We start from the raw sequence: 116727 nt of genomic DNA, 5'->3' as shown, positions 1-116727 counted from the left end.
ATACACAAAACCTTATCTAAACATACCTGCTGTCTGACCCTTTGACAGAACCTAGATGAAATTTGGAGAAAAAGGCATACAAACACACAATCTTATCTTAACATACCTTTCCGTTGGATCCTTTGACGGCACCTAGAGGAAACTTGGACAAAAAGGCATACAAACATGCACACAATCTTATCTTAACATACCTGTCCGTTGGATCCTTTGACGCCACCTAGAAGAAACTTGGACAAAAAAGCATGCAAACATACACAAAATCTTATCTTAACATACCTGCTGTCTGATCCTTTGACACCACCTAGATGAAATTTGGAGAAAAAGGCATACAAACACACAATCTTATCTTAACATACCTGCTGTCTGATCCTTTGACGCCATCTAGAGGAAATTTGGACCAAAAGGCATATAAACACACATTCTTATCTTAACATACCTGTCCGTCCAATCCTTTGACACAACCTAGAGGAAACTTGGACAAAAAGGCATACAAACATGCACACAATCTTATCTTAACATACCTGCTGTTTGATCCCTTGACGCCACCTAGAGGAAATTAAGACAAAAAGGCAAACAAACACACAATCTTATATTAACATACCTGTCCGTCAGATCCTTTGACGCCACCTAGAGGAAATTTGGACAAAAAGGCATACAAACACACAATCTTATCTTAACATACCTTTCCGTTGGATCCTTTGACGGCACCTAGAGGAAACTTGGACAAAAAGGCATACAAACATGCACACAATCTTATCTTAACATACCTTTCCGTTGGATCCTTTGACGCCACCTAGAAGAAACTTGGACAAAAAGGCATGCAAACATACACAAAACCTTATCTAAACATACCTGCTGTCTGACCCTTTGACAGAACCTAGATGAAATTTGGAGAAAAAGGCATACAAACACACAATCTTATCTTAACATACCTTTCCGTTGGATCCTTTGACGGCACCTAGAGGAAACTTGGACAAAAAGGCATACAAACATGCACACAATCTTATCTTAACATACCTGTCCGTTGGATCCTTTGACGCCACCTAGAAGAAACTTGGACAAAAAGGCATGCAAACATACACAAAATCTTATCTTAACATACCTGCTGTTTGATCCTTTGACACCACCTAGATGAAATTTGGAGAAAAAGGCATACAAACACACAATCTTATCTTAACATACCTGCTGTCTGATCCTTTGACGCCATCTAGAGGAAATTTGGACCAAAAGGCATATAAACACACATTCTTATCTTAACATACCTGTCCGTCCAATCCTTTGACACAACCTAGAGGAAACTTGGACAAAAAGGCATACAAACATGCACACAATCTTATCTTAACATACCTTTCCGTTGGATCCTTTGACGCCACCTAGAAGAAACTTGGACAAAAAGGCATGCAAACATACACAAAACCTTATCTAAACATACCTGCTGTCTGACCCTTTGACAGAACCTAGATGAAATTTGGAGAAAAAGGCATACAAACACACAATCTTATCTTAACATACCTTTCCATTGGATCCTTTGACGGCACCTAGAGGAAACTTGGACAAAAAGGCATACAAACATGCACACAATCTTATCTTAACATACCTGTCCGTTGGATCCTTTGACGCCACCTAGAAGAAACTTGGACAAAAAGGCATGCAAACATACACAAAATCTTATCTTAACATACCTGCTGTCTGATCCTTTGACACCACCTAGATGAAATTTGGAGAAAAAGGCATACAAACACACAATCTTATCTTAACATACCTGCTGTCTGATCCTTTGACGCCATCTAGAGGAAATTTGGACCAAAAGGCATATAAACACACATTCTTATCTTAACATACCTGTCCGTCCAATCCTTTGACACAACCTAGAGGAAACTTGGACAAAAAGGCATACAAACATGCACACAATCTTATCTTAACATACCTGCTGTTTGATCCCTTGACGCCACCTAGAGGAAATTAAGACAAAAAGGCATACAAACACACAATCTTATCTTAACATACCTGTCCGTTGGATCCGTTGACGCCACCTAGAAGAAACTTGGACAAAAAGGCATGCAAACATACACGAAACCTTATCTAAACATACCTGCTGTCTGATCCTTTGACACCACCTAAATGAAATTTGGAGAAAAAGGCATACAAACACAAAATCTTATCCTAACATACCTGCTGTCTGATCCTTTGACGCCACCTAGAGGAAATTTGGACCAAAAGGCATACATACACAGTCTTATCTTAACATACCTGCTGTCTGATCCTTTGACGCCACCTAGAGGAAATTTGGACAAAAAGGCATACAAACACACAATCTTATCTTAACATACCTGCTGTCTGATCCTTTGACGCCACCTAGAGGAAATTTGGACAAAAAGGCATACAAACACACATTCTTATCTTAACATACCTGTCTGTCCGATCCTTTGACACAACCTAGAGGAAACTTGGACAAAAAGGCATACAAACATGCACACAATCTTATCTTAACATACCTGCTGTTTGATCCCTTGACGCCACCTAGAGGAAATTAAGACAAAAAGGCAAACAAACACACAATCTTATATTAACATACCTGTCCGTCAGATCCTTTGACGCCACCTAGAGGAAATTTGGACAAAAAGGCATACAAACACACAATCTTATCTTAACATACCTTTCCGTTGGATCCTTTGACGGCACCTAGAGGAAACTTGGACAAAAAGGCATACAAACATGCACACAATCTTATCTTAACATACCTTTCCGTTGGATCCTTTGACGCCACCTAGAAGAAACTTGGACAAAAAGGCATGCAAACATACACAAAACCTTATCTAAACATACCTGCTGTCTGACCCTTTGACAGAACCTAGATGAAATTTGGAGAAAAAGGCATACAAACACAAAATCTTATCCTAACATACCTGCTGTCTGATCCTTTGACGCCACCTAGAGGAAATTTGAACAAAAAAGGCATTCCAATACACAATCTTATCTTAACATACCTGTCCGTCTGATCCTTTGACGCCACCTAGAGGAAATTTGGACAAAAAGGCATACAAACACACAATCCCATCTTAACATACCTGTCTGTCCGATCCTTTGACGCCACCTAGAGGAAATTTGGACAAAAAGGCATACAAAAATGCACTCAATCTTATCTTAACATACCTGTCCGTTGGATCCTTTGGAGCCACCTAGAAGAAACTGGGACAAAACGCATACAAACATACACACAATGTTATCTTAACATACCTGTCCGTCCGAGCCTTTGATGCCACCTAGAGGAAACTTGGACAAAAAGGCATACAAACATGCACACAATATCATCTTAACATACCTGCTGTCTGATCCTTTGACACCACCTAGAGGAAATTTGGACAAAAAGGCATACAAACACAATCTTATCTTAACATACCTGCTGTCTGATCCTTTGACGCCACCTAGAGGAAATTTGGACAAAAAGACATACAAACACACAATCTTATCTTAACATACCTGTACGTCCGATCCTTTGACACCACCTAGAGAAAATTTGGACAAAAAGGCATAAAAACATGCACACAATCTTATCTTAACGTACCTGCTGTTGGATCCTTTGACGCCACCTACAGGAAATTAAGACAAAAAGGAATACAAACACAATCTTACCTAAACATACCTGTCCGTCCTATCCTTTGACGCCACCTAGAGGAAACTTGGACAAAAGGGCATATAAACACACATTCTTATCTTAACATACCTGTCCGTCCGATCCTTTGACGCCACCTAGAGGAAATTTGGACAAAAATGCATACAAACACACAATCTTATCTTAACATACCTTTCCATTGGATCCTTTGACAGCACCTAGAGGAAACTTGGACAAAAAGGCATCCAAACATTCACACAATCTTATCTTAACATACCTGTCCGTTGGATCTTTTGACGCCACCTAGAAGAAACTTGGACAAAAAGGCATACAAACATGCACACAGTCTTATCTTAACATACCTGCTGTCTGATCCTTTGAGGCCACCTAGAGGAAATTTGGAGAAAAAGGCATATAAACACACAATCTTATCTTAACATACCTGCTGTCTGATCCTTTGACCCACCTAGAGGAAATTTGGACAAAAAGGCATACTAACACACAATCTTATCTTTAACATACCTGATATCTGATCCTTTGACGCCACCTAGAGGAAATTTGGACAAAAAAGCATACAAACACACAATCTTATCTTTAACATACCTGATATCTGATCCTTTGACGCCACCTAGAGGAAATTTGGACAAAAAAGCATACAAACACACAATCTTATCTTAACATACCTGTCCGTCCGATCCTTTGACGCTACCTAGAGGAAATTTGGACAAAAAGGCATACAAACATGCACACAATCTTATCTTAACATACCTTTCTGTTGGATCCTTTGATGCCACCTAGATGAAATTTGGACAAAAAGGCATACAAACATGCACACAATCATATCTTAACATACCTGTCCGTTGGATCCTTTGACGCCACCTAGAAGAATCTTGGACAAAAAGGCATACAAACATACACACAATCTTATCTTAACATACCTGCTGTCCGATCCTTTGACGCCATCTACAGGAAAATTGGAGAAAAAGGCATATAAACACACAATCTTTTCTTAACATACCTGCTGTCTGATCCTTTGACGCCACCTAGAGGAAATTTGGACAAAAAGGCATACAAACACACAATCCTACCTTAACATACCTGTCTGTCCGATCCTTTGACGCCACCTAGAGGAAATTTGGACAAAAAGGCATACAAACACACAATCCTATCTTAACATACCTGTCCGTTTGATCCTTTGACGCCACCTAGAGGAAACTTGGACAAAAAGGCATACAAACATGCACACAATCTTATCTTAACATACCTGTCTGTTCGATCCTTTGACGCCACCTAGAAGAAACTGGGACAAAAACTCATACAAACATACACAATCTAATCTTAACATACCTGTCCGTTGGATCCTTTGACGCCACCTAGAAGAAACTGGGACAAAAACGCATACAAACATACACAATCTTATCTTAACATACCTGTCTGTACGATCCTTGACACCACCTAGAAGAAACTAGGACAAAAACGCATACAAACATACACACAATCTTATCTTAACATACCTGTCCGTCTAATACTTCGATGCCACCTAGAGGAAACTTGGACAAAAAGGCATACAAACATGCACACAATCTTATCTTAACATACCTGTCTGTCTGATCTTTTGATGCCACCTAGAGGAAACTTGGACAAAAAGACACACAAACACACAATCTTATCTTAACATACCTGCCTGTCCGCTCCTTGAACGCCACCTAGAGGAAACTTGGACAAAAAAGCATACAAACATGCACACAATCCTATCAAAACTTACCTCACTGTCTGATCCTGGACATCACCTAAAACATAAAATGAAATAGATAACCATACCTCACTTATATTTCTTTAAAGTAACCTATAGAAAATGGAAATAAATAAAAAAAAGAAAAAAACACCATACATATGAAAACATAAAAATGAAATATACTGAGCCAAAAAAGTTTAGCAACACTTTTTTTTCATTTTTTGTTTGTTGTTTCTGGATTTTTTTTTATTAAACATCATTGATATAATCCTTAGTTTTACCTGAAATTTTAAACAGTCGTACTTTTTGCAAGGTGATTGATTTTGTGCCATTTCAGCTTTGCATGTGTAATTGATGTTTTACCGTCTGTACCTGTACTTTCAAAACAAAATTTAATATTTTTTTTTGCACTCAAGTTCAGAAACACACCATTGGTAAGAAATACACATAAAAGTTTGAAAAAATTGCATGGGGCGTCAACCATGCCTCTCGGAAAATGACTGTCAGATGGCTCTTGCAATGGTTGATGCCAGCACGAGTGTTTCTGACGTCGTAGCTCGATTTTATGTGCATAAGTCAACAGTTTAGGGACTAGCAAACAAAAATTAACAAATTGCAACATCACAGGATAGGTCAATATGTTGTAGACCAAAAACAACCATCGTCAAGGGAGGAGCGCTACCTTCGCTTTACATCAACATGTAAGTTTCTTCTGGCCACATTAGAGTAGTGCATTGACTAAGGGTAGCTGCTGGTGTTCCTGCCAATCCTTCATTGATTCACTTAGAACATGGCAGAGAAATTGAACACTATACTCATTTCTGCATTTTGACCCTCCCGCGCTCCATACAAAAAATATCCTAAAGAATATGAGTGTTAAACATTCATGTTGCTTCTGACATGTCATAATTCCATTTTTTTATTATCATTTTGTAATAAAATAAAATTTCATATTTTTGTTGCTAAACATTTTTGGCTCAGTATAGATAAACATACATCACTTTCGATTCTTTGAAGTTACCTATGCTATATATTTTCTATAGGCTATAAAAAATATAAAGAAACTTAAAATCCAATTGTTCAGAGAACAATTGCAGATCTTTTCACAAGTAAGGATAATTTTAATAGTATTCTTAAAATTTTAATTGGATTACCTCCCATACACTAGCAAATTTACCTCACGATATCGGGATATAGGTATTTAGTCAGATCTTTACACGTACTTGTGGTTTGTTTAAAACCGGTTTTTCATAAAAATAAAGGAAGAAATGTCGTAATGTTCAGAACTTAATTAAATCTGTATTTGGGTAAGCTGGTGCAAGCATACGATTTTTATTGCGTCTTACACTTTGAGAAGCGAATAATCTTTAGCTACTTTATTTAAATATTGTGTAAAAACGTTAATTATGAGCTATAAAAGTCAAGTGACTCGAGCATTTTTCTGAGGAAGTTTTAAAAAATTGCACAGAAATATTTTAACAGTGGGTTAGTTTTCATTAGTCTTAATTCACTATCTATAGATTAACAACTTTTGGTTATATTCATAATTTAGAATCATCATTGAAGGTGGAGCACGATTGCACGTGCAAGTTAATTATATTGATTTGCCATTTGTATGCAAGAGTGACATTCCGTTGTATTATGTGCCAATTCGAAAAAGTTATGCGAGTATTGTCTTCCTTTAACAGGTTCATTATTTTATAATTAAGTTTAGGTTTCTGATATAATTTTGAATAATTACAAAATGTATCAATTCAATATATTTCAGTTTTTGTTATTGGTGAATCAAAAACATTGGTGTACGAATATCATTTCATAAATTTGAAACGTTTAAAATGATAACATATACCAATATAAAGAACCATTCATCATTTTTGAAAAAGACTATAAATCAAAATCTAATTATTGATCGTCCCTTCATGATAGATTGATTGGGAAATGAACCAGAGTTATCTAATGGTAATCACGGAGAGGGACTAGCAAGCAATTTTAAATTGAATCTTATTTAAGGTTAAAACAATTTTCCACTATAAACAAATGTTACTTTATACAAATATAAGGACTTTGTTAGCTAAATCTACAAATTTTATTAGATATTATGAATTTTTATTACAATAGATTAATATGCTACTTACACTGCTTTTAAAGTTTAAGTTGTCTTTTAACCAGAAAAACCCTTGCCCCCCCCCTTTTTGCCCCTTATTGCTTAATGATTTGTTCCATTACCCCCTATAACCATCCTTTGTAGTATGGAAACTTGTGGTATCATTTCAGAGAGATTTGTACACTTTTAAAAAGACAAGTTATTGACTGAAAACTACTACTAGCGGCTCGATCTTAAGAGCCTGTGTCGCTCACCTTGGATCTATATGCATATCAAACAAAGGACACAGATGGATTCATGACAAAATTGTTTTTTGGTGATGGTGATGTGTTTGTAGATCTTACTTTACTGAAAATTCTTGCCTCTTACAATTTTCTTTATCTATAATAAAATTGGCCCTTTAGTAACAGAGGAAAATATTTTGTAAAAATTACATTTACTTATACTAAAGTTATTATCTGGAAACCATCCGTCTTTGGATGTCGCTGACAACGACGATGTGATACATGTACCAATATACGACCGCAAAAATTTTTGCAGTCGTATAAAACTTTTACCACAGAGTGAATGTAATGTTTCCTAGCAGAAAAACTTAAGTCCATTTATAAGTAAATGGGGAAAAACAGGATTTTTTTTTAACAAAACTTACTTCTGGATACTATCTTATGATCACAAACAAGCTTCTGTCAAAGTTTGGTAGAAATCCAGGATAGTTTTAGAAAGTAATTAAAATTTCAATAAGAGTGCACACCCTGAAATGTCTCACCTTATTTACTAATCATTGATATTATGTTGACAGTCCTACCCCTGTGAGATGATAATGAATAATTCATGAATATGCATGAACATTTCATGAACTGTTCATGAACAGATTTCATGAACAGTTCATCATATCTTCATGAACATTTGATGAGCAATTCATGAACTGAAAATCGACAGTAATGTTCATGAACTTTAATGTTCATGAACAATTCATGAACAAGAAAGGGTTCATGATCATTGTTGAATTTAAATGTTCATGAACCTTTCTTGTTCATGAATTGTTCATGAACATTAAAGTTCATGAACATTACTGTCGATTTTCAGTTCATGAATTGCTCATCAAATGTTCATGAAGATATGATGAACTGTTCATGAAATCTGTTCATGAACAGTTCATGAAATGTTCATGCATATTCATGAATTATTCATTATCATCTCACAGGGGTTAACTGTCAAGGAGAGGATTCTGGGGGGGATTGGAACCCACCCTTTTTTAGCAAGATCAATGCATATGAAAGGGTTTATAGTACATAGTTTGAACCCCACACCTTTTTTAAAATGGCTGGATCTGCACCTGTACCCACCCAATATTAAAACTAAAGTAACTATGCGTCAGATATAATAATATAAAAGGATACATGTAAAGTTTCTGCTTCTTTCTGTAATATTTTGTTGTCTCTGTTCTTCCAAGTAGAATCGCTGAATAAATGTAACTAAAATCTCCACGGAATCTGTTTTACTATCAAAACTGGCAGCTCCATTTTGATATTTAATCATTCAATCCCCTAAAAGTATAAAAAAAATCCACAAAGAATCAATTGTTCTAGATGTTTTAAAGCAATAAAATTCAATTGAAATGTTGTTGCCTGTTTATACACTACATCTGAAGCTGTTAATGAATCAAATTCATTTCAAAACCCTCCCCCTTTTTATCCCCTGAAGATTATAAAAACTGGCTACTTATTATTTTCACAAAAGAACAATTCAAACAATTCAAAAACTATAAATTTTAGGTAACTACCAATAATCATATGTGGAAACAATTATTCATTTTGTTTATATAATTAAAAATAAATTTTCAAATATGCTTTCAGACTTTCTGATGTTGCTTTGCTCAAAGAAACCATAAAAAAATTATATTTCCTCAACAAATTATATTTTATAATAATATACACATGTCTGTCATGTTAAATTAAATTTGTAATGCACTTATCTGAAATCTTTCTGACTGGAAATGTCTTTTCCGTGTTTCCATCAGCGTAATCTCCATTTTGGTGACGTATTACCAAAGAGTGCACTTATGCTGACGTTGAGACTGTGACAATCTCGCCCCAGATAATATCGGCCAGAAGTTGATCTGTGCCGTAACGGAAGTATGAAAATAAATCAAGGGTGTCGCAAACAAATATTTATTAATATGCAGTTTTATTAAGTATAATAAAAAAAAAAATCTTTAGTTTAAACGGCACATGGTGCATGTGAATAAACAAGTGGACTCACTTGGAAGGTATTTTTAGGGCCGAACTGTTCAGTACGATTAAAATCACGAGGTCAAGGTTTGTTTACATTGTACATACGTTGAGAAACGTCTGTCGTTGGGCCTATCTATCATTGATCTGATATTTTTCTAAGTTATTTATATGCCGGACGACAATTAATAGAAAGGCACATATGTGAACTTGGAGAAAATCAGAATTTACATCTTTAGCAGTTTAGGGAAAGGAAGAGTAAAAAAAACCTTCTTGCAGCAAACCAGTAACAGCAGTGACAGTCCCACACGCAGTGTTACCAGTTACTAAATCATCTATTATTCATAACACATGCATATGACAGATGAACATTTCAAGAATTTCAATGATCATCTCGTGATTCATCAAAACTTCATGAACATTCATAAAATACTTTTAATGAACATTTCATGAATTTTTATGAGCAGCTACTGATTCATCAAAACTTCATGAACATTCATAAAATACTTTTAATGAACATTTCATGAATTTTTATGAGCAGCTAGTGATTCATCAAAACTTCATGAACATTCATAAAATACTTTTAATGAACATTTCATGAATTTTTATGAACATCTAGTGATTCATCAAAACTTCATGAACATTCATAAATACTTTTAATGAACATTTCATGATTTTTTATGAGCAGCTAGTGATTCATCAAAACTTCATGAACATTCATAAAATACTTTTAATGAACAGTTCATGAATTAAATTCATGAACCTTCATTTATGAATTATTTATGAATTTTCATGTACCATTCATGAACATTCACGAACCATTCATGATAGTTCATGAAGTCATGAATTTCTTCTCGCCGGGGTAAGTATAAAGCTTCAGTACAACTGTCGCATAAACTTAACTTTAACCAGGACAAGAGTGCACACGCTGAAATGTCTCGCCTTCTTTACTAATCATTGATGATAGTCCTAAATATAAAGCTTTATTACAACTGTCACATAAACTTAACAAAAAAAACTAAACATTGACCAACAAACCATGAAAATGAAGTCAAGGTCAGATGAACCATGCCAGGCAGGCATGTACAGCGAACAATTCTTCCATACAACAAATATAGTTGACCTATTACTTATTGTTTAAGAAAAACAGTCTGACCAAAACATAAAAACTGAACACTGAGCAATGAACTGTGAAAATGAGGTCAAGGTCAAATAAAACCTGTGTGACTGACATAAAGATTATACAATATTTCTATACACCAAATATAGTTGACCTATTGCATATAGTATTAGAAAAAAAAGACCAAACTCAAAAACGTAACTGTGACCAATGAACCATGTAAGTTTGAGGTCAAGGTGAGATGACACCTGCAAGCTAGACATGTACACCTTACAATAATTCAATACACCAAATATAGTAGACCTATTGCATACAGTATAAGAAAAACAGACCAAAACACAAAAACTTAACTATAACCACTGAACCATGAAAATAAGGTCAAGGTCAGATGACACCTGCCAGTTGAACATGTACACCTTACAGTCCTTCCATACACTGAATATACTAGACCTTTAATTGTTTATAGTATCTGAGATATGGACTTGACCACCAAAGCTTAGCCTTGTTTACTGATCCATGAAATGAGGTCAAGGTCAAGTGAAAACTATCTGACTGGCAGGAAGACCTTGCAAGGTACGCACAAACCAAATATAGTTATCTCATTACTTATAATAAGGGAGAATTCAACATTACAAAAAAGTAGTCACTGAACCATGAAAATGAGGTCAAGGACATGACATGTGACTGACGGAAACTTGTAACATGAGGCATCCATATACAAAGTATGAAGCATCCAGGTCTTCCCCCTTCTAAAATACAAATCTTTTAAGAAGTTATCTAAACGCCGCCGCCTCCACAGCCACCTGATCACTATCCCTATGTTGCAGGCTGACTTGTATAAACCCTAAAACCAAATTTCAGAAATTCTTGTATTGTAGTTCCTGAGAAAAAAGTGGCGGAAATTTTCAACTTGGCTATTAGGTGTAAAACACGCGTTCGGTAAACAGGAAGTTGTTTAGTGATGAATCTGAAAAGGCATCACTTGGTATATAGCTGATATATATAAACCCCCAAACCAAATTTCAGAAATCCTTGTATTGTAGTTCCTGAGAAAAATGAGACGAAAAATATTCATGGGACGGAAGGACTGATGAACTGATGGCTGGATCGACAGACAGAGGTAAAACAGTATTACCTACCCCCACCTCCCCCACTTTTCAAAAGGGGAAGGGGGTAAAATGAGTTGTAAAATGTTAATATTTTTGAACTATGAGATTTCAAGTTATTAGAACATATATTATAGACATTAAGTAACTATAAAGAATTGTATTACTGTATAATATAAATTATAAAATACATTTCATTTGAGTATAAATTTGAAAAAGAAATTTCGGACTAATTTGTAATGATTTTTCATTCTGTTTCTCCAACTAATTTGAAAACTAATTTTCAAGCTGTTTCTCCAACTAATTTAAAAACTATTTTTTATTACCTAACAAATTTTAACATAGTTTCAAATACAATTGTAATGAGCAAATACTTACATCATCATTATCTGTCAACTAAAATGAAATCGTCTGCCTGTAGGTGTCAGGACTGAACTTTCATCTGGGCTCATCCATCTGTAATACAAAATAAAATTATTCTTATATGTATGAGAAAACAGTTAGTAATTGAAATAAAAATATACTTAAATCAAAGTAATATCAGGGATGATTCCACTATATAGTTTAGGGTCACTTAGCGGCCCCAAAAAAATGAACATGAAAATGAATTCCCAATTCAGGAAAATAAAATAAAAAACGACATTTCCGGAAAAGTTTCTGTCACCGATTAAGGCAACTATAATTTTTCATTGTTTTAAAATCCGGATAAGAATGCTGTTTACAATCGCATTTTATTAACACTGATTTAATTATGTCAAAATGTGGCAAACAATTTTATCAGCCGAATTCAATTCATTAATATGTTATAGGAGTATTCGATCTTGTAAAAGCAGATCGCCCAGCAGGTTGATAAAAATGGGCGTCAAAGCAGACCTCGGCAGAGAGAAAATTAAAATTTGATATAACATTGATGGATAAAGTTTAATGGGCGCTGATCTCGTAAGAGTAGATCGCCCAGCAGAGCCGGTTATATAATATGATGAAAAGAAATTATTTCCTCAAAAGACAAAAGTTTTAGCGTTTTTTGAAAATAATGTTGATGATAGACCATTCATGAAAGACGATGTCATCATTATGGAACTATTTCAAAAGTTTTGAAGATGATTCAAATAATTTTAAAGAACACTGGTTCAATGCTTTAAATATCTTATCAATTAAGTATATGAACTTTTGTATTTGCTTTTCTGAATTCGACATAGACCAGTTCAATTTGAAATCCATTGAAATCCATTTGAATCAAGGTAAATTTATAGAGATGACCTGCTGTTAAAAAAATACCTGATGAATGATTTTTTTATAGCTAAGATGACTGATCGCGATGTAAACTAGTGCATCATGTTTAATTATATTCATGTTATTAAAATAACAGTAGCCCATCCAGAATTATTCAAAATGTTACAACTTACATGAACATCAGTGTACAGGTTAAACTTAATAATATACATTTTCCGTTTTTACAGGAAAATAATGTTATTTCGTCTTAGATTTTATGCTTAAAAAATTCCCAATTAGAATAAAAATTCCCAATTTGATGTTTAAGGGACCCATTTGAAAACACCTGGAATCATCCCTGAATATGAAGATATTGACATAATAATTGACAATCAGAAACTTTTCTTTTGTTCTGTTAGACTAAATTTAAGAGAAAAGATTTCCAATTGTCAATGGTTAGATAATTCAGAGTTGACTGGCAAGAGCGCATGATAAGCTGTACGCTTTTTAAAGAATAAAGTTCCATAAGTCATCAATGTTATAAATTTAAAAAAAAAGAATTAAAGGAGGTTTAATTTAATAGGTAGAAACCTGTCACCAAAGTTTCATGAAAACTGCTCAAAGCACTTGAGTTATTGTCTGAAAAATGGGAAAATCCCCAATTTTTTATAAATAAAATCTCATGACTTATAAAACACAAAATTTAAAATTTATAAAGATTGAAACTAAAAGTATTAGTGCAAATTGGTTAAAGCATTTTGGAGTTAATGTTGGACAAGGTATACCATAATACGTCCCTTAAATGGGCGTATAAAAATAAAAAGATGGGGTATGATGAGACAACTCTCCACAAGAGACCAAATGACATAGAAATTATAACAACTATTAGACAGCCTGTGTAATGACAAGGAATATGTCTGGAGGATATGATATTTCAGTAATATTTTTGAAATATTAAAAAAATAAAATCTATGAAAAATATTTTATGCCACCTACTAATATAACCTCTCAAAGAGATAACGTTTTATAAGCAAGGTTTTTAATCCACAGAGTTCTGAACTCTGTACACAATGTATCATATTTAACATTCATGTTTTTTACCTCATGCAGTGATATTAATGCCCCACTCTGGCGAGAGTTTTACTTCCAGTTTGAGAAAGCCCTATAGTGACCTGATATTTCTAGTCCCCAGTCACCCAAAAAGGGGGGGGGGGGGAATTAATAGCAATCAGATCTTTATGTATATGGGATATATTGATCTGTGTTAAAGGCCATACTGTGTGAGTACTGTATTGGTTACAATTACCTCATAATATTTGTTCTCTGGTGAAAATTTGTCTCATTGACAATCATACAAATTATTTTTAAAAGATTTAGTACATTGTTCAGTTGGATTGATGTGCTATTTCAATTACCACAAACACTTTCTTATCAACTTCCATGCTTTATAACTTTGTAATGATACTAAAAAATATAAAGTTTGGAGGAAAAAAAACTTCAGATGAACCATGCCAGACAGAAATGTGCAGCTGACAATTCTTCCATACAACAAATATAGTTTAAAATCGACCTATTGCTTATACATGAAGTTCATGAAAAACAGACCAAAACACAAAAACTTAACAATGAGCAATAAACCATGAAAAAGAGGTCAAGGTCAGATGAACCATGCCAGACAGACATGTACAGCTGACAATTCTTCCATACAACAAATATAGTTAATCGACCTATTGCTTATACATGAAATGTGTTCATGAAAAACAGACGAAAACACAAAAACTTAACAATGAGCAATAAACCATGAAAAAGAGGTCAAGGTCAGATGAACCATGCCAGGCAGACATGTACAGCTGACAATTCTTCCATACAACAAATATAGTTAATCGACCTATTGCTTATACATGAAGTTCATGAAAAACAGACCAAAACACAAAAACTAAACAATGAGCAATAAACCATGAAAAAGAGGTCAAGGTCAGATGAACCATGCCAGGCAGGCATGTACAGCTAACAATTATTCCATACAACAAATATAATTGACCTATTGCTTATAGTTTAAGAAAAACAGATCAAAACACAAAAACTTAACAATGAGCAATGGACTGTGAACATGAGATCAAGGTCAAATAAAAAATGTGCGACTGACATAAAAATCATAAAATATTTCCGTACACCAAACATAGTTGACCAATTGCATATAGTATTGGAAAAAAAAGACCAAAACTCAAAAACTTAACTTTGACCACTGAACCATGAAAATGAGGTCAAGGTCATGACACCTGCCAGCTAGACATGTACACCTTACAATTATTCCATACACCAAATTTAGTAGATCTATTGCAAACAGTATAAGAAACTGAACCATGAAAATGACGTCAAGGTCAGATGTTACCTGCCTGAGTTGTACATGTACACCTTACAGTCCTTTCATACATTGAATATGCAACACCTTTTGCTTATAGTATCGGAGATGAGGACTTGACCATCAAAACCTCATCTTGTTCACTGATCCATGAAATGAGGTCAAGGTCAAGTGAAAACTGTCTGACGGGCATGATGACCTTGCAAGGTACTCACATACCAAATATAGTTATCCTATTACTTATAATAAGAGATAATTTAACATTAGACAAAAATCGTTAACTTTTTATTACAGTAGTCACTGAATCATAAACATTAGGTCAAGGACATTGGACATGTGACTGACAGAAACTTCTGAACATGAGGCATCCATATACAAAGTATGAAGCATCCAAGTCTTCCACCTTCTAAAATATAAAGCTTATTTAGAAGTTGGCTAATGCCACCACCGGATCGCTCACTATCCCTGTCGAGCTTTCTGCAACTTTTCGACAAAAACAAGAATGTGTCCAAAGTACATGAATTTGTACTATCATTTTCCATGTTCAGTGGACCATGAAATTGGGGTCAAAACTTTTAATTTTTAAACATTAAATATAATATCAAAGGGAACATGTGTACTAAGTTTCAAGTTGATTGGACTTCAACTTCATCAAAAACTACCTTGACCAAAACCTTTAACCTGAAGCTGGACAGATGGATAGATGAACGGACGGACAAACGAAAAGACGGACGAAGAAAACGGACGCACAGACCAGGAAACATAATGCCCTCCACTATTGTAGGTGGTGCATAAAAAAAGTTAACAAATATAATAGTAACATTGTTGTACCACTCTAATGCATTGCACTGCCATCATTGGGATTATCTCTTCATCCAGCGGCGGATCCAGGGGGGTTCCGGGGGTTAGAACCCCCCTTTTTTTTGGCCGAACAATGCATTTGAATGGGAGCATATAGTTGGACCCCCCCCCTTTTTGGGTTGGGAAACCCCCCCTTTTAAAAATAGCTGGATCCGCCACTGTCATCTATGTTATATTGTCATCAACACATTGCAAAATCTTCCAAATTATTCAGAGGCATCAGTGCTTAATAGAGTGCCAAATTGTGGACTTCAGCTAAGCCTTTAAACATATTGCATTATCAGTCTGATTAAAATTTTGGTTTTATAAATTTGAAGACGCGGGTTTCTTTTATAAAAAAAAAAGTACTTTTTTCTGAACAGAAACTTCAGCTGTATAAATATGTTCTCTGTTATTGAAATTCAGGTGGTTTATATTATCAGACAAGAGGAATTTCTTTCGGGAAAGTGTTTACTTTTGTGAAATATAAAATAATTTGAGTTTTAATAAGGCAAGGATTTTTAATTTATTGGTTTATTGATCGACTTAATTCTTTGAAATTTTCATGCAGAAATTTCATTCTTTTTTTATTTTCCATTTAAAACTTTCTGTCATGAAGACAGAAGTCCTGTAAAATAAACTTATCTAGTTCTCCTGAAAAGTTATTTTTGTTGATGACCTGTGCCTTGACATTTTAGTAATTAAAATTGTTCCTTTTCATCTGTTCATTAGGTTAAATTTATAATTTCATAACTATAGCTTGCTTGGCATTTTTAGATAAGAGAAATCATATGGAAAAAAAAACATGCCAAGTTAATTAATTCAAAATAATGCTTACCGGTAGCTTACCTCACATATTGTGCATGTAGCACATTTCCATAGTGACTATAAAATATGATTTTGTTGTATCATTCATGTTTTTGGCAGGACCTACACAAATTAATATATAGGTTGTCACCCCAGGTGGAGATAACCCTTAAATTTGGGACTGTCCATCAGTCAATGGGGTGACATTTTACTAGCGGTTGAAGAAAAGCTTTTGATTTTTTAACTTAAAAGGGGGAAAATTTTTGGACATGTTTTGACCATATAATACCAGATCCAGAACTTATCATAAAGGGGGACTGCTGACCGTCCTAAGGGGGGCCCACTCCAGTCTTGCTTCAGTGAATCCCTATAATTATATAATCAACCAAATCTTTCCAAAGAACACACCCCCCCCCCCCTTTGGACCCGCCATGGTTCTTTGGGTAAAGTTTCTTCAAATAATATAATTATGTGCACATTTGTACTATGTGATTTTTACAATATTTTTTTTCATATCACTTGAATATTGTTGAAGTGTACCCCTCATAATACAGGGCCGTAACTACATGGAGGCAAATGAGGCAAATGCCTCATGTTGGAAATTTCAAAAAAAAAAAAAAAAATAATAATGAAACAAGATTGTCTTCATATCAACCTGAATTGTTTTCACGGAAAGTGTCTTGCAAGAAGCAAGTTCTCTTCACTCTCTGATATCGCCCCTGCATGTTTTTCGTGACCCATGTTTCTATTTTACTTTTAGTTTTCAGAGTTGATGGTCTATTGTTTGTACTTCTGTGTTCCGGGTGTGTCTTTTGTTCATTTATTGTCCCACTTTATAACTATAGTCTGCATAGTGTTGATTTTCATTTATAAGGTGTGGTTTTGCAATGTTGCAAGTCCACCGATGTCCAGACATTGTACGAGAAACTATTTTAAGAATATACGATGCTTCTGGACATAGAAAAAAAATTGTCGTTTCTGCATGGAGAATTGAACTTGATATCAAAGAATACAAAACTGGCTCTTTTTTGTAGATAAAACTAGATAGCTGACATGGTTTTAATTAAAGTAAGACCATCAATTGTTCCCGGTCTCAAATCATCTTTAAAAAAACGTCAATGTATTGCCATATGACCTTTTACATTGAAGGATTAAACTTGCATGAAGTCGTGTTCAGACTCTTAAACAGAAAATAAAAGAATATGGAGTAAACGTGCACATGACCTTATCTCACACAAGGTCAATACATAGAAAAAATACAAATGATCAATGGCCAAAGTTTTTTTTCCCTATTCTTCAGCTTGATAGTTGATGGAAGGTCTTCAAAAATGAAAGAATCATTAATACCGTAAAACAAGGTCAAGATGGTCCTTAGTGTCGACATAAGCAGTACTAGTACTTATAGTATAATACTGTATTGTCACTATATTTAAATCTAGTCATAAAAAAATCACCAAAGTCTGAATTAAGCACAATACAAGACAAGAACAGACAGACATAATGATTATGTGAATTTCGGTTTTTGTTTTATCCTACATATCGGTCTACATTTAATGGTGTCCCCGTAAAACATAAAAGAGGGGGGGCAAGGGGTTTAACTGTTATGCTGTTATGGGGCATTTTAATTTATCTGTTATTTTGAAAATATATTTGCTGTTAGCTGTTATTGTCTTATTCTTTGTTAGCTGTTATTAGGCTTTTCTGTTATTGTGATAATGTATTTGCTGTTAACTGTTATTGAAATCAAGTACTTCGATGTTAGCATTTTTAGCATTTTTTTTTTGACAGTCAATATTTGGTATAAATTGAAGATCATTGGACATTGGGGTCTACCACTACTAATATGTTTGTCCCGTATTCAGAGAAGGATTCCATTAACATATACCCATCTCAGAAGTGAGGTCCAGGTCAAGTATATCTTATGATTATCCTTTGTAATAAATTCCATTTTTTTTTTTATGAATGTGTATTTAGAATTATCTTAATTTTTTGTTTGAGAATAATGTTCCTTGTTTCCCGTACGAACACATTAAATTAAAACAATTCTTAAAATGACAAATAGGAAAACATATGGCCAGGAATATCTGACAAGTATCTCAATTAAGGACTAGGTCCTAACAACCACTTAACCTTTTATATAACATGGTACATATACTCAGCTCTGTGATTCTTTTCAAAGCAGAACCAAATGCATTGTACAATGAAAGTTCCAACCATGTACTTGGGTTCCGAAGCTGCACATAACTCATTACAAACAAAGATTTATTTCGTTTCAAGCCATTGTTTCCCTACTAAACTATATGTATTCTACTTACTAGTACACTTGGTACAATCAAAAACCTCAGCTGATAAAAAATTGTTCAAATAAGGCCTTTGAAAATAGTGGAATAAATTGCTTTTGGAGTGTCAAAATTCGTTCGAAGTACTTGATAAATTGCATGCTTATAATTGGTGCCTTTGGTTTTTTCTACCCTATATACCACTTTGCCTCACAGTCTTATTAAGAAAAATTCACACACCTTAATAAATGGTCATTTAGAAAAAGTCAGAATATTCAAACTCTTTTAGGTCACTTTTTTTATTAGCAACAAATGGAGCTTCAGTCAATATATATAAACAATACACCAACGTTTCATGAGAACTGCTGAAAGCATTTTTGAGTTATTTTTGAAAACTAGAAAATACCACCTTTTTCTGATGAATAAAATCCCTTAACTCAATAACATAAAATCTAAAATTAATAAAAATCGAAAGGGAGTTTACAACAATAGATATAAACATTTCAGCAAAGTTTCATGAGAACTGCTGAAAACATTTTTTGTGTTAATGTCTGAAAACTGGAAAATCCCCCCTTTTTAATTAATAAAACCCATTACCCAGAAACTTAAAATTTAAAATTTATATAAAAAAGGGAGCTCACGTCAATAGATATAAACAAGTTCCCAAAGTTAAATGCAAATTGGTTAAAGAGCTTTTGAGTTAATGTCCGACATGTTGACAACAGACGGACAACAGTATACCATAATACGTTCCGTAAACGAGCGTATAAAAATATTATAATCTATTGAGTAGTAATTTAAACACATTCTAGATACATAAATTAATACTAAAAACAAAGTCATAGAAAATGGAATGCATTACAAAGGATTATATCCGTAATAAGAAATACTGATTTGTCAAAGACCGAATTATTTTAATATTTCATTTACTGTTATCTGTTTTTGTCCATTTTAACTCCTTGTTATCTGTTATGAGCCAAATCAATTTGCTGTTTTGCTGTTATTGGGACCCCCCTTGCCCCCCCCCCCCTCATAAAAGTCTTAAATTACAATGAATCTATGTTTTTGCCTTGAGACAAGAATATTGTTGAAAGGAATAGCTAAAAATTAATATTGCGTTTCAATGTAAGAAAGAGTCCGGGAAACGCTCAGACTGAGCGCTCAGAATGCACGATTTTGCGTTATTTTTCTCAGTGCTTCTGGGGGCCTTGAGCGGCCCCCAGATACCTCGCCAAAAATACATTTTGCCTCAATATTCAAAGAGGCTAGTTACGGCCTTGTAATAGGGATAGTCATTACTGTAACATTGATAGGTTATCCCTCATTTGAGGGGTTGTTCCCAACCTGAAATTATTAATAATTAATAGTTGTCAGTACAACAAAAATGATAGACTCAACTATACAATCCTGTCAAGCACTGAATATGGTTTATACTACATAATACTTTATAGACCTGTTTTTTTATTTCTATTTATTTCTATGGCATGTTATTTCAACTCAATTTACACCAACAACAAAAAAACACGCTGGCCGTGCGGGTCGAGTAGACCCGCCAGGGAAAATATAGTAGTGTAACAAATTCAAAGCAGATTACTGAATAATGAAATTTGAATGTTAAATCTTCTTTATGGATTGTCTTTTTATAAACTCGTTTTCAACAGCCACCAAAATAAACTTGACATTTTGTGCAACACTGATTCAACACTTCTATTACTATTCCATTAATTTGTAACATGTTATCATTAAAGAAAGAATAAAACTTACCTTATGCAAGAGACTTTCCAACCAAAGTGATATTTATCCTAAGTGAACAGCCTGTTTCGTGTAACTAGAAATTCAAAATGAATTCCATGATAAAGTGTTCACAAATTAGAACAAAAGAACTATTCCGCCAAATCATATAGTGCCCAAAAGCATAGCCGTGAGGCATTTTGTCTAATGAACCATGAAGCCTAAATACAGTATTGTGAAATCTGCTCAAGTTAAAAACACAAGTTTAACCTTTCTAAAGCCGTATCAAAAAGATACCCTAACTTCTGTTAAGCTGGGGTCACACATTCGCGATTTTTACTGCCGTCCTTGACAGAACCATTCCCGATTAAAATTTATTAAAAGTCTGATCAAGATCCTATGAATCGTGGATGGAAATTCAAACTTTAATTAAAATTAAAAAAAAAATAATTTAATCACGACAACAATCAGATATTGTTCAGGAGGCGTCGAAATTCAACCGTTTCCAAGCGAGTTTATCCCGAAGTGGTCCTATAATATAAGACGCTGCAGGTTTATATCATTTACATTCAACGTTTTTTATCGGATTTTTTTTACTATCAACGCGGTTCAACATTGATTATAGTAAAAAAAAATCCGATAAAAAACGTTGAATGTAAATGATATGAACCTGCAGCGTCTTAAATTATATTATAGGACTAAGATAGTGACAAGACAGTGAACCGACGCTGACGGAAGTAATCCGTTCGAAAACTGTCGGCATACTCGGGATGATCAGGTACTGTCGGAACGTAATCCTATCACGGTCCGCTATATAAATATCGCATTGCAAACGGCTTTGTCTGGTCTCAGTCGTATTGTTTTCTGTATTTGTCGGGACTCTGACTTGGGTATCATTGACGAAATTAGAATTAATAACGGGACTGTTTCGGAACGGTTTCGGCAAAAACGGTTCGCAATCTGGACTCAATCGCCAGAAAAACAGCGATGAAAAATTTCTCCAGATCATTCCCGTTCCACAGGACACCGTCCCGAATACACAGAACATTGTTAGGTATTCGATCCGATACAGCAGAATCTGTCACGACATAGGCACGATTGTAATCCGACTAGACAAAATCGGCTGAGTTTCCCCGAATGTTACGGGACGCACCTAACTGTCGGGGTGCTTTGTCGAACTATTCGGACCCTTCCCGACCAGTAGGAATCTGCTACGAACTAAAACGACTGCGTTCAGACAATAATAGGACATTCCAGATAATACTCTAGTTCAGGGAAGCAATGCGCATGTGCAAGATCGATCGTGATTTTGCGTTATCGACTAATTAGATACGAGATTTGATAAACTGGGGGCATTATCAGTTTATTGATTTACCAAATCGGCATCGTTATTACTGTAGTCATATGCATAATTTATTTTCACATGCTATGGCAAACGAAAATATATACAACATATGACAAATAAAAGGCAGCAGAGAACAGAAGTTACAGAGTATACAATAATATTATGACATTATATGTGATCTAATTTTCCAAGCGGCTGCATTTGAATAAATGCATGATAGTTTTTACTGTCAGAGATTTAGAATAAATTATCTAACTTGTGCCGATTTGGCCAAGAATAGTAGAATAAATATAAAATTCTATGTGCACAGATCTATACGTTGGACATGATAAAACAAAATGATATTCGTCTTCCAAAACATTCATATTGCAACATATACAAATTCTATTTTCTCTTTGAGTATTCAGATAACGACCAACTTCAACATTTAGTCTAAGTGTGCCGCTACGCAATTTTGTTAATATAGATACATTACAATGAAAATCTAAGTATCTTTCAAAACCAAATACTACTTTATATCGTTTATAAATACAAAGTTTGTTACATTCTTCTAAAGCTGAAGATTCCACTGACATATTAAAACAGACTATTTTGACCGTTATGTTAATTAATCTTAATTACAAAAGGAACGGTTAGATATATGTCACCTGACTTTGAATGTTACCTTCACGCAAAAATGGACAGATTCATGCTGTGATGTTCACTTAGCAGATCGTCTGTATATTCAAGAAGGTACAGGTGCTATTTCATTACCATATCTGAGGAACTGATCTTAGGTCATAAAAATAAAAGTCAATCAACACCTAGGCCATATGGTATCATAAAGTTTTACCTTAAACTATTAATCTCACCAGGCGACAGTTAGAGACAATTTATATACCCTTAATAATCGTAATCATGTTCTGACAGTTAGGTACCATTAAAATATATGTTCAAAATGCTAGCCCTGATTGCATGCGTGTATTTACATAAATGTTTTGTGCTTAATTCAAATGCATCGGATAGATGGGTCGTTCAGCATTTTATTTTGATATATTGTGAAGCATACATAATATTGTATACAGAACATCAAGTTAATTCCAATATATATAGTTTGGCATTTGATTACATACTTTTAATGCACAGTTCTGTCGTATATTTATTTTTGTGTCAGTAAATTCACGTTAGTAGGTAGAAAAATGATACTAAATGCGATTTTTTTTGTTATACTACAATTACTATAGAAAAAAGACCCCCCCCCCTAGACAAAAAGAAAATTAGTGTCGTCTTGTCGAAAGCAGGGAGGTCTTTAAGATTTATGAGTGAAATAGCTGCCTACTTGCTTTTGACATACATCCTTCTTTTTGACAAGTTTCGCGAAAGCGATACTTAGCGATGCTAGGTTCCGTCGTCAGCATTCACGCCGACTAATTCAGCATTTAGGTTCAGTCTGTGGTTAAAGTTTTGTTTTACATCAAAATCGTTGTCAAACATAATGGAATTTCGGGAAATTGGGAGCTTCTTTCTGTCCAAAATACAGTATCCAGGGCAAAATTTTGCAAATATTTATTTTCATTTTCCCGTAGTTTACTACTAGATGGACTTCGTTTTTCCTGAACAGTTAATTTCATGTTTTGTCTGAAGTAAAGGTTTTCGTGCAGTCGTCAATAACCGTTTTGTTTAATCGTCCAGTTGCAAGTTAAAAGCATATCCATGCAGGTCAAGATGATGATAATGATATATGAATGTTGAAACTATTTTGTTCTACATTGCGCTGGACTTTCACTCGTGTATTCAAAATGCAACAGTCAGAGTAAAGACATTTATATATCTTATAAGTGGGTGCGACTTTTTTGCTAAGATTTTAATTCCATATGACGATCTGTAGCTGTTTGATTTTATGGGAACTTTATATTTTTATCATGGTTTGAACAAGGAACGTATGTACTGTACCAAGGTTTAACGGTCAGATTATTTATGATACAATATTGAAAACATAACATTTATGAAGCCATGATGTTTATTTTTTATTGAATACAACGCATAATATCATTCATTACGACTATGTGTTATGACCAGCAACAACTTTTCAAAAAGCTCCGTCTTACATGACAATCATATGGTTTAGATTGTTTATCTATATTCTCCCGAAAAAAGGCTAAAGAGAATAAATTATGTAGTGTCACCATTGTATGCTATACTGTTTTGGCAATTAATGCCATTACGCCAGCATGTTTCTGGAAATTATTTTCAATCAACAAAAAATTATATTTCTGCACATAAACTTCTTCAAAGTTCTTAACAGCTTCCAGGGACTTGAAGGACCTCGTTCCTTCTTTATCAAACATTTCGTTTTGGCTTTTTGCAAGCAGTAATTTCAATTCTCTTTTCCAATTTTCTCCCGTAATTTTTAAACACTATGTCCCGAAATTTTTCAAAATATTACTTATTTTACTTTATTACACATAAACATAAACAAACAAAAAACAGATGACACTCAACGACTTTTCACAGGTAAACGGGAAAGCGGCAGGCGTCCTAATAAACGCCTATTAAACACCGAATATTGATGTGTACCATATATGACTTTGCCCCCAGTTCAACCAAATCTCGTATATTCTCCCATGAGTTTTAATTAAACGCTTGACCCACTCAGAATTCTAGGTCGCGAACAAGCTTTCCCTGAACTACTGTATTGAGGATAATCTTCCGACTTTTTCACTTTTCGTGTCGTATCGCTGTCTGATCTCAAACGGGAGCAATAACCGGCAATGTGTGAACCCCGCATTAGCTAGGGGTTTTTTTGGTGAATTTTAGGTGCAACGACACTTGAAAATAAGAATTTTTTTTTTTCATCAGTATCAATTAGTTTTCTAGTTTGCAGAAAAACAGCATTTTGAACCATTCCAAGACTGTATTATGAGGTTCTTAAATTAAAAAAAAAACTGTTTTCAGTCCTAAAATGGTCAGGTTCCCATCTGGAGTCAATCGCCGGAAAAACAGCGATGAAAAATTTCTCCAGATCATTCCCGTTCCACAGGACACCATACCGAATACACAGAACATTGTTAGAAATTCGATCCGATACAGCAGAATCTGTCACGACATAGGCACGATTGTAATCCGACTAGACTAAATCGGCTGAGTTTCCCCGAATGTTACGGGACGCACCTAACTGTCGGGGTGCTTTGCCGAACTATTCGGACCCTTCCCGACCAGTAGGAATCTGCTACGAACTAAAACGACTGCGTTCAGACAATAATAGCTAGGACATTCCAGATAATTGAGGATATTAATCTGACTTTTTCACTTTTCGTGTCGTATCGCTGTCTGATCTCAAACGGGAGCAATAATCGGCAATGTGTGAACCCCGCATTAGGGATTTTTTTTGGTGATTTTTAGGTGCAAAGACACTTGAAAATAAGGATTTTTTTTTTCATCAGTATCAATTAGTTTTCTTGTTTGCAGAAAAACATTATTTTGAACCATTCCAAGACTGTATTATGAGGTTCTTAAATTGAAAAAAAAACTGTTTTCAGTCCTGAAATGGTCAGGTAGTCTGTTCCCTGTTCCACAGAGTAGCAGCTGCAAATTTAAAACTTTTCTTACCAAACTGGGTAGTTTTTGCATGTGCTATATCCAGTATCTTATTATATCTGAAAGAATATTTAAATTACAATCTTTTACATTTAATAGATCATGTAAATAGACAGGTACTAATTCATTAACTATATTAAAAGTTTCCATTACCATTGATATATGTCTGTTAATATGCAGTGAAGGCATCTTAACCTTTTCAAGCAACTGTTGATATGAGCTTGAATGGTCTTCGTACACAAACCTCAGTGATATTTCTTGCTCTTTTTATTTTTGGAATTTTTATTGTTACAGAATTGCCATGCCAAAGGATAGAACCCTGGGGAACCCCTTTATGAATGTAAGCCTAACTGCTAAGAATACTATTAATTTTAATTTGTTGTTTCCTTGTTTGTGAAATAAGATTTAAAAAGTGAAATAGAATGAAAAAAAAACACCATATATATGGTGATGATTTATCAAGCAGAATTTCATGTGGTTGAATTGATTGAAAGATCGAACACCCCTACCCCACTCACCAAACAACGGAAGTCATAGTATCTAAGAAAGGAACCTGAACTTTCATCAAATGACTCTATCTCTGAAATATATTCTTGTGAAAATTTATGTAAATTTATAACAAATGCTTCAATCAGATATAATTATCATTTGAGTTAGTTCTGAGAAGTTCTTATTTCTAAAATTTGAATAAAATACCATTTTAGGTGTGTTGGCTTGCCGACAGAAAAGTTACATACAAGATGGATACTTCAATGAAGATTAATGATTACATTAAAGAACATTTAAGTGCCACGAGGAACGCACAGCACGAAAAGCAATAAATAAGGTTCAGAAACACCTCCAAGAAACATTAAAGCAAGCAAAAGGGACAGAACAAAAGTACCAAGATCTTCTGGAACAGGAGTCCAGGATAAGAACTTCTGTCAAAAAGGTAAATATGCAACATTTTAATTCAAAGCAGACACAAAAACGTCTATGTATTCAACTAAACATGGAACTATGATAAAATTGCAATTAGCACTTCACTGTAGAGAAAGATATTATATGAAACTCCAGTGAACGTTTCTAAAATACGGATACACATAAAAGGGGATTTTACAACCAAAAAGGGTGTACATATATTTTGACGCCGCTTGATTTTAACTGAACTTACCTCTGAAAAAAGAATGACCGATTTTTATGCTGGATACATACTAAAAAGTTCGAGAAAAAAAAATATTTCCTTGCAGAGAATAGAGTAATTAGATCTATGACTTACAGTGTAAAAGTTCAAGGTTAGGTAAACGATTTGCACAGATAAATAACATTTTTATTTTTATTTACAAATGGTTTGTTATAATTATTTTTGTTATTTCATTTGTTTAAGATGGAACAGGACATAGTCAAAATGATTGAATTCCAAGTAAATGACAGAACACGGACTTCAACATCAGTGTAAGTAAAAGATATATGAACGAACCGATTCCAGCCAAACCATATAGTATGTTCTTTATGTTTGGTTGCTGTCGTTGCATCTGTTCCTAATCTCTTATGTATACAAAAAGTTTTTAAAGTTTGGAAAAATAAATATTGGATTAATGAGTCGGTAAGCCCCCCCAAAAAACACGATGTACATGCAAGTAGTAAAAAAATATTCATAAAAGAAAACATTTTTAGAATTGGTCAACTGATTCAAATACAGTTTTTCAAAAGCATTTACAACACGTAAAAGACGAAAGCTTGAATGGTTAACAATACATGGGGAACAAAATACAGAAGAGGAACATTTTGAAGTCATAAAGAGAAATAGATATTAGATTTTTTAAGGGATGAGAAACAATAGTGACAAAGGAATATATAGACAAAGGGATAGGAAAAAAGTGAAACATATAAAGAAACGTTTTGGTAGATGAAAAAATGACATGTTTTAACAATTAATTATGCATTACACTATTTTATTTAATTTTAGTAATAGTAAGATACACACAAGCATCCCAATACAAACTGTTGTGCAAAGAATGAGTAGCAAATACCAGTTTACCATGCCTCAGGTTAGTTAATTTGTTGTGTTCATTAGCATATATATATGGGTACATTTTGTGCAGTATAGAGCATAAATTATTAACCAAATTATTATGTGCAAACTTGTATATTGTCAATGATCATTTCTATGTAGATAGATACAAGAGCTTTTTAAAGATAAAAAAAGAAGATGTGGTAGGAATACCAATGAGACAACTCTTCACAAGAGACCAAATGACACAGAAATTAACCATTATATGTCAATGTATGGCCTTCAACAATGAGCAAAGCCCTTAAAGGTTTATATTTATTAGCTTTTTTAATAGAATAAATGGAATTGGCAATATGGATTGAGTGTTGCCTCTCAACCGTCCAGTTGAAAACATTATAGGCATAAAACTTACGACTTTAAAGATTAATTAGCACAATAACTATCGGTTCCGCAGGGTTGTTTAACCGAGATGAAAATCATGAATAAAAGCCCGCCGCTTGAAAATAAGGATCTGTTGTAGGGATTAATTAACATCACGAGTGCATGAAACTTATTTTACACGATGAATCGGATTTAGAATGATTTTAAATAAGAAATTGGCTAAATTTAAGACGCACAATTTCAATAATTAAATGAATTATTAAAATGTATCAAACAAAGTACTTTTGTTTTTTCAGTCTGATTATTACATTTTTTTAAATTTTTTTTAGGAGTTTTATGAAAAGAATGGATGCAGTGCAAGGTTACCAGATTTTGAACTAATCAAGCGAGAATTCCGTAGATAAAGACATAGAGCATCATCATATCAGAGACATATAATACAAGAGATTGGCAACTCTAGTAGAGTCTATATAACGGCCAATGAAATCACTTGGCCACCGGAAGTGCTTGGGATTAGGATGTGACCTGGGATGAAGGAGGATCGAGATGAGAAAATTCCGCCATTGTTGTTAAAAGAGACGATACGCTTACAGATTTGTTTTCTCGTTTATGTCGATTGCTTTCACAGCTAAAGCATGTAAGTATATTCAAAAGATACATTTAACTAGTTCTACCAATTTGTTTATACTATAATGTGCTGAGATGATGATAATAATCAAATGCAGACCAATTTAAATTCGGTCCATTCAGCTTCCCCTCTTTATTGCTGTAGAACCGGTGTGGCCCATCATTTTTTTCCATAAAACTTTAAAATTTACGATTTTATATACAATTTTAAAGTGTTATTCTACTCCCGATTGTTATCCCGTTAAAATGATACTATTTTCGTATATTTTGATCAAATAGTGTTTTCATAAAATACCATCAAAGGTGATTTATTTTTTTCACATTGATACCCAAATCCAGCTATGCCAGAATTACCTTTTTTTCATAAAACTTAGAAATTATCGAATAAATATGCAATTTAATGAGCCTGTATCAATTCCAAATGTTATCTTGTTAAAATAAGATCAGCGGGGCATATATGTGTATACCATGGACATGTACACATTCCCAATATATTCTTCTTTTCTTTATAAATTTTGTCCATTATTCTCTTTTCTTTATTTATTTTAGCACCCCATCATTCTCCAATCTTGATAAAATGTTTCCTCTTGTCTTTACTTTTCTGATTTCAATTTATGCAGTTATTCCAATACTCCTATTGTATGAATGTAGGACAGTGTCAGAAAGTCACAGGGCAAAAGTCACAATTCATTTTTTCTGATTATTTCTTTGAACAAAAAAACGCTTATTTCTATTCTTGAACAATTGTATATAAACCAACTTTGTAAACAAAAATTATCAAAAACAATTAAAAAATGATCAAATAATTGTTGAAAAAACAAAATGTCAAACTTGTTTGGCACTTAAATGGCTTCATGGTGCCAAGAAATCTTCCTTTTGCATGATTAAAATTAAATAAATCTTCATTTTTCAAATATAATGACACATTTATTAAACTTTAATATGAATATATGTATTAAAAAGTAAATATTTAAAGATATTTCTCTTATATATATATACAAACAATTGTCAACAGATTATTTGTGACTTTTTGTCCTACCAAATTTGTGACTTTATGTCCTGTGACTTTCTGTCCGTTTACCTTTTGTAAACACCTTCCCATTGGCGGATCCAGCCCCTTTTTTGGATGATCAATGAATTTGAATGGGACATGTGGTTGGAACCCCCCTTTATCCTGGGTTGATCCGCCCCTGCTTCCAGACCCTCATGAGATAGAAGCAGAGACTAAGTAAAGTTGATGTCAGCAACTTACATTGTATGTTCACTGTACGATGTTTAACAATTGACAAATATATCAAATATTTGTTCCTAATAGCAAGCTTGAAAGGTCCATACATGACAAAATGAAATTTAAAATAGATTTAGCATAATAAAAACCTGCAGAATGTTGTATGACATACATGTAGGAAGTAAAGTTTAAAAGTAAGACAAATAGATGTTGTATAATAGGCTCTACAAATTCAAATTTCTTTTCAACTCTAAAATATATTTTTTTTTTAATTTAGAATGCCAAAAGAGGAAAAGATGTAGTAAGTTAACAAAAGGAGTTAAAAAGAAAGGTAATCCTCGACCATGGACAGCTGTTGATACCATTATGGAGGAGATATCTGTTGCAGTTTCAACCACACTGAAGATGAAAAGGATCATCCAATTATGACACATCTCTGGTCGAGTTTGTACGTTCTGAGGAAATTTCTATTACATCAGAAGAAGTCAAAGGAGAACTATTGTTAGATGAAAATTCAGACCACACTTACGCAGCAAAAGAACAGCCATTTGAGAATGAAAAAATATGTACGCTTGAATTTGATTGCCATGCTGATTTTTTTCTTGCACCACTGGAAGGCACAGAGCAACTGATTACACAATACATTTGTAATTGAGATATTTGCAGTGAATGAGACACACAATGAACATGAAGAACCTTGCCTTTCTCCCATTCTCCCTTTCAGACTTTATGCCATTTATTACAAGTTAGCATCAATGATACATGTACATATATCCTTAGCTATACAGATACCGAAATTTGCAGTTGCAGGGAAATTAGCACGAAGCTCTCAGTTATCATTGACAGTAACATTATAAGTGAATGTTTGATAATAAAAATATTATTTATACCTGGAATGAGTTTTGTTCTCTTATATCTTGGTTTAATTATTGAAAAAGGATGGAATGATGTGTAGTGATAGTCTAGATATATTGTATACATAAATACTTGTTCTGATTCTCAGTCTGACTGGTCCTTTTCATTTCAGAATAATGGGATGTATAACAGTGTTTTTTTTACAAAATGATGTAATTTGGTTTATCCAAAAGCCACACCAAATTAATTGGTTTATATGATTTATAGATGCTTACTGTGGGGGGAAAAACATAACAAACAAAAAACAAACAAAAACATAAAATTGTACGGCTTGTGATAATGGTGAAATATATTATCATGCCTTTATTATCTTTGTGTCTTTCCAAAGTAAGAAGCCTGTAATTCACTTGTGGTTTGTTGCTGTATATCATATTTGGATTTTTTTGTACATAAATCGGGCGGTTAGTTTTCTTGTTTGAATTGTTAAACCTTTTTCATACATGTAAATAGACCTTGTATAGTTCGCAGTGCAGTATGAATTTTACTCATTGCTAAGAGCCTTATGGTTACCTACAGTTGTTAATGTCTGTATCATTTGGTTTCTTGTGGAGAGTTCAATATTATATTGCATACATGTAGCTGTACAGAAAAGAAATGTCATACACTCGCACATCAATATATTAAAAATATGCCATGAAATATTTTCCACTAGACGTTAGGCAACCATCAATTAAATCAGCCTGATCAACAACAAAGGTAGGCGCATTTTCGTGCAGTTTTTTATAAAGTAAAACAAAAATGTTTTGACTTACAAATCAAGTCAAATAGTTGTAAAACTATTTACACATGTGCATGTCCGTTTCAAAACTAAAAGGAGATTTTAACTAGTCCAAAAGTTAAAAAGAAAGAAAGAAGGGAAACGTGTACATTTCGAAACATTTAGATATCAATGTGGCATTAAAACTGGTGTATGCTTTGAAGTCAACTTACCAAGCTGACAGAAGTATAACATAGTAAAATGTTTCTTCTTACGAAAATTGTTACATGAAAAGGCAGCAATACCTGCTGCTCTGAGTCTTTATCGTATATTTATCAGTTCCTTACACTTAAAATATGGTTTAATCTCTTTCTATTCGAGGTCAAAAGTGAGACTTATATTGCCATTTTCTATTAAATGATCATTAAATGTAAGTCCTAAATACACAATCCGTGAAAAGGAGAAACCATAAATAAACCGACAATCATAGAAAAAAAAAAACTCAATGCAAGCTCATAATGTAAATTTTGAAAAAAAAAACACACTTAGAAAACAATTTACCGACAATCATAGAAAAAAACTTAATACAAGCCCAATTAATAATGAACACAATAAGTATTCAATTTTTAATGATCTATACAAATTATGAATATAAGACGAAGTCGATCATGATTAACGATAAACAAACATATTAATTATTTTTTTCTACACATTAATTAATTTTATATATTTTGTAAATAGTATTTTCGGAAATAGTGTGGACACCTGTGGTGTAACAACTTCTTGTGTACCAGGTGTCAAATAAAACTCTTCAGTTTTAACAGGTTGTGATTTACCTGACCATCGAATAATTCAAGCCTAATATACATGTTACACTGTGAAATTATGTCTCCGAGACAGGTGTATATTTAATAGAAACCCATTGTGAAAGTATCAAATAAAATGAACTCTGATACAATTTATTAAGTGTTAATTATTTAATATTGGTTGTTTTTAATTCAATATCAAATTATGTCTCTTTTTCAATAATACAAATAAAAATTAAAAGGACATTGAAATAAATAATTATGAATGTATGAACTCAAATTATTTAATTAATTATGTTAAATTTAACACTGAAACAGTTAATTTATGCTTAAACATTCACCATTACCTCGAGTACTTTTAATACTTTGATAATAACTCTATTACCCAAAGAGATCTCGCGAGGTTTAAATGTGGCCGTGTGATATTACGGGATTTCGCCGAGTTGCCAATCTCTTGTATTATATGTCTCTGATCATATATATTTATACAATATATATTTTTGCAACTGACTTTTTTTATTGTTTTTTTATTTATTTATATATTTATATTTTAAAGAATAAATCATGTTACATTTTTAGAATTTGTCATTTCACATTAGTATGTTAATAGACACAAGAAGATGTGGTATGAGTGCCAATGAGACAACTCTCCATCCAAGTCGCTTTAAACTTTATGTGAAGAGCTTTATGGAGAAGATGGATCTTATAAAAATGGCTCAAATTATATATATATATAAAAGAAGATGTGGTATGATTGCCAATGAGACACCTCTCCACAAGAGACCAAAAAGGTCACCGTACGGCATTCAATAAGGTAAACGGACAGAAAGTCACAGGACAAAAAGTCACAGGACATAAAGTCACAAATTTGATAGGACAAAAAGTCACAAATATTTTTTTGACAATTGTTTGAATATATAAAAGAAATATCTAGAAACATATATTCCTACCAAAGTTAATGATATTTATCATTTAACTTGAATAATGAAGATTTATTTTATTTTAATCATGCAAAGGACATATTTCTTGGCACCATAAAGCCATTTAAGTGCCAATCTACTTTGACATTTTGTTTTCTTAACAATAATTTTAATCATCTTTGATATTTTTTTGATAAATTTTGCTGACAAAGTTGGGTATATACAATACTTCAAGAAAAATACAAAAATGTTTTTGTAAAAATGAGCATCGTGACTTTTTGTCTGTGACTTTTTGTCCTGTGACTTTCTGTCCTGTGACTTTCTGTCCTACATTCTTCAATAATGAGCAAAGCCCATACCGCATAGTCAGCTATAAAAGAGCCCGAAATGACAATGTAAAACAATTTAAAGGAGAAAACTAACGGCCTTATTTATATATATAAAAAAAAATAACGAAAAATAAATATGTAACGCATAAACAAACGACAACCACTGAATAACAGGCTCCTAACTTGGGACAGGTACATACATACATAATGTGTCGAAGTTAAACATGTCAGCGGGATCCCAACCCCTCCCCTAACCTGGGACAGTGGTATACCAGTACAACATAAGAACGAACTATAAAAATCAGTCGAAAAAGGCTTAACCCATCAGATGGACAAAAATACAAGTGGACGTGGCCGGTTACTTGTACATCCCAACAACAAAAAGACACTAGGATCAGATCTGAGAGTACTTTGCTTAAGTGAGTTTGTATCTTAGTTTCGTTATTATTTCGTCTTTTATTTACTAAAAATTTATTCGTAAAAACCATGTCATCACACCGAAGGACAGAATCACTGACATGACAAGGAATACAATTAATGTCAACATTGAAAGCATCACACAATGACAACATTGAAAGCATCGTGACACAATGACAACATTGAAAGCATCACACAATGACAACATTGAAAGCATCACACAATGACAAGTTTAATTTGAAACATGTATATATTCTACATTTATTATAGGCGGATCCAGGCCCCCCTTAGGTAAAGTTCTGGATCCGCCACTGTTTATTTTTGATATGTATTACAGCAAATATTACGTTTCCCTGACATGCTATGATATTAATTTTTACTTTTGTTTGAGAACAATTATATATATTATCTGTAGCTCTTTGAAAGCTGTGTTGTTATAAGAACCCTACATTTTATTTTCTTTATTCTTGACAGAGTTTGTACTTTAAACAGGTGTTTTTTTTTACAAATACATGTATTATCATTTGTTTGATTTAGGGTTAATTTATTGCCATATTTTAGGCCAAATACGGATCTTAATTAACGCCCCTTGTCCTTTGGAACTGTTTTAAATTTTACCCAAACACACTGCCAGTTTGCACACGGTATATCAGTTAACAACTTTTTACATTTTACGAACCTGGTTTTGTACAATCATCCAGTCCCCGCAACTTTCTTCCAATTTTGGAATCGTGGAATTTCTATAAAATCGTATGGTTGTAGGCCACCCTTTGAAACATTAAATTTATTTAAAACCTTATAATTTGACGGCAAAACAATAATAATAACCTGTATCCATTAATCTATTAAGCCAACCCTTGTCAGAATGTAAAGAGTTTGCTGTCAAATATCACGGTCTTGAAGTTCCTTCAGTTATTTACTGGTCAACCAATGTATGTTTCGTGAAGTTGAATTTCATAACAAAAACCCATACATTCAATCAATGCTTTGCTGTGTTGGCATTCGGTTGAGGTTTTTATTCTATAACCACCGTGAAGGCCGTACGGTTTTAATTATTGCTTATTAAACAAGAATTCACACGCTGGAATGTCTCGTCTCCTTTACTAACCATTGATATATTGTTGATAGTCCTGAATATAAAGCTTTACTATCACATAAAGTTAACAAGAGTTCACACGCTGAAATGTCTCGCCTTCTTTACTAGTCATTGATATTATGGTGATAGTCCTATAGATATAAAGCATTATTATAACTGCCACATAAACTCAACATTAACCAAGAAATATAAACAGTGACCAATGAACCATGAAAATGAGGTCAAGGTCAGACGAACCATGCCAGGCAGGCATGTACAACTAACAATTCTTCCATACAACAACAGATATAGTTGACCTATTGCTTATAGTTAAAGAAAAACAGACAAAAACACAAAAACCTAACACTGATCAATGAACCGTGAAAATGAGGTCAAGGTCAAATAAAACCTACTTGACTGACATATAGATCATAAAATACAATACACCAACTATAGTTGACCTATTGTATATAGTATTAGAAAATTAGACCAAAACTCAAAAACCTAACTTTGACCACTGAACCATGAAAATGAGGTCAAGATCAGATGACACCTACCAGCTAGACCTGTACACCTTACAATCATTTCATACACCAAATATAGTAGACCTATTGCATACAGTATAAGAAAAACAGACCAAAACACAAAAACTTAACTATAATCACTGAACCATGAAAATGAGGTCAAGGTCAGATGACACCTTACAGTCCTTCCATACATCGAATATACTAGACCTATTGCTCATAGTATCTGAGATATAGACTTGACCACCAAAACATAACCTTGTTCACTGATCCATGAAATGAGGTCGAAGTCAAGTTAAAACTGTCTGACGGGCATGATGACCTTGCAAGGTACGAGCATACCAAATCTAGTTTTACTTATAATAAGAGAGAATTTATCATTACAAAAAATCTGAACTTTTTTGTCCAGTAGTCATTGAATCATAAAAATGAGGTCAAGGACATTGGACATGTGACTGACGGAAACTTCGTAACATATACAAAGTATGAAACATCCAGGTCTTCTTAATTATGAAGCTTTAAAGAAGTAAGCTAACGCCGCCGCCGCCGATCACTATCCCTATGTCGAGCTTTCTGCGACAAAGGTCGCAGGTTCGACAAAGGTCGCAGGTTCGACAAAAATGATCCAAAAAATTGAGGTCAAGTCATATAAACCAGACATGAAATACATGTACACCTTACAATCATTTAATACACTAAATATAGTTGATATATAGCTTATAGTTTCTAAGAAACAGACTTAATCAAGAAAACTAAACATTGACCAATGAACCCTGAAAATGAGGTCAAGGTAAGATGAACCATGCCAGAGAGACATGTACAGCTTACAATCCTTCCATACAACAAATATAGTACACCTATTGATGGCCAAACTCAAAAACTTAACTTTGATCACTGACCATGAAAATGAAGTTCAAGGTACTAGACCTATTGTTTATGGTATCAAATATATGGACTTGACCACCAAAACTTAACCTTGTTCACTGCTCCATGGAATGAGGTCAAGTGAAAACTGTCTGCTTGGCATGCGGACCTTGCAAAGTACGTACATACCAAATATAGTTATCCTATTACTCATGATAAGAAAGAAATTTACATTACAAAACATCTCAACTCTTTTTCTCAAGTAGTCACTGAACCATGAAAATGAGGTCAAGGACAATGAACATGTGAAATAAGGCATCTAGAATATACAAAGTATGAAGCATTCAGGGTTTCCACCTTTAAAAATATTAAGCTTTTAGAAGTCAGTTAACGCCGCCGCAGCCGCTGGATCACTAAAGTCGCAGGCTCGACAAAAATCAACTTCATTGTCTAATATTTTTTCATTTTGGGGGCTTTTAATGGCTGACCATTGGGTATGGTTTAGCTAATGCATGAAGGCCGTGCGGTGCCTTTAAGTTGTCAAGTTCTAATATGTTATTTGGGTCTGGTGGAGATTGTCTTATTGGCAGTTATGCAACAACTTATTTTTACTCGTCCTGAACATGCATTAAATATTTGCCACTGAACGTTTGTAGCAACCAACAATCAATAAATCTTATTTTTACATTCATTTGAACCCTGGTGGATAGTTCTTATTCACATTGGCATTCATACCACATCTCCTTATTTTTATATTGAGCATAGTCACTTTGGCAACTTGTAATGTACCATTTGTGTGTTTTAACAGAAGGGTACTTAGTCTATCAATCCTAGAGTTATGGTTAAAAATAGTCTTTTCAACGCCGTTCGTAATTGTTTTAACGTCCAACTGGAAGACGTCTTTATTGTGACGTCGGCCCTTCCCATCATTCTCTTCTTTCCTTCACAACGACGTGAAAAGAAATACACACAGAGATTCAGCAACTTTTCGCAGAGAAAATTAATAGAAATGGAGGCCACAGATGTAACAATGACCATATATATTCCAAGGATGTACGGAATAGATTATGTTTTTGGTGGAATGTAAGTATTTTTAAGAATTCGGTAGTTAAGTTAAGAAATATTAGTAACTTCAGTTTGTGAGCTGTAAAATTATTTCTTTGATTTTGATTTTGTGAGGGTCGGGGAATTGTAAAATCTTTTCGACCATACGAGGTTATTTGGTTGGTTTTTCGTAAACTGTTTATAAATTAGGCTGTAAGTTGTCTCAATTGAATTGCTTCCTATTTTTATGTCGCGGCCTTTTATAAAGCCGAAAAAAATAATAAATCGACTATAACAAACTTATAGTTATCAACAATATCGTCAAATCATGTTATCTTTGTTGTAGGTTTGACAAGAAGATTGTCAAGCAATGTGAAAAGAAAATCAAAGAAATGGAAAAGGAGATTAAAAAACACAATCAAATTTACAAGAAATTGCAGGATCAGCAAAAGGTAACAATTACAATTCACATAAGACCCCTCCCATCCACACTCGAAAAAAATTATGAGAAAAATAAAATAGAAAATAGAAAAAGGAAATTGAAGAAAAAGGGATAATTGTCAAATGCAATCCTTTAAATAGTTATTATGAAAAGAGTAAATTGTAGATCGACCTCCCCCATTTCCCCCAAGTAAATCCAAATTCTAAACCTTGGATTTTAATGAGGACAGAAGTCATTCCTGTATCTGTATCTGCATCGGAATAAATTCTGCCAATGTAGGCACACCTCCAATGGAAATATGTTATCCTTCATCACACAATATTATAATACGCAATTGTATCTAAGATAAGAACCTCGACATTTATCAAATAACTTAACCTCTGACAAATATAAAAATGTATGTCAAATTATAACAAATGCTTCAATATAACTATCATTTAAGTAAGCGAAATCCTTATTTCTAACACTTGAATAAAATATCATTTCAGGTGTGTTGGCTTGCCAACAGGAAAGTTACATACAAGATGGATACTTCAATGAAGATTAATGATTACACAGAAGAAAATTTTAGTGCGCACGAAGAACGCTCAACACGAAGAGCAATGAATAAGGTTCAGAAACATCTTCAAGAAACATTAAAGCAAGCAAAAAAGACGGAACAAAAGTATCAACATCTTCTGGAGCAGGAGTCCAGAATAAGATCATCTGTCAAAAAGGTAAATAAAATTATGCAACTTTTATAATACAAAGCAGACACGAAAATACCCAATTATTCAACTAAACATGGAACTATAATAAAAATCATAATTAATTTAATGAGCACATCACTGTGAAGAGAGGTATGATATAAAAACTTGAATTTTACTGAACTACCACTGAAAAATGTATGACATATTTTGGTGCTGGATACATACCTATTGATTTGTAGAATAATTATTTCCTTGCAGAGAACAGAGTAAGACCTTAGACTTATAGTGTACGAAAAGTTCAAGCTAGGTAATGTAATAGATTTTGCACAGATAAAAAGGATTTTAATTTTGATTCACAGTTGTTTTTTTTTTAAATCATTTTTTATTCTATTTATTTAAGCTGGAACAGGACATAGTCAAAATGATTGAATTCTATGTGAATGTCAGGACACGAACTGCAGCACCAGTGTAAGTAAAAGATATATTAACGAACTTATGTCAGCTAAACCATTTAGTATGTTGACATTAAATAGTCTTTTTGTTTGGTTGCTGTCGCTTGCATCATTTCCGAATCTCTTATTATCAATACGTTTGCCTGCAAAGCGACACAGAAAGTTTTATAAGTTTGGAATAATAATTATTGGCATTAACGTTACGGATAGTCATAAAAAAAGTATTTAATTGGTCATGCAACTGATCTTCAAAAGCGTTTACAACACCAAATAGATAAAAACTTGAAGGTTTAACAATATAACATATGCCAGAAAGTACATAAGAGGAAACTTAGAATAATTAACGTTTTAAAGGATGAGGCAGTAATGACAGGGGAATATATTAAAACAAAAGGGGGAAGGAAATAGTGAAATATAAATACAAACGTTTTGGTAGATGAAATAATAACATGTTTTAACAATTAACAATGCATTACAATATATTTATTTCATTGTAGTAACAGTAAGATACACACAATTATCCCAATACAAACTGTTGTGCAAAGAATGAGTAGCAAATACCAGTTTACCGTGCCGCAGGTTAGTTCATTTTTTATGCCTCGTTCACACGTGCATTTAATTCGAATTGAATTCGAATCGAATTCGCTAATCGCGTTCACACACTCTTCTTTTTTTAATTCGAATTGATTCGAATTGGCTAATTCGAATTAACTAATTCGCATTAGAAATACGTTTTTGTTAATACGTATTTAAAAAAGTTAACGTCATTGACGCTTAATTGTAATTCGAATTAGAATTGACGTTAGGACGTAAAACGTTTCGAATGCGAATTAAACTAGTTCGAATTAGTTAATGCGAATCGAATTCGTATTACGTGTGAACATTATATTCATGAGCATTTATGGGAGAATTATTGTGTAGTTTACAGCATAGATTATATATATGTAAACCAATGTATTGTCAAGTGGTCCGGCACTCCTAGGTAGATAGTACGTTACAAGAGCTTTTTAAATCTAAAACAAATCTTAATGTGGTATGATTACCAATGAGAGTCGGAGACAACTCTTCACAAGAGACCAAATGACACAGAAATTAACCATTATATGTCACTGTATGGCCTTCAACAATGAGCAAAGCCAATAAAGGTTTATATTTATTAGCTTTTTTAATAGAATAAATGGAATTGGCAATATGGATTGAGTGTTGCCTCTCAACCGTCCAGTTGAAAACATTATAGGCATAAAACTTACGACTTTAAACTAAGATTAATTAGCACAATAGCTATCGGTTCCGCAGGGTTGTTTAACCGAGATGAAATCATGACTGAAACTCCACCGCTTAAAAATAAGGATCTATTGTAGGGATTAATTAACATCACGAGTGCATGAAACTTATTTTACACGATGAATCGGATTTAGAATGATTTTAAATGAGATATTGGCTAAAATTAAGGCGCACAATTTCAATAATTAAATGAATTATTAAAATGTATCAAACAAAGTACTTTTGTTTTAGTCTGATTATTTCATTTTTTTTTTCATTTTTTTTCAGGAGTTTAATAAAAAGAATGGATTCAGTGCAAGGTTACCAGATTTTGAACTAATCAAGCGAGAATTCCGTAAATAAAGACAATCAGCATCATCATATACACTTGTACAATATCATATGTATTTTTGTAAAAGACTTTTTTTATAGTTTTTTTTATGTTTTCCGGAATAAATTATGATATATTTTAAGCATTTGCCATTTCACATTATTTAGTATGTTAATATTCAGCAAATCGAGAGAGGGAAACAAAAACATGCAAACAAATGGAGAATCAAAGGAGCATAAATCTCGCCCATTGATTTACGTTTTCAAAGTTGCCAAAATCAGCCTTTCTTCTGAACCAAAGAAATAACATACAGAACATATCGGAATTTTTTGGCATTATTTTGTTCAGTGGTTTTAGCGAATAAGATTGAAATGGAAACGGTGAATGTGTCAAAGAGACAATTGCAACCACCCCACAAAAGAGTAGAACACTGCTGAAGACACATAATAAGAATAAGACCATCTGAATTCCTTTAGGCCTTTTATCCTTACATATAATGTTGTTCCGGGGACAACCATGGTTGATACATTGGTGACTCGTTAGGTCAGTTAATTCTTACATTGTTTTTAGTGTACATGGAGCTATGTTGTCAAAGTAAGAACAGGAGAAACTGTGTACAACAATCAGAACATTTCGAATACACTTTAGGTCAAAAATGAAAAGGATAAGACACTTGAAGGTATAACCAAATAATAAAACATAAAGAGAGGCATGCAATTTTATGATCAGAATTAAAAGAAGAAAGACTACAAAACAAGACTCGTTCATAAAAAGCAAAACAAAGAAAGTTCACAAAACAAGACCGTTCACAAAAAGCAAAACAAAAAAAGTTCACAAAACAACCCACATTGACAAAAATATATGGTCAACAAATGGATAAATGAGGTACTCGGTTGGATCAGTACATTTGTCCTCTTGTAACACCCGTCACGAAAAACGTAATAAATTCTATAAGTAATTGATTCGTGCAAAGTGATTAAAACATATAGAAGAGCAGTTTATTGCCGATTTACAGGATGCTTATTTTAGAGATTTATCTAAGAAAATATATAAATTAAAACATTAACCTTAGATCAGTCAGAAAAGAGGGACGAAAGATACCAAAAGCAGTCAAACTCATAAATCTAAAAACAAACTGACAACACCATGGCTAAAAATGAAAAAGACAAACAAACAACAGAGGCTATTTTAGTACATGATAGCCATCATACAACACCACTTTCTGGTTTAAATGATATTATTAATAACTTTTCTGGGATTTTAAAAAATGCTGTTGCAAGAACTAAATGTTCACCAAAAGGCTGGGTAAACAATAACAGTAAGAAAGCAATGCCATAATCAACAACGGTATGATGTTCGTAAAACTAAATTAAAACATGTAAATTATTTAGGCCGTCTTCTTAACCATCACCATGGAATAAATGTTTAAAGGAAAAATAATGTTTGCGTGAGTAAAAAAAAAAAACAGTATACAAGAAATAAATGGCAAAATTTGTTTATAGTCAACTTTGTCTAAGGGAGTTGGGTCCGTGTAACACTTATCAATTCAAAGTTTTAAAAAGTTTTAAAACTTTAGATTTTTTAAATTTTGATCAAAGTTTCAAAATATCAAAATCCCAAATTGTGTAAAAGTTTTGAAATTTTGAAATTTTAACCAAATAATTAAAATATTAAAATTCTAAATATCGTTTATAGATTTGATAGTTTAGAAATTTGATCGAACTTTTAAAATACTAAACTTAATGTGCAATTTTGATTATTTCACTTTTTGAAAGTTTGAATTTTTAGATTTTTGATTAAAATATCAAAACGATAAAAGGGGCGAAAAGAGGGGTACTTGTGAACTGCAAAAGGAAATAAAAGCGGAACGAAACGAAACAAAATGAAATGAAGACATACTGACACTTAAACGTTAATGTAAAACATAAAACCACAGACAGGCAGTTGTAACAGGTGAACAATTGGATGACAAAAATAAATATTTCTCAAAAGAAGAGAATTCATTTTAAACGCACGGCTCTGATACTGACCATTTTACTTGCTAGTTTTCCCAGCACCCATATTTTAAGAGTAACAGTAAAAAATGACCAACTCGCAGTAGGTCAAATAGTATGGTAAGGTTGAGTATATAAAAAAGAAGATGTATATATATGTTCCAGACCGTATGAGTATTTGGACCGTACGCGTACGGTCTGGACCGTATGCGTACTTTTTCAAAATACGCGTACGGTCAGACCGTACGCGTACGGTCTGACTAATATTAAGAAGTTGGTCAAGTTTATTAGATACAAATGTATATGACAGATCAACATAACTTATATCTCAAATTAATATAAAAAGTTCAATAGTAATTGAAATAAAAACTTAATATTTTAACTATTTAAAAAAATCACGCTTATTTAATCTGTTAATCTCCTATATTTAGCATGTCAGTAATGTCAGTAATTCATTAATTGCAGCCCAGTATGCTCATTGAAATTGATGTTAACGGAAGACAATTGTCATAGAATATTTAGGAACTTTACAAAAAAAATGCATATGCAAAGGAACATGCATGAACAAAACATGTTAATGTAAAAAAAAATATGACGTTCCTTGTCGTAGCAAGACTAGTGTCACCTTGGGCCAGAGTAACAAAATAGGATTCAGATATACAATTAAACAAATATTTAATGTACTGAACATAGGATGACCGCAAGTTCTTTTGGATGGTCAATTGTTCGCTTTATTCACTTCATCCATCTATTTGTAATAATAACAATTTGTATAACTAAAAATAAAGATTTCGATAAATGTTTGTTTAAATTTAACCCATATGATCTCAAAACATGTCTGGTCAGCTGGACCGTACGCGTATACTCATACGGTCCGACCGTACGCGTATGGTCGGACCGTACGAGTATACGTATACCGTCCGGACCGTACGCGTACGGTCCAAATACTCATATGGTCTGGAACATATATATATTCTACTGAACTTTAAGCAATAAAATGGCTCAATACACATTGTATTATCTCATTTGATTTCAAATTTTTCTGTTATGCTTTACGACTTCTTACTTTCTGCAATCACGTCGGCAGATGAATATATCATTCCATGTACATTTTGAACGATCGTCTTTTACGTTTTAATCAACTATTTCTGTTCTTTATAAATTGTTGGCCTTAAATATTCAGCTTTGAGCGTTCCTGAAGAAGGTAGATCCAGAAAAACGTTTCGGTCGTAAATTCTAACGTTTTGTATTCATTATTTTTTATCGAATGCATGACGATCATATATTGCCTTGTGGCTTGTATCAACGATTTCAGATCTAAGGGACCGTTCAATATTTATCAGATGGATGGGCCGGTGCAAAATGGGGCTTGGCAAGCACTTTTTTAGTCGAAATATTTGGATGGGCGAGAACTTTTTTTTAAATATTTAATGGATGGGCCAGAACATATTTTACAGGAAAAATTTTGCTATCAATTTAATCGGTGTGTAGGAATTTTCTTTTGCAGGCACTCAAAACATATCTCAACAAACTGGTAGCTTGGTTCATTTCTGTCAATTTTAAGGATTTAATTAAGGAATAAAAAAGCTAGAATTTTTTGTTCGAACTATCTTTTAAATTATTTTGACCTAAAAATATAGAATACCAAGTTGTTTAATAGTTTGGTGTATTGCTGTTAAATTTGTGGATTTAATTAATAAGTTAAAAAAAGAGCTCAAATTTTCAGGTAAGGCTAAATTCAGATAGTCAATTTTTAAAAAAAATATAACTTTCTCAATTTAACTTGGATTTTCATAAAACTCTACATCTATCTCATATATATATATTGATCTTATAGAAAGCCAGGTTGTTTGGTAGTTAGGTGTACATGTATTGCTTTTAAATTTATGGATTTGATTAATAGGTAAGAAAAAAAAGCTCAAATTTTTATTTTAGGCTAAATTTAGATAGTCACCTTTATTTTTTTTTATATCAATTTTAAATCAACTTGGATTTTCATAAAACTTAATAGCTATCTCAATTATATATTGATCTTACAGAAAGCAAGTTTGTTTGTTACTTTGGTGTATTGTTGTAATTTTTATGGATTTTATAAATAGGTAAAAAAAAGCTAAAATTTTAAGTTAAGGCTGAATCTGGAAAGTCATCTTTAATTTTTTTCATAACTTTTTCAAATCAATATGGATTTTCATAAAACTTTACAGCTATTTCATTTATATATTGATCTTATAGAATGCCAAATATTTTGGTAGTTTGGTGTATTGCTGTCATTCTTATGGATTTAATAAAAAGGTTTAAAAAAGCTCAAATTTTCAGTTTATATTCATCTTTAGAAAAATTTCATAACTTTTTCAAAACAACTTGCATTTTCATAAAACTCTACTGCTATATCATTTTTATATTGATCTTACTGAATGCCAGGCTGTTTAGTTCTTTGTTTTTTTGCTGTCATTTTATGGATTTAGTTAAAAGGTTGAAAAAAGCTACAATTTTAAGTTTAGACTAAATTCAGATGGTCACCTTCAAATTTTTTCACAACTTTTTCAAATCAACTTACATTTTCATATAACTCTATACAGCTATCTCATTTATATATTGATCTTACAGAATGCTAGGTTGTTTGATAGTTTGGTGTTTAGCTGTCAAATTTAGGGAATTAATTGATATGCTAAAAAGGCTGCATGAAAGTCAAAAACATGTCTGCCTATATTTGCTTAAAAAGACCATAATTTCTTTTTTCAGAAAAGTAGAATAGATAAAGGGACATTGATTATTGAACTATAAACATGCTCTGTTATTAGAACAATAATTAGTAATTCAGCATATGATTATATGTTTGCTAGTCCAAGAGTTATTGTCCATGATTTCTTGATTCTTGATTTCAAGTCATAAATATTTAAAAACTTTAAAATAGAAAAAGAACCTAAATCATTTTTGATTGTCTTATAGTTTTAGAGGGGCAAGGACTTTTTTTATAGATTTTTTTAGATGGGCAAGCACTTTTTTCTGAATTTAAAAGGATGGGCATTAACTTTTTTAATGAAACAATATTAAGAAAGCACCGGCCCATCCATCTGGTAAATATTGAACGGTCCCTAAGTATTGGTACAGCAGGAATACTGAATTCATGGTGTCGCAATGAACGTTGTGCTTGTCTGGAATGTGGGAGGTTTTTGATATTTTTTTACGCTGAAATTCAGAATAAGACCAATATTAGTAGCTTGGAGCCAGAATACTTCTATAAGGTGTCTACATAAAGTCACCATAGATAGATACTAGAATGTAAAATATGAAGTTGCGCCAGACGCGCGTTTCGTCTACAAAATACTTATCAGTGACACTCGAATCAAAATAAGTTAAAATGGCCAAATAAAAGTCGTTAACATCCAACTAATTGTTCTGGTTGTAAACGCTGTATACATTCATATCATAAACGTATAACATAAACATTATTTTCAGCCTTCATATTTATGTAATAGTTGTCGCTGTACATTAATCGCCCATCTATCAATTTGTATGTGTCGGCGTTTAGAAATTGAAAATCATTTTAAAAAGTTTATATCATGCAGTGATAAATAGTTATCTTTTTGGGAATCACATATATAAATATAGTCACTAAAGTGACACTTTGGATACTTCCACGAGGGGCTTTAATACAGGTACATAAAAATATTCTGATCTCCAATTTGCTGGAGAAAACAAAATCTGTGCAAGCAGAGGACAAAAACAAAAATATTCTGAATCCAGATTTCCCCCATGCCTTATAGTATTAACTTCTGAACCAAATAATTTGATTAATAGCGATGGAAAACTTGTTTGCACGTTTTTTTTTTTTTTTTCTTCACTTCGACAAAACAAACATATTCCCAATTTTTAAGTTAAATGGTTGCACCCTTAGACAACGTTTGGACTGATTCTTGTACAAAGTATACGCATTTACCATAATATATTCATTAGGGGCCCTAAAGGACCAAGCACTGTTTTCAAATAGAAAATAAAAGGAAATGGATTTTGTTTGTATGAAGGGATATCATTGTTCCGTATTTGTTACTTGTGCATTTTTAAGAGCATATCCATGAACATAGATATAGCCAAACAGTTTTTTTCTAACGGTGAGAATTTCTTCCCTTTAAGATATATAAGCTACTGTTACCTGCTTAAATTAAATATTTAATAAAAAGTATACCTTCATGTGCTACTTTTTTAGTAAAACGAGGTCGAAATTTCACTGGATCTTTGCTCGAAATTCTGATTTGTGGACATATATTTCCTCCCGACAGAAATGCACAACTTTTTTGTTTGAAAAGATAAACACAAGCTGTTTTTTGATAAATTATTTATAAGTTCTCTCTTACATGTATCATATAAATTTATTTAATATTTTGTTTATAAATAACTTAAATTTGTCAAATGTTCAGGAACAACCTATTTTAAATTATCCATTTTTGGTTGCCAGTGACAAATATTTCATGAGTGTTTAGGAACAGATAAGCAATAAATCCAACAGGGAGCCTGTTATTCATATGATGAAGTTATTATCTTTAGTATCTTAATTGAGGTCTGGATTTGGCATTTGTCAGTAACTGCTAGCTTTATTAAGGTTTGTGATCGCACGAAACATGTTTACCCCGCCGCGTTTGTGCGTCTGCCCCAATTCAGGATCCTTTGGTCTTATAAGTTTTGTATGATTTTAATTTTAGTTCATTGTTATATTTCGTAGTTAAGTTAGTATGACGTATATTATCACTGAACCATCACTGAACCAGGATCGTGTTCAGGGTACCCCTCTTTTCGCCCCTTTCTCTTTTTGATATTTTAATCAAAAATCTAAAAAATCAAACTTTCAAAAAGTGAAATAATCAAAATTGCACATTAGGTTTAGTATTTTAAAAGTTTGATCAAATTTCTAAACTATCAAATTTATAAACGATATTTAGAATTTTAATATTTTAATTATTTGGTTAAAATTTCAAAATTTCAAAACTTTTACACAATATGGAATTTTGATATTTTGAAACTTTGATCAAAATTCCAAAAATCTAAAATTTTAAAACTTTTTAAAACTTTGAATTGATAAGTGTTACACGGACCGAGTTGGAATCTTAGTTTCGTTCTAATTTCGCAAATCATCTTCTAAGAATTTAGAAATCGAAAAGTGCTTAAAAAACCATGTCAGCACCGAAGCACTGACATGAAGTTATAAGGAATATAATGTCAACATTGAAAGTGAAATAAAGCCTGAACCATTTCGTTGAAGGATTCGATCCACAAAAAAATCGGTCATACACAAAAAGAAACGAGGATTCACTTACTGTTTAACATATAACAAAAAATCAAACAGACCTAGAAAAATCAAAATTGCACGTGGTCGATATCTATTGATATTTGTGTTTATATCGGGGATTTTGACCGTCGACAGTTTTAGGAGGTCCTCTCGATAATCTATAGGTGGCGTCTAGACTTAAATACACACGGAATACTGAAATATATTATATCGATTTAATGCATTGTCCACTATTTGTTGTAATTTAAATGGATATAAGTTTTGATATGCTATATATATCATCAAATGGTCGACTCAAATTAATGTGAAAATACGAGTATGTGAAAATACAATGACAGTTAATGCCCTTTAAAGCACAGGCCCATTTACCAAATTTTAGCATTCTAATGAAATCTTTTCTTTTCAGAATGTGTCTTACGAGACATTATCTATATGACATATGTGTATATATGAGGGGGAGGACAGGGGGTACCCTTCTCCCTTCTCCCAACCCTCTTCTCCTTTCTCCTTCCCCCGTTCTCCTTTCTCCCATTAGAATAAAACATCTTCTTTTGAGATAAATTTTAAAAAAAATCTCCTTTCTCCAACTTTTTCTCCTTTCTCCCACCCCTTTCTCCTTTCCCCTTTCTCCCTGTCTCCCTTACTCCTGTCCTCCCCCTCATATACTGTGGCGTAGCTTGCCTTCTGTTTATACCGAGGCAGGGGGTAAGGGGGCTCTGTACAGCTATAGAGGTTTTTACATTTTGAACAAGAAAAAATCGTTAAAACTAGTTGCTGTTCAATGCTATTTCATTATAATAATGTTAATTATATGCCTTACTATCTATACGTAAAGCTATAAAAATAATAAAATACGTGAAGGTATCACATTAGACAACAAATGAAAAGTCTGTTTCATGACTTGCTAGCAGTTACAGAAAGCAGGAACATATATATATTGACATACTGTTCCCAGCAGAAAGCCAGCTCAAATGCCTAATGGCTCCCAACATATTTCAAAGCCGTAGTACACTCAAATATAGTTGGCTGTACCTCACACGTCACATCACAAAAAATCATGACCTTGCTCGGTGGATACAAAAAAACCTGTACAAAATATTCAATACAGAAAAAAAAAATAAACGCAAATATTAAGGTTTATTTGTAATAAGTTTTGTGATGATCATTTATTTGGTCGTAGGTCACGAATCAACGAATTATAGATATCACCACCACAGCTGGATTGAACAAACGAATTTCAGGATAAACTAGGAGAAAAAACATATGCTAAATGTAAAGTGAAGCACGGCACTTGTTTTAGTGGTGTATTCCTTCGAAGGTCTATATTACATATTGAATGATTTTTTACTTTTTTTTCATTCATGATGAACATGACAACCGGCAAATAACAATGATTTACTTTATTCTGAAGTCTTCATTATAAATAAACAGTATTTGGTTGATTTTTTTATATAGATATAAACTGACATTATGTATTAAATAACAGACATATTTCTCTTGAATTAGTGCGTACTATGAATTTGAAATAGCGAGAATAAAACTTGAGAACCACAACATATCAATTATTTCTGTGCACTATAATATATAAATGCATATTTTGTTTTGTTTAGTACCAAAGTCAACGAACATAGTTGTAGGGGAACATGTCAACGGTTATAAATGAGGCTTTGAATGCTTAGAATGGGATTATCAAATATTTATTTTTTAATCATTGTCGCCCATAACTTGATTTTCCTTTATTTTATAATTTAGCACCATTTTAGATCCATATTCTTTTAAATTTAAATTAATTCAAGGCTGATTTTTCTGTTTTCTTAAAACCTCACCCAGGTCCTCATATATACTAGAAATTATTCTGACACAAAATTAACTAATTGACTAATTCAATGGTAAGGGAGCTACCATTTGATTTTTATGGGGGGGCTAGGATGAAAAATTTTGTCCTGCTTTTTTTTTTTAGCTGTAATCTCTGTCCTGCCTTTTTATTTTTCACTCTGTTCGGTCCTGCCTTTTTTTTTTTTAGTTTATCCTGACTTTATTTACCTAAATCGTCGTCCTGACTTTTTTTTTTGCAAGTGTCTCATCCTGCCTTTTTTTTTTTTACTCAAAACTACTGTCCTGCCTATTTTTTTCAAATTTCATCCTAGCCCCCCCATAAAAATCAAATGGTAGCTCCCTAAAGTGATTTGATCGGGTGACTCAAGAGTTGCAAACCTCATCTATTCTACTCAGTTTTCGCTTGCAATTGGGTAGGACAAAATAAATATGTTTTCGATTTCCTTTAACTCTGACAAACTTGAATTACAGAAAACTACCGTAAAGGGTATTTCCAAGTAGAGGAGGGAAAATTAATTCAAATATTCCCATAAGTCTTGAATAATTCGTAAAGGGTATGACCGCGCCAACAAGACATAACAAGTTGCTACATTATTGTTTAGTAGCCAGTTTGCTGCAATATTCATTTAAAAACAGTGAAGGAAAATATTTTTCTTTTTTTTACCGAGGCAACTGCCTGCCTCGGTTGCCTCAATGTAAGCTACGCCCCTGAATGTGGCTCTGTCACTCTCTGATATCATATTCTACTTGGAACTCGTTATTATCCAAGCTAAGACAATAGCAAATCAAATGAATGAAGGTAGGGCCATTCTTTCTTATATCTATCTGTTGAAATGGATTTATTTTACAGTCTTACTATCACTAGTGTTGGCAAAATCAAGTCAGACAAGTTTTTTGCACAAGCTAATATTGTTAAGAATTTGGCGGGAAACATTTTCATTGGAAAATCTAAAGAAGTTCCGAAGGTGTGTTTACTTGCTGTTTACTTCCGCTTCCACGTCATATTTGTGTTGTGGTGTAATTTCCAACAATAAGGAAACGAGGGATTAAACAAACTTGTCAACAATCAAAAACATTGATTCTTAAGATAAAAATCCAGCTGGAGAATATTTCTAACTGCTGACTGTTCAATTTATTTTGCATTTTCGTTTTATACTGGTGTGTCATCGTCACATTTTGGGAATCCCCTAACAACAAACAAACGTTGACGAAATTTGTTACACGTCATTTTTGATATTTTGTCAATTTCCATAAATAGATGTTAATAACTTAAACATATTAATGGAAGTGGACGCCAATTTGCAAGTGCTTGACCTGTTGTTTGATGATCAAGAAGGTGTGCTGTCGAAAGAGTTCGACAATACACATGTGCCACCATTGGATTTTGTAAGTATTTTACGGCAAGTGATGCTGACATCACTACTGTAGCTTGTAAACTAATCTTTATCTTTCTGATGTAACATATTGCTGACACATAAATCTAAAAGTAGATTTTTCCTCCACACACACACTTCCATGCTGTCACTATTGTCATTCAGTGTATGTGATTTAAGCAACATGGATATGGATCTACTAGCAGGTGATGATGTTGATTTATTTGATGCTATACCTTTCCCTCTTTTGGATGAGGATTTTACCATAATCAAGAAGTACCATGAAACTGATTCTGAGGAAGATGCTGTTAGTGATGACTGGAGTGATATATTTCAAGAGGTGACTTAGTGGATTTGTATGATTGCATATTCATCATGATGTACAAAAATGTACCCATACTTAACTTGACTGTACACACATGTCAAATATTTGAAATCATTTTCAAAAAAATTCATGGAAACATTCTTCTTGCATCTATCATGTATTATGCCAAATAAATACATTTGAATATAAAAATAAGAAGATGTGGTATGAATGCCAATGAGGCAACCCTCCACAAGCATACAACAGACCATGACTACATTGTAAATACATGTACCACAGAAATGATCAACTATCATTGCAAAACCCATACAACATTAAAGGTTGTTTTGGTTTATTTATAACTTTTTTGACCAATACAAACTACTGGTTCATGTATACATTGTACACATGTTTTACATACATTGACATTTAAAACAATATACAATGTATGTCTAAAAGTATTTGCAATTCATGTAACTTTTTTTTTCAGTCGGACCTTGACTTATTTTCTGGAGATCTTTTGGAATCTGCCTTAAATGAAGCCAATATAAACAACTTTGATTTCCTTGACCCACCAGAATTGGAAAATAAAACAAAAGACATTTATTCAGATCATGATTATTATGCTCAAAAATCACCAGCAAACAGTGACAGCGGAATTTCAATGAGCTCAAGTGGGCATGCTTATTCTCCACAAAGTGTGTCTTCTGACCAACAGTATAGTCCAAGATCAACAGACCGGCAACAAAGCCCACAGTCAGGAGATATGTCAGGATCCCCTAGGAGTCAATCAAACTTAATCCCTGATATGATGGAAATCAATTGTGACGCTGGACAAGCTGGTATCATACAACAAAATAATGTAGTGTCACTTGAGGATTTAGACATGAAAGACATTAATATTGATGGAATTGATCCTAGTTTATTGATGAATGCAACGGACGAAGATTTCCTCAAAGAAATTTGTAGCACAAATGCTCTAAATCAGGAAACATCAATAAATTTTGGTAAGGAAATAAAATACATGTTGTATGTAAATGTCAGATCTATATGAATATTGTAAAATTTTCATTTAGACATTTGTTCATCATGTTCATCACCAAAAATTGAATGCAATTATTTTACAAGGAGAATGATGAGGAAACCATGAAATAATTAACAACTCTCAAACCAATATTCCATGGTATCCTTAGGATAATAAATATTATATCTTCTTAAATTCAAAAAAATATTTTTTTTTGGTACTTAAACTCATAAGGAGAATATATAAAGAAAATTGTAGGACATAAATTTGTGAAGTTGAATTGTACATTTGTACATATACCGGTACTTGAATGTAAATAGTTTTATAATAATGAACTTTCATTTATATAAATGTAAATTAACATTATTAAACATGTGAAGTGACAAAGTCAGAACATAAGCTCCCATTTAATGAAACTGTATATTCTTATAAATTAATAAGCATAAACATGTACATGATTTGTAGGTTTAGACAGTCCACTGAATGAAGTCACCAGTACAACAGCCACTGTTGATTCTAGTCAAGTTATTCGTGTCATCAAAGTTACATCATGTGATACATTACCATTTACCATGAAAGATATAAACACATCAACATCATCAAAGGTAAATAATAAATGTAACTTCCATAGTGCTTTTGTTTTTATGGTTAAACTTGTAGTAACTAGCTATATATACGCATTTGTTTTCATAACATTGTTATGGTAAAATATATCTAAAGAAAGATTATTACATAACCATGATAACCATGATAACACATAGTGATAGAAATTAACTGTAAAATTTTACCAACTATGAATTTTGTACAATTTACCTATTTACTTGAACAGATTTATAGATAGAAACTTTTCATAAATAAAAAAAGCTCCACAAGGCAAGATCCAAAAATAATTTGATATTGCTGAAATTGTTGGTCAGCTGTCGTCTTTATTGGACTAGAAGTTGGCATCCTTAAATAACAATTTTGAACCAATGATTGCATTTCTACTTTTTATCTTGAAAAAAAACCAATAGACATATAGAACATCCTGTTTAAAAAGCAAAAATGATCAGCAAGATAAATTATGTAAGATCTGCATGGTAAATTAGTTTATCCCTTTTTACTTGTAATAGTATATATACTTCTGTTTTCCATGGTTTTAATAATGCCTATATGTATATATTTATTAACAGATTCCAGAATTAAAGCTCACAGATGAAGAATTAGACTTACTGGCCAAAGAAGGAGTTGTTCTCCCTACAGATATGCCACTTACAAAGGAAGAAGAAAGAGTTCTTAAGGCAGTTAGACGAAAAATAAGAAACAAGGTAAGACACAATTAGAAATTTATTAAAAAATGAACACTATAATATATGTATATTGCATCTATTTTCATAAGTTCATAACAACAACAATTCAAACTATTGATCAGGAAGGTTTTGCAATGTTTGTAATTCTAGGATGAAGGGAATAAATTTGGAATTGTAGTTTAAATAAAAAGGGGTGTATATGTTAGATATGAAAATAAGAGGATGTGATATGATTGCCAATGAGACAACTGTCCACCAGAGACCAAATGACATAGGGGTTAACAACTATAGATGAGGGTACTGCCTTCAACAATGAACAAAACCAATACCACATAAGAAGCTGTTTGTGTTAAAGGCCAATAAATGATAAATATAAAACAATTGAACATGTTGAAACTAGAAAACTACATGAACATTGTAACTGCCTGAATTTACAAAACAAATGTATGCACAATGAATTACTAGCAATACACATCATGCACATATGATACCCAATAGTTTGGTCAAAAGTTTGCCTACAAAAAGCACTGGAGAGAGTTTACATGATAATCAAATATAGCATGTAATTGTTTGAGACAAGATTTTAATTAAAAATGATAATTGCAAATTCATCTTTTATTTGACAGATATCTGCAAAAGAAAGTAGGAAGAGAAAGATGGGTTATGTGGAAGGGTTGGAGAAACGAGTGAAAATGTGTACATCAGAAAATGCTAACTTGAAGAAAAAGGTGGATGGCTTAGAACAACAAAATCAGTAAGTGTCATGACTTGTATAGGTCACAGGAAAGTTTATGCAGACATCTATTACAAACATTTTTAATCCAAATTAATGACCATAAGATTCATCTACTGGTATGATTTTTTAATTCAACTTGATTGACTCCATAATACATTTTTTTTAACCCAGAATAAGGACTCTGTGACAGATTAATTACTATGACATATTGTTATTATGATGAATCTGTCCTGCTAAATGATGTCGTCACAAATCAAATCATCAAAACATTGTTATTTAATAAGGGATTTTTGCTCCATGCTGTGAGTTAAAAGCAATAGTGTTTGAAAAGTTTTGTTGAATACTTCATTTTTAATATATATGTCTTGTAAAGTTAACACATAGCATAAAAATATAACTGATTCTAACATGACGTTGTTCAAATGCTTTGAGTACACACCCATGGTTAAATATGAATATATTGTTTGGGCTGTTCCAATCGTACTCCCATGTCATATGGTTTTTTGATGAATGAGCTACCTGACATCATAGAATATAAGCATGCTTGTGAAACCGAAAATCATCACAACAAGGAAACGTAGACAAACGATGCTAAAATGTGTTACATAAGCCATGTTTTGTTTACATATAAGACATATAAATACAATTATCATTTAGATTCCTCCAAACCTATCTAATTATGTCATTGTAAATAGTCTAAGCATGCCATTTATTCAGTTTGCAATGTTCTTTTACATCATTTAATAGTGCATTTATTTATAGGAATGGCAAATAATGCCTTTACTTAGAGCACTTCGATCCAAAAAAATTGCCATATTTGTCCTATAAGAATTGAAATAATTCATAGGGGCTTGAATATATCGTGATTTTACCTTGGGTTGTCCCTTTATTCAGATATTTTACCCTTCCCTATCGCTCTGGGTAAAATATTTATCATAAAGGGCCATCCCGTGGTAAAATCATGATATAATCAAGCCCCCTTGAATTATTTCTTAATTATTTTGTTGATTAAGAAAATTATTACAAAAACATTTCAATAATTCAATGAATTTCTAATACTACTGAAAAAAGATTTAATTTGAATTAGAGTTTATACATTATACCTTTACATGTATATATCTTGTTTTCAGAACACTATTGCAGCAGTTAAAGAAATTACAAACATTTTTAGTTTCCAAGACATCCAAACCACAGACATCAACATGTGTTATGGTATGTATTAGTATTTATTTTTGGCAGCCAAAATTTCATTACATAGAAGATGTGGTGTGAGTGCCAATAGTCATATTCATTTTAAAAAAACATTAAATCATTCAAAAGTGTTGTTAATTTCACATTTAAAAAAAAACAAAAAACTTTTTGATTTGATTTCTTAATAAGAAGAAGTATGGCATTCAATTATCAAATGCAGTCAGATGTGTAAATAAACATGTAAAACAATTTGTTTAAACAACCTTGACTACCCAGGGGGTCTTGCACGTCCAGTAAACATGTAAAACAGTGCAGTATTTTAATATGTATATATATATTTATAGCTTCATATTGAACTTTGAAATGAAAACAACTTTGGATAACTTTGTTTAAATCAAAAGAAATTGTGTTTAATATTGGCAAATACTAATGAAAGAGTCATAAATAATTATAAATGTATTTATCTTTTTTTAGGAACTTCTTTTATTATTTGTTTTTATTGATAGATAATTATAAAATCATCTAATCTATTTTTAGGTACTACTGTTATCATTTGCTTTCATGAACACATTTAATCTATTTTTAGGTACTATTGTTATCATTTGCCTTCATCATTGTTCCAACCTTCAATCCATTCAAAAGTTTTGATTCCTTGACAGGAGTAAGGAATGTACCAATTCCAGGTAAGCATTACGGTTATTAAACTGACGTGAAATTGTTATCTAAGTGACAGAAATATACAGTTATAGGTAGGAAAATACTATCTTAACTGAATGCATTTAACTGATACCAAGTATTTCTAGAAATTATTGATTTCATTGTTATTTGGTCTCTTGTGGAGAGTTGTCTCATTTTCAATCATATCACATCTTTTTATATATCAAGTATCAGGGGACAGAAATAACCCTAAGGCCATAGTTATTATATTTTTAGTTTTACGAAATTTTCTTACAAAACCAATGGTAGGAGGACGAAAAAAAAAAATTAAAAAAATCAAGATTTTCTTTTTTTTTTTATTTCGTTTTATGGACATCTATAAAGAAAAGAATGGGTAGGAGGAAGAAAAAAAACTTCCAAACAAAAGACCTTCCAAAAACAAACTACAGAACTTTACAAATGATAACATGTGCTTATGCTGTGACCATGGATTGATTTAATACTCTTTAATATGTCAGTATCTATGTGCTTTATCTGGAATTAAAACAAATTTTAATTCAAGTATAAATACTTTTTTTAATTTTTTTTACAATACAACAGACATGACAGTGACAGTTCAATGTTCATTTTTTGGACTCTTTAACTTTTTTGTCATTCCTGGTCGCAGGTTTCATTCCTTTACCAATGCATCCTTCACATATGGGCCGCACAATACTGAAGTCTTCCTTGAGCTGAACTATTTTGAATTGTTTACAATGTCGTCAAAGTCCCAGCAAGAAAAGCAAACTTCATTGAAATCCTGTGTGATACCTATTTAAAATAAAACATGAAAAAAATCTCAGAAATTGTTTCATTCATGCCAGTAATTCAATCATATCATACCACTTTTTCTGCCTTGTACATTTTTAATATATTTATATATATATATAATGTAATAGGAATTTTGTTTTAAACTGAAAAATACAATTAAGTTTCCAAAATTGTTTGAGACTCCAAGTATGTTTGTGTATGAGGGTTTTGATTCCCTTCTCTGGGAGACAATTCAAATGATATCCTGGGCAAAGTTGGTCAGACTATCCTATTAAGTAACTAAGATTCAGTCAGAGTAGACTGTTTGCTATTGGCTACTAATATGTTTTTTTTTCACATATAAGAAAAAAATCTCAGATAGAAACTACAACAAAATCACAGCTATAAATATTGTTTTCATGCATTTCATCAACACACAAATGTTGCATACTTTGATAATTTTTCATCTTGATGAAATTCCAATTTAAAACTACATACCTGCATAATAAGTCACCTCCATCAGTTTTCACAGGACAAGGATTCCCTGACAATGACTTTGTCTTGATACACATTTGGCCAATAGATGTATCAGACTCCCCTTTTACAAATTTGTTCTTGACTACCGCAAGATCGAAATCAAAAACAACTATACAGAACCACGAACTCGAACCACCGCGCCATGGTGGCCAAAAACATTCAAGTCCTTTCTAACATCGATCGCTAAGCGTAAATTCCTATTCTTTCAAGCGCTGTAAAGAGTCGGATCGAAAAGTACAACTAAAAACCAAATTAATTTTTTTTACAGCAAAGCACGGCGGCGGGCGGAAATTTTTTTTAAAAAAAATCGTTGTTTTCTAATTTTATTTTTTTTCCAATTCGGCAAAAGTTAGGGTCGGCGGATTCGTAAAACTAAAACTAAAATAACTATGGCCTAAGTCACTTGGTTTTCTGACAAATTGTAAAAGTAAAAAAGAAATGTAACTATAAAAAGGAAGACGAAGTATGATTGCTAATGTAACAACTCCCCACAAGTGATCAAATGACGACAGAAATTAACAGCTATAGATCACCGTACGGTCTTCATCAATGAACAAAGCCCATTACGCATAGTCCGCTGTAAGAGGCCCTGAAATTGCAAATGTAAAACAATTCAAAAAGAAAAACTAATGCCATAATTAATATACAAAGAAATGAATGAAAAACAAATATGTAACACAGCTTTTACTTGACAGCAAACAAACAACAAAATGAACATTTCGAGGTCTTCCAACCAATATTTTAATTAACATGATTACATAGTCTGTATTAATTACTTTTTAATGTCGTGATAATTGACAAAATTTTTAATTAATACAATATACAGATATAAAGCAAATTGTTCTGTTGATATAAATCAATGATTTCAGGTCAATTTATAATTTCTCATGAGAAAATGAATTAAAATAGACATTAATGCTATAAATTATTTGCAGGAAAGTCCAGAAGTTTGCTTCACGATGGAGACAGTGGATTGGATACAGATAATGATGACAATCCTTACGGTCTGACAGTTAAACCAGGTCCACCGTTTGAAATACCGCCAAAAACACCAGCAATTCCAATTCCTCCTAATACACACATTGATACTATTGTGGATGAAGACATTTTATATCATTCTAAATCATCAGACGACAATGAAACAGACACCAATCATGTTAATGTGAAATTAAGTAACAATATCAATCAGGAACAAATTCAGGTGGACTTTAATAACGAGAAAACAGTGGAACAATTTGACAGTGTGGAAAGTGAAACAAAAAGTCACAGCAAAAATGGAGATTTATGACATAATTATTGTTTTCTCAGGGAGAAATAGTTAATGATAATTATGTTAATAATTGTTAATCACATGTAGTACAGCATTATGAAATAGCTACATGTATCCTGTGTATAATGCACTGGTCCATCTCAGGACGGCATTATGAAACAGCTACATATATAATGGGCTGGTCCCTCCCAAACTTTTTATAGTCTTGGAAGGTTACTGATTGATTAAGTTGCAATAGTGTCTCCACTCAAGATTTTAAGAAATTGAGGAATCAAACTGCATGCAAGAATTAGTCCCTAACCCAAGAAAAAAAAAGATATATTGATCCTGTTGATTGCTTATAACTTTTGCGACGTACGAGTTTTAAGAATTTTTCAAAGTCCAACAAATCATAAGATTGTAATTATTGTGATTATAATAATGCTTTTACGTGGTTTTGAGGAGGGGTGGATTTAGAGTTTTAGATGTGGTCAAATACACTTACATATATGATTCTACACTTTCACCACCTGATGGATAGTTTTATTTTATTTGTTAAGAATACAAGTCATGCTTATTATTTTTATTATAGAAATTTATGATTTTAGTGCATTTTTCACGGCAAATAAACTACTACTGAATGATACATTTTTTAATGAAACACAGTGTTCTCCCCAGGCCGTTTTAGCGTCGCGGTACCGCGACGCTATATTTCTTCCCGTGACGCTATAATAATTACCGCGACGCTATAATTATTACCGCGACGCTATAATTATTTTCAGGATGTTATTTTTCTCGTTCCTAAATTTTGAACTTTCATCTAATTACCACTTATGATCATAAAAAAAATATATCACTTTTAATTGTAATCCCTTCAAGTCGGACAATAGAGGCAATTTAGAGTGGTTAAATAGGTGTTAATGCCCTTTGGGTGATAACTGTTTGGATACGAATACCCCAAGCTGTCACTTTGACATGATTAATACCACGTGGTTTGCAATCGGCAAATTTCGACAAGGAGAAAACGTAATCAGAAAATCATAAAAAAATCGAAATATATGTTTGCTAAATGAAATTTCAAAGAAACAAACAATTTTTCTCTTTTAAAATGAGGTTGAGTCTTAGCTTTTTACGACTTTTGATATATTAGTATTACTTTCTTTCTCTTCCTATTAAATTGAGAGTGAAAATTTTGATTTTGGGCAAAATAAGTTTTGTACTTTCTTTAGAAAGTGATAAAAATTTGTTTGTGAATATGTTTCATCCATTTAATGCATTAAAAACGCCATATTCATTCCAAATCTCTTGTCAAACATTGTTTATTTTCGTATTTTTCATTGCTTTCGGCGGCCATTTAATATTTTAGTGTAAACTACTGATCGGAACCGGACCAGATATGACAAAAATCCGCATTTTACAATAATAACTACATATGCACAAATGGCACAGTAGACAGAAAACAATGATACATAAAGAGAAAACTAAGCATTAACAGACTACTTGTAGATAACTTTGTTAAAAATATATCATTTTGTAAAAAGAAACAACTGGGACCATGAACCAATATGTTTCAAAGACATGATAAAGAATTTTTTCTATTCAAATTTTTTATTAAGAACCCATGTTTTTTCCTACATATTTAGTGCAATTGTATCTATACAGGTTGCACTATAATAAACCATTCATTCATTTAGCTGGGTATAGGTAGGGTAACTGGAACCACACATATATTTATTTAGACTAAGAGGAAAAAAATAATTTTGGAACTATAAATGAATATAGAAAACATAAACTGAAAATACTGTTATCATGGTTATAGTTTAATTGTATTCTCAGTTATGAATTCAACAATATAAAAACAAAGAATAGGGTGGAATAGAATATTTTATTTACCAAATAATGGCCTATAGCATACAAACAATATAATACATTTTGTAATAAACAATAATGTATATAACATAAAGGAAATAAAGCGTTGCCACGACACGATAAATTACATTGAAAAAAAATACAATTTATTTTTTTTACGCCAAATGTGATGCTATCCAAAATTTCTGGGGAGAACACTGAAACATTTTGTCTAAAAAAAATAAGTTATGACTTTTTACATGTTTAATCTAGTGCAAAATGGATAATTCTTTTCTCCTTTGAAAACATATCAAATCGTCTTTTTGTTTGGAATTTTAAACTTCGACAAAACTCATCTTAGAATTTTACAATATGATAACCAAAGATATTGATAGTAGTTCATTTGGAAATTTAGTAAGGACTTGAGAAACAAAACTTATTTCCCAAGGAAACAAATGTTTATTGATTAGTTTACACAATTTCAATTTATAATGGCTTCATTACAATTCAGTTACGATAAAGTTTTGTTGACAAGGATGCTGGAGAAATTTTCATATTTTTCAGTAAATGATTTGTTACAAAATATGTTTCATAAAATATCAATCAAATCAAATCAAACTTTTTATTGCCATGTAAACCAACTAAAACGATTTGTGACAAAAACAACATTAACATAATGACAAGAAAAAGCATGTATAATCTTATTAAACAAACTAATGAAAATAGTTCATAAACATTTTATTGTTATAATTGACAGTGACATATATCTACAATGTATGTTTGTTAAATTGTTCTGTTTATTATTCTCTTAAGGTCATCCTGGTCATCATGACCATTTGTCTTGTAAAAATCATAAGTACTATGCTTGAAATTGTACAAATAACATATTATATAAGCTTTAATGTATAGTTTGAAACTTTGCACACATTTTACATGTTTTAGTGATTATTTCTAGATGAAATTTTAAAGACACTTTATGAAAGAATTTTTATTTTCCAAATGTAATTGATTTTTCATACATTTTATTGGCTGGGAATGTATTTAAATGCTTGAAAAGATTGAAGAGTTAGATTTTGAGTTTTTCATGCAAAAGTTTACTATAAGCTTTTTTGGCAACATGATATGATATTTGAGAAAGTAAATGGCTGTCAGTTTGATACTTGATTGAGTGATGACAGGTTCATTAAATTTTTATCATCTTTTCATTTTACAAATGAGACTGTTTGATATAACCCTTTCTTGTGAGGGTTATTTTTGTTTTTCTACTTGTTGTTTTATACTATGTTGTTGTAAATAAAGAATATTTTTGAATTTTGAGTTTAATCCATTATTAATTGTAAAGAACCCTTATGCATCAGATCCAAATGAGAAACAGAGTCGAATGAGACACCAAAGGGACATTCAAACTCACAAGTTAAAAATAAACTGCCAAAAGGCAAACAACAGCATACAAAACACAACATAGAAAACTAAAGACTGAGTAACACAAAACCCACCAAATAACAGAGGAAACCATGCTCAATGGTAAAACTCCTAGCAGAGTTTTACCCAAATTGAGCAGTTGAATATCTGACATCATGTAACTTTTTAAAATGAAAACAGTGGATTCATTAATATTCGTTGGATACAAATTTTTGTGGATTTCATGGGTACAGGGGAACCACAAATTTAAATGTTCAACTATTTACAAATTTTTCAACAGAATATATGCAGACTTTGCCAAAACAAGGAAATTAAACATCAATGAAAATGGAAGTTTTCCTCAATCCACAAAAATTTGTACCCAGGAAAAGAAATGAATCCACAGTACATTTTTGCAAATACACAACCAATAACTAACTGATTGTAATGTTTTCCTTAGGTCACTTGCATATGTACATGTAAATATTTAAAAATATACCTTGAGAATCGCATTTACATGTATTTAGGTAAATTATCCTGCATAAATATGACATATGAGTAAAGAGATATGACAAAATGCAACAACACAACTTATCTTTAGACCTGCAAAGGTCACAGTACCCTGACCTGTTGTTGAACAATTGAGACATGACATGTGTTTAAGTTAATGTTAGATTGTAACAAGAAGATATGGAAACTTTCACCTTATTTTGTCTACATGTGTTTGTAATGGTCATTTGTTTAAGGTTATGATGATTGATTTTTGGGGATTTCACACCACTTTCAAAACAGTTTTTAACTATTGGCTATTTCATTTGGGCCTTTTTTTTTGTGTGTGACAGCAAATTAGCACTGATCTTCAACAGGAAAACAGGCAATCCTTTTTGTTAAATATTGGACGCAACTGCATCAAACTCACAAACTCAGTTTTGACAGACTAGTGGTTCAGTAACAAAACCTCTTCTGAGTTACAACATTAAAGAACTATTAAAATGTGGTTTGTTTTGTCCAACTTACAAGTCCTGTCATTGATGATATTTTGTAGCCTGTTTGTAAAAATCCAAATTAGCTAATAACTAGAGGCTCTGAAGAGCCTGTGTCGCTCACCTTGGTCTATGTGCATATTAAACAAAGGACACAGATGGGTTCATGACAAAATTGTGTTTTGGTGATGTTGATGTGTTTGTAGATATTACTTTACTGAACACTCTTGCTGTTAACAATATATCTATCTATAATGCACTTTGCCCAGTAGTTACAGAGAAAAGCATTTTGTTATAATTGACCAAAATTGACTATAAAGGGCAATAACTCCTTAAGGAGTCAATTGACCATTTTGCTCATAATAACTTATTTGTAGGTCTTACTTTGATGTACATTATTGCAGTTTGCAATTTATCTCCATCTATAATAATATTGGAGATAATAACCAAAAACGGCAAAATTTCAGGGCAGTTAGATTTTGACTTGATTAACAATTTTACCGCATGTCAGATTTGCTCTAAATGCTTTGGTTTTAGAGTTATAAACCAAAATCTACATTTCCCCCCTATGTTCTATTTTTAGCCATGGCAGCCATCTTAGTTGGCTGGCCGGGTCACTTGACACATTTTTTAAACAAGATACCCCAATGATGATTGTGGCCAAGTTTGGTTGAATTTGGTCCAGTAGTTTCAGAGGAGATTAGATTTTTGTAAAAGATTACAAAAATTTAAGAAAAAATGGTAAAATTGACTATAAAGGGCAAAGTACCTTTTAAGGGGTCCACTGACCATTTTGGTCATGTTAACTTATTTGTAGATCTTACTTTGATGAACATTGTTGTTTACAGTTTATCTCTATCTATAATAGTATTCAAGATAATAACCAAAAACAGAAAAATTTCCTTAAAATTAACAATTCAGAGGCAGCAACCCAACAACCGGTTGTCTGCTTCATTTGAAAAATTCAGGGCAGATAGATCTTGACTTAATAAACAATTTTATCCCATGTCAGATTTGCTCTAAATGCGTTGGTTTCAGAGTTATAAGCCAAAATCTACATTTTACCCCTATGATCTATTTTTAGCCATGGTGGCCATCTTGGTTGGCTGGTCGGATCACCGGACACATTTTTTTGAACTAGATACCCCAATGATGATTGTGGCCAAGTTTGGTTATATTTGGCCCAGTAGTTTCAGAGGAAAAGATTTTTATACCACCGCAAAAATTGAAAATATTGGTATATTGGTATCACGTTGGCGTCGTCGTCTGCATCGTCGTTCGAAGACATTTGGTTTTCGCACTATAACTTTAGTATAAGTAAATAGAAATCTATGAAATTTTAACACAAGGTTTATGACCACAAAAGTAAGGTTGGGATTGATTTTGGGAGTTTTGGTCCCAACAGTTTAGGAATAAGGGGCCAAAAAGGGCCCAAATAAGCATTATTCTTGGTTTTCGCACAATAACTTTAGTATAAGTAAATAGAAATCAATGAAATTTAAACACAAGGTTTATGACCACAAATGGAAGGTTGGGATTGATTTTGGGAGTTGAGGTCCCAACAGTTTAGGAATTAGGGGCCAAAAAGGGGCCAAAATAAGCATTTTTCTTGGTTTTCGTACCATAACTTTAGTATAAGTAAATAGAAATCTATGAAATTTAAACACAAGGTTTATGACCATAAAAGGAAGGTTGGGATTGATTTTGGGAGTTTTGGTCCCAACAGTTTAGGAATAAGGGGCCCAAAGGGTCCAAAATTAAACTTTGTTTGATTTCATCAAAAATTGAATAATTGGGGTTCTTTGATATGCCTAATCTAACTGTGTATGTAGATTCTTAATTTTTGGTCCCATCTTCAAATTGGTCTACATTAAGGTCCAAAGGGTCCAAAATTAAACTTAGTTTGATTTTAACAAAAAATGAATCCTTGGGGTTCTTTGATATGCTGAATCTAAAAATGTACTTATATTTTTGATTATTGGCCCAGTTTTCAAGTTGGTCCAAATCAGGGTCCAAAATTAAACTTTGTTTGATTTCATCAAAAATTTAATAATTGGGGTTCTTTGATATGCCAAATCTAACTGTGTATGTAGATTCTTAATTTTTGGTCCCGTTTTCAAATTGGTCTACATTAAAGTCCAAAGGATCCAAAATTAAACTAAGTTTGATTTTAACAAAAATTGAATTCTTGGGCTTCTTTGATATGCTGAATCTAAACATGTACTTAGATTTTTTATTAATGGGCCCAGTTTTCAGGTTGGTCCAAATCAGGATCCAAAATTATTATATTAAGTATTGTGCAATAGCAAGAAATTTTCAATTGCACAGTATTCAGCAATAGCAAGAAATCTTCAATTGCACAGTATTGTGCAATAGCAAGAAATTTTCAATTGCACAGTATTGCGCAATAGCAAGAAATCTTCAATTGCACAGTATTGTGCAATACCAAGTATTTTCAATTGCACAGTATTGCGCAATAGCAAGAAATATCTAATTGCACAATATTGTGCAATAGCAAGAAATTTTCAATTGGAGTTATCTTTCTTTGTCCAGAATAGTAGTTGAATCAACTTAAATCATTGTTTTATACAATATACAATGTATATTCACTTTTACTACCAACTGATAAATTAAAACAATCTTTGGTACCATTCATTGATAACAAGCACTTTTTTACATTTTAATATTTTATGATGTATTTAAATGAGTAGTTATTGTTGCAAACTCCATTAGAAATTTGAATTGAGATCAGTTTTGGAATAAGGGAAAGGGGGATGTGAAAAAAAAAATTGGGGGGGGGGGTCAATTTTTCTCATTTCAGATTTCATAAATAAAAAAAAAATTTCTTCAAACATTTTTTTGAGAGGATTAATAATCAACAGCATAGTGAATTGCTCAAAGGCAAAAAAAAAAAAAATTAGTTCATTAGACCACATTCATTCTGTGTCAGAAACCTATGCTGTGTCAACTATCCAAACAATCCAAATTTAGAGCTGAATCCAGCTTGAATGTTGTGTCCATACTTGCCCCAACCGTTCAGGGTTCAACCTCTGCAGTCGTATAAAGCTGACCCTGCGGAGCATCTGGTTGTAAAAGTTAACAGATGACGACGACAGATGACGACGGACGCCAAGTGATGAGAAAAGCTCACTTGGCCCTTCGGGCCAGGTGAGCTAATAATATTAAAAGATATTTTTTGTGTTACCAACTCTTCCAGTTTTCAAACTTAAAAGCTATCAAGTTATTTGAATGTTTGAATATACACTGAAGACGTGCAACTGATTGTGTGTACACATTAGGGAATCTGTTGATTACCTTTCCTCACTAGCATTCAAATAGATGCTCCCTGAAGAATACATTAAGTTTTAAGTTAAGCCATTTTAAATGATATTTTATAGTGTCTTTCTATGTTGTGATGTCACACTATTGTTTCAAATAAGGGTGAAGTTTGGTACCATTAAAACGTTTAAACTTGGTTTGCATCTGTCCTAATTCAGGAATCTGATGTTCAGAAGTTGTCGTTTGTTGATGTGGGTCATAAGTGTTTCTTGTTTTTTTGTATGGATTAGACTGTTGGTTTTCCTGTTTGAATGGTGTTACACTAGTAATTTTTTGAGACCCTTTATAGCTTGCTGTTCGGTGTGAGCCAAGGCTCCATGTTAAAGACTGTACTTTGACCAATAATGGTTTACTTTTATAAATTGTGACTTGAATGGAGAGTTGTCTCATTGGCACTTATACCACATCTTGATATCGATTTATCAAACATTTGTGTCTAAATTTCAAATTAGCCATTCAAGTCATATGCCCAAATTATCCTGAATTTATCAATGTATAAATTTTTGAGAACTGTTACCTTAGATTGTTTTTTTTGGAAACTTGAGTTGTTAGTTTTCTGTTTCACTTCTACCTTAATACATAAAAGGGATAAAGGATACCTTGTACTTTTTATACCCATTTGACAATGATCTTATTAAAAAATACAAATACCAATGATTTATTGACAAAGTCTACTGACAAAGTTTGTGTAAGAATTTTGTTATTTTCCTAGATCCTGATCACCAGCACCATAGACTTGACATGTTAAAGGTTGATCAAGGTGATCTAAGTTTCACATATAGTTATTCAGTTCCTCATCATACAGGTTTGTCAAACCTGCCTTACATATAGTTATGGTTTCAAATTGCTGTACACTGTATTTAAAGGTCAAAAGGTCCTTTTTATGAATAAAGATTGTGAAATGTACCCCTAAAGTTGACATAGACATACAACATTAACCTGATTCAGATTGTTACAAGATGTGAACTATTCAGTTCAGCATTGAAGACTGTCCAATACATTACTAGATGAAGACCCTCAGCAAATACTATCCAAGGAAGAAATATTACCGATCTCTTATGAATACTTAAACTCAATGAAAAACCAAGACAAAAAAACAGACAAATAAACAACCAATCATTTTACCCCTCCATAGATCAGGGTGGAGATGTGATAAAATAAGTTTTTTTCTTAAAAATCTATAACTTTATTATTTTGTGAGGTATTTCATAATCATCATCTTTAAGGTCTGTGTCTGTTGACTCCTGTTTTTGTGATGAATTTACAATGTACATGTGTAAACCTGCTGAACTGTCAGTTACACAGCTATCATTGTGAGTATTCAGCTGATGTCCGTCATTCTTAGCTGGTACTATATCTTGATCTCTCTCTTCGTTTAATGAGAGTATTGTCCCTTTGTCAGATCTGCCTAGTTTTGATATTTCATTAATAGTATCTATGTCACTATTACCGATTGCTGCCTGATTTAGATCATGTTTGTTACATTTAACTTCTTTGCAACTATTGTCTGGTATTCTTTCACACATAGTGTTTTGTTCTTTTTTAATTTCATGTCCTTCAATTATATTTAAGTTTTGAGACTGACTGCTTTGAATGAACACATCCTTAAATTCATTTTCATCTTTGACCTCCTTTTTAATATCCTCCTTTTTCAGGAGATCTTTATTTTCCACCATTAACAATTCTTCTCTGACGACAACACTTAACTTTTCTTCTGATTTTTCTGTATGCATCGACTCCAAACAAATTACTGGATTATAATACTCTGGAATCTCTATCTCTAGCCTTCGACAAACCTCAATCATAACTTTATCCACACGTTCATGTATTCTCATGTCAGCTTTCTTTTCGTGTTTTGTTGCTTGTAAATTAATAGTTACAAATTTCCCTCCATTACGCTTTACTTGAAGTGGTAAATTAGCACATGGTAAGATTTGTAAAGATGTCCCTAAACATAAACACAGATCAGCTTTCCTGTAAAATAATAATAAATTGAAAACTATTGTATTCATGGTTCAAGAAGTATTTATATATAATCAAATGAACTTTTAGTCGTTATTCTCTCATTTAAATTCTTTGTTATTTGCAGTTTCGGGGCATTTTACAGCTTACTATTCAGATCGAGATATACATTTTCTTTTTATAATTGCGATCCTCTCCTACATTTAATTTGGCATACTGTGTTGAAAGTTCTCTCATTGGCAGCCATACCAAATCCTTTTATTTTTATAATAAAAGATACTGTCATAAGTTACTAGTTACATATTGTTGAATCACTAAAATGTACATACCGGTACATTATTTATGAAAAATTGAATATTCATTACATATTTAAAAAAAAAAAACAGATACCTAATGGAGTAAACAGAAGCATATATTTTATATCAAGAACCTGTCTAGTTATATATGTGCATGTAGAATAATCTAACAAATATTGATTAATAAATCATTTGTGGAACATAAAACTAGAAATGATTGAAATACAATACATGCATTTAATAATTCTTAAGTTTCACTTTCTCTTGCTAAATGACAAAATACCAGATCAAAATATCATTACTTAGCATTTGAAAAAGCTCTATCCAAATCTTCATCAGGTAAAGCATCTTCCCAGTCCAGTATTGTATCCCTCAATTTTCCTCTGCAAGAAAATAAACAATATTTATATATTTTCTATAAGCAGAGAAAGACCTTAGGTCATGATGAATAACTACGTATACCAATCTATGTAAAATCCAATTTTGTGATATTGTACTCACCCTCTAGTGTGGAGAGTATTGTAATAAACTAACAGCTGATTTTATTGAGATTTAACAACTTCATTTTACTTCATAAATATTTCTTGCTGCAAATTTTAAATTAAGGCCTCAAATACGTTCAGTGAAGTCAACCCTTTTGATTAAATAGTTCCAATTGTACTTATTTATCTGAGATAGGCTTTTGACCTTTTTCAGTTTTATTACAATGGTCAATCTTAAAATATTCAAATCAAGTAAATTATACAAGTTGAGTAAATTTCTCTTTGATTTAAAAGCCTACTAAATTTTTATATTTTTTTATATTTTTTTTTAATCAGGCTTTATTTCAATAATTATATAAAATTGTTTAATACTATTACATCAATGAAGCAAAATTAATGTAGGAAATTATAATTTTATATAACTCTTTTCAGTTTTCACGCTTATTCTGTTATTCTTAACAAAAACATTAGTAGACAGCAGTTATCTGCCTTTGACTACATTCGACTGGTTACCTGCACAATCCTCTAGACTTTCTCTGTGTACATGGATTTCCTGTGGGCCTTAATGCCATGGTTGGTACAACTGTAGCATTTATATACTGTAAAACAAAATATCTAGTTTCAATAAAATAGTATTTGATTTGAAATGTGCCCTCAACTTCAATCATAATTGACTAGCTTTTTTCTACTGAAGGTCATTATTCTCTCTAGGCACCCCAATTTCCTCCCCAAATCAAATGTGGCTGCCACTACTGTTAATAGCCAAAAGGCTGTAAGTGGCACAAAATCAATCACTTACAATCATTATTTTCTTAAAATTAAATAGAGTATTTTCAATTAACAGCCTGTTTCCAATTCTAGAATTTTTTGAAACCAGGAACAACAAGGAAGAACAAACTGTATCCCTGCCTGTACAAACTATATATAAAAGACAATGTTTTGATAGTTTTGATATATATGTATATCTAAGCTTTAATGAATTCACATATTTATCAATCAATCCTACATTTTTACACCTATACTGTGGATTTATTAGAATTTGTTGGGTACCAATTTTGTTGATATTGTAGGTTTAGATGAATCACCAAATTTAATGTTAAACTATGTAAAAATTTCTCACAGGCTTGAATGCAAAACCATGAGATCAAGTATCAATGAAAATATAATTATCTTTTTTTAAAACAATGAAAGTTGATGCTCAAGAAAATATATAAATCCCCAGGACTTAGAGAGTAAAAATTGTAGATGAATTTAATAAAATTGAGAATGGAAATGGGGAATGTGTCAAAGAGACAACAACCGACCAAAGAGCAGACAACAACCGACCAAAGAGCAGACAACAACCGACCAAAGAGCAAACAACAGCCAAAGGCCACCAATTGGTCTTCAATGCAGCGAGAAAATCCAGCACCCGGAATCAGCTTCAGATGGCCCCAAAACAAAAATGTATACTAGTTCAGTGATAATTAAACATGTATGCAAAGTTGGCCGCCATCACTTAAATTCACACAAGTACTTCAAAATTTTACATTACAATTTAAAAAATTGATGTCATAATTTAAAAGTGTTTGTTGTATGACATCAGAAGGTTATTCAGAGACAGAATTAGAGTCATTCGAAGACATAGTTCACATTAATACCCAAAGTGTAAATACGTCTATACCATGATACACCCTTCAATGTACAAAAATACAAAACATACAATCTTGTACATATAAAACTTCCCCAGTCTAGAAAAATTATAATATATCTGTAAATTAACAGTTGTCATTACAAAAGAATTATTAAAACACTTACTTGTGTGTTACATTTGTCACACTGTTCTACAAACATGTCACCATGGAGCTCAGATAATCTGTTTCTAGGGAAACCAGATCTCAAATGTAATCCATCAACATTTTGTGATACTACACATTGCAGTACACCTAAAAATGAGAAAAAGTAGATGTATAAAACATTAAGTTTACAAAAAATTGAAAGTGTTGTCTGGTTACGCATGTTTCTACGTGTTATTCAAACAATTGGAAAACAGGAAGTAGGTCTTTGACAGTTCTTATAAAGTACTAACACAAAAATAGTTACAAAAAAAATGTATTGAACAAAAGATATAACAGACAGGCAAATTGAAATCAATAGAAGACTGAATGGATATTCGAAAGATGAAAACTGACAAGGGAGATAATTGCACATTATTATACTGCCAAAAACTGCAATTATCTCCCTTGACTGTTTTCATTTTTTGTCCTAATAAAATGTTATCACAAACTCATGCATAAAATTGTATAATAACACCAATAAGACAGCAATCAAACAACACATGCTTATGAAACAAAGACATCTAAAAGAATAATAAAGGAATCCGAAACCTGTAAACACATATAATACAAGCTCTAATTTTTGCTCATGCCTGATATAAATGTAAATAAATTATCAATAAATAGACAATAATATGGTCTTATAGATACCAAATTGCTATGGGTAGGTAAAACTTACAAGGCCAACAACAACCTCTTAAATATTTTTTCCTGCGGAATGGTACACCAAGTGAAGATTTTCATGAAATCCAAATATCATATATATTGCATGAATTTATTAAACAATGCATCTATTTCTTTTAATATTCCATTTTCCATTCTTTATTGCCTTGACTTCTCAAAGTTACAATCTAATATACAACTTAATTGATTTGTCAGTATAAATTTTTATATAGAATTAATTTTGTGTGACCATTTGCATGAAAAAATTCAAGTCAATTATATTAAAACCATTTACATATACCATTCAGCCTAATTCCACAAAAGTAATCAAATACATGTATAAACAAAATATTAAATTAAAGATATCAATTTTTTACTGAAAAAAACCCTCATTGCATGAAAATCCAACTGTACATAAAATACAGAACATTGATCATCTGGTTTTAAAATTGAGAAAGGAAATGGGGAATGTGTCAAAGAGACAACAACCCGACCACAGAGCAGACTACAGTCAAAGGCCACCAATGGGTCTTCAATGTAGTGAGAAACCCCCGCACCTGAAGGTGTCCTTCAGCTGTCCCCTTAAAAAATATGTATACTAGTTCAGTGATAATGGAGGTCATACTAAACTCCAAATAATACACAAGAAACTAAAATTAACTAGATGTGTCAAAGCGACACAAATTGCCCCGTCTCCAAAAGTAGAAAAAATCTGCAATTTTAATAACACATGTTGACACAAACATGATGGTAGTCTCACATATAAAATATAAGCTCAAAATCTTGAGGCGTATAGAAAAATGTCCGTATAACTGTCATTTTCAACAATTTTCAAAGTTGTAAACCCTTAATTTTAGAAAAAAAATAGTGGAGCGGAACCAAACTTAAACTTGAAATGTAACTCATCATGGTTAGGTCACATACCAAAAATCAGCCAAATATCTGAAAGCATTTAGAAAAGAGGTCGTATAACGGTGATTTTCAAAAATTTATCAAAGTCCAAAGCCCGAAATTACAGCAAAAATTGGCCGAGCGTAATGAAACTTAAACTTGATCTGTAACTCATCATGAGTAACTCACAAACCAAAAATCAGCCCAATATCTGAAAGCATTTAAAAAAAAAGTCTGTTTAACTGTGATTTTCAACAATTTATCAAAGTCCGACCTGTAATTTCGGCAAAAATTAACTCACATGCCAAAAATCATCCCAATATCTGATAGCGTTTAGAAAAAAAGTCTGTATAACTGTGATTTTTAACAATTTATTAAAGTCCAAAGCCAGTAATTTGGCAAAAATTAGTGGAACGGAACCAAACTTACACTTGATCTGTAACTCACCATTGTGAACTTACATTCCAAAGATCAGCCCAATATCTGAAGCAGTTTTGAAAAAAACTCCGTATAATGGTTTGTTGCGGAATGACGGAATGATGGAATGACAGAATTTCGGACAAGGGTAAAACTATATGTCCCCGACCACTTAGTGGCGGGGCCATAAAAATCATACAAGACTAGTTGTTACTTACCCAATCTTTCTAGTGCTACCAGTGCCATGTGAGTCGGAGATGGTTTTGCTCCTTCAAATGTTACACTAAATTCTGGTTTGATGCCTTTCTTTTCTAAAGTCCAAACTCCTGTTTTCAATAATATTAAAAAAAAAAACACAAATATGAGCATAAGTTATTTTTGTTCAAAGCCTGATTTTGAAGAACATTAACAGTCATACAAGGGTCCTGATAAAAACTGTAAATGAGTTTCAATTTCAGTTCATCTAAAGATTTTTTCTTGTAAAAATTGATTGCTTCAGTTAACTTTTTACTTCTAAATCTGTATGAATTGGACAAAGAGTTCAGAAAGAATACAAACAAAATGTACCGTACTGCTTTATCATATTGTACAACATATTTAGATTTGTTTGTTTGGTAATCATGGTAATAAAACCAGAGTAATTGCAATACATATATATAACAATGATAACAAATACAAGAGTTGGGATTATTTTTGGTTGTTGGTTATGGAATATCTGCTTCACAGATGATGACTGTAATGTTCTCATTGTCCTAACCACAATTCTAATCTTTCAATTATGCAATCTACTATCTACTTAAATGGGCAACACAGAGGGTGTCAAATATGGAGAAGGATCTGCTTAAGTTCCTTCCGTAGCACCTGAGATCACTTGCTGTTTTGGTAGGGGTTGTGTTGTCAGATCAGTCTTCAGTTTTCTATGTTGTGTTTTGTGTACTGGTGTGTTTTCATCGTTTTTTCTTATTTTTGCCATGACATGGTAAGTTTGTTTTCAACTTGAGAGTTTGAATGTCCCTTTGGTACCTTTTGCTTCACTTTTATAATAGAGTTATCAATTCATATCTCTTTATAATAGAGTTATCCATTCATATCTCTTTATAATAGAGTTATCCATTCATATCTCTTTTTTTAATAGAGTTATCCATTCATATCTCTTTATAATAGAGTTATCCATTCATATCTCTTTATAATAGAGTTATCCATTCATATCTCTTTATAATAGAGTTATCCATTCATATCTCTTTATAATAATGTTATCCATTCATATCTCTTTATAATAGAGTTATCCATTCATATCTCTTTATAATAGAGTTATCCATTCATATCTCTTTATAATAGAGTTATCCATTTATATCTCTTTATAATAGAGTTATCCATTTATATCTCTTTATAATGTTAAACATATTCAAAAAACTCTCTAACTCCCTGTCATTGACACTTACCTTTTGGCCCCCTAAAGTCAGGTATCCCAGCTGAGGTACTGATCCCTGCACCTGTGATGACAATCATATGTTTACTATATTTGATCAACTCTACCAATTCTGCTATCTTTCTTTCTCCTTCTTCAGGAGAATCTTGTAGTTCTGGTTGGCCACAAGGTCCTTTATGCTCATATGGTGATAAACCATCTGCGTAATTCACTGACATCTCAAACTGAAATAAAAATAAAAGAAATAATTTAAAATTGTAATCATTGGGTTGGGTTGTTGAAAAAAGAAATGAGGTTTATAACATGTATAAGTTCTGGACACAAAATCATACATGAACATGATGAGGGTCTGTATGAAGGTCCCTTATTTCTGTATTCTTTACTTTTAAGGTAATTTTTCTCTATCCTATGCTTCATATTTTTTGCCCATTTTCTCTATTACCATATTCGTATTTTTTGCCTATTATCATGATTATTGTCTGTTCTTTATATTTTAGCATCATTTAATTAAGGCCTATTCTAACAAAGACACCATAACATGCCAGGCATAACAGACAGGGCCTAAAAATAGTCATTAAACTGATATGTACATTTGTACAGACTGAGTTGTACAAAAAGCAATGCAACTTTATATAAAATATTAGTGTTGTCAACGGTTAACCGGTTAACCGGTTAATCGGTCGAACGACCGAATACCGAATAGCAAAAACGCTAACCGGTTAACCGGACTTTTTTCAATTTTGATAGATTTGATATAAATCTGTATTGAAATCATAAAAATGTCGTCGTGTTAATTCATTTGACAGATCAATTGTCCAGTATATTGATTGCTATTGTTAATCCTAAAATTTAAACATAAAATTGATTAGAGTTCAGGGCAGGATCTTAAAGAAACATAATTAGTATACATGTTTTTTTAACAGTAACTTTAAATCAGTAATGAGATTAAATTTTACTAATTACTTCATTATTTCGTTTTTGATCTAATATTGTGTAAACCTACATCTAAATGTGCAACCTCCGTAGTGCAAGGGTTAGTCTTACTTTACATTAAAAAAATTGTAAAATGCAAACCAATGTGCATGTACTCAATTAATGTAGGTGTAAGTACGAATAACACGCATAAAGAAAAAAGCAAACACAGTAAAGAAACAGGTCGTACAATGACCTATAGTTGTTAATTTCTGTGTCATTTTGGTTTCTTGTGAAGAATTGTCCTATTGGCAATCATACCACATCTTCTCTTTTTATAATTAATCATTTCAAATTGAAACACATCACATTATTTTCGGAGACAACAAGAGAAAAGGAAAGAATGTACGGTTTCAGACATATGACATATTCAATTCTACGAGATTAAGATTTTTTTTTTCAATCTGAACAAAAAACGCTATTATAGTTGATACGGTGTATTTGATTATTAAAAGTCAAATTTCGCCAGGAATCCCCACGGACAAGCCTTATAATGCTAAAGGAAAAACTTCAATTCTAAAAGCGTATTTATGTCTTGGATGAAAGGTTGTCAAATTGACACTCATACCACATCTATGTGTAGGGTTCTGTTGATAAGGCTTTCAAACATCAACTTAAACTACCGGTTAACCGGTTAATCGGTCGAACGATTATCCAAGTAACCGGTTAGGCAAAAGTGTACGATTTGACAACACTATAAAATATCATTGATTTATCACAAGGAGTTTTTATCACACTAATTATGACTTAAGCAGAAAACTTAACATTTGAAATTGCTAATGAATTCAAAGTCACTGACCTAGTAACAATGGTAAGTGTAATGAAGCAAAACAAATCTTGTATATATACAAATAAAGGGGATCAAAGCAACATTTGTACTTTAAAATTTCACAACAGTATCAAAACAGTGCCATCTATCTTAACTGTTTTAAATATTTTTGATGCAATATACATGTATACCATAAAAATGATGAAGCCAATTTTTATTTAATTTAACTTGGCTGTGAAAATTGGGGAATGTAATCTTACCCCATAAAGGAAACATACATTATATGACCTTATGTGAAGATTATAATAAGGGAGCAATTTAAATATTAAAGGAGTAGGTTCAGTAATTAGACCCCTTTTTGGCCCGAAAATATAGCAGTTTTACAAAATTGTTAAAATGTAAACCTTTAGTTATTTATTGGACAGTAGAATGCTTCTGCTACATAAATATTGGCTGTTTTTGACAATACAATGCACATATATCCGGTACTAGCACCATTAAGTCATGCTAAATTACTGAAATCCTCATAATTCTAGCATTTTAGTTAAATTTTAGACGGTGTTCGTGTAAAACGAAAGTGGCCGCATTCGTGTTCATCCTTAATATTGAAATGTAAGTTGTATTTTATGATAATACATAACATATATAAAGGTTGAGGATGAACACGGATGCGGCCACTTTCGTTTTACACGAACACCGTCTAAAATTTAACTAAAATGCTAGAATTATGAGGATTTTAGTAATTTAGCATGACTTAATGGTGCTACCAAAAACCATCTGAAAAGTGACATTTTTCGGTATATTAGGTAGATTTTTCATATTTGAGCTTGAATCTGTTAAAATCTTTCACATAAACTAATTAATTCAAATAAAATAGACACTTAAGTGTTTAAAAAGTAGTCAAAATCTTTCGTCAGATGAACCTGAAATTTGAGGCCAAAATCGGTCCTTACCGGACCTACTCCTTTGGTAAATACATTCTTAGTGTTACAAAAAATTATAATACAAGACAATACCATGAATACAGTGCAAGAATACAAAGTATTTAAACAATGTACTGTAAATTAAAAAAAAAAATGGTCAGGTTTTAATTAATTTGAATAATGCAACCGGGTGGGAATCGCAAGAATAAGAACTTGCATTCTGATAACTGAAAAATAGATCTGTATGCAGCTATTTTTGGAAATCGCAATAATTAAACTTGCACTTTTGTCCATTCTTGAAAAATTGCAATAATAAATGCACGCAATAATTTCTGAATTAACATTATAGCATTACCATTGGGGTTATTGCATAAGATTTCTGTTCACAAGAGAGACAGGCAATTGAATAGTTATGGTCTTCATGGTCATTGTGGTCATATGAATCTGTGCTGTCAGAATCTTGATGTTCCCTCTTTATTAATGGAGTTGGATCTATATTTGATTGGTCAATTAGTTGTGGTCTAGCAAATGTTACTGTAGTAGCCAACTCTTGACCAAGACCCAATGTTGAATATGGGTTATTGTCACTGGGAGAATCTTGATAATCTTGATGTTCGTTCTTTATTAATGGAGTTGGATATATATTTGATCGGTCAATTAGTTGTGGTCTAGCAAATGTTACTGTAGTAGCCAACTCTTGACCATGACCCAATGTTGAATATGGGTTATTGTCACTGGGAGAATCTTGATAATCTTGATGTTCCCTCTTTATTAATGGAGTTGGATCTATATTTGATTGGTCAATTGGTGGTAGTATAACAAAAGTTACTGTAGAAGGCAACTCTTGACCAAGACAAAATGTTGGATTTGGGTTTTTGTCACTGGGAGAATCTTGATGTTTTCTCTTTTTCAATGGAGACGAATCTATATTTGATCGGTCAATTGGTGGTGGTCTTGCAAAAGTTTGTGTAGTAGCCAATTCGTGGCCAAGACACAATGTTGGATATGGGTTATTGTCATTAGGAAATCCATCTACAAAGTGTATTGAGCAAATACGAGACTCTTGAGTAGGGGTCCAGATTTTATTTCCAATACTTCTGTTTACATTTTTTGTCCAGATTCTCCTGTTGTATGGGTTTTTAAGTTCAGTTGGAAATGTGAAAAGTGTAAAAGGAGGTTCACATATACATCTTGATGTTCCAAAATTACAATTATGAAAGTCACAGAAGTGTTCTTTCCATTTCTCTAATCTTCTTCCATTATTTCGACAACCTTTAACACAACAAGCACGCTTACCCATTTTGAAATTCTGACATAAACATCACAAAGTTGCTGAAATATATATATCCTAAAATTCAATACTTATAAATTGAGGTAAAAAAATGGAGCAAACTGAATAAGTTACATGCTTAAACTATTTACAATAAAATATTTAGATCGGTTTGGATGAATCTAAATGACAATTATACTTAAGTTATAAATATGTCTTATACTTATAAGGTACATTGTATGTTTCCTTGTTTGTGATAGATTTTCAGTTTCACAAGCGTGTATTTTCCCATAAAATGATTATATTCTGACGTCATAGTTCTATAACGTCGGGTAGCTCATTAAATACAAAGCATACATGTATAATGTGGGAGTACAATCGGAACAGCCCAAACAATATTAATATTTTACCACGGGTGTGTACTCAAAGTGTTTGAAGGACGTCATGTTAGAATTGAATACATATTACATGTATATATATATGTTACTGTAAATTAAAAATTATTGCGCAAATTTATTATTGTGATTTTGTCATTTTGGACTGAAATGCGATTTTAATTCTAGCAATATTGTAAAAAGTCCTGTTTAATTGATATAAAAATGTTCAAAATGCAATTTTAAATTATTACAATTTATCATGATTACAGCCGTTGCATTTTTCACAATAATTTCTGAATTTACAGTTTTACATAAATTGTACATGCATATTATGAACTACATGTATGCTTATTAATGGAGGTATTGTTATGGACAAATGAAGGGACAAAATATCAAGATTAAAGTTTTAATGTTTATCATGTTTATAGATATAGGAAGATGTGATATGAGTGCCAATGAGACAACTCTCCATCCAAGTCACAATTTATTAAAGTAAACCATTATAGGTCAAGGTACGGTCTTGGCTCACACCTAACAGCAAGGTAAAAAGAGTCCCAAAAAATTACTAGTGTAAAACCATTCAAACATGAAAACCAACGAGAAACAAGAAATACTTATGAACCACATCAACAAACTAAAGCTATCGAACATCAGATTCCTGACTTAAAACACATAGAAAGACAAACTATATATTTAAAAATAAGTAAATGTTACACAAAATATTTGTAATAAACTTATTTTTTCAAATCAACTTTAACAACTTGAATGTCACAGTAAATGTAGTTCTGATGTCAGCTCAAATATCATTTGTTTAAATGAAGATACATCTAATTTTGTTTGCAATTTTTACTGGTTTTCATGCTTCCAGTTTGATGTCGCTGCCTTTCTGCCCACCTTAAAATTTTAAAAGCAGCCTATAACCCCAAAAAATAATTTATGACACAAATCGTTTCAAATTAAAAAAATTATGCTCTTACATTGTTTTAGATAGTCAAAACATGTTATAATTTAACTTATATTATTGACCATCACAAAAATCGAAATCTGAAAAGCTAGGCATTTGTAAGCAACATCAAGAAAATAATTTGTCATAGGTCATGTATGATGTAGGTGGCCTGGTAGTTTGATTTTGTTTTTCAACATTTACTTAACTTGAACTAAAAATTTAGAATATTTTTTTCATATTTCACACACTTGCTATAGTTTTTGTAAATTAAAAATACTATCTGACAGTAGTAACAGTACATGTCAGTTTGATGACTAATTCAAGAATTTGGCCATTGTTCAGCATGTCCAGGGGATTTCAATTAATACATGTATTAAGTTCTTCTTCGGTTATTTGAAACTAAGTTCTTGTAGTCTACTATCATAGATCAAAGATATTTTATCTAAAGTTGCATTTGTACATGTATGACAGTTTTACAATTTTTTTTAAGACCTGCGACTGCCCCCTAGGTCATGCCTCGTTTTCCAGCAATTTTTAATTAAATCATTGTAAACATGGTAAATAGCTATTTTTAATATCAATTTTTTCTGCTAAAGTCAGGCATTTGTCAGGTTGATAGGAACTACTTGTGATAGTATGTCATGTATGTTAATAATGTTAATGTCCATCAGATTGGTTTTTTTTTCTTTATTTTCTGCAGACAGGCAAGCCGTATCCATGATATTATATAATATAAATATATCTGTGTCAACAGTTTATTTTAGATTAATTTACCTAAACATTTTAAATCTCTTCTTAAGATTGTTAAAAGAAAGCTCCCTTCAGATTTTTTTTTTAATTTGCAGTTCCAGTTTTATTACAGGACTTTAACTTCAACGATCAGATTTTAGGCATTTTTTTTTCATATATATTGTAAACGGTTCTATATCAGTATGTTTGGTCGGCGTATTTTTCTGTGTGTAAGAGATAGCTGTTCCCCTTTTGCTAGTATTTTGTATACATATTTGTTTGTGACGACATCTCTGATAAAAATATTGAAAATGTTTTTGTCTGTCCACATATACATGTAATCATGCAAAAACCACGCATGTCGCAGTGAGCTTGGTAGACTCCCCTTAAAAGCTAAAATTTTGTTGTCTTCCATGAAATTTTTAGATCATTTAATCTCATCTAACAAAATCTTAGCTCATGACATATTTATTCAACTGTTCAAACAAGAGAAAACAACCTATGGACAAGTAATATGAAGAAATGTATCCATAATCTGGGTTTCTCATATTTAACATCTTTTAATGTACCTACATGTATTACACCTATGCTTGCTCAAATAAAACAATGAATTCATGACCAAATTTTACAAGAACAGAATTCATATATTACAGAATCATCAAAATTATCATTTTTTTCGACATTTTTGTTTTTCAAATAAACGTGCACACTATGTTGACCAATTGAATATGTTGAAAGATAGGGCCCCTTTGGCAAAACTAAGGCTTAGTGCACACAATATTGAAATTGAAAGAGGTAGATACATGCAAGTTAACAGAGAAGAAAGGTTGTGCAAATTATGTCATAATAAAAATATAGAAGACGAAAAACATTTTATCTTGCACTGCACAAAATATGAATCACAAAGAAATGTTCTTGTATCAAAATTGTCCTATTTTAAAAACTATGACAAACAATCCAAAACGGAGGATGAATATATCAAACTATTACATTGTATTACTTAATCAGTTAATAGCAAGTGTAGAAAAACACTTAGATTAATATCATCTTTTATTAATCAATCATTTGAATTAAGAAAAAATGTTCTTATAAATGAGTAATACAAAATGTATGAACAATTTGAAGCTATAACATACAATAAACTTATGTCAGTAGTCTTATAATTCTTATAAATTAACCTATATACATTGTATTGATATATTTATAAAGTTCTGCACATTTCATTGTTCGAAATGTGCCCAATGATATGCTATGTAGTATTGTTTAATTGCTGCATCATTACTATTTGTATACTAGTTGTATGGGCCATTGCCAATTATTGTAATTGAGTTTGTGCCAATCATCAGAGGCATCCAATAAAATATTTGTATTTGTATTTGTACATGTATAATCGCCTCCCTCTTTCATTTTTTGTCCTTGCTATCAGAGCTATTCCCAAAGTCTGTTACAAAACTGGCTTACATTAGCAAAGCTGATTAACTTACTTTTAAACTTAACTTTACACTGTTGTTTAGATAATTCGCCTTTTTAAAAATCAAATCTAAATGACTATGGGTAATCTCATTGTTGGTACACCAAAATGAAAATAACGTTACGTCATCATGTTCATTGGTTGAATTTCTATTGTTAATCACGTTTTACACCAATCACAGCGTTTTGTTGTACTCTTTTGGAAATTTTACCCAGAATGCTTAAGATTCCGAAACGGTGAATTGATAACCATGTAAAAGCTCGCCATTAATTTGGTATATATTTTTCATCTTTCTATAGTTAATATTGAATTAAACCTGATAAACAAGGCAACATTCCACTAAAAATTAGAAACACTGACACTACACTAGCGACAGGAAATTTCAAATAAAAAATGTCAAAAAGTGATGCTCTGCAGTAGGCTCAATGTTTTCGGCAGTGCAACCCAAGGAAAAAACAACTGGATTAGTAGATTACTTAGCTGGGGGAGACACCAGGGGACTGTGTTTAAGATTCTCTCGATTATTAGATCTATAATTAAACTCAAAAGTTATACATGTTATACTGTACTGCAAAAAATCGTAAACAGTTTCCAAAACCGCTTTTGTTTCAGCTTTTACCTTCTTTGTTTTTGGAGTTCTCGGATCTTTTCGATACTTCTCTGTTTAGCTGGAATCTCTTTTGATTTTACCAACCAATTTAATGACGAAACAGCATGTCACATAATAAAAGTAACCTATGCAAAAGCATATTAAAAGATAATTTTGGAGAAGTAGCAGAAGCAGTTGGATGTCATCTATTGAAGGATAATATCTGTGCACTTAGATACCTTGCATTAAAGAGCAAATTCTCACTAGAACAGGTGCATTACTGATCTAAATAAACTATATATTTTTATAAACATAATTACATAAAATATGATTTTAAACATGATATAAAAAGATGTGGTAAAACAAAATTATTTTATGCTTAACAGCAACAAACAATAACCAGTGAATTATAGGCTCCTGTCTTGGGAAAGGTCTGTTTGCCCTGATTCACTGACATATGTATTCGCTCTAGTACATGTAATTTGTAAAGTACCTGCTCGTCCTAATACCGGTTTGCCATTGGCCTGATTTTTCTTTTTTTCTTATTGTTGTCTAGTTGCAAATTTGCATAATTTCAGAGACATATATACAATGTATATGCCTCTGATAATGTTTATTATTTGAACAGAATATGACTTAAATGTTAATTATAACGTGCGTTGTAAAATTCACTGAATATTTCGGTATTGCTGAATCTTATTTATCATTTTCCCTTTGATTTGCATAGTAGAATACATGTACATGAATAAAATGTATTTTTCTTTAAAGTTTTGATATTTGTTAACAAAATATTTCTATTCAGTAAATTATTATATATATATATAATGTACAATGTAGTATAACTGAGACCTTAAACACATGTGTTTTAGTCATCTTTGCTAGCCTAGGGTTACAATCCACCCATGTCTCTCTTGTCTGAAGAGGAGGGAAGTGGATTGTAATCCTTGGCTAGTGAAGATGGTGTCAAAGTAGTCTCAGAGTATAATAATAAACATGATAAATGAATTTGTACTGAAATCCTTTTCATGATTAACAATTTGTACATCATTGCTTTTATTAATTCTAAGCTGACTAGTTTATTAAAAAAAAATGGTATTATGAACCCAGGCCAAATGGACTCTATTGGCGAACAAACTCAGGGCGAATGGACCTAGGATGAACATGTAATCAGGGCTGTGGCAGGTTAATGATGTTAGTTGGTACGAAACAATCCCCATAACCTTGGACAACATTAGATCAAAATACAATTATAAAAACCAGTGATAAAGGGCTTAATATACATTAACTACATGTATATGAGCACCTTGTAAATGTATACAATTAGTGTACATGTAGTTCTTTGCATTAGCCTGCAAAATTTGGGACAGATTGGCAATAAATGTATAAGACTGTTTATTTGCTTTACATAATTAAGTAAAAATAAGGTGATTTATTGCATTATTAAGACCGTTTTAACCTACACCAATTGTTTGGGTTTGTTCGAATCAATTTTCCCAACTAGGAACTTTAACAGTCAGAGATATAACTCTATAGGGTTATTACAGAAAATAACTTGTGTGTGTTATTACAGATTTTCTTCCTAAAATATTCTAAATCTGTAAAAACATATGTTTGTTATTTGTAAAATTATTTCATTTATAGTGGGCTCTAGGGAACTCTTGAGACTATACGCAGAAACTAAATGCATAGCCTTGATAATTAATTTCTTAAGTAAAGTAATTCATTTTTGATTAACCATGGTAAATCAATGAGTAGAGGCTATTAAGGGAAAAACTTAGCTGTAATAACAAGGCTTAGTTATTAAAGGAATGTAACTTATTATAAAAGACACTTGGGAATTACTGAGAAACTTGCGCAGAACCTCATTACATGCTCTGGTCATTATTTCTTACAATAAATTAAAATACATTGTAATTAAGCATGATCTATGTCTGAGCAAATCCTTTGAAGTGATATAGAGAAGCTGTGATAACACCCTTTAGTTATTTCAGGCATATTTTTTCTGTGATAACATATAGATGTTTTATGCAAAATGGCAAACTATGAACTGTTATATCTTTCAATAGTTAAGTATGCATATAGACAAAAGTAATATCAATAGAACTTTTACAAATTTTAACGAAACTAATGATGTATATTGTCCCTTTGAAACATGTAACATACATATGTTATCACAGTTCTTTGATTTTTTAGTCTACAATAACAAATGTATGTTATTTTCCTGTAATAACCCTATAGAGTTATATCCCTGACTGTTTAAGGGAGATAATTTAAACATTGTTAAATAGTCAAATTTGATAAAGGAATTTAAAGAAATTCAGATTTTTTAACTTGAAGCAAGCTTTAGAAAATAAGTTCTGTGACACCATCTTTTCTATTTAATTTCTTAAGCATATTTTAAAACTTGTCTTCTATTTATTTCAAATTTGCATCTATATACATGATATACAGATATATCATTGTATACACAATACACTTAAAAGTTAAAACACAGAAGATACAGTACAGATCTGAGAGTACCCACAGTGTCTGAAAGCTTGTTCAAAGACAAAAATAACTAATAAAAATCATAAGTCTCAGACTTAAAAATCAATCAGTACACATTCAACATTCAATCCATGGATTAAGTGTTTTTAGAACCTTGTTACCAATCAAAGAAGAGCAATGAAGAGCATGGCCTTGTTTGTTTTATTTTTATTTTTTGGAAGAAATTGAACAAGGCACGAGCAGTTTTACTCTACGAAAAAAATAAATTGTTATGGATTCATAACAGAACATTCATGAAATCATATACATGATATAAGTATTACCCCTGAGCAACAATAGTGCGATATACTTGAGTTAAGGAACTTCATGGATAGCATTTTTAAGCAATTTTAGTTTTTCCTTTTTTATCATGTTTATCATGTAGTTGATTTTTTTATTTTGTAGACAAAGAAAGTTTTGTGTGTACTTCTGCAACATAATATTTGTGATTACATAACAGACAGTAAAGGAACTCTAGAATATTTGATAGATTCTGAAATTATATTAAGGAGGATTAGATTTCCAAATTATATATATTGTGCTAAGACATTATACGGGGATGCGGCAGAACTTGTTGCGGAGGAGATTTTACAGAATGGACAGATGTTAATGACACAAGTTGTAAAAAATGTTACTAATAAATTAAATGAAGCCCTAACTAATGCTGGTAGGTACTCTGTGGATAATGTTTAATATCTTTAAAATAATTCATTTTCATAACCTGATATCAATGTAATATTAAAAAAAAAACAATGTTTTTTTTTATTAATTGAGGTATCTTAATTGAAAAAGCTAGAGCAGTTTATTAAAAAATATATATAAATAAGAATCCTGCTTTGAAAATGTTGTATTAGAGTATATATAAAGTTGATCTGGATATTTTGTGTGGTAGTTCATAAAAGTATGAGTCTTTAGCTATATATATATATAGGAAGGCATGTCACCTGACCTCACCTGGACACTTTTGGTCGAGTGGAACAGGGATAGACCCAGGATCTCTAACACTAGAGTGTGGAGCCCACAAGACCAACAATGCAGTTGAATGGGTTGATAATATGAAATGGAAAAATTTTCAATTCTTAAAACAAATATCAATTTTATACAATTTTTTGTGGAAATTTTTATGTTGATCTTAATCTTTTCATTTACTTGTAAAAACTTAAACTTTTTCATGTACATGTCATGAGATGAACCTATCCAGCAAAAATAGAAAGATGATAAATGACTTGATGCATTCAACTAAATTACATTTTTCATTATCATGATTATGTTTATTTAACAGGTCATCCAGAAATAGCCAGCTCATTTGTACAGGAAAAGTTTAACTGTCTGGTCAATACACATTTCTTACAGAGATGTAAAAATAGAACCAATACTAGCAATAGTGAAGACGTCACTGATGATTTATACAAAATACCTGTCACAGGTTTGTGTAGACTTTACTTAATATATGCAGTTCTATTACAAGTTTGTGAAGACTTTATTAAATAGCTTTTAAATTAATATTTATGCCCCACTTAGGAGCATTATGTTTTTCGTTCTGTGTGTCTGTTCATCATTCTGTTGTACCTCAGGTTAAACATTTTGGTCATGATAGTTTTTGATGAAGTTGAAGTCCAATCAACTTGAACTTAGTACACATGTTCCCTAGGATATGATCTTTCTAATTTTAATGCCAAATAAGCATTTTGGTCCACTGAACATAAAAAATCAATAGTGAGTGAGAGGTATCCGTGTACTGTGGACACATTCTTGTTCTTATTATCAAATCTTCTGTTAGCTATAAGCCTGATGATTTCCTAATGATATTCATTAATACTTATTGTCATTTTTTATATGCCTGTTTACCTGATGTATTATGGTATACCGCCTGTATGTCTGTCCCTCTCTGTCTGTCCACCTGTCTTCAACATGTGGGACATTTACTAAAAAAATGCATGAAACTTTGCGGAACTTAATATCTATTGACATGAGCTCTGTATCGTTTTTTTTTAAATTTTAGATTTGAAGGTTATGAGTTTTCTGGTTTTTTTTTTATTAAAAAAGGGTAATTTTTCTAGTTTTTCAAACAATAACTCAAAAATGCTTTCAGCAGTTTTTATGAAACTTTGTGTGTTTTTTTTTTATATATATATTTCTATTGACCTAAGCTCCATTTCACTTTTCATAAATTTTAGATTTTACGATTGTGAGTTACATGATTTTATTCATTAAAAAAAGGGGGGATTTTCCAGTTTTTGAAGAAGGCTTTGAGTAGTTATCATGAAACTTTGATGACTGGTTTATATCTATTAAGATAACCTCCCTTTAGTTTTTTTCGTGATTTCTGATATGAAATTGAAAAGTTATTGAACTTTATTCTTTGAAAAAATGACAGGCGTAGCATGCATTCATGGAGCAGCTGTTAATTAGGAAATGTGATAACTTAGAGAGGCTCCAATCTATGAAAGAAACATTATGATGAAAAAGTACAATACAAAAATAAGCCATATAAGTAAAAATAGAAATTTGAAATGTATGTGTATTTGCTTTATTTGTTTCAATGATTTATTTTGAATAGGTAGTAGAAAAAGAAAACACTCTACAGACAATAATCCAGTATCATTGAAAAAAAGAAGAATTCTTGATTCACCGGAAAAAGAGGTAATTTTATTCTCTGAAAGGTTCATCATAAGTTGTATAGAGTGCAGTAAGGTCCATGCACACAATTTGTCCAAGTATTTTATTGGCTTATCATAAAATGAACATTAAAAGAGGAGATACACAAAATGGCAATTATGTCTAGAAGGTAGTTTTTAAAACTACATGTATTTAACAAAAAAATCTATGAAAAATGATAAGCAATATGTTTATCTTATGTGTTTTTTAACAACAAACTAGTTGTTGACATGTCGTGTATGTATTGTGCTTAAAAAAGAGTCTCAGAAACACAGATTCATAATTAAGATAAATATGATAATGAAATACACAAAAAATGAATACATAATGATTTACATGTGACTTAGTCAAGAGTCAATATCCATAGTGGTTGATTCTTGAAAAAAATTTTCTTGAATATGCTATTTTACTTGTACTTGAGAAAAATTGTAAATAGTAGATACATTAATCCAATCCAAAAAAATCTTGCGTTTTTTATGGAATGGTATTTTGTTTTAAGGGAAGGGAGTCTTTGTTGTGGTTTTTTTTTCAAATCAGTGTTTGAAATAAAAATCTCTTGTAGCATAATCTTTAAAATGAACCTTCTTTCTTTAGTAAAACTGATAGAAATAGATTAATTAATGATTGTTCTGTGTTCATAGGTTGGTTAGCCCTGAAAAGTTCTATGGACAAAGAAAGTTAATCATTAATTATTTGTACTGAAAATAATGATTGTCCTGTTCATATGTTGATTGGCCTTGAAATGTCTATCGACAAAGAAATTAATCATTTATTTGTACCTAAAATATGATATGTATTCTCAGTTTTAATTTTCTTTTTTCTTTAAGGAACCTGATGATGCTGGAATCTACTGGAAAGCAAACTTTGACAGGTTCCATCAATACATGAGAGATCAACTTATGATAACTGCTATAGCCAGTAAGGTAGATAAGGTTAGTACCAGTCATGCTTTTTAAGTTCTACAAATACACACATTTTCAATTATTGATGGCTGCTTTACATATTTTAAAGATACTAGTAGACAAATGTCTTAAAATTTTATTTTATTAGGGGTTATACTAATTTAAGTTGGATCTGTACTAAAAAAAATATATCAAAGCAACAGAAATTAGTATCTGTAGAAAAATAAATAAAACATTTCATCTCAAAATTAGCTTCATCTTGAAGGATTGTACATTTCCAGCAAAAAGAATTAGTTTAAAGAGTCCAAACAGAAGAAAAATCATGTGTAAATTGGAACAAAGAGTAAATGAACAAGAGGAAACTCTAAGAATACATAAGATAAATATTTATTTAGGGTCTGTATTTTTTTTCCACAGAAGGCTGGAGAAGTATTAAGAACGTTGCTACGTGTCTGTGAATTAAAGTCTGACCCATACAGTACTGTTACTAATGCTGTTACATTAACTGAGGTAAGAACATTACTACGTGTCTGTGAATTAAAGTCTGACCCATACAGTACTATTACTAATGCTGTTACATTAACTGAGGTAAGAACATTTAAGATCAAGGAGGTTAATGGCATACGATTCTGTTACAGGGGAGGTAAATGACGTTGCTAATGTAAAATGTTATTTTCACGACGTCAATCTGTGACATATTGGGTAAAGAAGCATTTTTCAACTGATTTTTGTCATTCAAATTGATTTAACTTTTAATCAAGTTCATGGACCCCTCTTTTTTTCAAATGACTTTTGGTTTGATTACGTATGAAGATTATTTGTACCAATTTTCATGAAAACATCAATAGTGATCTTTCTTTAATTTGATAAATATACAGCAAAAAATTGCATTTTTTTCTTCATTCATGAACATTTGATAAATTTTAGTTATTTCTAAACAAAATATTTCATAAATTTATAGGATACTTATATATATATATATATAAAAGAGAAATTATGAATAATTTAACAAAAAACAGCTTCTGTGTTTATCTTTTAAAAAAACAAAAAAGTTACCTATTTCTGTCAGAAGGAAAAATACGTCCACAAATCCGAATTTTGAGTAAATGTCTGTAATTTCGACCTCATTTTACTTAAAAAGTAGCACATGAAGGTATATTTTTTATTACATATTTGATTTAATCAGGTAAAAAATAGCCTATATGCAAATTTTCATCAAAATTTCTTTTTGGGATCAAAACTGTATCCTATGCCCTTGAAATGTAGAGCCTCCTTCCTTGATGGTCACCTTGCAATCAGGTTTTGTTAGCGCTGTCTCCCGTACAATTCTTGCCAGGTTTTAATCAAACTTATATCATAGATTATACATGTTAAATCAGCTATGTCTTGAAAATCAGTGCTGATCAATTATTTTTAAAATAGTTATTCCCCTTGGAAACATTAATTAAATTAAAATTTGCATAGTTAGCGCTCTCATTTGTTCAATTCATGCACACAATTTTTGTGAAGCTTATATCATAGGTTTATATTGGCAATGGACATTTGAAAATCAGTGCAAATAAATAATCTTTAAAAGAGTAGGACATTGCCTTATGAGCGCTCATATGTGTACAATTTGTATATTTACTAATTACCTATTTACAATCTATTTAGATATTTAATGCATTACCAAAGGACTTTGGACTTACAAGGAAGTTACTACAGATATATTTGTCTATGATTAGTGAAGATTCAGTAAGTTAACTCAATACAATATACTGTGGATTCATTAGTTTTCATGGGTTCCAATTTTTGTGGATTGTGATTTTTTTAAACATCTGATTTTGTAGTTCTTCAAAGGTTTATAAGCTGACATAAATTTGGACTTAGTTTATCATTAGAATGTGTGGTTTGTGTACACTCATAATGTCGTCGTGTTGAATTCAATTATGTCATAAGATGTTTAATTATAGGATATTAAGTGACAAGTTTATTTTCACAGAAGTATTTAAATACTAAAGATTCTTTTATTAGTTAATGAATCATAAAGCATTCACACAGAGTAAGATTTTCATCTTTTTTTGGGAGTGCTATCTTTTGAAGATTGATGTTAAAAAGGATACAAGTTTTCCTTTAGCTTGATTTTAAAGAAATTACAAAATTGAACAGTTAAATCATTATAAATTATTCTTGATGTATTTTTATTTTATAGACATGTTTTATAAGTAAAGTTGATGAAAGTGGCGGAGGAATGTATGTTGTCAGTATCCTTTCTACGTATATCTTCTTCATACTACAACGATGAATTTTGACATACTAGAATGATTAATTTTTACATACAACAACAAAGAATGTTTACATACTAGAACGATGAATTTTTACATACAACAATAATGAATTTTTACATTTAAAAAATTGATTAAAAAAATTAAAAAATTCTAGGTTTTGTTAGTAACAAATTCTTGACTTTTTTTTTGGATACATTTTATGACATTCAATGTATATCAATTTTACAAAGAGTTTCTCCTTTGATTTTTGAAAAATAGATACAAAAATTAGTTAAGGGAAAGGTCTCTGTTGATTGGTTGGTGATGAAAAGGTAAAAGGTTTGATATCTCCAGGAAACAGATTGTGATTTTTTTATGTAGATTTCTGACAGAATCCCATCTGATTTTATTATACAACATAATTATATACATACATGTCAACTGCAATTAGACAAAGTTATGTCTGAATTTGTAGAACTGATAATGCAAACTCATTAAAATTTGTCTTTGAATTCCAAATGTCTTTGAACTGTAGTCATTCTGGCTCGAAAGACAAGACAAATCAAAATCAGAGATCTTTATGGAAATTTCATAGTTTGTTTGGAAATAGCTGATTCCAAATCTCAATCTGAAACCATTCTACATGTATTTTAAAATGCATTTTAAGTAAATGCATTGCTGGTGTACATATAGGAAATTAAAGAGTTAAAAAATTATTGCTTCAATGAATTGCTGATCTTAGCATAGACATCGAATCAATATGATGTGAAAAAGGACATAATTGAGGGTAGGAATGATGAAAGATAGTAAAATATTTGTAAAATTAATGTTAACAATAAACATTTTACTCCCTTTGATTTAACAATAGCTACAAAATGTTTCTTGTTTCCTACTATCATATTTGAGTTGGTTTAACATTGACTGGATGAACCACTTATTAGTTACTAGGTTACAGACTAAACCCATTAAATTTGATGCCACTGACAAAGACAGAATCTAGGGAACTGTCTTGTTTTGGTGACATAAAGGATGTTGGTTCAACAGAACAATTAAAATACATAACCAATATAATACAGAGTTAAAATACAATACAAAGCCTTACATTAAAACAGAAACTACTATTATGCATAATCCATAACCTTTTTTTTTTGTGAAAAGTTATATTTTCTCAATTTTCAAATTCTGTTTTGAAAGCTACTTATTATGTTAAAATATTTCCTAATGCTTGAAGTTTGTTAGGATGAACTTCAAAACCACTAATTTTAGCAACTGGGTGAGGTGAGGGGGGTAAACTTTCTGTTATTATTCAAATATTGTAATTATTATTCACTCTTCAGGTGTTTTGTACAACATTTTTTTTGTTTTGATATGCCTGCGCCAATGTGACCCAAGAATATTCGAAAGTCATTAGAACAGTTTTTGCTGTCTAAATCGACATAATTTTCTCTGGGTCATGTAGGCGCACCCTATTAGATTTTAAGAAACAATGACCTAAAATTGTAATTTTCCCTTCTTTTGGCATTATAGATGCCCTTTAACCCCCCTAACCTCACCCATTTTCTGAAAATTAATGGTTTTGAAGTTCAGCCAAACAAACTTCAAACCTAAGGGAATATTTTAACATGAAAAGTAGCTTTCCAAAACAGAATATGAGGAAATAAGGGGGCCAAAAACAGGCCTTATCGTACCTTGTCCTTTATTTTGAACCTATATGAATTGATTAAATCAGCATTTATTTTATAACACGAGTTGCGTCTGATAGAAATAGACCTTATGAATATCTTTTAACATATTTCAAGTTGAAAAAATCTCTATTGAAAGTTTGTAACTGTTTCACAATTAAGCTGTTCAAGAAAATCAATATAACAGACCAAAATTCATCTTTAATTGTGCATTGAAGTGTTCCAAAATCAATCAAATTTATGTACATGTATACATGCACTCACATAAGGCTGATTTCCATCCAAGGCATTGCATATAATGATAGATTGGTCAGATGAAAGAAAGCATAGTATTATTCCTTAACAGAATCAGATATATATAAAGCACTAACTCAAATAGCTACCTCTCATTTGGAATCAGTTGTATTAGAAAGGTAAGTTAAAAATAGACAGGGAAGAAGTTACCTCTCATTTGGAATCAGTTGTATTAGAAAGGTAAGTTAAAAATAGACAGGGAAGAAGTTACCTCTCATTTGGAATCAGTTGTATTAGAAAGGTAAGTTAAAAATAGACAGGGAAGAAGTTACCTCTCATTTGGAATCAGTTGTATTAGAAAGGTAAGTTAAAAATAGACAGGGAAGAAGTTACCTCTCATTTGGAATCAGTTGTATTAGAAAGGTAAGTTAAAAATAGGCAGGGAAGATACCAAGGGGGCATTGAAAATCATGTCCAATAAAAACAGATATAGCACAACAAAAATATTAAAAGAACAAAAAACAAAATGAACATACATCATATAGAAAACTATATAAAACTATATCAAAATACACTTTTGAATAAAAAGAGATATAATATGAGTGCTTGAAAATGATATAAGACATTAAATCTAAATGTATGCCAATAGATACTGTTTTTGTTGCATATGCTAACGTTTAACTTTTTTTCCTAAAATAGAAGTTTCAAGCAAAAAAATATTAAGAAAACAATGACATTTAAAAAAAACTTTTCAAATAGAAAAATTGCTGAATTTTTCGTTCCTGTACTTGAAACTGAAGTTTGCCTCACCCAAATGTTATAAATCTTATACACAATGCTAACTACCACAAACCACTGATCAAGTTTGAAATTAGGTGGATTCTAGTGTTGAGCTGCATTACAAAAGGAAAAAATGCTGATTTTTCATTTCATTTCCCATTCTCTAACTTAAGTTTGTGTCAACCAAATTTTATGAAACTTCACAAAACTTAAACAAGTTTGTGTAGTGTTACTTTTACTGTTCTAGAGATGTGTCCCTTTATAAAATTATAACATTATATGCAAGAGGGTGCATCAATGGATACATTCTCCATTATCTTTGTATAAATCACTGTTCAAAAGCTTCATTTACATTTAAAATGTACTTATCACTTCTTTTGCAGGTTTGGATCAAAATGTCTAAGAATATTTAGAGTGCTATTGTTGAAAAAGCATGTAGAACAGAAGCAGGTAAATGTACTTTAAAAAAGTGAAATGTGAAATTTTGAGATTTTGAAGCGCAAAACCTGGTTGCAACTTGTTATTTTTATGTTTTTTTCTAGTAAGTGATTCTGGTTTTCCTTAATTATAAAATTTAGGCAAAGGTCAACATGGTCAAATTGGTGAAAAAATTACCTTGCAAAAATTAAATATTGTTATAACTGAGTTTCATAAATCTTTGCAAGCTAATTATATATGAATATAATGGTTCATACTTAATCTTCTTCACCCTTGGCAGATTAAGTCAGCATTTGTGATCCATGAGATATTGGAGAGTAGAAGGTATGATCATAAACCTCGACTAGTGAAGATGAGTTTTACATGAATGGCATCAAATAAAAAAAATAAGAAATTGGTCATTTATTTTTATGACTAATGGCAAAATAAGAATTTTCAATAAATATGCAACATTTTTTCTGGTTAGAGTTGCTTTAACTTAGATATAAATATTAATGTACATAAATATTTTTTTTTAAATTATAGATTGAAGATTTTGCAATGATCTCAGCAAAAGAAGCTAAGGAACTGTTGTATAATATGTTTTCCCAGAAATTTATAACCACCTCAGTAAGTTTGAAAAATAGGAAGCTATTAGTATTAGAAATATAGATAAATGTCTATAAACTTAACTCTGCGTAAAGAAGAAAATGCTGAAGTTGAACTATTTTATTGCGACAATTGACATAAATGAGGAGTCTTTTATCAACTGATCATATCATGGGTCAATCTCAATATAAATGGGCCTCAAAAGTGAGGAAAACATTTTTTTTTTAAAAGAAAATCGCTTCTCCACGTTTTTTGGCATACTGCTATCTGAAAAGATTGACTGAGCTGAACAATGAGTGCTGTTTTAAAATGCAAATGACAGACCATACAGTAAAAAACTCTTCAATTCTTTTCAAAGAGCTGAATTTACGCACATTTTAGTTGGGCGTATATTGCACATACATGTATCATGAATTTTGCAATGATGAACTACAAAGCTAATGTAGGCATTGATCCATGTGAATTTAGTTTGACTTAAAATATGGTCATTGGGCTTATAAAATGCATGCAAATATTAGGCTTGCCATAAAATACTGTAAATTCAGAAATTATTGCATACATTTATTATTGCTATTTTGTCATTTAAGACTTAAATGCAATTTTAATTTTTGCGATATTGAGAAAAATCCTGTTTAATTCATATAAAAAATTTCAAATTGCTAGTTTAAATTATTGCGATTATAACCCTGATGCAATTTTCACATTATTAGAAAAAAACATCACAATAATGTCTGAATTTACAGTACATAGTTTTACATACAATTGCCTGAAAAAGAAAAGAAAGAAACTGCAACAGTATTTGAGATTTCTGATATTTAGGATAATTTAATACATTGACATTTTATGTAAAAATAATATCTTCTCGCAAGAAGTGAGAATTTCTTGAAAATATGCGAATTCAATCCTTCTTAGTTCTGTGTCTACTACGTAACAGTTCGTTCCATAACATTTCACAAAATATCATTATGTAGTTGACAAAATTCCCTGATATAAAACTGCACATGTATATGTATATCAATGTGCATTCGTATTAGTTACGATTTGTTGTATACTTTATTTTCACATACACATTGAAGTATGAATTTGTTGATGATAATGTATTGCTTACTTTCAGGAGATAGCGAAAACTCCAGATCATGCTCCTTCTAGAACATTCTATCTGTTTAAAGTAGATATACATAAACTGGCTCAACATGTACTAGAAAGATCTTATAAGGTATATAAATAAGATATGAGTTAAATGTTCTAAACTATTTCTTACGCTTTAGCTCACTTAAAGGGCCACAGGGCCAAGTGAGCTTTTTTCATCACTTGGCATCGATTGTAAATCTTCTGTTAAATTACAAAAATCTTCTTTGAAACTATTTGGCTACAATCATCATTATGTTATCTTGTTTTTAAAATCTCTCCAATGACCTTGCCTGCAGACCAGCATGGCTAAAAATAGATCATAAGGGGTAAATTGCAGATTTACCTTTATAAACACTATAAAAAGAGACAATCTGACTAAGGTGCAGAAATATATAGAATGTTGAGTTCTGCCTAATGTCAATTTACTGTAATTTGCCTTGTAAAGTTAGCACTGGTAAATTTTCTGCACCTGTCGATTTTAGGAAAACTTTTCTTACTTGTTGAATATATGTAGTAAAACACCAGTTATTTTAAAGGGTGTGTGATTGTTTACGGTATTTTCAACATCACTTAGAAATTGAAGATGCTTGTAAATGATTCTTGAACGCTTTAAAAGTCTTAAAATCACAGGAAAACAATTGTAAAAATTGTGGTGTTGACATAAACAAGAAACAGAATAGAACGTGTAAATCTCAAACATAAATACAAACATAAACATTGTATACAGTTAGAGTGTGCAGAAACAAACAATGTATACAGTTAGAGTGTGGAGAAACAAACAATGTATACAGTTAGAGTGTGCAGAAACAAACAATGTATACAGTTAGAGTGTGCAGAAACAAACAATGTATACAGTTAGAGTGTGGAGAAACAAACAATGTATACAGTTAGAGTGTGCAGAAACAAACAATGTATACAGTTAGAGTGTGCAGAAACAAACAATGTATACAGTTAGAGTGTGGAGAAACAAACAATGTATACAGTTAGAGTGTGCAGAAAATCTGCACTTATAGATATCACTTAAGAATACAACTTTGAAATTAAAAGAGTCGCTTCCTTGAGTGAAATACTGTCATATATATTCATCACATTAGTGTTTGAAGAATCTTTAGCTAAAACAAAACACATGCAGCAGTATGAAACACCAAAACAGATCAAATAACAGATCATGTTTTGTAGTTTTGCAGATTGTTATGCATAAGCTGGTGTCCAGGTGACTTCTTCATTTTTTTCAAAGCCTTGTGAACGTGAGGGATTGTGCCTGATAGACATAATCTTTCAATCAGTTTGATTGAGGTCTGGAGCTGGCATGTCAGTAGTAGTCTGTTGTTATTTATGTTTTTATGTCAATTTGTTTATTATCTTTTGTTACCTCTTCTGACATCGGACTCAGACTTCTCTTGAACTGAATTTTACTGTACTTATTGTTAAGTGTTTACTTTTCTTTATTGGCTAAAGGTATAGGGGGGGGGGGGGTTGACATCTCAAAAAAATGTTTAACCCAGTCGCCTTTTTGGGCCTATCCCAAGTCAGGAGCCTCTGGACTTTGTTAGTCTTGTATTATTAGCTCACCTGACCTGAAAGGTCAAGTGAGCTTTTCTCATCACTTGGCGTCCGTCGTCCGTCGTCCTGCGTCCGTCGTCCGTCGTCCGTCGTCTGTAAACTTTTACAAAAATCTTCTCCTCTGAAACTACTGGGCCAAATTCTACCAAACTTGGCCACAATCATCCTTGGGATATCTAGTTTAAAAAATGTGTGGCGTGACCCGTCAAACCAACCAAGATGGCCGCCATGGCTAAAAATAGAACATAGGGGTAAAATGCAGTTTTTGGCTTATAACTCAAAAACCAAAGCATTTAGAGCAAATCTGACGTGGGTTAAAATTGTTTATCAGGTGAAGATCTATCTGCCCTGAAATTTTCAGACGAATCGGATAACCTGTTGTTGGGTTGCTGCCCCTGAAATGGTTATTTTAAGGAAATTTTGCAGTTTTTGGTTATTATCTTGAATACTATTATAGATAGAGATAAACTGTAAACAGCAATAATGTTCAGCAGAGTAAGACCTACAAATAAGTCAACATGACCAAAATTGCCAGTCGACCCCTTAAGGAGTTATTGCCCTTTATAGTCAATTTTTAACAACTTTTCATCATTTTTTGTAACTTTTCTAAAAATCTTCTTCTCTAAAACTACTTTGCCAAATTTAATCAACCTTGGCGACAATTATCATTGTGGTTTATAGTTTAAAAAATGTGTCCGATGACCCAGCCTACCAAACAAAATGGCCGACATGGCTAAAATTAGAACATAGTGGTAAAATGCAGTTTTTGCTTTATATCTTTGAAACCAAGACATTTAGGGCAAATCTTTCAAGATTTTAATGTCCATCAGAATACGATATATCCCCTCACAAATTTTCAGTTGAATCGGACAACCTGTTGTTGGGTTGCTGCCCTTAAATTGGTTATTTTAAGAAAATTTTGCAGTTTTTGCTTATTATCTTGAATACTATTATAGATAGAGATAAACTGTAAACAGCAATAATGTTCAGCAAAGTAAGATCTACAAATAAGTCAGCATGATCAAAATTGTTAGAGGACCCCCTAAGGAGTTATTGCCCTTTAGAGTCAATATTAAACAACTTTTCCTCATTTTTGTAACTTGTATAAAAATCTTTTCTAAAACTACTTGGCCAAATTTAACCAAACTTGGCCACAATCATAATACTAGGGTATCTATTTTTAAAAAGAGTGTCTAATGACCCCGCCTACCAACAAAGATGGCCGACATCAGTAAACACATTAACAGGTGAGCGACACAGGCTCTTGAGAGCCTCTAGTTTTTAATTATAGTTTCTTGTGTATTATTTGGAGTTTAGTATGACGTCCATTATCACTGAACTAGTATAGATATTTGTTGAGGTGGCCAACTGAAGGATGCCTCCTGGTGCAGGAGTTTCTCGCTGCATTGAAGACCTATTGGTGACCTTCTGCTGTTGTCTGTTCTATGGTTGGGTTGTTGCCCCTGTTACACATTCCCTATTTCCATTCTCAATTTTATTGAATTTAAAGTGATGCAATGCTAGCAAAAGGAAGAAGAAATTTGTAATGAAATATTTGATTTTGATATGTATCTGTTAATATTCTATTTTGAAATAAAAATTTCATATTAATATGGTTTAGGTAAATTATTATTTTGAAAAATAATGAGGGTACCCTCTACAATTTCAATAACAAACATGGTGAGAAACAGTTTATGTTTTAATTTTTTTGCAGGCAATGTATAATGCAACATTAAGAAAAGATAATGAATTGACAGAACATAGGTTGGTTTATAATGGTTATATAGATCTTTATAAAGAAGTAGCAAATTATTCCTTTATTCATTTCAACATTATGAATGTTACTCTTATATAAACCACAAGTCAAAGTAAATAGTATTGACCATGTTAGATCGGTTGTATTTGGAATTGTCAAAGATAAATCAGCATCTTTTGCAAGAAGTGAAATTAGGTCGAGAAAAAAATCTCAATTATCTACATTTTTTTTTCCCAATTTTGATTTACCTGTAAAAGAAATGATTACTTTGTGTGAAAAACAACAAAAAACAATTTTCAGGGCATTAATATGTAGACTTGTGATTTTTACACATTTGCATGGGTTATTTTAAATGATTATAAATTTCTAAGTCAGACAATGCAAAAAACCTCTTGACACATTGTGAAACAAGCTTTAAAGCTGATGTTTTACCATATCAGTGTGGAGGAAACACAATGATCTATAGTCATTTAATGGATGTTTTATTTTTTCTGTTTATTGCGAACCCAATTGAACCTTTCCATAGATTCACCTGATAAATACCTGTCCATTTAAACTTTTGGCAGTTCTATTGTCCCATTGAACAAATACAACAGGTATTGTTCTCTGTATAGTTTATTCACTCAGACCTTTAAATTTCTTCTAAGAGAAATCTATCACTCATTGATTAATCTACCAGAGTAAAAAGTTTATCTGCTAAATTGATGGAAATTACATGTTTCACATAAAAAAAATGCCTGTGATTTGATGTTTATTAAAATAAATCAAATATTTTTTTCAATTTTAATTTAATCATAAAAAGTTTGTTTTTAAAAAAAAAGTATTGTTCGTATGAAAATTTGCATCTTTTAGTTTTTGTTTAGTTATAGAATACGTTAAGAAGGCCTTAATATATAAACATCAACATTTTTTTTTTTTTTTTATCAATTTTTTTTTCGAAATAGGAATAATGTTGATTTTTTTTTCAGAAATCAACTTTTATTAATGTTTGAATCTGTGTTAACATTCAACAGATTGAAAATATAATACATTCAAACTCATATACAGTTTTTTTTATAAATAGTAAACATGTTATTTCCATCTAATTTAATAGTTAATTTTTTACTCAGGTAGATTAATCAATGAGTGATAGATTTCTCTTAGAAGAAATTTAAAGGTCTGAGTGAATAAACTATACAGAGAACAATACCTGTTGTATTTGTTAGATGAGACAATAGAACTACCAAAAGTTTAAATGGACAGGTAACTTTCAGGTGAATCTATGGAAAGGTTCAATTGGGTTCGCTATAAATGTAGAACATTATTTGAAAAGTTCAACAAAACAGATATTTCTTTTAAAATGGTGTGGAGAATTTTTGTTTATACATGTATCTAAAAACTTTTTGTTCTCATCTTACAAAATTGGAAGCAATGAAAATAAACAGAATCACAGTATGTGATTTATTTATATATACACATATTTTCTGTTAATATGGTGCCATATCTCATTTAAAAGAATACCTTTTAACCTGAAATACATTTACAGGCGGTTGCTAGATAAACAAGAGAGGGTAGATGCAATAATAGCCTCCATTGATCAGGCAGGAGGAGATGATACACAGAAAGATGAAATAGAACAGACCATAACACCCACAGAGAGGGATCAGATAGACACAGTTAAAAGGACAGTTCAAATGTAGGCATATACCTCATTAGAATCTACACTATCAGATATTTCAAACTAGGAAAAAAAAAAGCTAATATTTTGTTCTGAGTTCTAGTTTTTCCTGCCTGATACAGATGATACAGAATTTGAATTATTCTGTAACGTTTCTTTAATCTACTTTGTTTACAAATCTGTATTATGTTTTATCTTACCTCCTATAGATTTACGGGGATATGATTGGTTAAAGGACTACATGTGGTGACTATATATATATTTGGTATGGGGTGTCCTAAAAATATGGGGTTATTTACCATATAGGGTTAGTTACGTATAATACTACATGTAACTTCTGGAAAAAAACAGTCTATACATCAGTATCTACTACTCTTAACTGTCAAATACATATTTAAAATTAATCTCCATATTTTAATAAACCAATACTTGGATATTATTGACCAAGACATTTTGCCTTTGTATTTTAGACATTACATAGAAATAAATTAGTCTTTTAAATTTCAATTTTCAGAAACTTCCCTTGTAGCTATTTTGCCTTTTTCACCTTGTTTGTCCTTTTACTTGTAAGTTTGTCGATTTATGGGACAATATGAAATAGAACAGACAATTAAAGAGTGTCTGAATGGGGTATGCAGAATAGGGAATATTGGCAAAAAAAATAATGGTATACAGATAAATGAGCAAAAAATATAAATAATAGGGAAAAATAGGGTGTTGAAGTATGAAGAATAACTGTTGAAAAATAAAAGAAGATGGTTATTATTCTGATTACAGAAATGTACCATGTACAGAATAAAGAAATCACCAAATTACATGAAAATTTAATAATACAATCATTTCATTTTTAAGATGATGAAAATTATCCTATAAATTTAAAAAGAATCTAAAATTCCGGACCCCACACCAAAACCCTCATTACTCCCAGAGGGGTGACATTAAACAGTTTAAGATAAACTTATTCTAGTATTAACTGTCTTTTTTATTCAGATAATTATTTGTAAATACCATTCACATATTTTATCTTTTTTTTACAGGTTGGAGACTAGTGAGATACAGATTGACGATACTATGTTTGTACTAGAAATGTACTTATTTTATGCCAATCAAGACAGACTTTTAAAATGTACACAGAAGAAGAAAAAATAAATATATTATCTGCTTTGTATTTGCTTTTAAAGAAAGAACACACCATAACTATAAAAACTGTTTAGGGTTTTTGTAAAGATTTGAACTTGTTCCAATTCTTTCCTAAGGCACCAGCATCCAAACAGAAAGTGGACAGATAAGCTACCTACTAAATATATACACATTGACATATAGTTCCCAATTATTTCTATGAAACAACTCCTAGCATGGAAGCTTAAAAGTACTTGAAGTATAAGTATTGGCATATTGAATTTTAACACCATTTGAATTTTTTTTTAAACCATTTGAATTTTTTGGCGTATTGAATTTTAAATCTGATGCTTTTTGTTATCTATTAATCATGTGTTTTTTTGTCTAATACGTTCTCCTATTTATTTGTATTGTAGTCCTGTAATATTTTGTTGTCATTTCAATGTTATATTTAACATTGCCATTAAAGTGCGAGGTTTGGCATGCCACAAATCCAGGTTCAACCCACCATTTTTTTCCTTTAAAAATGTCCTGTACCAAGTCAGGAATATGGCCATTGTCATATTATTGTTCGTTTCTGTGTGTTTTACATTTTAATGTTGCGTCGTTTGTTCTCTTATTTTTTAGTGTAAATTCACATTGCGATAAGACATGTCACGGTACTTGTCTATCCCAAATTCATGTATTTGGTTTTGATGTTATATTTGTTATTCTCGTGGGATTTTGTCTGATGCTTGGTCCGTTTCTGTGTGTGTTACATTTTAGTGTTGTGTCGTTGTTCTCCTCTTATATTTAATGTGTTTCCCTTGGTTTTACTTTGTTACCCAGACTTTGTCCATGGATTTATGAGTTTTGAACAGCGGTATACTACTGTTGCCGTTATTTATAAGTAATTGTAATGAAATGAGCATGGTATTTTTTACTATTCATGAAAATGAGTTTAAAAAAAAAAGTTAAGAAGGCATTTTCGAGGAATCTTACATTTGAAAAAAATCAAGTTTATCACAGTAATGCAGACCAAGCTATGATGCTCTTCAACTTTGTACTTGTTGGCTTTATAAATATTTTGATATGAGTGTCACTGATGAGTCTTATGTAGACTAAACGCGCGTCTGGCTTACTAAATTATAATCCTGGTACCTTTGATAACTATGGAAATATTACAAAATGTGAGACAATCTTATGCTAATCTGGCAGCAGCTATGGCAATATAAACTGTTTGTATAAAGCTTTAAGTATCTGAAGGGAAATGAGCTTGATAATTCATATTTTGTATACATTTTCTCATAATACAGATGGTGTATGCCCGTTTCCATTTGGCATGTCTGGCTCTACTCTCATTGACCTCATATTGATATGGTTGAATGACTTCATTATAAAACCCTACATACTTGATTGTGTGATCCTGTCAATAACCATGACTACTGTAATAGGTCAACTTTATTTTGTTGGTAAATTCAGATGTTGTAAGGTTATATATATGTCAGACTGCAATTACTTCATTTAGTTTACAAATTCTGTTATGTGTAGTCGTGTACATGTCCATTTAAGCATTCAATAGACATCGTTTTTGTCTTGCCTGCAACGTTGTCCAAGAAAAGAGGTTAAGTTAAGCATGGTTGATTGGTCTTTTTCTTTTGGGATGAGGTTAATATCTATTACTAATGGGTTACTATTTTTAGCATCACTTCGCGTCCTGCATTCGTCGTCGTCTCTGTCGTATCCGTCGTCGTTAACTTTTACAAAAATTCTCTTCTGAAACTACTGGGAAAAATTTAACCAAACTTGGCAAGAATCATAATTGGGGTATCTAGTTTTAAAAAAATATGTCCGATGACCTGATGAACCAACCAAGATGGCCACCATGGCTAAAAATAAAACACAGGAGTAAAATGAAGATTTTGGCTTATAACACTGAAACCAAAGCATTTGGAGCAAATCTGACATGGGGTAAAATTGTTTATCAAGTCAAAATCTATCTGCCCTAAAATTTTCAGATGAATCGGACAATTGGTTGTTGGGTTACTGCCCCTGACTTGGTAATTTTACGGAAATTTTGCCGTTTTTTTGGTTATCTTGAATATTATTATAGGTGGAGATAAACTGTAAACAGCAATAATGTTCACCAAAGTAAGATCTACAAATATATCAACTTGACCAAAATGGTCTAAAAAAATGGCTAAAAATAGAACATAGTGGGAAAATGTAGATTTTGGCTTATAACTCTGAAACCAAAGCATTTAGAGCAAATATGTTCGAGTTAAATTGTTTATCAAGTCAATATCTATCTGCCATGAAATTTTCAGATGAATTGGGCACCTCTTGTTGGACTGCTGCCTCCAATTGGTAATTTTGAAAGAAATTTTGCCGTTTTTGGTAATTATCTTGAATACTATTATAGATGGAGATAAACTGTTAACAGCAATAATGTTCAGCAAAGTAAGATCTACAAATAAGTCAACATGACCAAAATGGTCAGTTGACCCCTTAAAATCATTGCCCTTTATAGTAATTTTTTTCTCTGTAACTAAATATTAAAGAAAATTATAAGTAGCAAGAATGTTCAGTAAAGTAAGATCTACAAACACATCACCATCACCAAAACACAATTTTGTCATAAATCCATCTTTGTCCTTTGTTCAATATGCACATAGACCAAGGTGAGCGACACAGGCTCTTAAGAGCCTCTAGTTTAATCTGTGAAGGTAAACATGTGCTTCTGACAGAGTTTATCTCTATCAAAGGTTCATTCATCATGTTACTACAAGTACGACCTTTATATCGAGGAATCTCAACACAATATACAGTCAAAGTAAGCAAGACAGAGTATTACAGTAGGTTCATTGTTGTATCTTTTGAAATTTTGCCTCAATAGAGTTGAAACCCAAGGTTGATTTGGGTATAGAAAAATGATCATCCCTTGACTGCCACTTCGAAGTTAAACTAGTGATAAACAGGGACATCTTATGGTTGTGATATATGTCTAAATGCACTGCCAAGTCCAGTTCGAAAATGAAAGGTTAACTTTAATCTGTCAGGTAGAGAGAATGCCATGCTCACTGCACATTTACTGTGCCTTCACTGTAAGTGATCCTCACCACCTATCGAGATCTTTAAAAATTCTGATCAAAATACTATGTGTTTATCGAACTCATCTTTTCAACTGATTCGAACTGATTCGAAGATTTAACTTAATGCTTTATAAAACGAATGGCTAGACGTCAAAGTGCCAGGTGATCAAATAAATAAATCACTATTTTGTCTTGAAGTTTTGATAATACTTTTAACTATGAAACAGACTATCATGAGTAACATGAAAACTGTTTAATAATTAGGATCTTGAAATGGTATTCTTATCTGTCACACAAGGTTTACCTAACCATGAAGAACTCATTTCAAAAATCAGTTTTAGTGGTCAGGTCCATATCAAGCATACATTATTATGAGCAAAAGGTCAACTACATTTGATGTATGAAATGAATGTGAATTGAGCAATACATCATATATATTTTGGACAAAAGGAATTCGTGTTGGTTGTATATGTTTTTTTTTGGCTAGGATAATGTGACTTTGACCTCAGTTTAATGTTTCATTGGTTAATGTTATTATGTGACGGTCAAGTCCTATCCTCAGACCTATATGCAGCTGGTATGCAAACAATGGCGTTTGTTAATGATAATTTAGTTGTTAGGAGTGCGGATATATTTTTTACAAAATAATTTTATTGTTCATAATACTAGAACAGAAGTGAACATTTGTTGTAATACAAAACACTTATCATAGGTGGGACATATAAATGTGAGACGGGATATCAAACAAATCAAAAAGCATTTCAAATTGTGTAAACGGAATAAATATCTGACGGAAATTCCAAATATCATACTTTCAGTTTCTTATATTTGAATATTACAATACTATATCTGGTAATAAATGGAAGTAAGTAATTAGAATGACAAAATAATGAAACGGTTCAGACAAAGAATTGTTGTTACATACAATAGCAGATTGAATTTGAACGTTTTGACTAAACGAGTGTTAAAACAAAAAAATAATATGTAATTATATTATTCATATTATCCTCTGCAACCATTGTCAAGAGGAAGTAAATCCACAGCTCCTTATATAGTCATGAGAAAATATACAAAGACAAATGTTTGGGTGACACAGTTTAACGATATGGGATGTTACGGGTAAAATAAAAATTGGGGATAAAGTTTCATTATTTCATGTCAGTCTAATTACTTTCTTTGATTTTTTTAAAGGTATATTATTGTAATTTTTAAACATCTGAAATCGAAAGTATAGTATCTCGAATTTCCGTCAGGTATTTATTCCGTTTATCTTAGAATGTGGAGGATTGTTGGTAATTTGGCCTGGGCCCACAAAAAACAAAAAAAAGTTAGCAATCAAAAATAATATGAAACAGCGAAATTCATGCCTCAGGTTCAAGTCCCTTTTGACTAAACAAGGCTTCGTTTCCTTTTATCACTGACAAGGAAAACATCAAACTACCCCATCAAATAAATGCAAATAGTTTAAACCGATATTTTGAGGAGTTTACAAAACAAACATTGCATTGAATCTACATTTTAATTAAGAGACACTTTTCATATTTCAATAGGCATATCAAAATGACTGTGTCATAATTTTAAGTAAAATTCAACGAAAGATCTTTTCGGTGTCATATGAAAATTAGGTAAAGACTATGAGTTATAATTATTTATAAATACTTTGAAATATGTATGTATTTAGTAGCCCTTAATTGGAAAAAGGAACGAAGGCCAGTTTACCACTGGGGACTTAAACTTTTGTTTATTAAATTTTGTTATTAGTTCATGTTAATAGGCGGCCCCAGTGGCATACAAGTATCCACAATTAATTATATTTGAACGATATTCATACCTGCCAGAAATTCCAAACACTTTACTTTCAGTTTCTGATATTTTAGTATAACAATAATAAGCCTGGTGATAAATAAAAACAAGTAAAAAGAATGACAAATTAATACAATGAATATGACGAAGACTCGTCGTTTAAAGTAATGGCTTGTTTAACTTAAACGTTTTGACAAATTTAATGTTGAAATACAAAAATGACTGTACTATAATTCTTTGCATCAACGGAAGTAATTCCAAAGCTCTTTTATAAATACCGTCATATAACATGTATCACAAAATATTCTTTAGTAAAGTGTTGTAATTTATTCTATCTTACCTCCTATAGATTTATAGAGATATGATTTGTTAAAGGACTAGACGCGATGACTATGTATATTTGATATAGGGTGTCCTGAAAATATAGGGTTAGTTACCATACATAGTTCGTTACCATATGGGTTAGTTAGGAGTTACTTCCCTTTCAAAACAAAAAAGATGCCACAACTCTTTATAAAACAACACGGTGTTGAGGCAAAATCTGAAAGGATTCAACAGACGAAGAAATTGATGATGAAAGGTTAAAATAAGTTCATAAAACCTAATTAAAGCTAACAAGTGTTTATTGTTGGCATGACGGAGTAACATCCTTTTCGAAACAAAAAAGAAATCTGAAAGGATTCAACAGACGAAGAAATCGATACATGTAATGAACAATTAAAATAAATTCATAAAACATATTTAAAGTTTAAAAGTTGTTTTTGTTGGCATTTGTTTTCTGTATAGACAAATGGAACTTGGATCTTAATACTAAGTATTGAAGACTTGATCACTTTGATAGGCCACTAGTCAAAATGCCACATGTGAAGATAGTCGCTAAGATAAATTCGTTACATGATGTGCAAGTGACCTAATACGATATATATGGAATTTACTGACCCCATATATATAGAATTAGGTCACTAACACACCATGTAACTAATTATATGGAGGTAACACGCTTTTGATATGTTGGATGTTCTAGTTAAAAAGAGTGGCCGTTTTATACAAGCTAGTCAAGATATATATCTCCTATTTTGCTTTCATGCACGAACATGGAAGTTAATATAGGTCTGAATTTTAATCAAATTGTTGGAAATAACGGGCAAAGAGTCGAAATGTGGAATGAAGTTGTTAAAAAAGAAGGATATGGGAAAAAGAAAAAAAAGAGACAGGAACAGGGATAAAATGCAACAAAAAGACGGGATAAGTGTAGTCGAGAAAGATCAATCCGTCCTATATCCTTCTATCTAAAAAAAGAGGGACGAAAGATATCAATGGGACAGTCAAACTCATAAATCGAAAATAAACTGACAACGCCATGGCCACAAATGAAAAAGACAAACAGACAAACAATAGTACACATGACACAACATAGAAACCTAAAGAAGAAACTACACGAACCCCACCAAAAACTAGGGGTGATCTCAGGTGCTCCGGAAGGGTAAGCAGATCCTGCTCCACATGTGGCACCCGTCGTGTTGCTTATGTGATAACAAATCCGGTAAATAGTCTAATTCGGTAGGTCACATTCATGAAAGGGAAGGGGATTGTAGTTACGACGTAAGGAACATATCCGATATCATTTGTGAAACGGTTAATCCATAAAGGTCAACCAACTCGTGATGGCGTCCGTAAAATTTACGAAGGGATGATTTCAACTTCACCATTTGGAACTCTTGGTTTAAGGGCATACGATACAGTTACAGGGGAGGTAATGACGTTGCTAACGTAAATTGTTATTTTCGCGACGTCAAACTACGACAAATCGAGAAAAGATGCATTTTTCGACTGATTTTTTTATCATTCAAACTGATTTAATTTGAAAAGGAATGCATGCACCCTATTTTTTAAAACGACATTTTGTTTCATTTTGCAGGGAGATTATGTGGACCAAATTTTATAAAACTATAAATAGTGCAATTTTTTTTTATTTTGATAAATATACAGCAAAAAATTACGTTTTTTTCTAAATTCATGACCATTTGATAAATATGAGTTATTTCTTAATAAAAAATGCATAAATTTTAAGGATACTCATAAAAAACAGAAATTACAAATTATATAACAGAAAACAATTTGTGTTTATCTTTTAAAACAAAAAAGTTATGGCTTTTTTTCGAAAGAGAAAATACGGCCACAAATCCGAATTTTGAGCAAATACACAAAATTTCGACCTCATTTAACTCAAAAAGTAGCACATAACTGTATATTTTTTATTACATATTTGATTTAATCAGGCAAAAAATAGCCATTATTGAAATTTTCATCAAACTGTAAATACGGGATCAAAACTGTATCGTATGCCCTTAATAGCTTCCTTGTGAGCAGCAACCCTCTATCAAGAAAATCATGATAGGAAATGCAAGCACGGGAATATCGTATCAATTGGGAGATATATACCCCATATGCAGGTGCTGATGGAATGTTGCTACTTAGAAATGGAAAGTTCACAATTGGAGAGCTGAAATCATCTCTTTTGTCGTAAAGTTTTGTTTTCAACCGACCCTCATTGTCAATTTCTAGATGTAAGTCAAGATAAGAGGCCAACTTAACTGTATCTGTAGTATCTGTCAAGTATTAGCCGCTGTACATTACTAAGTATCTAACGTCACTAACGTTACCTATTGTTTACATTTGCCTATTGTTTACGTAACGTTGCCTTGTGCGCAACGTCTCATAACTTGAATACAATTTGATAATAACACAACGCCTTTCATTACTAACCCTAAAGCGAAGTACTAACCACAAGAAACACGATACACGATATTGGTGCCGTGACCCATGGAGAAATTAAAAGCAACTCGTGGTGGTCACCGTAGTGCAGTTACAAGATTAATTTATAGAACAAAGGAAAGAATTTCGCAAGATGATATTGGACATGAAGAACTTTCGGCTGCCGTAGACAACCTTACAAAGAAGAGGAACCTGCTTGAATCTTTAGACTCACAGATCTTAGATGGAACCGAATTAGAAGACATGGAACAAGACATTCTTGACGCGGACGATTATGCAATGAATATGGAAGTTGCCATTCGCCGATTCAAGGACATAGTTTCTGGAAACAAAACAACCCCATTTCAGCAAACGGTGAGTGAAACAACTTATGTTCCAATAGCCAATACACTTGATTCATCAAATTTTCCGTCAACAAGTATTGCAAATCATAATTCAAACCATTCAGAAAATGTATTTTCCGTAGATAATAACTCCGTTTATACGAATGCAAACCCAACAACAGCAACAAACTTCTATCACAAGCTACCGAAGCTTGATCTACCGAACTTTACGGGAGACATATTAACATGGCAGACATTTTGGGAATCGTTTGAGACAACCATTCATGACAATCCCTCTTTGACAAATATACAAAAGTTCAGCTATCTCAAATCTCAGGTACACAGTGCAGCCGCACAATGCATATCCGGTTTATCTCTATCAAACGCCAACTATGAACACGCAATTATATTGTTAAAGGAGAGGTATGAACAGACACAAACAATTATAAACGCGTACATGCAGAATCTACTTGAACTTACGCATCCGTCACTTACACCTCAAAGCATAAGAGGATTTTACGATAAAATGGAATCGTGCATAAGGGGATTAGAGTCGCCCGGAAAATCGCAAGACACATTCGGATCACTTTTAGTACCAATAATATTTGGAAAACTACCCGACGAAATGAAAAAACTCATGACCAGAGAACACGGAAAACGGAATTGGGATATAAGGTCCCTTAGAGAAGCAATCGGCAAAGAGATGTACGTACAGGAAACTGGTAGTTCAGATAAATTAGACAGTTTCACACCAACAGCGTCATTTCACACAGCAGTTGAACCCAAAATCATTGCAAGACCTCAATATGTAATAAATCAGTTCAAACCCAAAACCTGTATTTATTGCAAACAATCGCATTCGTCAGTCGAATGTACCAGTGTTGTAGACAGAGAGAGCCGCTAAGCTATTATTGAACAGAAAAAAGTATGTTACAGTTGCTTTGGAAGTCATAAAGTTTCAGAATGCCGCTCGCGTTTTAGATGCAGAAAATGTGATAACAAGCACCACACTAGTCTTTGTGACAGTAATAAGAATCAAGAAAATGAAAACGTTAAGTACAGCAAAATCTTTACCGCAAAATACCATAGTAAGTACAGAAGAGAACGAAAATGATGCATTAACATGTTACACGTCGACATTGAACATTAAACCAAGGACAGACGTTTTATTAAAGACAGTCATCTCACCAGTTTGGGTAGATGACAGGTCAGCTACCGCTAATATTCTTTTAGATGAAGGATCTCAGAAGTCGTTTATTAGCGAGGAATTAGCCGCTGAATTGCAATTAAAACCGAATGGAACCTCGACAGTTAGCCTAGCAGCATTTGGAGATGCAACCAGAAATACACGAAATTTAAACACTGCCGTCATAGATTTACAAACAAGTATTGATTGTGCCTACTATCGCAGCCCCGTTACACAATCGCATGCCATACAATACTGCTAAACTGCCTTACCTCATTGGACTTACATTAGCGCACCCTGTTAGCGACATGGATGAATTCAGGATTTCATTTTTAATAGGTTCGGATTACTACTGGGATATCGTAGAAGACACAGCTATCCGAGGACCAGGCCCGACCGCAGTAGAATCAAAACTCGGATACCTACTTTCTGGACCAATGAAAGACTCAGTTGGACCCACATCCTCATCTTTCACGTTACAACACAAGACAGAAGAAGTCGATTTGAAACGTTTTGGGAAAATCGAATCAATGGCAGAAGTATCTGACAATTCAATTAAATTTAACAAAGACTATTTTGAGACGTATCAATCAAACAGCAACACAATGAAGAACAATGGTAGGATTCACACATTTAGCAGGGAACAAGGAATGATAAAAATCCACGGAGACAGAGCACCGAGTAAAACTGAAGCCAAGCTAAAGATTCAAACATGGACTTAATATTTTCATGACAATAAACTTACTGGTATCAAGTGCGCCGTAATTTTGATAATGATCATAGTGAATAGACAGTTTAACAATTTCTATTTTATTACATGGACTTTAAATAGTTAATTATCATTTCACATTTTGTATGCTGATTTCTTTTTCATAATTTTAGATTAATTTTCACTTTTCGGCGCCCCCAGTGTCAAGTATAAGCCGCTGTACATTACTAAGTATCTAACGTCACTAACGTTACCTATTGTTTACGTTTGCCTATTGTTTACGTAACGTTGCCTTGTGCGCAACGTCTCATAATTTGAATACAATTTGATATGAACACAACGCCTAGCCCTAAAGCGAAGTACTAACCACAAGAAACACGATACACGATAGTATCCTTTATCTCTAGTTCGATGTGTATTGGCGGGCCCAGGCCCAATGGCTTTACCCGCCTTCACTATCTTAGTTGTATAAACGGAATAAATAATTGACAGAAGTTCCAAATATCATACTTTTAGTTTCTGATATTTAAATATTACAATACTATATCTTGTAGTAAATGGAAGTAAGTAATTAGAATGACTAAATAATGAAACAAATCAGACAAAGATTTGTCGTTTAAAACAATAGCTGATTGAATTTGAACGTTTTGACAAAACGAGTGTAGAAATAAAAACTAAATTGTTTTATTCATATTGTCCTCTGCATCAACGGGGCGTATTTTAATAGCTTTATTTTTTAATACAGTCATGATAAATATTCAAAGAAAAACACAGGTTTTATGACCGTAGTTACACGAATTTCTTACTATTAACGATTTAAAAAAAATGTAGTGAATAATATAGTATACCGATATTATTTTCAATCATTTATCGATATACTATACGATATTTCTATCTTTTTATTTTAATCATTTATGTTTAGAAATTCAAGTTACTGTCATTCGACACACATTTTCATGTATCGACATGATTGGTATGCTTCTGTTTGAGTATAGTTTTGCCTATTTGGTCAAATTGAACCAATATTATTTGATGAAATATCTTTTCGTGGTTATCATATACACATACATGCTGGAAGCGATAATGTTACAAATTCTACCTACATAAATATTCATTAGACAGTGTCATTTTTGTGTAAAAAGATCAAGTTCCGTTAGAAATACATGTACAATAATTACATGGTGGAATTGTTTAATAATAGGTACCAGGATTATAATTTAATACGCCAGACGCGCGTTTCGTCTATATCAGCATAATGAGTTCTCCTAAAAAATAAGAAAAATAAACTACAATTCATACTCAGAAAGAAAACAGAAATTGTGCATATAACATGTATAATAGAGCAAGGAAAATATCTAAAATATGAGGCTCGTTTGTTGAGTAGAGATACTCGGGTTCACGCTATTTCTAAATCAGCCCTTGAGTTTTAATTACAGATCAACGAATTATCATAGATATTGATTTGTCCACTTGATTATTTCACCAAAATGCATATCAAGAAAATAAATCTACAAGCATGCATCGTATATATATTTTGAATTGTATAATGACGATAGACATGCTAGGATGATTGACGAATATTGGTCGTTAAGGTTCCAGTGGCGAATATTTCATGAATGGTTTTGACGAAAACGTAATTATTCGCTGAAAGAACGATTCAGCCTGACTCGGGTGCAAAGACATGCCACACGGTGACAATGGGTTCTAACCGTTGGATCTCTGCAATTTATACAAAACGATCCCATGCATAATATATTTGGGAGATCATTTTCTGTTTGGAGTAACACATTTTGGAAGTATAGATAGTATTTGTTTTTTTATTTTGTATTGTTTTAATTGTTTGTGTGATGGTAGAGACAGTTTATTTGACATGCTATTTCTTTAAATAAATAGTAATATTTTGGGTTGAGGGGTTGAACACCCTCTATATTTAAGGATTTCTTTTCTTATTTTGACGAGCCTATGTTTGTGAAAAATCATCTCCTTAATTTCCCTTGGTGGAGTCACATTTTTACCTCTCGAATGTCAAACAATCCCCATATCGCACCTTAATAGGCAAACATTGAGTCTAACATATAGTTCATCAATTCGTCAATCGTATGTAGCTTTAGTAAAATTTTAAGAATGCTCTTATAGACCCATCTTACAATTTGACGAAAGCTACGTTCGCTTGACAAATCATACGACCCGTTTAATCTTTTGTTTTGGGCTTTCGAATTCTTTGAAATATTCATGACTTGTAATTTGACTTAGATGACGTTTTGTCTTCTTAATGTAACCCTCCATTGTACTGCATGTCAAAACTTATGCCCCCCTTTACACATTACAAACTGTAATGTAATGCGACACAGGCATTTTATGTCGTACAATGTAAAACAATGATTAAACAATTAAACCAGGATTTTGCTCAACGATCCACCACCTCATTCCACGAAATTAATTTTTGCATTAAAAAAACCAAGAAAAATTACCGATATCAAAATGTAAAAATTCAACCGCGAACGAAAAAGAACCAAAAAAAAAAAAGACAAATTGCTCAAATTTTGATTGCATAATCATTAATAAATACAAAGTACTTGTGAGTTTCTTGGCGTTAAATTAAAATGGTTTAAACATTTTAAAAAGCATGCTTGCACAAATTTCGTATGCAGGTGCTGCAGGATAGTTGCTACATTTAACTGGAAATTTGACAATTGAGAAGCCGAAATCATTTTTTTGTCGCAAAGAATTCAATCGACCCAAATTGTCAATATCTAGATGTAGATCAAGATATGAGACATATTTTACTTTATCTGTTGTATCTTTTATCTAAAAGAGGGACGAAAGATACAAGAGGGCCAGTCAAACTCATAGATTGAAAATAAAATGACAACGTCATGGCTAAAAATAAAAAGACAAACAAACCAGTATTGAAGACAAAAACATAGAAAACTAAAAACTAATCAACACGAACCTCACCACAAACTGAGGGTGATCTCATGTATCTAAAGTTTGATGAGATAGATGCGTTCAACAAAGTGAGCATGTTTTAAATTATTTAGGACGAGAACATCATCTTTATTGCGGAAAATGAAGTTAACGGATATTTCTTATTTCTTTTCTTTCTTCATCAGAAGATCCTCTGTAAATAAAGATAGAAGTCGACAAGATGAGGTACACAGTTTGTTCCAATTGGTATGCCAATTGTTTGTTGAAGAACACGTATTCAAAAATTTTGATAATGTTAGTTTCATAAAATATTTTGTTTGAAACCGAGTGTTAAAAAGAGAAGGATTTACCCCTCTCTAAGACAAGATACGTTCTTTGTTGGTCATTCTATTTTTGAACAAAGCAGTATCCACTATTTCAATTTGTCTTTTAGTTTGATAAGGGGATACTTGTATAAAGAGTAGAAAATCAACTGTCTTAATAATATTGCAAGATGAAAGAGTCTTAGATTGTATCTACCAGACTTGGGGTCAATTACATTGGAATGTAATTAATTAAATTACACATTACATTGCAAAAATGGTCAATTACACTAATTACACATTACACAGTTTTTGAAATGTAATTAATTAAATTACAATTACTTTACTAAAGTAATTAATTAAATTACACATTACATTTCATCATAATATTTGTTAACCAATATTTTACATGTATGTATAATGTATGTGTAAAATATTTATGTAAACATAGTATAAGCGTTGTATTTGATAATCATGAGTAATTTTAATATTTTGTCATTCAGTCTGCATCTCTCTGGTCTGTATACTTTGACAGCCATTCTCAAAAGTATTTCTATAGGAGCTAATGTGGCATATATCGCTTGATTAGAACATGGAGGTATTATACTTCCATAATCAGTAGATGTGTTGATAGAAGAGGAAATTAGTTCCTATTAACTTGCCAATACATTAAGGGGTATTTTGACATCTCAGAAATGAAGTTATTTAAATAAAACATAGCATGAATAAATTATATATAAATATACTAAATAAATAAATGATTTGGAAAATACGTTGAAGGTATAAAAAGTCAAGAGAATTCTGAATGCAATTAGGTTCTATCCGGGCACTCTGGTTCTAAACCTTGGTTCCATCTGGTTTTTTTGGTTCTGAACCTTGGTTCTTTGGTTCGAAACCATGGTAACTGGTTCAACATCCGGGTTGTTTGGTTATAGCAACCCAACTTCTTGGTTCCATCTGGGTTCTATTCTAGATCATTCTAATGTTCCCGTTGAACTTGGAGAAGATAACCGCAAGTATCCGAATAAAAAGATAAAGTAGGTCAAAGACGCTAAGATTGTTTTATAACATTAAACATTTCAGCATCGGCGGTAAAGGAAGCTGTAAGGTATTTATCTTCTCTTTTAAAAATTTTCATTAGGAAACTAGATAAAAATAAAGCATCGTATAGATATAAAAAAAAACGAAATATACCTTATATCGAACATCCTTTTATTTAATTCAGTCGTTCTGTTTTCATTTATTTTTCTTTACTTATCCTTTATTTCCGTTAATATTTCTAGAAGTTTTAAAACGACATGTCGTTCAATTGACCGACGATATGTGCATCTAGCCACTTGACCATATAACGACTTGCATATATATTTGAATGATTGCATATTTATTTTCAAGTTCGACTGAATTTTATTTTAATTGGCTTTGTAATAATGCCAGATTTGATAGAAATACATGTGAAGT

General features: G+C 32.0%; 4 protein-coding genes and 2 long non-coding RNA genes across 12 annotated transcripts; 4 read left to right on the top strand and 2 right to left on the bottom strand.

Annotated features, from left to right (window-relative positions):
* Positions 1-1496: 1496 nt before the first annotated feature.
* On the bottom strand, positions 1497-21554 carry LOC143072071 (uncharacterized). Its single transcript, XR_012977031.1, has 3 exons — positions 21174-21554; positions 12288-12365; positions 1497-5403 (listed from the first exon to the last, which is right to left on the bottom strand). It is a non-coding gene; the product is annotated as an uncharacterized LOC143072071 (long non-coding RNA).
* Positions 21555-28862: 7308 nt separating this feature from the next.
* LOC143072070 (uncharacterized) lies at positions 28863-31186 on the top strand. The gene is made up of 2 exons (XR_012977029.1): positions 28863-29072; positions 30568-31186. It is a non-coding gene; the product is annotated as an uncharacterized LOC143072070 (long non-coding RNA).
* A 6508-nt stretch (positions 31187-37694) lies between these two features.
* Positions 37695-41200, top strand: LOC143072069 (uncharacterized). The gene is made up of 6 exons (XM_076246851.1): positions 37695-37920; positions 38228-38333; positions 38812-39039; positions 39413-39480; positions 39962-40043; positions 41016-41200. Exons 1-6 carry the CDS (start codon positions 37847-37849, stop codon positions 41088-41090), a joined length of 633 nt encoding a protein of 210 aa, XP_076102966.1. The 5' UTR covers positions 37695-37846; the 3' UTR covers positions 41091-41200.
* Positions 41201-51153: 9953 nt separating this feature from the next.
* Positions 51154-62480, top strand: LOC143072086 (uncharacterized). Of its 2 annotated transcripts, none has more exons than XM_076246871.1 (8): positions 51154-51558; positions 52340-52856; positions 53339-53478; positions 54046-54180; positions 54789-54916; positions 56029-56110; positions 56676-56772; positions 59008-62480. In XM_076246871.1, the coding sequence occupies exons 1-8, from the start codon at positions 51454-51456 to the stop codon at positions 59358-59360; spliced, it is 1557 nt and encodes a 518-aa protein (XP_076102986.1). In that variant the 5' UTR covers positions 51154-51453; the 3' UTR covers positions 59361-62480. The 2 variants fall into 2 exon arrangements, with proteins under 2 accessions (XP_076102986.1, XP_076102985.1); XM_076246870.1 differs by lacking the exon at positions 51154-51558 and adding an exon at positions 51615-51885.
* A 5584-nt stretch (positions 62481-68064) lies between these two features.
* Positions 68065-82946, bottom strand: LOC143072084 (NAD-dependent protein deacylase sirtuin-6-like). Of its 6 annotated transcripts, none has more exons than XM_076246863.1 (8): positions 82873-82924; positions 77866-78842; positions 74860-75070; positions 73636-73743; positions 71430-71557; positions 70146-70231; positions 69453-69533; positions 68065-68866 (listed from the first exon to the last, which is right to left on the bottom strand). In XM_076246863.1, the coding sequence occupies exons 2-8, from the start codon at positions 78808-78810 to the stop codon at positions 68071-68073; spliced, it is 2355 nt and encodes a 784-aa protein (XP_076102978.1). In that variant the 5' UTR covers positions 78811-78842; positions 82873-82924; the 3' UTR covers positions 68065-68070. The 6 variants fall into 6 exon arrangements, with proteins under 6 accessions (XP_076102978.1, XP_076102980.1, XP_076102981.1 ...); XM_076246865.1 differs by lacking the exon at positions 82873-82924 and adding an exon at positions 82780-82844; XM_076246866.1 differs by lacking the exon at positions 77866-78842 and having other exon boundaries at positions 82873-82946.
* A 33-nt stretch (positions 82947-82979) lies between these two features.
* Positions 82980-102214, top strand: LOC143072087 (DNA-directed RNA polymerase III subunit RPC3-like). Its single transcript, XM_076246872.1, has 15 exons — positions 82980-83164; positions 85824-86085; positions 86701-86844; positions 87979-88061; positions 88904-89008; positions 89396-89488; positions 90632-90712; positions 91170-91221; positions 93259-93319; positions 94304-94370; positions 94884-94967; positions 96061-96162; positions 99355-99404; positions 100922-101071; positions 102091-102214. The coding sequence occupies exons 1-15, from the start codon at positions 83018-83020 to the stop codon at positions 102200-102202; spliced, it is 1593 nt and encodes a 530-aa protein (XP_076102987.1). The 5' UTR covers positions 82980-83017; the 3' UTR covers positions 102203-102214.
* Positions 102215-116727: the final 14513 nt, after the last annotated feature.

Source organism: Mytilus galloprovincialis, chromosome 4, assembly GCF_965363235.1.
Source record: "Mytilus galloprovincialis chromosome 4, xbMytGall1.hap1.1, whole genome shotgun sequence".
NCBI lineage: Eukaryota > Metazoa > Mollusca > Bivalvia > Mytilida > Mytilidae > Mytilus > Mytilus galloprovincialis.
The sequence above is the reverse complement of the archived record's forward strand: the minus strand, read 5'-3'. Positions and strand labels throughout refer to the sequence as shown.

Excerpts from the sequence above, each read along its gene's own strand:
- LOC143072084 (XM_076246863.1), bottom strand. The coding sequence starts at position 78,810 with ATGGGTAAGCGTGCTTGTTGTGTTAAAGGTTGTCGAAATAATGGAAGA. Across the intron at positions 71,558-73,635 it reads GGTAGCACTAGAAAGATTGG|GTGTACTGCAATGTGTAGTA; the intron begins GTAAGTAACAAC and ends TCTCATTTTTAG. Across the intron at positions 68,867-69,452 it reads AGAGCTTTTTCAAATGCTAA|GAAAGCTGATCTGTGTTTAT; the intron begins GTAATGATATTT and ends ATTATTTTACAG.
- LOC143072069 (XM_076246851.1), top strand. The coding sequence starts at position 37,847 with ATGGAGGCCACAGATGTAACAATGACCATATATATTCCAAGGATGTAC. Across the intron at positions 39,481-39,961 it reads ACACGAACTGCAGCACCAGT|TAACAGTAAGATACACACAA; the intron begins GTAAGTAAAAGA and ends ATTTCATTGTAG. Across the intron at positions 40,044-41,015 it reads ACCAGTTTACCGTGCCGCAG|GAGTTTAATAAAAAGAATGG; the intron begins GTTAGTTCATTT and ends ATTTTTTTTCAG.
- LOC143072086 (XM_076246870.1), top strand. The coding sequence starts at position 51,688 with ATGCTGTCACTATTGTCATTCAGTGTATGTGATTTAAGCAACATGGAT. Across the intron at positions 52,857-53,338 it reads GGAAACATCAATAAATTTTG|GTTTAGACAGTCCACTGAAT; the intron begins GTAAGGAAATAA and ends CATGATTTGTAG. Across the intron at positions 53,479-54,045 it reads ACACATCAACATCATCAAAG|ATTCCAGAATTAAAGCTCAC; the intron begins GTAAATAATAAA and ends ATTTATTAACAG.
- LOC143072087 (XM_076246872.1), top strand. The coding sequence starts at position 83,018 with ATGTCACATAATAAAAGTAACCTATGCAAAAGCATATTAAAAGATAAT. Across the intron at positions 89,009-89,395 it reads TAGCCAGTAAGGTAGATAAG|AAGGCTGGAGAAGTATTAAG; the intron begins GTTAGTACCAGT and ends TTTTTTCCACAG. Across the intron at positions 96,163-99,354 it reads TACTAGAAAGATCTTATAAG|GCAATGTATAATGCAACATT; the intron begins GTATATAAATAA and ends ATTTTTTTGCAG.